The sequence below is a fragment of the Schistocerca americana genome, chromosome 8 (genome assembly GCF_021461395.2).
Source record: "Schistocerca americana isolate TAMUIC-IGC-003095 chromosome 8, iqSchAmer2.1, whole genome shotgun sequence".
In the NCBI taxonomy this organism is placed as follows: domain Eukaryota; kingdom Metazoa; phylum Arthropoda; class Insecta; order Orthoptera; family Acrididae; genus Schistocerca; species Schistocerca americana.
In genome coordinates, this window is record NC_060126.1 from 249,375,418 (window position 1) to 249,491,683 (window position 116,266).

Consider the following 116,266-nt stretch of genomic DNA (forward strand, 5'->3'; position numbering starts at 1 on the left):
TTGTAGATGGAGATTTACATTCTGTTCCTATTGGATTTTAAGCAGATTGGCATTTTTCTGGCACAAATCACTTTTGTGACCTTGCTGTGCTGATTATGTGTTAGTTGACAAGAGTTAGCACTTTCCTTGGCGCTCATTGTTCTTCTGTTCTCTGTGCATCCTCAACCACTGTAAGCTTTGTGCCTTCACATCTATGGTGACTGGAGGATTTTTATATTCACAGAGTTCTGCATGTGTCCTAATTCTCCAAGTACCATTTTCATACACTGCTTCATATACTAGCACAGTACTTTCCATTCCCTTGCATCCAGGCTATTTGTGGTCTGTTGTGTTATTGTCCACATTTTGGACCCATATGTGACTACTGTTTTTATAATCTTTTGTAAACTATCATCTTCAGCTGTCTTGAAATGTTGGAGAATTGCAACATATTAAGGAAGCTGTAATAGCACCTATTACCTGCATCTGTTCTTGCCTTTATCTCTGTTGATACCCCATTATTTTTCATAACCATTCCTCTCAAATATCTGAACTGGTTTCAAACCTTTGCAATTGCTCAATGCCTCTCCATCTTCTTTTTTTTCTGGTGTCTCTGGCTGGTTTTGTTTTTGGTGTTGATCATATCTTACTTATGACCAAGTCAAGTACAGCTGTTTCACATTCCAAAACTGCATACTTTTCCAGCAGATATTCTCTATTTCTTCCAAGCATCACTACGTGATCTGCAAATGTCATTTTCTGAGTCATCCTGCTGAAAATAGTATCATCAGTTTTGTTTGGCAGTTCTTGCATGGCAGCCTCGAGAGCCAAGTTAAATAATGTCAGTGATACAGAATCTCCAAATCCTTGAATGATTGGAAAATTGTTGGAATATTTGCCATTAGCTTTTATTTTGTAAGTGGTGTTGCATAGGGTCATTTTCATGAGTCTTACTAGCTTTGGTGGTATCCCCAGCTCTAATAATGCATTAAAAAGGATTGTTTCTGTTGACACTGTCCACATACAGTTGATGCAATGTTATATTATACTCATAATACTTTTCCATTATTAATGTAAGAGCAAAAGTCTGATCTGTTTTTGCTCTTTCTTTCCTGAAACCACAATGGTTTCCCCAATCCTGACTTCTGCATATGGTTGTAATTTCTTGTTCAGTATCCTAGCCAACATTTTGTAGCCAACAATCACCAGCGCTACTCCTCTATGGTTATTACAAGATATTCTGTTTCCCTTCTTTTGGGTCTGTGTTCCAGTTCATTGGCATTTGTTCACTTCTGTATATTTTTGAACCAGTTCATGCATTTTATTTACTATCTCTATACCATCATACATGAAAATTTCACTTGGTATCTTATCTTCCCTACAGCTCTGTAGTTCCTCAGCTTCTATATAGCTGTAGTCCTTTCTTTCAATGTTGTTTACTCTTCATTATCATTGCTATCAGCTTGTTTCACCTGTATTTCTTCTTTAAATTCCTGGATTTCCCCAGATTTCATTGGTTCTTTAAAATACTCTTTCCATCTTTAGACTTTCGCACGTCATCCTAGTGTGAAGTGTCTACAAAATAAACACTGTGTTCCAGTAACAGAGCTAGTATTTTTGCACTAAGTCTCAATCACGAAACCTTGATGCTGTCCACTCCACACCATGCTACTGACTGACTACTCCTGATGAGGCAGACCACATGTTCTCCAAGGCCTCCCTCCCAGCTGCATGCAACTGTGGTGCAACAGTGCACGTTGCACAAATGGCAAACACTAGTCTTTCAAATTGCATGTTAAATTTCCAAATATCTTTTTGTATTGTGTCATTTATGTTTAAAATTGAGGAGTTATTTCTGCCACACCCTGTATAATCTTTAGCTTTGTGCCATTTACTAAATGAATTTGGGAGTGTGGATAATGGGGTTTGTATGTTCAAAGTAGAAGTTTATATTATTGGATGTTGGAGGGTCAACTGTTAATTCTTGCTCTGCATATTGTTGGGTGGTTGCCACAACTGTGGTATTTTCAGCATATGGCGAAATTTGTAGAACCCCTCAGTACTGCTATTGGGTGATCATGCCAATGAAAGACAGGACTGTACATAGGTGGGTGTCTACTGCTATGAGTAAGCTGTTATGGGATATTGCAGGGCATTACAGTGGGCACTGTTGTCATTGTAGTTCACCCTTATCCAACTGACAGGTGCTTCATGACCAACGTGTCAGTTAGCAGAGCACATGATTAAAAGCTTTTTCCGTGTAGAATAAAGCCAAATTTGATAGGTCCTCACCTTCCCTATATTTTTTTTCTCATAGTGAACTGCACAAATTGCCTATGATTGCACCCTTTTGCTTAGTTGACTGGTAGAAATACTAATAGCTTTTTTTTTTTTTTTTTTTTTTTTTTTTTTTTGTAGTCAAAGAATGTTAATGTTCAATGCAGCATCAACATTGAGGTCATTGGAAATGTAGGGTGACTTTGACATAGTTTTAGGAAAGCCACAGTGTTGCTGGAGCACCAGCAAAGGAAGTGACTTGAACAGATGTATGAAGACTTCGGGAAATCTGAACTGCAACATCAGGACAATGTTTTTAATCTTTCATTTCTCAGGAGTAAAACTTCAGTTTCAACATTGTGCCACTTCATTCAGTGCTCAAAATCTCTCAGTTGAGTTAAATTCCCAGCTTTGTACTTTTTCAGACTTTTGTCTATGTCTACCAGTACTGAATTAACTGCAAAGAATAGAGTTTAAAGTGTGTTACCCTTGTTCTCCATTCTCTTTTTTCCTGTATTGAGAGGAAGGAAGTTTGTCTGTATTGAGAGGAATAAAGAAATATTACTATCCCACCAACAATGCAGTAATTAGAGTTGAAGCACAAGCACAAATCTGGAGGAAAATTGGCTGTAACATTTTCAAAGAAATCATCCTGGCTTTCAACTTTTTAACTGATTCGGAGAAACTATGGAAAAAGTAAGAGAGATGGCCAAAAGGGGACTTGAAATCCATACTCCTCCTGAATACAATTTCAGTCTGGTGAGCACTGCATCATTTTGCTCATTTATTGAGAGAGACTCGTAAAGAGAGCAGGTTGTTATATTGGGCCACAAACACATGGGGAGTCTCCAGTTTTTAGATGTAAGCAGGGCAGGAAATAATAGGTAACTGCTGCAGCACTTCCACAGAAATCCATATACTTAGGTAGAATGTCCATCTTAAACACAGTGCAGGCTATAAACTTTTATTGATGGAAGGGCCAGAATCTCACACACAATATATCAGTAGGAGAGTGAGCTTTTCTCTGAGTAGGAAAATACACCATTACTGGAAGGCAGCTGAAGGATTTCAGTAGCCAGTTGTCAACAGTTGGTAATTTTACAACAGGTGCCCACTTCTGTAGTAAAAGGGACACAATCTGGAGGGTCAGAATGATATATAACCCAACAAGAAGTCTGTGGAAGACAGATAGAAAAGATAGAAGTATAGTACATTATGGGTTGTTGCTAAGCAGATGCTCTTGTAACACTTCATGCTCTAGGTATTCTGTTTAGGAGCCTCTATTCAAGGATCGTGATCAAGCCATTTGCATAAAACAGTCCTGGTGTAGATGCTCTGATGAACATGTGCCTAAGAAATTTCCAGCAGAGGAGCCTTTGACGATGACCACTGGGTTAAAGGCTATGAGACAACATAGTACATATTGTCACCATCATTGACTTTTCCACAGTTCATATGCTGCTACTATACAATGATGAATTCAGTCAATCCCAAACTTTACGCCTTATCTACAATCTGGAGATAAACACTACCCCCACCAAGACATAAATATGGTAATCTTTCTCGCAAACTTGAACGACAAACACGTGTTCTGACTTTTAGTCTCCAAGCTAAATAAAATTTATGTACCTCGGCAACACAAGCCTAAGAAGCTCAACTATAGTCAGCGACAGCACTAATGGCCTCTAGCCATGCACTCACAATGATTACCGCATTGCCAGTTCAGAGACAGTTACTATGCTATGCTCCTGCACCTTTGCAACATCACAGACTGCCTCATATGAATGTGCCTCACGTTTGAAGAATGACTACATTTCAAAAACAAGGTCCCTTGCCCATTTGCGAAACACTTGGCACCCTCTAGGAGTTTCAGCCATTATGAGAAATTTCACAGAAAACACAGAATACCACAGACGTCAGTCAGTCATAGTAAAAAATGATATAATGCTCAAATATGACAGAAGTTGCTACAGTTCCGAACACGGACACAGACTGAGCATTGACTGGCTGGTTTAGCAACTATCTACTGTGCATCCCTGGCCCAGAGGCCATAAATGCTGTCGTGGACTATATTACAGACAATGTATTTGATGACTAGCTCTTTTTCTACACAGTTTCATTTTTCCTTGAACATTCTGACATGGTGTGTGATGAGTTATGAACTATATAAATTACTAGGTTGTACATTACAACACAATAAATCCTTTTTTACATTGTTTCTATAATTCTTACAAATAAAGCTAAAAGATGAACAGTGGAACAGCATATACATACTGTGTGTATTGATGTAATAGGAAAAGTTGCCATATGTCTAATAATGTATACAAAATTATTGTTAGAGACAGAAACAGCTTAATCATATTTCAGAATCTCATACCAAGTGTGATGTTGCAGTTGTCAGTTCCCATAATGGGAAGCACAAGCACCTGACCATTGACATTGTAGGCATCCTGCAGACTTGTTGGATCCTCCATGTGTAGCTCTGTTTCGAGGTCATAGGTTTGTGTGTCAAACCTGCAAAATAAGATAGGAACTGCTATTTTAACAATGAAAAAAGGTGAGATGTATAATACCTGAGTCAAGAAAGTACTGCAGCAGTTATGTATTATTTTCTTTCATGCTTAGAGCTAAAATCTGGGATTCCCATAGATTTGTGTGCCAAATAACAAACTGAAGCCGGCCGGTGTGGCCGAGCGGTTCTAGGCGCTTCAGTCTGGAACCTCGCTACCGCTATGGTCATGGGTTCAAATCCTGCCTCGGGCATGGATGTGTGTGATGTCCTTAGGTTAGTTAGGTTTTAGTAGTTCTGAGCTCTAGGAGACTGATGATCTTAGATGTTCAGTCCCATAGTGCTCGGAGCCATTTGAACAAACTGAAATATAGATGCTGACATATCATCAACTGCAGTAACATACATCATAACATTTCCACTATACCAACTCAAATTGACAATGACACATAACTAACAAAGAGGAGAAGAAGGAAATATTAAATTTAAGGACTAAAAGACATAAACAGTAACAAGAGAATCCATGTTCAGTAAACCTCAAGAATTTCGAATTGAACAAGAAATTATTCCATGAAGTTGTCAGCAATAAGTTACATGAAGCTAAGAGTGATGATCTAGTAGAGTACTAGTTGTAAGTGTACAAGTTATTGGTGGCTGTTGCAAGAACAACAATAAAACCAGTATACTGTCCCCAGTGAAATACTAAGAAAAGACTTAAAAACAGTATTTATAAAGAAGAGGCATTTAAAAATTGAATAAGTGGACAAAAAAATGGTTCAAATGGCTCTGAGCACTATGGGACTTAACTGCTGAGGTCATCAGTCCCCTAGAACTGAGAACTACTTAAACCTAGCTAACCTAAGGACATCGCACACATCCATGCCCGGGGCAGGATTCGAACCTGCTTACGTAGCGGTCGCGCGGTTCCAGACTGTAGCGCCTAGAACCGCTCGGACACACCGGCCGGCAATAAGTGGACACTAGCCGCTCAAGTGAACATATATTTTTCTCATGTATCTGTATGTTAATAATTTCTCTGTGTAAGTTTCGAGGGCAAAGAAATATAAAGATGCACTCGAAACAAAATGATCTAAAGAGACGACGAGATACGCTCTTTTGTTAATTTTTTAGTTGTCTTCACTTCTTCTCTTGTCTTGGTTGCGTGTAGATGGACATCTTGCGAGTGCTGGCAAATGTAAGCATATTTGTACTAAGTAAGCAGATAATATATCGATTTAATATTATTGTTCACTTTTAATTTGTAAGAGGCGATCCCGATTTTATGTCCGCCTTCCTAGAATTAACCTGCATTCGAGTAATTTACAGTGCAACAATAGCAGCGGCCAACGACGCCATTACGTGGCGATATTAACTTATAAAAATTAGCAGAAGCGAAAAACTCGCCCGCTATTAATGTAAGATACATTTTTCTCCACAGCCGCCCGACTTTGCAGAAAATACGTAGCTTTAAGATTCTTATTTTCAGTACAACAGCCGAGAGCCACAGCTAGGACTCCGATTACAATGCAATGGTTAACGGAGGTAAGAAAAAATACTCTCGCGCGTGCGTGGGCCGCAATTATAGCTAATAACTGAAGATTTCTGTGCTTCAAAGTGAACTGACTAGCTGAGGAAATTAATATGAAAAGTTTATTCCATTGTTCCATTTATATGCTCATGTTTTAAGATTCAGCGAGTCTTCCGTCACTAATGTCACAAATAATTACCATTGAAGGGGTTAATATTGTTAAAAAAGAGACAACTTCACAAAATCACTTAATTGTAAATCAAAATTGAATGAAATATCATTTTGATTAAGGCCCACCACGTAAGTCGACAACAATCACTATTACCAATCAATTTCTGTAGTAAATAATAAATTAAATTACGATGGGCGACGGACGCGAGACTGGCGCCGCAACTTTGAAGCCCGATCAAAGAAAATGCTAGAATTATTAGCATGATACTTACTATTGTAATGAATGTAATTATGTATGTGCCTAATTGTTGTAAACTATTAATGCCTATATGAATTCTTTTTACATGTAAAACAACAAAACCACACCCTGAGGAGATCTGGAGAAGAAAAATTGTAGAAAAGGAAAAGGATTACACGAAAGAGAAATAACAAAAGTAAGGCTTATTGTGCAAGCATCCTGTGTAGCTCTGAGCGGAATACCGAACCCATATGCACATGAGATACCTTCGGTGAAAAAATAGTAAGTAGAGTGCAAATTAAATTGTGTGTATTTATGTGTTTATTTTTGGAGGGTATAATTATTCGTGTATGTATCAGTGTTAAGGATTAGTCAGTGGCTTAAAGTGAATTTATTATTGGTAAGATAGGACAACCTAAAGCATCCATACCAGTCGGATAAAATTCTGTTAACGTGGAAAGTGAGGATCATTCGCAAAATGTAAACGAATCCCAAGCCACCGCCTCGGATAACATAATTTCCGGAGCGGGCGGCGTGGATCTGTGGACGGTTTACGGCGCTCCACAGCAGAATGGGAACAACTCCGCTGCATGGGCACGGAGGCAAACGAGTGCTAGATTAGGTGGGGCACCAGTATGCTCACCGATTGCAGACTCTTTTGCTGAATTTCTGCGTTGGCTCGAAGAAAGAGACAGAGAAAGGGACGAAAAACTGGCTCAGATGCTACATGAGCAGGAGAAAAAAATAACACAAAGCTCCATGCGCAAGGGCAACAAAGAGACGAAAAACTGGCTCAGATACTACATGAGCAAAGGGAAAAATTTACTCAAAAGCTCAGTGTTCAAGAGCAGCGTAGTGAAGCGAAACTAGACAGTATCCAAAGCGATCTTGCCGAGATGCGGGACGTTCGCAAAGAAATACCCTATCTCGTGCAAAGTTTAGCCGTCGAGATGCAAAAATTACAGATATCGCAGGCTAGGCTTGAAGACTATGTCCAGACTTTAACCAACCGCGTGGATAATGTGGAGATAGATGCACGGAAAAGTATTTGTACATATTTGGAAGTGCAAGCTCAAAAAATCGAAAAAGAATTTAATGAATGGCTAGATGTAAAGGATCGCAAGATATCTGCAGAGACTGAAAGCGATGTAAAAACAGCTGTAGACTGCGGCCGCCAATGTAAATATTGACGCTACCGCTGCCGCACTACACGCTGAATTAACACAGATCAAATTCCGCGTGACAGCGGAGTTGCCGAATTGGCAACAGGAGGTCGCGCGGAGACTGTCTGTGTTGGAAAGCAATGTAAACAGTAGCGGACAGATAATGAATCCGACTCCGCGATAATAACGCAGAGGGTATGCAGGTCGCAAGTGCGCAACCGCAACCTAATGAGAATTACGGGCACGAACAACATGCTATACCGTGCAGCGCACATCACGAAGTAATAAATTGGCGCAGAAAGTAGCAATCAGATGTGCAAAACGGAGGACAATGTGATAAAACACAGAACATTCCAAACCAACCCTTCAATAGCGAAAACCGAAATGTCCACCCTGTGGTATTTATTAAGAGCTTCAGGAATGTGTTTCCTAGGACATGGACGGAAAGACAAAGAATACGGTTCGTGGTCTCCTTTATTTAAGGTGACGCGGCACTGTGGGCCGCGTGTCTGAAAAATGTCTAACGATGCAACAGTTTGAAGGTGCATTCTTGCAAAAATTCTAGTCCGATAGCGTCCAAGAAAGACAACGCAAGAGTTGTACAGTCCAGAAATATACAATCCTAAGATGGGAACGTTACGCAAATATTTTGAAAAGTATATAAACAAAACCAGGTACTTGGACGAGCCCATGTCCAGTCGCGACATAATCAGATTCCCGTAATAAAAATGAAGTTGCTCAGTGAAATTACAAGATATTTCATCAATGTGCCGAAATATGATAAAGAACAATTCATGGGAATAGTGGATTCTGTTGACTTCCGAAAACAATTGGAACCATGTGCAGGCTGTAATCAACAAAAAGATGATTACAATGGCAGCAGCAGTAACAGTAGTAGCTCAGTACCAAATGGTAACGGAAATAGGCAAGAGCACCGGCAACAGAATCGAGGAACAAACAATGGCAATAGTTATAACGGCAACGGTTATAATCGTCAAAATCGGAAGAGACGTCGTGATGGACGCATGACTAGTGGATATAATGGTAACGGCAATCCGCAATGGCGGAGCAACCGAAACCAGAGGCGTGGTTATAATGAACCGACACCACAGTGGTAACAAAACACAGCTCCACAATGGAACGCCAACCCAGGTCCATCACAGAACATGTCAGGAAGTTACAACCATAGAGTAAATATCTCTGGAGTGAGCATTGCGTTCTGCGCATGTTGTCAACATTAAACCAGGATTGTCACGTGTTTTCGGGACTTCGGTGTGCGTGTGTGCTTGCCGCAGAGTTTGAAGTTTGTAATATCAAGAGTTTTGGTTATGTTTTCACCGTTTGTTAATAGTGTAATAGCGACGGTGAATTACTGTTGTTGCTACAGATGCAAAGAAAAATATGTGAAAGGGGGGATAGTAACTTTTCATGGGTACACACCATGTAGCTCTAGTTATAGTTATCATATTAGTAAGAAACACTGTATGTGTTTTAAAATTTCGAGACGCATTATAATTAAGGCTTGATTCAGTAGACCTATTTTTCTACGGTTTTATGACTATATAATAGATATTACGGCTCGTACAAAAGCTTACAAACAATCGCTTCCTCTCGTAAATTTGCTAGTGGAACAGGAAAGGGAATGGTTAGTTGATTCAGAAAAATTTATCCTCCATGCATTTATCAGTGACTTGTCGATTATGTATATAGATTTGAAAGACGGGATACGGATAAATTCAATCGAGTGGGAGTCTGTAATTGTCTTCGTATAATATGTGTGTCCAAACCTTTTTGTTTACTATAAAGTTACAGTAGGAGACCATGTTAAGTGTGTCTAGGACATGGAGAATGATTATGTGTCATTTATATTTTAGTTTCCCGAAGGATGAACAACGAGTAAAGATGTGGCTACAGAAAATAAGGAGGAGTACTTTTGTCCCCACAAACTGTTCCAAAGTATGTTCAAAACACTATCACCGCAAAAATGATGTCAGGCTCTGTAATACTATAAAGTGCCGTATCATACCGAAAACTACCAAAAATCGAGTGCATCTGAACTGTGACACATATCGCAAAGAAGCAGAATGCAATATCACTTGCCTGTAAAAGTTACGTAGCTGGTTTTTTCCCGGTATCAAATGGATACTGTTAAAATGTCTGCGCAACATATATAAATAATTCACGACACGTACGAAAAGAATCCGTCTGTACCAGGGATATAGTTGGTTGGTTGGGGGAAGGAGACCAGACAGCGTGGTCATCGGTCTCATCGGATTAGGGAAGGAAGTCGGCCGTGCCCTTTCAGAGGAACCATCCCGGCATTTGCCTGCAGTGATTTAGGGAAATCACGGAAAACCTAAATCAGGATGGCCGGACGCGGGATTGAACCGTTGTCCTCCCGAATGCGAGTCCAGTGTCTAACCACTGCGCCACCCCGCTCGGTTAGGGGATGTAGTGACATTCTAAATATACAGGGCGCTATACGGACAAACACACGACGTCCCGAGAACACGTGACCGTACCGCCAATGTATGTTCACAACACAAAATCTGTTCTGCGCATGTGAATGCTCACTCCAGAGATATTTACTCTATGGTTACAACCGACCAACGCAAAACCAGAGCCATGCACAGTATCAAAATACACCATAGGGGAGGCAGGGCGACCAACCCAACAGTAGTAGCACAACAACAACCAGAACCACAATGTAAGATTAGTGGAAGTGACAGACAACTGTCAGCCCACTAATTCTCATCCTTTAAACTAAAAACAGCCACAATACGCTTTCCGTTGTTGGCTGCAGGATGGTGTAGTGAGGGCACATTCACTGATGACAGCCATAAACTTTGTATGCTGAGATACAAGAGGGAATAAAAATAGAAAAGGAACTTGTAGACATACCTCAGAAATGTAAATGAACCGACAAAAGTGTTGTGCAGCCTATATTGCGAGCAGATATGTATGGAGCACCAATACAGATAATAGTCGATACTTGTGCGTCAACCAATGTCATGAGTGCAAATCTTTAAAAGTACATGAGTCAAAGTAATAGAATAGCGGTTTTGCCAGTGAAGAATTGTCGTGTAACAGGTGCAATAGGTGCACAATCTCATATCATAAAGCACCAGGTGCAAGTCGAGCTTACGGTACGAAATGAAGCAATGAAAAGCTCTTTCCTAGTAGTTAAGGGATTAGGTGTTGCTTGCATCCTGGGGATGGAATTTTTACGCCAGAGGGACGCAAAAATCGATCTCTTGAACGGGGAAGTAAGCCTTATGAATGAGGGTAGACGTGTAATTTTGCCGTTGTTGAGGATACGGGAAGTGCACGGTAAGTATTGCCGGAGCTTTCAGTCTAGATTCTAAGGCATACAGGTAATGAATTTATAATATGACTTAATTACAAGACAAGCATATTATAAAGAGTTTATTAGTGAAAACAGAGAGGAAAAAAAGGAAACTGATAGCCACGAAAGTCATGGAGTAAGAATATTTGACTGAAGCACAACAAAACGAATTGACTCAACTACTTACAGATTACGAGAATGTGTTTCCCGAAAAACCAGGTGTTATCGAGGGCTACACCTATAACATGGAAGTGGTACCTCACGATACTTTTTGTCACGCAAAATACACCATCCCGTGGTCGAAGAAGGAGGCAGTTATGAAGGAAATAAGAAAAATGCTTGATTGGAGGATAATTGAACCATCTCTATCTCCGTACAGCAGTCCGCTCGTGCAGTAGCGAAAGCGGACGGCAGTATACGTCTCGTGCTTGGTGCGCGCGATACTAACAAAATAATCGTACCTGTCAGAACGCGACCAGAAAACCTGGATGACCAGATACAGAAGTTTTATGGAGTTAAATATCTTACCTCTGTCGACATGCGTTCGTCGTATTGGCAAATCCGGCTAACTGAATCATCGAGAAAGTACACTGCCTCTGTGTTTGCTGGCAAAAGTTATCAGTTTAAAGTTTTACCATTTGGCTTAAATGTTAGTGTAGGTGTCTTCATTGCAGCACTTGATACAGTATTGGGACCAGATTTGTTGGATAGAGTAGCGTTGTATGTCTATGACTTATTAATAGCTACTCCTGATTGAGAAAGCCACATGGACACACTGAGACACGTACTAAAAAGATTTTCTGAGGTGGGCGTAACCGCAAACCTCGCAAAATCCAAATTTGGCGGGGAAAGAATAAAATTTCTTGGTCATGTAATACCACTTACAGGTATTGTGCCTGATCCGAAGAAAATGGCAGCAATTGAGAACTTCCCTCCTCCTAGAACCAAGACACAGTTAATGGCATTTCTGGGTCTAGTGTCATATTTCAGACGATTCATACCTGACCAGCTTTTAAATGATAATACACTGTTAAACTTGTTGAGAAAGAATACACCATGGATATGGAATGACTGTGCCAGCTGTAATTTGAGCAAATACGACAAGCCCTTTTAAATGCTAATCTACTGTCACCCTGACATGTCGAAGGAATTTTGCCTTGCTACAGACGCTTCCACTGCTGGACTAGGCGCTTGTTTATTCCAAATCGATGAGGAAGATCGAAACAAGAACGTAAGAACGGTTTCGCAAGCCGAGTGTAGTCAAGTTGTGAATTATCATATACAGTCACAGATCCCTAAACACTAGCAGTAGTATGAGCCATGAAGAAGTTCAGATATTATGAGTACGGAAAAAATGTAAAAATTTTCTGTGATCATCAGCCTTAAGTTTTTTGCTGACATCCAAGTTAATGCACGTTGGTTGATCAGGTGTGTGCTTTCTCTGCAGGAATATAATTTCAAATTATGTATATAAAAGGTTGTGACAACGCAGTACCTGATGCTTTGTCGCGGTTGCCGCAAGGTCTACCTGAGCTAACAACAATACTAGAACAGACAACAGAGTACAAAATTTTACTCATGAAGAACCCTACTTGCAAAAAGTTCCTGCAGGCGTGCAAGCAACTGCTTAGGTTACAGGACGAAGATCCCGCCTTGGGAAAAGTCAAACAAGAACGCCTAGCTTCGGGTGGAAATCAGATAGGTAGCCATTATTCTGCGTAAAATGGGGTATTATATTACCGGAAAGATGTTAACAAGGACTTGTGGTGTATTTGTGTACCGGAAGTATGTATCAGTGATTTAATCTGGCACGTGCACCTTTTGTGGGGACACGTGGGCTTTGAAAAATGTAGAGCTCTTCTCCCAAGACAATGTCATTTTAGGAATATGAAAAGAATAATTCAGAATGTTGTAAGGACATGTGTAGTTTGTCAAAGGACGGAACCTACAAATCTGCCCACTGTAAGTGAATTGCACCCTGTTGTTCCTAACAAATCATTACGACTAGTTTCTATTGACATTCTAGGGCCACTACCCACTGGCAGAAGTGGTGTGAAATATATATTTGCTATGTATGATGCGTTTTCCAAATTTCTAAAATTGTATCGTGTAAAAACGTCAACGGCCACACTGCTCATTCAGAAATTACGAACAGATTATTTTGTTAATGTTGGCAGACCACAGATTATTGTATCCGATAATGCCACCTATTTTATTGGTTCAAATGGAAAGCGTTTCTACAAGAGCAAGATAATAATCACATTTTTGTAGCCCGATTTCACCCTGAGAGCAGTCTTGTAGAGTGTACCTTTTGAAACATTGGACAGGTTCATGAGAACTTACATTTCGAATTGCCACACCAAGTTGGCAGAATATGTTTCGATTTTTGAGGGACTCCACAATAGATTGCCACATTCAGCCACCGGTTATACTCCACTAGAAGTCATGTTTGGAAAGGATGAAACCGACGGCTGGCTGTCACCATTACCGACTGTACCACGACAAGTTGTATCTCACGAACAAATTATAGCTGAGACCTTAAATAATTTAACGAGATGCGCGAAGCGCCGAAAGGAGAAGCATGATAAGACGATAAAGAAGGTAACACTGTATCAACCGGCTGATTTGATGCGAATAAGGACTCATCCCAAGTCACCTCTGTTAGCGAAAAAGAATAAGAAATGGCAACTGGTGTATGCCGGGCCCTACAAAATCGTAGACATACCACATGGATGTAGCTATTTGTTGAATGATGTAGAATCTGAAGAGATCAAAGGACTCTATCCATACAAAGACATGAAGAGGTTCGCTCAGTAGAGCAACTTTTACATACGTGAGTAGTAGGTTAAGTTTATAATGTATTTTTTTTCTGTGTGTAAATGTTCAAATTTTAGTGTAACATGTAAAGACAATGAGGCACACAGGATTAGTGCGATTCAGTTTGGTAAATGTTAAGGAATAACAGTAACGTGAAAGCAATTGTATTTTGAAAGAAAAATGAACGTAGGTTTAAGAATATTTTACAAATTTCATTTTTAAAAAGTGCTTTGAAAATATTATTTAAAAAAAAACATGCAACAGCATGTAATGATGGAAGAATTTTTCGTTAGTGTGTCATGAATATTTTTGAACTGTAGTAGTAAAAACTTATGAAAGTCAATGCTATAGTATGTATGTTATTCCACGTATTTATGTCTATACCGATCCTGAAATATGATCAATCATAATTTACTATAAAACAAGGTGTACATCACCCAAGGTACCTCATGTGTTGTGGACAAGGTACAGAGCAAATCAGTAAACGCGATTAACGCGAGCACTGTTTAAATACAATGCCATCTGCTAAGGCAGAGATTTGCACGAATTTATAGTGTAAACAAAAGTCACAAATCTAACACTAATCTAGAAACTTGCACGCTAGGCCTCGATTACAAAATGTGTAAAATAATGCGAGAGGCAAAGTTTTGCAAAGTCGAGCCTGGCTCTGGAGGGCAAGTACGCAATGAATAGGCTGACATGACATGGGGACTTACCTCAGATGAGACGGAAATACAACTGTAAAGTCAAAAGTCTGAAGGCAAGTACGACTCTGTAAGTGGAAAATGGAACGATGTAATTAGTGCGAGAGACTGGTAACATCCAGCACGAGCCAAAATCCAGTTCAGACTGAATGAAATACATTAGTGTTTGTGAACTAATCGAAACAGTTACTTTAAGCAGTGTCAAAAACTGAGAAGGTGAAACTGTGAATACGGACAGTGAAGTGCAAGTATTGAGCGTTCAACAGCGGTGAAGACGCCAAACGTCAATATTACGCACGAAAAACTGTGAATTTGCTTATAAGTGTAAACTGTTAACGTGAGGTGAACCCATAGTCACTATTTTTGGGACAGACTATAATTTCAGTGAGTACAATAATGCGAGATTGGAATGCGATGCGTGGACTGTTGCAAAACAGCGACCGCAGAAACGGCGAATGCTTGTGCTAAGCTCGTATTGGGACACACACCAGTGCCTGCGAGTGCGGAGAAAACATAAATAATCAAAACAGAAACTGGCGCGTAATGAAAACAGTGTCGCAACAAAATTGCATTCACGGGAGAAGATCCATGTTATATATTCTGCAAGACAATGCTGGCTTGACACTCGGAAACTGGCGAAAACTTAACAGCAAATAACGCACTAATAAATGCTCCTTTCTCACTAGCGTAACCCTCTGCAGCGGGAGGGAAATATTACGTTGATTGCGTGTATGTTTCATGTACTACGTCGGAGATGCGCAGCAGAGCTGACTCCTGCCAACAAGCGCGTGGGTGGGGTGGGGGGGTGGGGGGGCAGATATCATCCCACTCCGCCACGCCCGGCCGAGGCAGAAGCGCATCGCCAACTGTGCAGCCGATCAACTGATTCTGACGTTCCACGACGGCGAGAGAGACGCTGGCGTCGAGCGGGCGTTGACCTCTCCGCAGCCTCCGCAAACGCCGAGCACGGAACTCACCAAACGGCGCCGTCGTGAGCTAAACGCCGCGTCGTAGATCATCAACGACACCGCAATCAATAACTACAATATAGTAATTGTTATAATAACTCATTTCTTTGCATAGTGAAACGAAAAAATTGCTCGTAACATATGCACATTCTGTACCCCAATGACATCCCAAAAAGAATTAAGTGAAAGTAACCAAAGCAGTTTGTATGTCGCTCCGTCGAGGTTTTCCCCCAGGGTTTCCCTACGGCGGCGCCAAATGGGGAGCGAACAGTTAATACCCCTGGGACTGAAAGAATTACAGACTAACTCGTAGGTGTATACCGTCGCACACTACATAAGCTGCAACCACAAAAAGAAGCCGCCAAAATGACTGTACAAATGTAAAATATCATAACATAATTGTCAAGCTAATTGTATTTTATGTCCTTTTCTTTTGTACAAGACTATATTTGTAGCCAATTGTATATTATATTGTTATGTAAATAACTTCATCTGTATTACTTTGTGTGCAATAAGCATTACTAAGTACAACGACTAAAACATACGATGTGGCATATGTAGACTGTGAAAGATAAAGTTGCGTGTGTGTGAACACTGTGGACATGAAATAGGAAATATTTATGTCAAAAAAGGAATTAACACGAACATTTTTTATGACAAACATTTCGGGGGGCAATATACCGTTCCCAGTGAAATACTAAGAAAAGACTTAAAACAGTATTTATAAAGAAGAGACATTTAAAAATTAAATAGTAAGTGGACACTAGCCGCTCAGGCGAACATGTATTTTTCTCATGTATCTGTATGTTAATAATTTCTCTGAGTAAGTTTCGAGGGCAAAGAAATATAAAGATGCACTTGAAGCAAAATGATCTAAAGAGACGACAAAATGCGCTCTTTTGTTAATTTTTTAGTCGTAATCACTTCTTCTCTTGTCTTGGTTGCGTGTAGACGGACATCTTGCGAGTTCTGGCAAATGTAAGCATATTTGTACTAATTAACCAGATAATATATTGATTTAATATTATTGTTCACTTTTCATTTTTAAGAGGTGATCGAGATTTCATGTCTGCCTCCCTTGAATTAATCTACATTCGAGTAATTTACAGTGCAACAATCGCAGCGGCCGATGCAGCCAATGACGCCATTACGTGGCGATATTAACTTATAAAAATGAGCAGAAGCGAAAAACTCGCCCGCTATTAATATAAGATACATTTTTCCCCACAGCCGCCCGACGTTGCAGAAAATACGTAGCTTTAAGATTCTTATTTTCAGTACAACAGCCGAGAGCCAGAGCCAGGACTCCGACTACAACGTGCATTCAAGTCCTAAGGCCTCCGATTTTTTTTCTAATTAACTACTCACCCGAAATCGATGAAACTGGCGTTACTTCTCGACGTAATCGCCCTGCAGACGTACACATTTTTCACAACGCTGACACCATGATTCCATGGCAGCGGCGAAGGCTTCTTTAGGAGTCTGTTTTGACTACTGGAAAATTGCTGAGGCAATAGCAGCACGGCTGGTGAATGTGCGGCCACAGAGAGTGTCTTTCATTGTTGGAAAAAGCCAAAAGTCACTAGGAGCCAGGTCAGGTGAGTAGGGAGCATGAGGAATCACTTCAAAGTTGTTATCATGAAGAGTTGCATAACAGTTAGCTCGATGTGCGGGTGCCTTGTCTTGGTGAAACAGTGCACGCGCAGCCCTTCCCGGACGTTTTTGTTGCAGTGCAGGAAGGAATTTGTTCTTCAAAACATTTTCGTAGGATGCACCTGTTACCATAGTGCCCTTTGGAACGCAATGGGTAAGGATTACGCCCCCGCTGTCCCAGAACATGGACACCATCATTTTTCCAGCACTGGCAGTTACCCGAAACTTTTTTGGTGGCGGTGAATCTGTGGGCTCCCATTGAGCTGACTGGCGCTTTGTTTCTGGATAGAAAAATGGCATCCACGTCTCATCCATTGTCACAACCGACGAAAAGAAAGTCCCATTCATGCTGTCGTTGCGTGTCAACATTGCTTGGCAACATGCCACACGGGCAGCCGTGTGGTCGTCCGTCAGCATTCGTGGCACCCACCTGGATGACACTTTTCGCATTTTCAGGTCGTCATGAGGGATTGTGTGCACAGAACCCACAGAAATGCCAACTCTGGAGGCGATCTGTTCAACAGTCATTCGGCGATCCCCCAAAACAATTCTCTCCACTTTCTCGATCGTGTCGTCAGACCGGCTTGTGCGAGCCCGAGGTTGTTTCGGTTTGTTGTCACACGATGTTCTGCCTTCATTAAACTGTTGCACCCACGAACAAACTTTCGACACATCCATAACTCCATCACCACATTTCTCCTTCAACTGTCGATGAATTTCAATTGGTTTCACACCACGCAAATTCAGAAAACGAATGATTGCACACTGTTCAAGTAAGGAAAATGTCACCATTTTAAGTATTTAAAACAGTTCTCATTCTCGCCGCTGGCGGTAAAATTCCATCTGCCGTACAGTGCTGCCATCTCTGGGACGTATTGACAATAAATGCAGCCTCATTTTAAAACAATGCGCATGTTTCTATCTCTTTCCAGTCCGGAGGAAAAAAATCAGAGGCCTTAGAACTTGAATGCACCTCGTATAATGCAATGGTTAATGGAGGTAAGAAAAAATACTCTCGCGCGGGTGTGGGCCGCAATTGTAATTAATAACTAAAGATGTTTTTGCTTTAAAGTGAACTGACTAGCCGAGGAAATTAATATGAAAACTTTATTTCATTGTTTAATTTATATGCGCATATTTTAATATTCAGCGAGTCTTACGTCATTAACGCAACAAATAACTACCATTGAAGATTAATATTGTTAAGAAAGAGACAACATTACAAAAGCATTTAATTGTAAATCAAAATTGAATGAAATATCATTTCGATTAAGTCCCATCACGTAAGTCGACAACAACCACCATTACCAATCAATTTCTGTAGTAAATAATAAATTAAATTATGACAGACGTGAGACCAGCCAATTCTGTGTGAAAACCAAAGGGCTGTTAAAAACGACAGAGAGAAGTGGAAATAGAACCTAACTGCAATATAAGAGATTATTCAGAACTTTGCAAGACACTGAGAAACTGATTGAAATGTATCATCAAGAACTATCAGGAAGGTATAAAAAGAAGCTCAGAGAAAAAGACAAGTTTAAAAACTGCATGTTGGAAATTGTCAGTTGGAAAGGAGGAGACAATGACACTGGATGGATATATTCATCAAATTTCTGCTAATGAAGAAATGTTGGCATTTGTTAGAATTTATTACAACAATCTATATCACAGAAAAGTAGTGAGCCTAACATTCCTGATATTACTACTAAAGTTCCTAAGAGTTTTAGATATACTTCCTTTACCAATTATTAGTAAGTACAGTTTACAATAGGCTGTTGTGATGGACTCTCTGTTGATATCCTGAAGCTTTTGGGTGCAGAGTACTGACATTTAGTTGGCCACCAATTTGTGATGATGGATATGCTACTTTACATACCATGTTTGAAACTAATTAATGAATGTTGATTACATTTATTAATAATAAGGTAACTGCACTTGAGTGTGGCACACAGAAACTTATAATTAATAAATGGGTTAGATGCTCCACCTTTTGGAATTTAAATTGAGAATGTTACAGTCATTCATTTCCACAAAATGTTGTATTTAAGACCATGACTATTGATTTCAATTACCCTACACAAAACACTATTACAAAAAATTAATATAATTACATCACTGTGATAGAAAACGAGTACACAATAAAATACTTACAGTATTAATGAAAATTCCTCATGGTTGCTTTCTAGGAATTTTAGTTATTGTTACTCAGATATTAGTGAACCTTTGGCATATAGAATGTGACACGAATGCTTAAGCATGTGTCACTGCCAGGCATGATTGGTGTGTCAGCAGCATGGGGACATGGAATGGCAGGTACCAGCCATGGCTCACTGATGACTGTGCTCAGAACCAAAAGTTTGAGTTTCCTTTGAGCTTGAACAAAGTGTCTGCTGGGAAAGTTCAGATCAAAGACTCTCAATGAAGTGTCTCACAAAACAGAGTCTCTCTCTTAGCACTTTGCAGAATTTTGGATGTACGTGTATATACATCTGGTTGGCTAGCTCAAGTTTTCCTTCTTGTCAACTGAATTATTGAACAGTAGTTTTTGTAGCTGTTGTATAATGCCCTCTTTAATGAGGACAAATGACAAGCTCCTTAGATACACAAGTTGCTAAATTGTCACACAAGACATCAAAGTGGAATTAGTTAAATAAGCCTTCCACTGGACTTTAAGTTGTATGACACTTATTTAATTTACTTTAAGCAGTCTATATACTGTGAAGAAAAGTTGAGTGTGAATGTAAACACGTATTTCATCTGCACTTTTAAAGAAAACAACCCCACTCACAAACATGAGTTACATGTCTTGTCTTGAACATGTTAACTGCAAGAAATAAATACAGGACAGAACACTTGAGTGCGAATGTAAACACATACTTCGTGTCCAATTAAAGAAAACAATCCCTCTCACAAACATGAGTTACATGTGTTGTCTGAAATATTATTGGAATACCATGTTAACTGATTCTTTCATTACTATTTGATAGAACAGCTTCATATTTATAAATGAAAAGGATGAAAATATGATACTCTAAGGTATTAATTTTCAGCTTGCATAGCCATCAGTATCTGATGGCTTTGTAAGCTGAGAACTGGTAAACTAAATAAATGCTTTTCAGATATAAACAGTTGGAATAAAAATTCCGCATATATTATGTGAGAAACTTAAGACTAATATGCGCCAATCAGCCAAAACATTATGATGACCTGCTTAATAGCATGTTATTCCACTTCACATACAGAGTACAACATACATTCTACTTCACATTGGGTTCTGTAAGTCCTTGACAGGATTCCAGAAGTATGTGGTACCAGATGTCTACGCACAGGCCAAGCAATTCCCACAAATTACAGGATGGTGATTTATGGGGATGCAGCTGGTGCCTGATACGTGTTCCAGTGGGTACAGATCTGGTACATTTGCTGGCCAATACATCAGTGTGAGTTCACTATAATGCCCCTCATCACACAGTAGCACTATTCTGACCTTGCAACCCGGACAGTTATCCTGCTGGAAGATGTCATCGCCGTAGGTGGGGACTTCAAGCATGAAGCGATGCAGGTGGTCCAGAATAATGTTCACATAGTTCACTGCTGCTGATGGCTTCAATTACCACCATCCAAACTCAGTGTGCCCCATAACATAATTATGCCCTCAATGGCCTGCATCTGTGGTGGCAGTGCATGTTTTGTGCAGTCGTTTTCCTAGATGATGGCTTTTAATCAACCTAGTGTAACTAGAAATGCTATTCACTTGGCAGACAACCTGTTTCTATTGTTCCACAGTGATGCTGTGCCCACTGCACTTGTAACTGACGATGTCATTGGGTAAACACAGGAATACATAGGGGGTCATGTGATGTGGAGCTCCATGTTCAACAATGGTCTTTGAATGGTGTGCTATGAAATACTTGCGGCTGCACCAGCAGTGTACTCTGTTATCAGACATGCCACGGATCGCGCTGCATATCCTGGATTATACAGTAAGGGATCCTCTGACCTGTATGTTTTGTGACGAGACGTGGTCTTATAGTACCATATGACCTACTCGTTATTTCACCATCCTTCAACACTTTTCATAAGTGCTTATGACAGCAGTATGCCAACAGATGACCTGCTTCGCCTTTTCAGAGATTCTCGTTTCCAGCCGCAGTGTGACAACAACTTGCCCTTAGTCAAAACTACTTATATCAGTGGATTTTCATATTTGCAGCCCGTATCTTTTCTGTAATGACTGCCCATTCATCTCTCTTCTGCTTAAATTTCTTTTCTTACTGCGTCATGTGCCTGCAACACCACCAGGAGACTTCAGTGTACATTGCACATTGTCAAAGTTGTACCCTGGGCCAGTTTCATGTTGCACGGAGTGTGCAGCACTGATGAACTAATGGAGCCCCTTCTCAGCAATATGTTCTCGCATTTTTTAAGACACATTCTTTCTCTTCCATATAATAGATGAAGGTAAACCCCAACAAAATTTTACATCACTAATTTAAGGTGCTATGTACACTGGTTTTAGAATCATTACCTGCTCAACATAATTAGTCAAGATGCTCAGACTAACCATTGTGTTTGCTTGATTCACATAGCCAGGAAAAAACACTGTTTACACAACTACACAGATCAAAAAAAGTTTTGCATCACCCTGGTTCCCAGAACATTGAAGATAGAACTGACTGTGGATATTGTATCACAGACACAGTCCCTTTGACTGTTCAGAGATGACACTGAACCTGCCCAAAGATGTAAACAACCATGCATGAACAGCGCATATTAGACAGAGGAAGTCCGACAGCCGATCAGTTCCAGTCATTCCACCAGGAAGGAGGTGCACGGCTCATGTTGTCTGCAGTTCAATCATGCCTAGATGGTCAATAACATGATTCGATCATGTCCGCATTGTTACTTTGTGCCAGGAAGGGCTCTCAACAACGGAAGTGTCCAGGCATCTTGGAGTGAACCAAAGCAATGTTGTTCAGACATGGAGAAGATACAGAGAGACAGGAACTGTTGATGAGATGTCTCACTCAGGCTGCCCAAGGGCTACTACTGCAGTGGATGACCACTACCTACGGATTATGGCTTGGAGGAACCCTGACAGTAATGCCACCATGTTTCGTGCAGCCACTGGACATCGTGTTACGACTCAAACTGTGCGCAATAGGCTGCATGACGCACAACTTCACTCCCGATGTCCATAGGTCCATCTTTGCAACCACGACACTAAGCAGCACGGTGCAGATGGGCCCAACAATATGCCGAATGGACCTCTCAGGAATGGCATCACATTCTCTTCACCAATGGGTGCCGCATATGCCTTCAACCAGACAGTCGTTGGAGACGTATTTGGAGGCAACCCGGTCAGGCTGAACGCCTTAGACACATTGTCCAGCGAGTGCAGCAAGGTGGAGGGTCCCTGCTGTTTAGGGGTGGCATTATGTGGAGCCGACATATGCCACTGATGGTCATGGAAGGCACTGTAACAGCTGTACGACACTTGAATGCTATCCTCCGACCAATAGTCCAACCATATCGGCAGCATATTGGCGAAGCATTCATCTTCATAGACGACAATTTGCGGACCCATTGTGGACAACTTAAGAATGACTTCCTTTAGGATAACGACATCGCTCGACTAGAGTGGCCAGCATGTTCTCTAGACATGAATCCTACCGAACATGCCTGGGATAGATTGAACAACCCTGTTTATGGATGACGTAACCCACCAACCACTCTGATGGATCTATGCCGTATTGTCGTTGAGGAATGGGACATTTCGGCCAACAGTGCCTTGATGAACTTGTGGATAGTATGCTACGACGAATACAGGCATGTATCGATGCAAGAGGATGTGCTACTGGGTATTAGAGGTGTGTACAGCAGTCTGGACCACCACCTCCGGAGATCTTGCTGTATGGTGGTACAACATGCAATGTGTGGTTTTTATTAGCAATAAAAAGGGAGGAAATGATGTTTATGTTGATCTCTATTCCAATTTTCTGTACAGGTTCCAGAACTCTCAGAAGCGAGGTGATGCAAAACTTTTTTGTGTATATAGGTCTGTGCCACCCAGTGTTTGATGTCTCTTCCCAATGAGGAAATTGTTGATCAGCTAAGATGGTTATGGAGTAACATGTCGAGACAGGCAGGTCATTGATGTGAGTGCTGTTACCATTTGGCCCTCAGATGTTCCAAATCAGTTCTGATTGTCAGTCACAATGTGGTTTTAGGCAGTGCATTCATTCACCTACACTATGTGATCAAAAGTATCCGGACACCACCAAAAACAAACGTTTTTCATATTAGGTGCATTGTGCTGCCACCTGCTGCCAAGTACTCCATATCAACGACCTCGGTACTCATTAGACATTGTGAGAGAGCAGAATGGGGCACCATGCAGAACTCACGAACTTTGAACCTGGTCAGGTGATTGGGTGTCACTTGTGTCATACGTATGTACGCGAGATTTCCACACTTCTAAACATCCCTCGGTCCACTGTTCCTGACGTGATAGTGAAGTGGAAACCTGAAGTGTCACATTCAGCACGAAAGTGTACAGGCCGACCTCGTCTGTTGAGTGACAAGAGACTGCCCACAATTGAAGAGGGTCATAATGTGAAATAGGTAGACATCTATCCAGGCCATCACACCGGAATTCCAAACTGCATCAGGATCCACTGCCAAGTACTATGACAGTTAGGCAGAAGGTAAGAAAACTTGGATTCATGGTCGAGCGGCTGCTCATAAGCCACACATCACGCCGGTAAGTGCCAAATGACGCGATCACTTGGTGTAAGGAGCATAAACATTGGACAATTGAACAGTTCAAAAACGTTGTGTGGAGTGACGAACACGGTACAGAATGTAATGATCCGACGGCAGGGTGTGGGTATGGCGAATGCCTGGTGTATGTCATCTGCCAGTGTGTGTAGTGCCAACAGCAAAATCCAGAGGCGGTGGTGTTATGGTGTGGACGTGTTTTTCATGGAGGGGACTTGCGCCCCTTGTTACTTTGCGTGGCACTATCATAGCGCAGACCTACATTAATGTTTTAAGCACATTCTAGCTTCCCACTTTCGAAGAGCAGTTTGGGGATGGCGATTGCGTCTTTCAGCACGATCGAGCACTTGTTCATAATGCACGGCCTGTTTGTGGAGTGGTTACACGACAGGACAGTAACATACCTGTAATGGAGTGTCCTGCACAAAGTCCTGACCTGAATCCTATAGAACACCTTTGGGATGTTTTGTAACGCTGACTTCGTGCCAGGCCTCACCGACTGACATCGATACCTTTACTCAGTGCAGCACTCTGTGAAGAATGGGCTGCCATTCCCCAAGAAACCTTCCAGCACCTGATTGAACGTATGGCTGGGAGAGTGGAAGTTGTTATCAAGGATAAAGGTAGGCCAACACCATATTGAATTTCAGCGTTACCAATGGAGCGCGCCACGAACTTGTAAGTAACTTTCAGCCAGGCGTCTGGATACGTTTGATCACATAGTGCAGGTTTGGGCTGGGTAGATTTCTTCTTCAGTTACACAACACACAAAAGCATAGTAATTTAGGGATTGCCATCCCATCGATGATGAGGTCGTTAGAGCACATCTTCGTGATGGTGGAAGACTTTAGAAGGAATTCGGCCATATCCTTTTCAGTACTACATAATGAGCATCTGCCTTAGGGAATTTATGCGATCCATGGATAACCTAAATCTGGATGGACAGATGGGAATCTGAATCACAGTTCTACTGTGTGAAACTCCGGTATCTTAACCATTGTATCACCTCACTCAGGACACAAACGCATAGAACACATATACAAGGTGATTATAATCAAACTACTGTAGAAATACCACCACTGGTCAGAATGACGTCAAATAGCAACGGAATATTATGGGAGAAGGGGGAAAATGTATGGCAGAAGAAAAATAAATAGTTACAAAATGCAGCAGCAGATGGCGCTGTAAGCATCATAATTTAATAGTGGTCGACTACAAATGACAAATGAATCATACAACAATGCCTAAGGTGTATGTTTGACCTTGAACAAACTGCACTACTCAGTGGCATAGGTTTACAGGTGTGATACTATTAGTTACGCAAGCCCATCCGCCACCACAAGGTCATATCACATCTGATGGGAACAAAATCGGTCTTTAGTTGTCCTTAGGCCAAAAACCGAATAAAAAGCATCACTCACATCGGTTTTTAATTGTCCTGAGGCCAAAAACCGCATAAAAAGCATTCTGCAGCAAGTTGAAATCGAGAAACAGTGTGTTCCATAACTGATCGAAGTGTCTCCGGGCTCACATTCAGAATGTGTTGTGCAATGCGTGTCTTCAACACAGCTAAGGTTGCAATCGGAAAACTGAATACAACATCTTTTAGATAGCCCCACAGCCAGAAGTCACACATATTAAGATTAGGTGATCCGGACGGCCAGGCTGTATGGAAGTCGTGGCTGATAATTCTAGCATTTCCGAAATGGCGCTTCAGCGGCTGCTTAACTGGATTTGCAATGTGAGGAGGTGAGCCATCTTGCATAACTGTTGCACAGCTGGAATGACGAGGCTACGAAAAAGACACTCGTAGTGCTTACCAGTGATGGTACAGATAACAGGACCGGAAGCACCTGTCTCTTCGAAAAAATATGGCCCTATTATAAAAACAGTGACCTTTTCAGGATGAAGTGGTACTGGTTGATTTGCGTGTGGAAATTCTGCTGCCCATATTCGACAATTCTGTGTAATGATTTATCCTGTCAGACGGAAGTGGGCTTCGTCGGTCTACAAAATCTTCCACAGCCAATCATTGTCCACTTCCATGCGAGCAAGAAATTCTAAAACAAAGGTCTCTCTTGCTGGCAGGTCAATAGGAAGCAACTCGTGCACATGGGTAATTTTGAATGGATAGCAAAGAAGGATGTTTCGTAGGATTTTACACACCATGCTCAATGTTATGTCCAATGTTCGGGAAATTCTCTGTGCACTACATGTTTGCACACCACCACTTGTCTCCTTCTGCATTGCTGTGTCCACTGCTTCCACTGACGTCGAATCAATTCGTTTCCTCGCTCTACTAGGTTGCACGCTAAAAGAACCCGTCTTTTAGAATTTCCGAAACGTTTTCTCCAGTCCCATGGCAGTAATTGGACCAACGCCTTTTTTCAAACCCTTCAGTGTCCAGAAATTCTATAGAGCGACATGTGCACAATCATCATTCTTGTAATACAGCTTTACAAGCAGAGAGCGATACTGCATTGAGACAGTCACGGCGAACATTGCAGATGCGAAAGGAGCAAATGCCATACACCAGACATGTTTATACCAACTTCAATGGGTCGTGCACATGACAGGGGTTTTCATTTACACATTCTGACACATGCAGAACCATTGATCAATTTTCACACTATTTTTTTTTTCCTTCTGCCATACATCTTCCCCCTTCTCCGATAATATTCCGTTGCAAATTGGTTGTCATTCTGCTCAGTGGTGTTATTTCTACAGTGTTTTGAAAGTTTAATTATAATCACCCTGTACATTAGAACACTAATATGCTAATATATGTCAGCAAACATACAGCCATCAGCCGATTTAGCCGTTAATTAATTTTTTTTAAAGGAAACACACCCATTTGTTTATACATTAGAAGTGACTGGCTGGTGTCTTTGAGTGTAAAAACAATGGTTTTACTTGTTGTAAAATAACATTTGCTGTTGCTGGTCACGATTTTCCTTCATTCATTTTGAACAGAACACGTTTCTGGAAACAATTTCTGTGGTGTCACCGCCAGACACCACACTTGCTAGGTGGTAGCTTAAATCGGCCGCGATCCATTTAGTACATGTCGGACCCGCGTGTCGCCACTGTGTGATCGCAGACCGAGCGCCACCACAAGGCAGGTCTAGAGATACGGACGAGCACTCGTCCCAGTTGTACGACGACTTTGCTAGCGACTACACTGACGAAGCTTTTCTCTCATTTGCCGAGAGACAGTTAGAATAGCCTTCAGCTAAGTCCATGGCTACGACCTAGCAAGGCGCCATTAACCATTTTAAGATAGAGTCTCACTTGTATCATCAAGGAATGCTGTATTCACATTAGGATTAAAAGTTAAGTATTAAAGCAGCTACGTACTTTTCTTGCTACCATTCATTACGTATCCTGTTTCAGACCTCTATCTAGCCTACGTGAGATTACGCGTGCCTTTCGGCTACTTCAGTGTGGCGTAGCTGTTTTGTTCGCCACAAAAGTTGGCGACGAGTCAACGGAAAGGGTCTTGTTCTTTCTCATTGCTTACATTTACTTGTGTCATGGCTTCGCCACAATCTCCAGATGTACTGTCCGAATTTTATCGCTTGCAGAATCAGCAGACGCAGGCGTTGTTTGATACCCTTGGACAGCTCGTCCAGGTTCAGCGTGCACTGCACACCGATGCGGCCGCCGCCGCTTCACCGCTACCGCCGCCACAACATGCAGTTGCACCGCCATTCCGTAATTTTCAAGCCGACGTAGAATCCTGGACGGAATGGTCACGCCAGTTTGGATTTCATCTCGCCGCCTACAGAATTCAAGGTAACGAGCGGCAGCTTCATTTATTGGCGTGTGTAGGGGTGCAAACGTACCGTGTGATAGTGAAATTGTTTCCCCGACGCGACGTAGCAACACTGTCCTACGAAGAAATTTTGTCGGCATTGGACGCCTATTTCAAAGAAACAGTCAATGTCGTTGCAAAAAGGTATACGTTCTTTCGTACAAAACGTACGACCGGTCAGACTAATAGGGAGTGGGTTGCAACATTGCAAGGCCTTACACGGGATTGTGCTTTTGAGTGTGAATGTGGACTCCCTTATTCAGATACAATGGTACGTGATGCAATTGCACAGAACGTTTCTGATGTTCATATACGGGAGCAAATTTTGAAACTAGTTAATCCCTCCCTTCAGCAAGTGATAGACATATTGGATAGACAAGACACGCTTGACTTTGCTCAGGAATCTTTTGAAACTTCGCCAGCCGTGTGTAACATTAGCCGGCCCGCCGGGCGCGCTGCGCGGCCCGGTAAACTACCCTCGCATACGTTCGCGCAGCTGCCGCCACCCTCTAAACCAGGTGTGCCGCGCCAGCATACAAATGTAGTGAAATCTTGCCCGCGGTGTGCTACTAGACATTCACGTGAAAATTGCCCGTCACGCCAAGCTATTTGCTTTTTCTGTAATAAGAAAGGACATGTTCAAAGTGTTTGTCAGAAAAAGCTCAGATCAGACACTCTTAATCATTCCAGGCCCTTTGCTTCGCGCCGGAATCGAACCAAGGACACTCAGGCTCGTGAACCTTCGCCCATGGACATTCATGTAGTTAATTCCACTTCGTCCGGTGCCACTTTCTCTAACAGTGACTGTGTTTGTCCCGCAAAAAGTGTGCGTCGACGTCGCCGGAAATCACGTCAATTAGCAAGTGATTCTGTACCTGTATCAGTTCAAATTGCACAAGACAGTCGCTCTTGTCGTCAGCAGGACAATAAACTTTTTGTAGATTTGGACTTTAATGCCAAGGTCATACCATTCCAGCTTGATACCGGAGCTGCAGTTTCATTGCTCAATCACGACACGTACAAACAACTCGGCAAACCTCCGTTGCGTGCCGCAACTGTTAAGCTCACTACATATTCAGGACAGCAGATCCCTGTGTTAGGACAGTGCACTCTTCTTGCAACATACAAGGGACAAACAAAACTTGTGTCATTTTACGTTCTTCGTTCTTCTTCTGCAGTGAACTTGTTTGGTTTAGATTTATTTCAGTTGTTTAACATGTCTCTAGTAAATCAGGTCCTATCAGTGAATCAGACTGTGCCTTCAGACAGTGTTTCTCGTTTGTGTGAAGAATTTGCAGACATTTTTGCACCGGGCTTAGGTTGCGCTAAGAACTATGAAGCACATTTGGAACTGAAAGTAAACACGCAACCAAACTTTTTCAGAGCGCGCAATGTTCCCCACGCATTGCGTGATGAGGTCGCAAGAACATTAAACGATTTCTAATCACAAGGTGTGAGTGAATGTGCGCAATGCCTTTTCGATTTCAGCTCCGCTTCATCGCTTAGGCCGTACAGGTGTTCCGTTTCTCTGGACGACGGAATGCGAACGCGCCTTTCGCCAGTTGAAATCGGCGTTGCTTTCTAATACTTGCCTTACGCCATTCGATCCCCAGAAACCCCTTTTGTTGATGGTAGATGCATCGGATTTTGGGATCGGTGCTGTGCTTGCGCACAAAGTTGGCTCGCATGATCGCCCTATTGCCTTTGCGTCAAAATTGCTCTCGTCTGCGCAAAGAAATTACTCACAGATAGAGAAAGAAGCTTTGGCTCTCGTCTTTGGTGTTACAAAGTTCCATGATTTCTTGTATGGTCGTCACTTTACCATCATCACAGACCACAAACCTTTGACATCGCTTTTTCATCCGACCAAGCCTGTGCCTCCGCGTACAGCGCAGAAATTCATTCGCTGGTCTATTCTCCTCTCGCAGTACCGCTACGATATCTTGTATCGGTTCACTGCTAAGCACGGAAACGCCGATGCGTTGTCCCGTTTGCCTGTTGCTGAGGATAAAGCATTCGATTCTTCCGAACTTGCTTGCATGTTCATTGATTCGGAAACCAATGACGTGGTCGAATCGTTTCCGATTGATTTTCGTCGTGTAGCTACAGCCACAGCTGCTGACCCTGTCCTTGCTACCGTTTTGCGTTTTGTTGCTACGCAATGGCCTTTGTCAAAGTCTCGGCTCGAGGATCCGTTGGTTCGCCGATTTTTTGCTCATAAGGAGAGACTTTTTGTTCGACGTGGTGTTTTGTTGTTGCGTTCTGATAACGATCAGTCCAGAGTCGTGGTCCCACGTTCGTTACAGTCCTCTGTTTTACGGCTTCTTCACCAAGGACATTGGGGTATAGTGCGAACGAAACAACTTGCTCGTCAGCACTGTACTTGGTTCGGAATCGATGCTGCGATTACGAATATGTGTTCTTCTTGCATGGCGTGTGCCGAACAACAATCCGCACCGCTGCGGCAAGTCTTTGCATGGCCAAAAGCCACTTCCCCTTGGCAACGCTTGCACATCGATTTTGCTGGTCCATTCTGGAATGCTCGATGGTTAATTGTGGTAGATGCCTTCAGTAATTTTCCTTTTGTTGTCCAGATGTCTTCCACGACGTCCTCTGCCACCATCCAAGCGTTGTCTGCTATCTTTTGCATTGAAGGTCTTCCGCAGACTCTTGTTTCCGACAATGGCCCACAATTCATGTCCACAGAATTTCAGTCATTCTGCCAGGCCAATGGTATTCAACATCTGACATCCGCGCCGTTTTCGCCTCAGTCAAACGGTGCCGCTGAACGATTGGTCCGGACTTTCAAGTCACAGATGTTGAAGTTGAAAGAGTCGCATTCTCGGGAGGACGCGTTGTTGCTCTTTTTGTCATCGTATCGCTCTCAGCCCCGAGATGGTCGCTCGCCGGCTGAGTTGCTCCACGGTCGTCCTCATCGAACCTTGATGTCTTTGCTGCATCCGCCACATCAGGTTCCTGTGCAGCGGCAGACTTCTGCTTTTGCTCCAGGCGACGTTGTATTCTATCGCAACTTTCGCGGTTCACGGCATTGGCTCGCAGGGCGCATTCTTCGCTGCCTCGGCCGCGCGATGTATGTGGTATTGGGGGCCTCTGGTGAGGTGCGTCGGCATCTCAATCAGCTGCGCCTCTGTCGTCGCACGGGTTCTGCCGCTCCCCGTCTGCTTTCAGCGACGGTGCCGTCCGGTCAGCGCCCTGGGGACCCATCTACTGGCTCGCCTCATCCCCAGGTGTTACCGACGATGCCTTCCATTTTGCCCCATGGCGACGCGCCGCCGCAGCCGCCGCCGCCGCCGCCTGTTCTCCCGCCGGCGCCGCCCGCATTCGACGCTTCGCTGCAGCCGCCAAGCGCCTCCCTGGGTCACGCGCCGCCGATCGCTTCCCGTGACCAGCTGTCCTCCGCCATGGAACTCTTGCCCGCTCCGGACCACATGCCGTCATCGCGCGTCGGGTACCCCGACGCCATGGAGGTCGACCCTTCGGCCCCTCCTGTCTCTTTACGGGCGCATACACCGCATGTTGACGTGCACCCTGGACTAGGTTTTCAGGCGTTTCCTAGCTCCCCTCGGACCGAATGGCCGGGTGCGGGTGGCACAGCCTCGCCTGTTGTTAGGCTCCCCACCTCATCGCATACGTCAACATGGGGTCCTCCCCACGGCGGGCGGAAGCCTTATCACACGACCGTTCGCCGATTTGTGGGGGAGGAATGTGGTGTCACCGCCAGACACCACACTTGCTAGGTGGTAGCTTAAATCGGCCGCGGTCCATTTAGTACATGTCGGACCCGCGTGTCGCCACTGTGTGATCGCAGACCGAGCGCCACCACAAGGCAGGTCTCGAGATACGGACTAGCACTCGCCCCAGTTGTACGACGACTTTACGACTTTGCTAGCGACTACACTGACGAAGCCTATATATATATATATATATATATATATATATATATATATATATATATATATATATATATAAATTGGTCACATTTTATGCATGAAGGTTTTCATGCCATGACGGTGACACTTCAGCATAAAATGTAAAGACAGAAGATGTCCTCCAAAACGTCGTTGGTGTACTGCGGATTGACTTGGAAAGAAACCCAAAAAGATTTTAATGGTGACGCCTTACTCGAACTGCACCCCTCTGGTTATCTGCATGCGTTTACGTGCAACTTCTGGGATTTTGGGGAGTCGTGCTGGCCCCGGATCGAATACACCCAATGGACGCCACGAATGGGGGCCACTGTAATGGCCAGCCTGAACGTGATTTTTAGATGGTTTCGCATAGTCGACTACCGGTGCGTGAATACCAGGCTGGTGCCTTCATTCCACCACCGTTACAAGGTTTTCAAACATTTAGAAAATGTTCTGACACTTTCACGTGGATTAACACTAAACACAGATAGCAATAGGAAACGCAAATTCTGTTCCTGGGCAAGGAGTGGTGACAGGACAGGGGCGCCAGCAGGGGGTGCCAGTGGGCGCAGCAACCTCTAGCAAGAATTCGTTTCGTTTACAAATATGAGAAAAGACCTGTTTAACTGCACGACTTGAATTTTTATGACTTACAAATATCTGGAAAATTAATACTAAAATGATTTGAAAATTCGACAGAATGATGTAAAAATATACACTACTGGCCATTAAAATTGCTACACCACGAAGATGACGTGCTACAGACGCGAAATTTAACCGACGGGAAGAAGATGCTGTGATATGCAAAGGATTAGCTTTTCAGAGCATTCACACATGGTTGGCACCGGTGGCGACACCTACAACGTGCTGACATGAGGAACGTTTCCAACCGATGTCTCATACACAAACAGCAGTAAACCGGTGTTGCCTGGTGAAATGTTGTTGTGATGCCTCGTGGAAGGAGGAGAAATGCGTACCATCACGTTTCCGACTCTGATAAAGATTGGATTGTAGCCTATCGCGATTGTGGTTTATCGTATCGCGACATTGCTGCACGCGTTGGTCGAGATCCAATGACTGTTAGCAGAATATGGAATCGGTGGGTTGAGGAGGGTAGTACGGAACGCCGTGCTAGATCCCAATGGCCTTGTATCACTAGCAGTCGAAATGACAGGAATCTTATCTGCATGGCTGTAACGGATCGTGCAGCCACGTCTCGATCCCTGAGTCAACAGATGGGTACGTTTGCAAGACAACAACCATCTGCACGAACAGTTCGACAACGTTTGCATCAGGATGGACTATCAGCTCGGAGACCATGGCTGCGGTTACCCTTGATGCTGCATCACAGACAGGAGCGCCTGCGATGGTGTACTCAAAGACGAACCTGGGTGCACGAATGGCAAAACGTCATTTTTTCGGATGAATCGACGTTCTGTTTACAGCATCATGAAGGTCGCATCCGTGTTTGGCGACATCGCGTTGAACGCTCATTGGAAGCGTGTACTCGTCATCGCCATACTGGTGTATCACCCGGCGTGATGGTATGGGGTGCCATTGGTTACACGTCTCGGTCACCTTTTGTTCGCATTGACGGCACTTTGAACAGTGGACGTTACATTTCAGATGTGTTACGACCCGTGGCTCTGCCCTTCATCCGATCCCTGCGAAACCTACATTTCAGCAGGATAATGCACGACCGCATGTTGCAGGTCCTCTCTGGGTCTTTCTGGATACAGAAAATGTTCGACTGCTGCTCAGGTCAGCTCATTGTCCAGATCTCTCACCAATTGAAAACGTCTGGTCGATGGTGGCTGAGCAACTGGCTCGTCACAATACGCCAGTCACTACTCAGGTGGACTGTGGTATCTTGTTGAAGCTGCATGGGCAGCTGTACCTGTACACGCCATCCAAGCTCTGTTTGACTCAATGCCCAGGCGTATCAAGGCCGTTATTAGGCCAGAGGTGGTTGTTCTGGGTATTGATTTCTCAGGATCTATGCACCCAAACTGCGTGAAAATGTAATCACATGTCAGTTCTAGTATAATATATTTGTCCACTGAATACCCGTTTATCGTCTGCATTTCTTCTTCGTGTAGCAATTTTAATGGCCAGCAATGTATAAATCGTATGTAAAGTGAGTTATAAAATTACCTAGGCTGATGAAAAACTTTATAGGAAGTTGGAACTAAAATTGCAAGAAGGATAGATAATTAATTAAAATCGATATGTCCTGAGTTAAGAAATTTCATTCTTTTAAGATGTACAAAAATTGCTGTATGACCATCTTAGAGCTACTGCAATGTTCTTGAGGAACATTGCTGCATTTCTCCTAGAGTCATTTGCCTGTTTTTTCTTCCCAAAGATGAAAGAAAGAATTAAGGCCAATTCACACTGCCCATCGCACCACATCTAGTCCCATCAGAACATTCTGAAATGCATCCATATTGACTGTCCTGTCCCACCACGTCACATCACATCACATCACTGGCAATGTTTCTAGGAAAGAAAGTTTTGATGATTGATGTCATCTGTCTGTTATTGAACATGTGACCCCCAAGCTCATTTCTGCCTATGCATGACCATGCGCAGGTCTCCATATTTCTTTTCATTGTGGTTTTCACAGTTGATGTCAGCTGTTTGTTGTTTGTCATTTGTCATAAGTAGTTTTGTTTCGTTATTTACTTTCTTAAAATTTGTAATAAGTAACAAAAGATTAATTAAAGCAGTGAGGTAGCAGTCTGAATTGTATAGCATGAGCATACTAAATTCCTTGCTTTCTACTACATTTAGAAAGTGGATTTTTAACGTTCCGATACTGTAGTTAATATTTTGCAATGAAAAGGATTACAATACGGCTGCAACTTGTGAAGTGAAAAAAGTATAGTGGGTAGAATCAGATTGATTAGTTGGTGAAATTTGTTTTAACATTGTTAGGTATTTGTAGTATTTCATACAGAAATGAACTGAAACCTTCAGACACTGCAAGTTGTTTGTTTAAAAGTATGTTTGTGTCAATCTTATTTATTATTAAGTAGAGTTCTGGATTGTGTGCGAAACAACTTTGCAAACATCAGTGATCAATATTTATATGGTTTCTCTAGCTAATCCCAATAGAAACAAGGCATTTGAAATATTATAAGCCAAATACGATATGTAAAGAAAACCTATAAATCTTGAAGGGAAAGGTATTGAGCGAGGTATGACTCTCGCTCAAAAAAATTCACTGTGCTAGCAAGCAAACTTAAACCAGTTTTTGACAGATTGTGACGGCAGTTCATAATACTGTGTTCCTTTTAGTAATTGTAACCAATTTTTGACAGAGTGTGATGGCAGCTCGTAACATTGTGTTCCATTTAGTAATTCTGAGTCTCATTTGTTGTAACAAATGTAAAAACTGATGCTTCAACTTCTCAAAATATAAGATGAAGATTCCTTTTCCACGAGTTCATTGTATAGTGTGTGAAATGCCCCTTCTGTACCCACACTCTTTTTTCAGCCTCCTCAAATTGAGGTACCATTTAATTCAATGTTATACATTTGAAGGAGACAAAATTTGTATCAGATATGCATGACATGATGGCTGAGGTACTAGACCTATTTAATTCCACCTATTATCTATATTACAAGGATAAAAAATATCACATCTTACATTTTAATTTTTATAATTTTTTTCCTAATAAAAGTGTTAGTTTTCTACAATTTAGTTGATTCTGCAATAAAGCGTAAGTATACTACATAAGTATGGACTATTGCAAGTTACAGAAAAAATCAGAGCAATGCTTTATAAACTTCAGGAAATATTTGTACCTGAATTCTGAAAAATACAACTTGCAGGAAATTGCGAATGAAGATGTGAGTCTAATTAAACTGTGCCTCAGAACATTCCTGGAGCATAGTCTTCATCCTGCAGCATTTCTTCATCTTCAGGCTTCCTCTTGGCATTCCTTTTAGCACTTCTTGCTCTTCGGTAACTTTCAACTTCATGCACCCATTGTCTGTCACACACAAGCAATTGATCTTCCATACTAGAGCCACATTTTATGCCTACATTTCTCCATCGTGTAAACATATTACTGCATCTAGTACACCAACTTTTAATGTATTTAGTCCTACAAAAACATTCTTGGGTAATCTTTCCCATGTGCAACGGTTGAAACTTTCATTGGTATTCTGAGTGCCCCCATGAAGACGTTTACTAAGCAGAACATCGTCAATCAGGTCTCTAAAAATTGATTTGATTTCATTCATAACAGGCTCAGGAAGAAAATGCTTATGATGGTATATCTGACGACTTTCTTTTACTTTTTCGTAACCACACCAAGAATCTGCTCCTTTATGGCAAAGTCCATGAACAGGGTGGTCATCTGTGGATAACTTATCAATGTAGGTGGCCCATACAGCTTTTATCATTGCTGTAACATTATTCAGAGGTGCCGTTCGTCTAATGACCAGTCCTTAATGATTCTGAAGAAGATCTATGTCAGTTTCTGTCAATCTGCCTCGCCCAAACAGAGATTTTCCATCAGGAATCAACTTTCATTTCATTTCACTTCACAGCTTCCTCAATCTAGCATCCCTCGTCTTTTGGACATGTCCACAACACTCCAGTTTTGTTACAAAGGTATCATCATAAAAATTGAACTCATTAATTTTATTGGAAGCTTCAGAGTCTCCATTGCCAAGGTACTTTTTATATCTAACATTATAAATGGGCACCGATCTCTGAAATATTTTTAGAGCTCCTTCACACTCCACACATCCACTGTAACCATCATAATTATCAGAACACTGATGTTCAATATGTCCTTCAGTATTACCATTGCAGGTGTGGCAGTACTTAGATAAGCACTCAACATCAACAACTTTTCCATTCTCCAGAGAAGTAGCACTTACAACACCATACAAGGAACAATGCGCTCGACATTGCCATGTCCCATCAAGTGCAACAGCAATGTCTCTGGTTCCACTAATATTTACAGTTTCTTCTACTGCACTTTTCATAGATGTTTTGGACACAGCCATCCAGGCACCTAAAAATATTTTTATGTACTTGATGAGTCTACTGGGAGGAGGAGGAAGGTCCATCAAACAACAAAATGGTTGAGCAGCCTTTTTTCCTTTTCCTATTGCACACATTGCATACGTTAACTTCAAATTCACATCATATGAACTATGCACAATGTTTGAGGTCATTTCCGAGGTAGATTTATTGCAGTATCTACACAGAGCAACTAATTTTGACGCTAAACCCTTCCTGCTACTTTGTTGTTCAGTTATTTCCAGACAGCCCACGCCATCACATTTTTTTTTACATTTCGCCACTTCCTTTATCAAGAAGATAAGATGACCTCATCAACAACAACAAATCCACTACAAACAGCGTCATTGTTGACACATAAATTTGAATCACCAGGAGGTGTGCCATGTGAAAGTTTCTTCCCTGAAGAACTGATACGTATGTTACTGTAAACAGTGTGGCTTGCTTTGTTTGTGAACTGGTTACCACGGAATTTCCTTTTATTGAATTTCCTGATGTGTGGCATAGTTGGTATTTATTGCACACTAAAGGATATGTATTTCCACAAATATAAGTAACTCTTGGGCAACACACATTCAGTAACACGTGAACAAAATGCTTCAGCGAAACAAAAGTAAATGCTAGCAAAGATAATCATTTACAGACATTAGAAACCTGCACTGTTACCAACATACACAATCCATCATACGTTTAATCGCTGGAAACACAAAGTTCAATACAATACTGGTTTCTGTAACAGAAATAAAGAGGGCATGGCAGCATACATGACCGTAACTTTAAAATTTGGTATATATGGGTCAGTTTTCATCTGAAACCCTATAATGTATATATCAATGTAATCAGGAAAGACTACAGAATTTAATAAAGAATAAAGTCATAAAAAATACCATTTTTCCACCATTCATAAGTACCCTGTATCCTTAAATAGATACAGAGAAACAGAGTGTTTGTAACTTGCTTTTCAAGAATATCACGAATTATCTCGAGTATGTAACAGAATGTTTCTCCCGTCATCTCATGTTGTTGTTGTGGTCTTCAGTCCTGAGACTAGTTTGATGCAGCTCTCCATGCTACTCTATCCTGTGCAAGCTTCTTCATCTCCCAGTACCTACTGCAACCTACATCCTTCTGAATCTGTTTAGTGTATTCATCTCTTGGTCTCCCTCTACGATTTTTACCCTCCACGCTGGCCTCCAATGCTAAATTGGTGATCCCTTGATGCCTCAGAACATGTCCTACCAACCGATCACTTCTTCTAGTTAAGTTGTGCCACAAACTTCTCTTCTCCCCAATCCTATTCAATACCTCCTCATTAGTTATATGACCTACCCATCTAATCTTCAGCATTCTTCTGTAGCACCACATTTCGAAAGCTTCTATTCTCTTCTTGTCCAAACTATTTATCGTCCATGTTTCACTTCTATACATGGCTACGCTCCATACAAATACTTTCAGAAACTACTTCCTGACACTTAAATCAATACTCAATGTTAACAAATTTCTCTTCTTCAGAAACGCTTTCCTTGCCATTGCCAGTCTGTCTTTTATATCCTGAGGGTATTTCGCCTGTCTCATACATCTTGCTCACCAAATGGTAGAGTTTTGTTAGGACTGGCTCTCCCAAGGCCGTCAGTTGTTCTAATGGAATGTTGTCTACTCCCGGGGCCTGCTCTGTCAAACTCTTCACGCAGTATCATATCTCCCATTTCATATTCATCTACATCCTCTTCCATTTCCATAATATTGTCCTCAAGTACATTGCCCTTGTATAGGCCCTCTATATACTCCCTCCACCTTTCTGCTTTCCCTTCTTTGCTTAGAACTGGGTTTCCACCTGAGCTCTCGATAATTCATACAAGTGGCTCTCTGTTCTCAAAAGGTCTCTTTGATTTTCCTGTAGGCAGCATCTACCTTACCCCTAGTGAGATAACCCTTTACATCCTTACATTTGTCCTCTAGCCATCCCTGCTTAGCCATTTTGCACTTCCTGTCGCTCTTGTTTTTGAGACGTTTATATTCATTTTTGCCTGCTTCATTTACTGCATTTTTATATTTTCTCCTTTCATCATTTAAATTCGGTATTTCTTCTGTTACCCAAGAATTTCTACTAGCCCTCGTATTTTTACCTACTAGGTCCTCTGCTGCCTTCACTACTTGATCTCTCAAAGCTACCCATTCTTCTTCTACTGTATTTCTTTCCCCCATACCTGTCAATTGTTCCCTTATGCTCTCCCTGAAACTCTGTACAACCTCTGGTTCTTTCAGTTTATCCAGGTCCCATCTCCTTAAATTTCCACCTTTTTGCAGTTTCTTCAGTTTTAATCTACAGTTCATAACCAATAGATTGTGGTCAGAGTCCATATCTGTCCCTGGAAATGTCTTACAATTTAAAACCTGGTTCCTAAATCTCTGTCTTACCATTATATAATCTATCTGAAACCTGTCAGTATCTCCAGGCTTCTTCCATGTATACAACCTTCTTTTATGATTCTTGAACCAAGTGTTAGCTATGATTTCCTTCTCTCTCTTTTCCTACTACCGAATTCCAGTCATCCATGACTATTAAATTTTAGTCTCCCCTCACTATCTGAATAATTTCTTTTATTTCATCATACATTTCTTCAATTACTTCGTCATCTGCAGAGCTAGTTGGCATATAAACTTGTATTACTGTAGTAGGCGCGGGCTTCATGTCTATCTTGGCCACAATAATGCGTTCACTATGCTGTTTGTAGTAGCTTACCCGCGCTCCTATTTTTTTATTCATTATTAAACCGACTCCTGCATTACCCCTATTTGATTTTGTATTTATAACCCTGTATTCACCTGACCTGAAGTCTTGTTCCTGCTGCCCCCGAACTTCACTAATTCCCACCATATCTAACTTTAACCTATCCATTTCCCTTTTTAAATTTTCTAACCTACCTGACGGATTAAGGGATCTGACATTCCACGCTCCGATCCGTAGAACGCCAGTTTTCTTTCTCCTGATAACGGCGTCCTCTTGAGTAGTACCCGCCCGGAGATCCGAATGGGGGACTATTTTACTATGCAACACTCGTATCTAAGCAGAGATGTGTCGTGGTATCCACCCCATCCTAAGAGGTTGATATCTAACCTGCTTCATAAAGAGAATGGATTCTAATCTAACCTAACCTCCTTGACCATCCCAAAAACTGACGGAGATCGAACGCCCCATGATTACGCTATCGGCTGATGTTATTGGGCAACCTCTAGGGACGGTGTATGACGACCATTGACAGTGCCTTTGTGAACGCAGTCTTACTCGTAGGTGTATTAGCACTGACTCAAGTCTTCAAGTTTATTCAGTTTGCCTTTTCAGAATATGAAGTATATGTATATGTGTGTGAAATCTTATGGGACTGAACTGCTAAAATTATCAGCCCCTAAGCTTACACACTACTTAACCTAAATTACCCTAAGGACAAACATACACACCAATGCCCGGGGGACCAGCCCCACAGTCCATGACTGCGGCGCCTCCGACTGCTCGGCTAATCCCCCGCGGCGAATATGAAGTCTCTCTGTCATAATACAAACGTTTCCACATCTTCCTGGAATTCATTAAGTGACCTCGGTGTTTTTTATTCTCATTTTCACTAAGTGGGAAGCTTAGTAAAACTAATAGTTGCTCGCTGTTGCAAGTGTTGACTTGTACAAACTGTCTCAAAATTGATTATGATTCGTTACTCCTCTCGTTATAAAGCATAATGCATTGTATTATAGGCGTAAACTTATAAAGTTTAAACTACCGTGTACCTAATGCTGTGGCATTTAGCCAGACAGAATGAGCTCGCTAGTGTACCCGATTTCGTTAAACGTTAAAGAGCGCATAAAATTTCACACAAATCTGTTGAAGGGAACGAAGACGAACATACAGTAATGGCACACTATGGCTGAGAGGGGAATGATCCCAAAGGACTTGATGGCACAGGTACAGACATGGTACATATACAGCTTTTGATATTGGAAGAACCTCGTGTGAGGACTTTCACATCTTAGCCTATTACAATAGGAAACTAAGTATTTTTTTGAAGCTGATTGCGTTCAAATGTTCGAACTTTGTTCATCCATTACTCCAAAGTGATAACACGTAGCGACCTCCAACAAACTTCACAAATAAATTCAAACCTTTACGAAACAGTCAGTCACCATAAAATGAGGGAAGAAAAATACTTCATCAATTACTATATATTTCGCTGTTCATGTGGTCAAACTGTAGTATCTGCCGTACATTTTAATCTTTTATTTCTTTATTACTAATGCTGTTCGTAATACACTTTGCAGACAGTATCTACCTATATCACCGAATGCACCTGCAAAATTATATCAATGTATGGCACATAGTTCACGGGGGCATGAACAGTGGCTGTTTTAAAACTTTTGCGCCAATCCAAAGATACGTTTTAAATAATAACAACATAATTTTAAATCACAATAAATGTGCTCTAAGTTGCCAAAAAAAAAATCAAATTATAATCAGAAATTATTAAAACTACTATGAAGAAACAAACAAAACTCACCAGACGACAAAGTTTGTATCTGGCTTTGATGGCAGCAAACTCGTTAACCGTATCTTAATAGTTGAAACGGTTATTAGTTAGGGGGTCAGCTTCGATGTGAAGACCTGACAAGGCGTTCAATCTCTCCTCAGACAAGACAGAACGCAGGTATGATGTCAGCCTTTTAAGAACTGAAGACGAGCGTTTTGCTGAACAACTTGTCAGTGCCATAAATAGAAACATTCTAAGAGCAATATCAACATTGAGAAACATGGACTGTAACCTCTCATTCCGCATAAATTTACTCATTTTCGATTGGTACATCACTAATCCTACAAGATTTCTAAAGTACCGCGAAATGCGCACGTTCACTTGGGAAGGAAGGTTCTAAATTAGTTTCATACGGCGCTTGGGGTTTTGCTTCGCGTTCAAAACTAATGTCTGGTGAACTTAAGTTTACTAAATAGTATGAAGGAGTCTAACATTGTTCTATATCTTTCCTTCAAAAAATTCAAATGGTTCTGAGCACTATGGGACTTAAATGCTGAGGTCATCAGTCCCCTAGAACTTAGAACTAGTTAAACCTAACTAACTTAAGGACATCACACACATCCATGCCCGAGGCAGGATTCGAACCTGCGACCGTAGCGGTCGCGCGGTTCCAGACTGTAGCGCCTAGAACAGCTCGGCCGCAACGGGTGGCAACTTTCCTTCCTCCTAACTATCTATCATTCTGCGTGGTGTCTGTTTGTTCTAAGTCGTGTCTCCCTACCACTTTCGCGCAACGACGCTCTGAGCGAGTTTTTTAGGGAATTGACTAGTTTGAACCTGGGACCTGTTGCTGGTAAGAAGACGCCAGACCACACATAACATGTAGAGTTCAGAAGAGTTCAGTGAGACTAGCGATGACATAACCAAATACTTAATTATTTCAGCTTCAGCTCCACTGCACTCCCTGTAAAAGAATCTTAATACTAACTAAATTTAGTAGAAGGGGTTCAAGGCTTTCCTGTTTTTAGCTAGCTGGTAAAATAACGTCGAAAAAGCAGTTAAGGTTGCCACTGGAAATTTTATTCTACTCACAAAACATTCTATATAAATTGCACTATTGATAAAAGGAAATATTTTAATACAGGATGATAAAAACCAACTGCGTTCAACAAAAATGTGAACGAATATTCCCTGAATGGGTTTCCAAGTTCTACAATGGATCGAAGGATGACCTATGCCATATCACATTTATAATTTAGGTTTAAATGAAGTTCCACAAAAGAGAAAACTATCAAAATGGTCTACAGTGACCCTCAATTATCTTAAATTACTTATTTAACTTGTCGTAAATTACAGTGGCTGATGTGGCTTCTCAATAATTATGTAACAGAAAAACCATCGCGTTTCAGATTTTAACGTCATGTAGCAAATGTGAATACCATGAGCTTTAATTGACGATTGACACTAGTATTACACAAAACAGGGGTGTAACAAATGAGACTTCTGCAGTTCCGAGTGAAACCTTATGCACTCAAAAATGCAGCATCGCATGTGTTCATTACCTTGTCGGTGTTTAGGCAGCGTCAGGGCGGCGCAGCTCCTCACATCTCGCCATCTCGGAAGCAACTCTTTCTAACTTATCCTTACTACAATTTACCGAAGTTGGTTTAAAAAAAGCTATCTGGCTGTGTTTTCAACTGACCAATCAGGGTCTCAATGTTAACCTTAAGCTCTGCCTACAAAAATTCTGTCTACCAATGAGGAACGTTATACTTTTCGTGGTGAGGCAATGTTTTTAACATTTGCAACGTAACAGAGATGCGAAAAGGTCTCACACTAAAACTGGCAGCTGGTGTGGCCCGATTAGTGTTATCGAAAGATCTATACTGTTCTTCTGGAGGGCTCTATCTTTTAACATGGGCTGGAGGGCTCTATCTTTTAACATGGGCTGGGGGTGATTTTGGCGGTCGGCTGGCGACGTGGGTGTCCGTCCGATTCTGCTCTCGGCTTCTCTTCTCGTTTCTCCCCTCGGAACTGCATCTGTTTCACGGTGGGAAGGTATGACATGAATTTAGGCGTTCTTGTGTTAGTCTGTGGTATTCCATTTGCTCACTCGTTGATCGTATTACTTTGGTTAATTTAATGTCAGGATTTATTCAGAGCTATGTGACATACTGCCGTATTTGCTATCATGTCAGGGTTTACACGGAAGGTGTTGGATTTGTCTGACACCTTACATATCACCACCTTTCAAACTTAATTTTTGCACTGACGTTAGGCAATGATTGAATCGTTGTCTAAGTCAGTCAAAAATTATTCCTTTATCTAAATTTTGTTGCCTACTGTTTAGTCACGTTATTCTAGTTCTATGCTAGTTTGTATTACTAATTTATATTTTTATATTCTTCCACATTATTCTCAAAAATATGTTTATATTGACAAGAGAAGAATATTTTTATGCTATTATCATTATTAATTTTTAATTATTTTCTTTCTTTATTTAAGTGTGAAGTTTGTTTTTTAAGGAGTTTGTTATCGAAGTGAGGAGTCTTTCACATCGACCTTCTTAGAAATATTTTTTTATATAAATGTAGTAATTAAGTAAAATCTATTCCTAACACATTTCCTAAATATCATGTACAAGTAAAATCTTTTTGTTTCTAGACACTCATTTCAACATTGTTACACTAACAAATAGAATCATTTCCAAGAATTGCTTTGACAAAGAAATATACATACATAAGTATTGAGATATTATCCTAACAAATGGTACAAATGTTTAAAAAAAGGGAAAACATCCAACAAGATGATTTTTTATTCTTTGTTTTTATAAGGAGAAAATAAATAAAATATAGTTATTCTTTTATTTTTATGAGGAGAAAATAAGTGGCATATAGTTTTAGTGTTTATTATGGCTTACTTTTGTTCTTTATATACTGTCCATTTCAGAACTAATGACTTATTTTTATAGATGGTCTATTTTTTTACATAAGTCCATAGTAATGACTGCTATTTTGTAGTTTATTAGCTGTCTGGTGTGCTTAACTTATTTAGTATTTCACACATTTCTTTTGCACAATTCCGACATCACATGATTTGATTTCACACATTCACGCAATCCTATGAATGTTTAAGCATGAGGTTGGCGAATCTTTTCGCACGAAGGTGATGGACTAGAGCGAGATGGATGTGGGCAAGTATTTGATGTACAGCTTTGTTCGTCATTCCTTGTTGGATTTGCAATGGTGTGTTGCTGTTGTGGAGGTCCCATAATGGAATGGCGCTAGGAGTGCAGAATCTTGTGGTTTACTGGCTTTGTATCCGTGAAAGTAATCGTTATGTGTTGCTGAAAGCGGTCGTTTTTCGTTGTGATACTTCGCAGATGACTAGATTACAATATGATAGGGATTTGGGAAGGTATGTCGTCTATTATTCACCCATCTTCTTTCTTGGTCTCAATCTTGCGAATCTTCAACTTCTGTTCTTCCTGCTTTTTCTCTGCTTCTTACTTGATTCTTGGTTCTTCTCTGGGCAGGATATGGGAATATTTATTGATAACTAGTCACTTTGAAGTTCTCCTCTTAGTAACAGTTTGATAAATTGTTTGGACATGGAACTTTTACTTTGTGGAAGTTTTCTTCAGTTTCGTACTGCAGCGTGCTGTTTAATAGCAGTAGTGTGACTTTTACACATATTTTCTTTGCCAGTGGTGGCTTGCCCAAGCCGTCTTCTCGTCAGGCCGTTTTTGCTCGCTCCACCGAGTCGGGGCATCCCAGGACCCTCTTGGCCTTCCGTGTTCTGTCCCAGCAGGGTTCCGCCACTCTGTGGTTCCGCTTAGCAGCAGATTTGCTGCCCACTTTGGATACTTTGTTGGTCTCGCTATCCTTTCCCTTCTCTCGACACTTCTGCCTTGTAGGAATTGTGTCTTGCTAATTACGTCCTTTTCTTTCTTGATACTTCTCTTGTTGCAACGTGTGGGTCGTTGCATCTGGTTGTTGCTGGAGTTTTTACAATGGTTCTTAGAAAAGTTTTACTTATATTCATCTAACATATGTCTAGTACCTACATTGTTGTACGCCTTTTTAAAAAGCTTTACAAATTTCGGCGCCCTTTCCATGTTACAATTCTAAGATATTTCGAGTCTTAACTTCTTCAAGAATCCTCAAATTCGTTTTTTATTTTTGTGTAGTGTTGTGGTGTATAGCATTTTAGTATTTCATGATGTTAGACTATCTACGCTTTATCCCTTCACCTTAATCTATGCTACTATTGGTGTTATTTTTGTTTTTGTTTTTATTGAAACTACTTTCTGTTTCCCACCTTCCTCTCTCTTCATTCTTCTTTCTCCTGACGATCTTATCTGCAGCATAAACTTGAAATATTGTGCTAATTATTTACTTGAACTTCTTACAGTTTTTCATCGATTTCTTAATGGACTTCTAACATGAGTTGAGGGGATTCCCCCTTTTTGTGCATACCATTCTAATTCTTCATCCTCTTTATCTCTCATCATTCTTAATTGTTTGTTTGTAACTGATTTTCTTCTAATTTTAGCTTTTGCTGAAAGAGAAGTGTGACATTCCCGAATGTTACGCTACCTTTCCCCATATCCATTATCACTCGTCTCTCATCTAAAAAAACAGCACCTATAATCAAATCTACAGTTAGTTTAGGTATAATCACGAAGTTGGCTTCGATCTTTTGACCTTGGCATGAAAGAGTTAACCTTGTTTGTATCGTAACTTCCGCAGCATTGCTTCTAATAGGACCTCTTACTTTAATCTTAGGTGTTTTCAGAACTGGCAATTCCTCATTGGCATTACACTGCATGGATTAATTCTCTGAGATCGCAGTCAGTTCACTTCCGCTATCAATTCCAATATTGACTGAGATATGATTTACTATGGCCTTCACAATTGGTTGAATTTGAAAGGGTTGGTTCTGTTCTTCTTCTTGCATCAACGAAGCCTCCACTGAATCATACATGAGTCTTTTCAGGAATTTCCCTTGTGAATTCGAACTTTCTGTAGGATAAGCTTCGACTGCTACTTCTCTCTCTTTTATTTCCTCTTCTCTATTTCTTCCTTCATTTACGCTTTCTTCAACATCCTCTACTTTTTCCTCATCCTCATCAATCTTCTCCTGCTTCGTCGCTACTTCCACACAATCGCATCTAAATGCTCTAATTATCGCTTCATAACTTCCTTCATTATATTCTTTGGGTTGTGTGCCCACTAGTAACTTATTTTCAACCTCTGTCGACTGCGCATTATCCTCATTGAATTCGCTTTCCCTGATTTCCATCTCAAATAGCTCTGCAATACTCATTACTTCGTCCTGTCCTCTTACATTCGTTGTACATGTCTCTGGTAATTCATCTTCCTCATCAGTATTCTCCCAATTAATTTCGTCCCAACACGATATCGTTATTTTCCTGTCTTCGTTTTCATCTGGTCCCTGCGGTTTTGTTTCTTCCTTCTTCTCTTCTCGTGATAAGGTATTTACTTCTCTGTTCAAGGTGCTGCAATTATCCTGGGTCGGTGCGTCATTCTCTTAGCTGTCAATTCGAACGTTTTTCAGGGTTTAGTGGTCTTACCTCCACCTCTTCTATCTGTATCCTCTTTTCTTGCTCCGCTTGTTGATATTGGTTTCTTTGTTGATAATTTGTCGGTCTATTGATACTCCAATATCCGTTCCGGTTGTCATTGTTCCCTCTGTAATAGTTGTTGCCGTTCCTGGGTGAATTATAGTTATTGCCGTATTCTCTTCTAAATCCATAACCGTTTTTTTGTTGAAATCTGTTGTCGTTTCTTGGTGTGAAGTTATCACGTGGTTCGTAATTATTATTTGTTTCTGTGTCTTGTGGATTCCACTGCTTTTTGCTTTCGTTTTCACGTGCGCTTCGTCTTTTTCTTGCGTCATCTTCCGAAAATATGAACTCTAGTTCCCTTAGAATACCTTTATATGCTTCGACGTCATTGCCTCCGCGACGTACTAATGACTGCTGGTATTTCAATGGTAGCTTCATCGCGCATAATTTAATCAACTCTCCGTCACTGTATGGTACATCTAAGCATTGATTTTTCTTTGCCATTACTTCGAAAAATTTCACGGGACTCTTTTCTCCTGAATTTTCAAAATATGGGTTCTGTAATAATTCGTACTTCACTCTGTTCTGTGCTTCGCTGGACCAATATCGTGAGAGAAACTTCTCTCTGAAATCTTCGTACGATCGGCATGTCGCTGCGCATTCTGCATGGTTTCTGCGACTGTTCCTGACATGTGTGCACATATGAAGTCTAATTTGTGTGCTAGCGTCCAGTGGTCTGGTAATCCTACTCGGAATTGATCAGTAAAGGTTCGTGGATGTAATGAGTTTCCTTCTCGAAAGTGTTGAAATTTTCTGACTGTGAGGAAATGATCGTTGTCGTACTTCGTCATAGTTCCATATGAAATTCGCGATTCTTCGCCACTTTTGTTTCTGATCCTTTCTCCCGTCGTTCTTTCCGGTTGTGGTAGATTCATTGGATATTGTTCACTGTAACTTTCGCCTACCCTTGCGTAGTATCGTTGGAGTGGTACGCAATAATTTTCTTCCATCGGTTGTGAACGTGTAGTTGAATGCATTGCACTGTACTCTTCGCGACCTGGCTTTCCATTATCGTGTATTCTCACATCTCGCCATCTCGGAAGCAACTCTTTCTAACTTATCCTTACTACAATTTACCGAAGTTGGTTTAAAAAAAGCTATCTGGCTGTGTTTTCAACTGACCAATCAGGGTCTCAATGTTAACCTTAAGCTCTGCCTACAAAAATTCTGTCTATCCAATGAGGAACGTTATACTTTTCGTGGTGAGGCAATGTTTTTAACATTTGCAACGTAACAGAGATGCGAAAAGGTCTCACACTAAAACTGGCAGCTGGTGTGGCCCGATTAGTGTTATCGTAAGATCTATACTGTTCTTCTGGAGGGCTCTATCTTTTAACATGGGCTGGAGGGCTCTATCTTTTAACATGGGCTGGGGGTGATTTTGGCGGTCGGCTGGCGACGTGGGTGTCCGTCCGATTCTGCTCTCGGCTTCTGTTCTCGTTTCTCCCCTCAGAACTGCATCTGTTTCGCGGTGGGAAGGTATGACATGCATTTAGGCGTTCTTGTGTTAGTCTGTGGTATTCCATTTGCTCACTCGTTGATCGTATTACTTTGGTTAATTTAATGTCAGGATTTATTCGGAGCTATGTGACATACTGCCAGATTTGCTATCATGTCAGGGTTTACACGTAAGGTGTTGGATTTGCCTGACACCTTACAACTAATTCAGCGTACAAGTTGTCCGACTTTGGGAAAACATTTCAACTCTACATTTGTCCTTACCAGTCACAAGAACTTCTTCAACGTCTGCTTCTTCATCAACGTGAAGTTTACATCTCCTTGGTCTTTTATAGGTGTATTCGTAGTCCATATCACTCATAATCGCTATGGATTTATTTTCGTAACAGTTGATCGTACCACGAATACAGATTATAAACCCTACAAGTTGTTTTTGTTGTTGTTGTGGTCTTCAGTCCTGAGACTGGTTTGATGCAGCTCCCCATGCTACTCTATCATGTGCAAGCTTCTTCATCTCCCAGTACCTACTGCAGCCTACATCCTTCTGAATCTGCTTAGTGTATTCACCTCTTGGTCTCCCTCTACGATTTTTACCCTCCACGCTGCCCTCCAGTAGTAAATTGGGATCACTTGATGCCTCAGAACACGTCCTACCAACCGATCCCTTCTTCTGGTGAAGTTGTGCCACAAACTCCTCTTCTCTCCAATCCTATTCAATACTTCCTCATTAGTTATGTCATCTACCCATCTTATCTTCAGCATTCTTCTGTAGCACCACATTTCGAAAGCTTCTATTCTATTCTTGTCTCACCTATTTATCGTCCATGTTTCACTTCTATACATGGCTACACTCCATACAAATACTTTCAGAAACTACTTCCTTACACTTAAATCTATACTCGATGTTAACAAATTTCTCTTCTTGAGAAACGCTTTCCTTGCCTTTGCCAGTCTACATTTTATATCCTCTCTACTTCGCTCCCCAATTAGCAAAACTTGTAGTGTTTCTTCTCCTCGGGGTTCTGCCGTGAAAACACAAAATAGAAAATCTGATTGGGTTTTGATATTGATGGAATAAGTTACGGATAAGGCGGACTTTGTATTACTGATTGAGATAGTGCTGTAATTTGACCGTGAATGGCAGACCGGGTTGGCAACACTACAAAAAGCGACTGTAAGGAAGTAGCATCAGAAATAAGTTGCAATTTACTTTATAAACCTGTAAGAAACGTATTATTTATGATAATTTAGTCTTCGTGACTGCGTCTGGAATACTTCTTAATTTTCTTGTAGGATGACCTGTTTTCATTGTTCGCTGGTCGTCTTGTTCTCCGTCTGATGAAAATTTCTTGAAGTTGTCACTGTCAGGATTAATTTATAAATTTGGCGATAACCATTGCGAATCACTACTGAAATAACTTCGTTTCGTAATATAGTTTAAATTTCCATTTAAAATCATTGTTTAACACAGCGCCGAAAAATACACGTCTTGAACGTATGAAGACAAGAGAGTAATGAACTAGTTGTGAAAACAAAAAAGATCAAAATTACTTATAAAAAATCTGTCGCTAGCGCAGCGCTCTTCTGCATGCGCAATCGTAAATCGTATCTTACCACTGGCGGAGGCGCGGTAGACAAAGTACCGTTACAAACTCCTTTACTACTTTAAGTGTCTCATTTCCTAATCTAATTCCCTCAGCATCACCCGACTTAATTCGACTACTTTCCATTATCCTTGTTTTGCTTTTGTTGATGTTTATCTTATACCCTACTTTCAGACACTGTCCATTCCGCTCAACTGCTCTTCCAAGTCCTTTGCCGTCTCTGACAGAATTACAATGTCATCGGCGAACCTCAAAGTTTTTATTTCTTCTCCATGGATTTTAATACCTACTCCGAATTTTTCTTTTGTTTCCTTTACTGCTTGCTCAATATACAGATTGAATAGCATCGGGGAGAGGCTACAACCCTGTCTCACTCCCTTCACAACCACTGCTTCCCTGTCATGGCCCTCGACTCATATAACTGCCATCTGCTTTCTTTACAGATTGTAAATAACCTTTCGCTCCCTGTATTTTGCCCCTGCCACCTTCAGAATTTGAAAGAGAGTATTGCCGGCCGGAGTGGCCGAGCGGTTCTAGGCGCTACAGTCTGGAACCGCGCGACCGCTACGGTCGCAGGTTCGAATCCTGCCTCGGGCATAGATGTGTGTGATGTCCTTAGATTAGTTAGGTTTAAGTAGTTCTAAGTTGTAGGGGACTGATGACCACAGCAGTTAAGTCCCATAGTGCTCGCCGGCCGAAGTGGCCGCGCGGTTCTGGCGCTGCAGTCTGGAACCGCAAGACCGCTACGGTCGCAGGTTCGAATCCTGCCTCGGGCATGGATGTGTGTGATGTCCTTAGGTTAGTTAGGTTTAACTAGTTCTAAGTTCTAGGGGACTAATGACCTCAGCAGTTGAGTCCCATAGTGCTCAGAGCCATTTGAACCATTTGAACCATAGTGCTCAGAGCCATTTTTGAAAGAGAGTATTCCAGTCAACATTTTCAAAAGCTTTCTCTAAGTCCACAAATGCTATAAACGTAGGTTTGCCTTTCCTTAATCTAGCTTCTAAGATAAGTCGTAGGGTCAGTATTGCCTCACGTGTTCCAACATTTCTACGGAATCCAAACTGATCTTCCCCGATCGGCTACTAACAGTTTTTTCATTAGTCTGTAAAGAATTCGCGCTAGTATTTTGCAGCTGTGACTTATTAAACTGATAGTTCGGTAATTTTCACATCTGTCAGCATCTTTGGGATCGGAATTATTATATTCTTGTTGAAGTCTGAGGGAATTTCGCCTGTCTCATACATCTTGCTCAGCAGATGGTAGAGTTTTGTCAGGACTGGCTCTCACTAGGCTGTCAGTAGTTCTAATGGAATGTTGTCTACTCTCGGGGCCATGTTTCGACTTAGGTCTTTCAGTGCTCTGTCAAACTCTTCACGCAGTATCATATCTCCCATTTCATCTTCATCTACCTCCTCTTCCATTTCCATAATATAGTCCTCAAGAACATCGCCCCTGTATAGACACTCTATGTACTCCTTCCATCTTTCTGCTTTCCCTTCTTTGCTTAGAACTGGGATTCCATCTGAGCTCTTGATGTTCATGCAAGTGGTTCTCTCTAGTGAGATCAGCCTCTACATCCTTACATTTGTCGTCTAGCCATCCCTGCTTAGCCTTTTTGGACTTCCTGCCGATCTCATTTTTAAAACGTTTGTATTCCTTTTTGCGTGCTTCACTAACTGCATTTCTGTATTTTCTCCTTTCATCAATTAAATTCAGAATTTCTTCTGTTACCCACGGATTTCTACTAGCCCTCGTTTTTTTACCTACTTGATCCTCTGCTGCCTTCACTATTTCATTCCTCAAAGCTACCCATTCTTCTTCCACTGTATTTGTTTCCCCCATTCCTGTCAATTGTTCCCTTATGCTCTCCCTTAAACTCTGTACAACCTCTGGTTCTTTCAGTTTATCCACGTCCCATCTCCTTAAATTCCCACCTTTTTGCAGTTTCTTCAGTTTTAATCTACAGTTCATAACCAATAAATTGTGGTGAGAGTCCACATCTGCCCCTGGAAATGTCTTACGATTTAAAACCTGGTTCCTAAATCTCTGTCTTACCAGTATATAATCTATCTGAAGCCTTCTAGTATCTCCAGGCTTCTTCCATGTATACAATCTTCTTTCATGATTCCTGAACCAAGTGTTAGCTATGATTAAATTACGCTCTGTGCAAAATTCTACCAGGCGGCTTCCTCTTGCATTTCTTAGTCCCAATCCATATTCACCTACTACGTTTCCTTCTCTTCCTTTTCCTACTGTCGAATTCCAGTCACCCATGACTATTAAATTTTCGTCTCCCTTCACTACCTGAATAATTTCTTTTATCTCATCATACATTTCATCAATTTCTTCATCATCTGCAGAGCTAGTTGGCATATAAACTTGTACTACTGTAGTAGGCGTGGGCTTCGTGTCTATCTTGGCCACAATAATGCGTTCACTATGCTGTTTGTAGTAGCTTACCCGCACTCCTATTTTTTTATTCATTATTAAACCTACTTCTGCATTGCCCCTATTTGATTTTGTATTTATAACCCTGTATTCATCTGACCAAAAGTCTTGTTCCTCCTGCCACCGAACTTCACTAATTCCCACTATATCTAACTTTAAACTATCAATTTCCCTTTTTAAATTTTCTAACCTGCCTGCTCGATTAAGGGATCTGACATTCCACGTTCCGATCCGTAAAACGCCAGTTTTCTTTCTCCTGATAACGACGTCCTCTTGAGTAGTCCCCGCCCGGAGATCCGAATGAGGGACTATTTTACCTCCGGAATATTTTACCCAAGAGGACGCCATCATCATTTAATCATACAGTAAAGCTGGATTCCCTCGGGAAAAATTTTGGCTGTAGTTTCCCCTTGCTTTCAGCCGTTCTCAGTACCAGCACAGCAAGTCCGTTTTGGTTAGTGTTACAAGGCCAGGTCAGTCAATCATCCAGACTGTTACCCCTGCAACTACTGAAAAGGCTGCTGCCCCTCTTCAGGAACCACACGTTTGTCTGGCCTCTCAACAGATACCCCTCCGTTTTGGTTGCACCTACGGTACGGCTATCTGTATCGTTGAGGCACGCAAGCCTCCCCACTAACGTCAAGGTCCATGGTTCATGGGGGGGACCCTACAAGTGATTCATATTATATTAAACCCTACAAGTGATTTATATAATTCGTGCACTAATTCAGTTTCAATATTTAGACTTAGCATTTTCATATGTAGCTAGTAAATCTCTGGAGTATGTCCTTCCAACAGTCATCATGAATACTGTTTCCAGTCTACTGAGCTGATTCAGCAAAGCTGAAGCTCCATCTCGCGCAATTGGTTTCTCGCATGTATTATTCGGACCATGTGTGAGGACAATGATAGCACGATCACAATTTTCGTTTAGACCTACACGTGCTTCCTCTTTTGTTGACCAACGCGTTTTTGATCAACTTTTAACTGTTTCGCTTCCTGGTTTCATGAAAGAAACAAGTTGATATCAGCGTTGTGTAGAGCCAGAGAAAAAATATAAGCATTCTGCACTAAATTGAAAAATGAACATGCTTCCTGACAGCAGGTTGCAGCACTAGTGGCAACTAACTTCAAAGCTTGTGCAGCTCGAGGCACATAATGCACTTTCGGATTTCGTTCTCTAACGCGTGCCTACAAACCAGGCTCCTGACAAATTTGCTGGTATTGTCCTATGACTGGCTTCTACCGTTAGTAATCTCCTTTGGACAGGACTTTCAGTACGGCCTCAGCTAGGTTTTCAGACCTGTGCTCGGAGTTTGGTAAAAACAGAAGGAAATGTTCAACAGGCTCACCATTCTCGTTCACATACGGTATCAATATGAACGATAACTAATCAATTTCAAATGTCCCCAGTAGAATATACGGTTTTAGAGAAATATTTGACCTTTTTGATACCGCTTATAATAATTACTTTAATTGGTTCAGAAAGCAACTCTATTATTTCATCACAGATTGTTGATGAAAGGTAACTTGGGTGTCCCTGCCTCGGATTTCCGTGTCGTTCAGTGTGCTCTGCGAAAAGAGGATGCAACTCGGCTATAAATTCAAGAGACGTCATAAATTGACAGTTATGTAATAAATGGAATTTTTCAAGGAGCCCACGTTGGGAAGTCCACGGCTTGTTAGCTTCTTCCCTACTGCAAACACTCTTTTCACCTCATTGCGCCAGTACAGTTTTTCTGTTTCACATACGACTCGAAATGGTTTTCTACCGTTCAGAGTTTTCTAGTTGCAAGTATTTTGTGTTTAAGTGAATTTTCATGATGAGGTAAAAATATTAGAAATATTTCTTCGTTCTGAAATACTAATAAAGGCAATCGCTGTCTTACCTCTGAACAATTTACATGGTGGACAAAAAATAACACCGGTGCTACAGGAGTATATTAAGTAATCAAGCAAAGTTGATTCCCAATTTAAAAGTTTACGATAAAATACATTTTTCTTCAAACATCCGGTTTTGTTACCTGTTGACCCTCGTGAATTAGAAAAATCACCGTTACAAATTTGATTAATGCCAAGGTGTAAAAGAATGTCGACTGTTGATTCGTTAGCACACCATTTCATAGGCTCATCACTAAAGCCCCCGTTTGACAGGCACGCAGACGAGATACCCCATATCACGAAACACAGCTCCATCACCACGCGCAACGAGCTGCTTAACGTGATTTCGCGCTCTCAGCACTATCCGGCGGCAGATGTTGGCTTCATTTGGCTCGCAAACCATCCAGTTTGTTCACGAAAATGGACTCGCTAAGAATTTCTACGTTAGCTCTATTACAACGCACATTTCCTTTCTTGACCATGTGGTAGTCGTGTCGTTCTGTCTGCGGTATACGTAAAACTTCAACATCCTGGAACGCGTAATAAGACAAAAATGAAAGATACATGACCACTCAGGAAGTACATCATCTTAAAAAAGTTCACCGAATCGAACAAAGTCATCCCTGACAGGTAACGTACTTGTATTTACATAACATGAAATATTAGAGAAATTAATTCTGTTAATTTCATAGGAAATCCCCACAACCTTTCAGGAAACGTGAGGGGGGAAAAAACAAATTAAGATACAGCGGTACGCGAACTCACCCCCAATCCACACCTAGATGGTAAAGATTCCACCTCGCTCTTTCTCGTGATCTTATATTACAAAGCTCTAAAAGCTTCAGTTGTCGAAATGTTATTGATATTTAATCATAACAAATCATAATAAGAATGACAAGTTTTCATGAAACTTCTTTCAACTAGTTTTGTTGAACGTCATCAGATTGAGGCTGCAACCGTAATATTTAATTGTAAGTACAGTGATAAAATATATGTAGCTGGTTTACTAGGACGATTATGTATGGGCTGTGGCAGTAGCCTGTCGCTGGAACGATTGACATTTCCAGCTTATGGTGGGAGCTGTACGGACTAGAGAAGCCGGCTGGGGCACAGGAATGCAGCTGACCTAACTATGTCGCCCTCTACACCGCTAAATAGCGAACTAGTACTTAATGTATGCTGGGCAGCCTTCGTGATTGTATGTGTTCTCTGTGGAAATTTGACAAGATTCAATATGAACGTGTGTAGTAGGAGGACAACCTATGTGTCAGGACACGCTGCATTGTTGCCAAATTTATTCATGATGGCGACGATGACGTCATCCAAGATGGCGGCATGTAGACTTGGCAACATAGCATGACGTCATCCAAGATGGCGGATGTTGGTGGGAGAATACTCGAATTGAGCTACCTCCACCAACCTAATCTCAAGAAAAAATCGCGGGAAATGTGAATTTTGGCGGGAAAATAGTCCAATTGCGCTACGTCCACTAACCTAAGTGTCCAAAAGGAAAATGGCGGGAAGTTTGAATTTCAACAGGATAATGCATACAAAGACTGTACTTGTCATTATTATTATTGATTACCATTCATTAACATTCATTATCATTTATTAACATTCATTATAATTCATTATCATTTATTATTATTTATTATTATTTATTATTATTGACCTGCCTCCACCAGAAAATTCCCTCCAAATTCAAATTCTACACGATAAAACCTTACTTTTGTTTATTATTATTCATTATCATTTATTAACATTCATTATCATTCATTGTCATTCATTATCATTCATTATCATTCATTATCATTTATTATTATTTATTATCATTTATTATTATTTACTATTATTGACCTGCCTCCACTAGAAAATTCCTTCCAAATTCAAATTCCTACATGATAATGGCTGCAAAACCTTACTATTGTTCATTATTATTCATTATCGTTTATTAACATTCATTATCATTCATTGTCATTTATTATCATTCATTATCATTTATTATTATAGGCCTACCTCAACTAGAAAATTGCGCCAAATTCAAATTCCAACACGATATTCTCTCGAAAACTGTACTTCTACGTATTATTTCAAGCAGTACAGTCATCATTTGTTCTCCAACACAGTCAGCACACACAGCTTTGACATCACAGTACAGTCACCACGACGTCCGCGCTCCAACTGAATTAGTTCAAATCCTCGCCACTCCCTGGCAAGCGCGCGGAGACACTGCCTACGCCTGTCACGTGAGGCGGGTGGGGGCGAGCACAGCGATCGCTCCCACGTCATAAACATGTTTTCGCTGGACACGCTGGAACTTGTCGAGTTTGACATCACAGCGGCCCCTTGTCCGCTCACCACGTGTATTCGTCACCTCCACACGTTTCCCGCCAAAATTGTCTCCCTCCGAGCTGAATCACACAACGGTTGGCCGTTTCCCTGCAACATTTCTGGCACCACGTTCAAACCAGTCGATGCCGACCTCACACAGCCGTTCGCAACATGTCCCTGTGCGAGTGAGAACGCAGTGCTACACTTTTGGCAGCAAAGTTTGCACAAAAGTTGAATCCGCCATGACTATATAACAGCACCTTTGAACCTCACTAGAACGCCCACTAATTGACTCGCTCTCGCGCGTGCGAAATAACTGTACAATCGCTGTGCCGCCGCCCTGCTTACGTCACACACCCTCCACACACGCGACGGACATAGCCTTCTACAAAAACCTGGAAAATGACTCTTCATTTCAGACATTATGGTCCTGCAGGTGTGTCCCAACTGACTTCTCCATGCTCACACAGCGAAACTCCAGAGCGCAGCTGATGTACGCGCGGTCGGCGCAGCCCGCTCCCTGGCCCGCTGACATCAAGCACACCCCCACGGCCAGCACGCCAGGTAGACTGCGGCGAGCGGCGCCTGAGGGTCCTGCCACAAACGGTTGGCCGCGCCCACGAGCACTTAACACCGGATACGATGGAACCTGTCGACCGCGTGCCGTACAAAGGATACGTTTGGCGCCAGAGTTTGACCGACAGTGGAATCCACCACGACCGTATAACAGCGCGTTTGCTCGTCGCGAGAACGCTCGCTAATTCACTCTCACCACCCCGCTACATTAAATAATTCCATTTACAATTTCATATACGTATGCAAACGTGTTCAACTCCCTAATTTCAACTACTTTTCGAGGACCAGGACGCCACCTCCTCCTCCTACGAACCAGCGCCAAGTTTGAAATCTGCCAGTAAACAAAGCTCACTTGCACTTCCGCCACCAACCTAAGAAAATTGTTTCAAACTAAGCCACCAGCACTCAACCTCTTCCTACACGTTTCTGGTAAACGGACTCACCCTGCACTAGGTACACGGACCGAGAAACGAATTTACTTTATTTAGGAATGGAGTATATATATACCACCGACATGTCCCACATCATACAGACCTGCAAAACACTCCTACATAACTCATTTATAATGTTCTAGACACAAGCTTGCTAATTGTAAACAGTTAAAAATAACTCATAGCACAGCCTACAGACATGCGAACCGCTCGTAAATAATGCAAAACATTTACCTCCACATAGCCAAACAACTGCTAATTTTCGCAAATAATATCAGTGCATACGCTGATGGAAGGAGGAACGAGTGTACTTTATTTATTTGCTACATATCTTTTCCAAACTTTTACTTCTCATAGGTTTCGATATGTAAGGCTGACATAAGACAGTTTCTGAACTCCAGTAGTACACTACACTTGGCAACACAACCACACCCATCAAGATATTCACTCCATTCCAGACCTGTAACTCCTCTACAGATAAATTTGTCCAGCTATTTGTATACTCACTCACATTCTGACCACATTGCCGTTATTGCGCAAAAACAGCTCAGACTGCGCTGTGCTGCTCGGGGAAGTAAGGAATTGCTGCACTCTATTTATTTGGAGCCCTTTTGTTTAGTCATGGAGTATATTTGTCAGAAAACACCCGCACTGATCCGACTGTGGTCATCTGACACAGGCCACAAACACGTAAACAACTCCTAATTTCACCACACAATAGCAAACACTCTTAAATAATGCAGTACACAATATCATCAGACGAGCTCCGTACTCTTAAACTCTCCAAATAAAGCACCGCACAGTGCTCAGATATGCTCGCAAAATAATGCAAAAGACGCGCCCAAACATCACCAGCTGCCAAACCGACCAAAAGTCTCTGCTCGGCCTCCCCCAAACATGACCTCAACACAGTCGCATTCGCACCTATCACCAGAGAAATTGATATCGCCTATGCGCCTTGGATTACGCTCCAAGGCAGGCAGCGCGCGCGTGCGGTCGGCGGAGAAGGGGATTCCAGAGTCTCCAGCCAAGTTCATCTTCCGAGCGCTCATGACAGCCGACACATGTGAAAGCTGCATTTTTCTTCTCATGTATACCGCCGGCGTCTCAGGTCTGGACCTGCCTTCACGTCTATTGTCAGAACAGCTCATGGCTCGTTAACACACACGATTAACGTGGCCGGCAAAACATTTACTACTTGCATGCAACCGAGATGGTGACGGTAAAACCAATCACTCTGATATGCGCTGCAGGCACGTGTAATCATTTAGAACACTGTATTTATTTTTTCAAACAACTTATTTAACCATACAGTGTATCTATCATGCTATCACAAAACACCCACCCAGATGTGCCCTGGGCCATGTTGCACAGCCCACAGACACGCACCCAATCATAATTTCAGTACACACTATAGCAAACTGCTACTAAATAATACGCTCAGTACTCGTAAACTATCCTAATAACGCATAGCAGAACCTGCAGATCCACTCGCAAAATAACTGAGCAGACGTGAGCAGGTACCCCCCACTCCGCACCCAGCCCACAGGATCATGAAGTCACCCATCTGTCTGATTTCAGACCTCGCACAGCCCCTGCTCGGCTTCCGCAAGCGAGAGTTGGCGTGGTCAACGCACTCGTCAGCGGTCAAAGCACACACATACGTCCGTCCAGGATCGTGATCCCGAGTGGCGACCACTGAACGCGGGTGAAATTCAACTTTATATCAACGTAGCATAATTATCAAAGCACAGCCTCCATACATCATAGCATCACATGTCTTTACCTCCTATGACCCTGTAGCACATTGCACATTGCTCCTTACAAGACATTACACGGCCCTTTAACTAAACGCAACTACACATCCCTGCTTTCGGCTCGTCGTGTGACCAGCCATCTAAAACCTTCTCAATATTATTCCTACTTTACAACACTTTTTTTTTAAAAATAAGATCTAATTTACACCTCCCACTGCACCTAACCTCACACCCGTCCCACCTTCAACGTACAGAAACGTCCTCAACACTATCTTGACACATACATATCAGGCCACAAACCATGCCCATCAATCAATTTACCATTCTCATCCCCTCTTTTCGAATTACTTACGTAGGCTCTATCTAAACACCAATCAACTCATCTTTCTCGCACTTTCAACAGTAAAATTAATTTTAAACACACCCAGAAATACCAAATCCTATTAAAGATTCAAACTTTTATACAAAGCATCAAGCACATATGACAATATTCAAAGCCTGGTCCCTGATCTCTGCAATTTAAGTCGGAGAAAGACATATCCATTACCTTCTGCAACCTGTCTATAAACAGAACGATCTCAGTTACTACAACAGGACCTTGTTTTGACCATTTGCCGGAAATACGCGCAATGTTGTACGCCTCAAACTAGGTACAATTACAACAGATCCTCAACAGCCCATCAAACAGTGAAAAAGTCACGAAGGCACCAATGCGATCCACCTCCAGCACGGACAAACGGAATTCACAATACTCCCCCTGAATAACTCAGAGTGCAACCATCCAAGAATTCCTAACAGCTCACCAAATCCAACACCTCAAACTACAAATGCCTATATGAACAAGATCATATTAAATATACACACACGCTGCAGAGACCCCTTTAAAGTTTGATCACCCATACTCTAAGCGAATGAGAAGCTGCCCTGGCCCTCGTTCAAACAGTGTTTTCTAACACGCTTTTGCACACTGCCAAGCATTTCGTCTTTCTGCCGCGACTTCGAAGTCAATGTCTGATTCTAAACAGACATTAACATGGGGTGATGCATGGTCTCTCACAGGAAACTAAACCTTACACCTTATAAATCATATTCTTACAGTCGATAGCATAACATTGAATGATTTTAAATAAAGGACACCCACAACACAAGGAAAATAGAAGAACCTGCTGGCGTTGTAGCCACTTCCCTCGAAACTGATTGACCACGGCTAAATTTAAATTCATATGTCGCAGTGACCAAATAGTTTATAACTCTGCATTCAATTTCTAGTGATTGGTCATTTTTGCACACAAGTACAGGATCACCGTTTTTGGTGCTAGCAACCCTGTAAGTTACTGTCCATAAACCAAAATTTCTCCCCCAACTCAAGCAAGCATTGTCAGTCAATCATTATGTCGTACCCAATGCACAGATGCGATGGATAAGACACTACCGATCTACTGTAATATTATCCATCACAGCTGATATCGCGAAAAATTTTACAGTAAGTCCAACACTGGACAATCATATGACAGCTTGTTTTCTTAATTTCAGTATCATAGCTAAACCATACATCCTATACTTTGCAAATATCATAGTAATCATTCATAGATGACTGCTCAACATGTCCATTCACACTTAATTCTCGAACACATAAAGACGATCAAATTATACCAGACAATGCTATGCATATTTCTAAGACCTCACGCATAGTACTCGATCAATCTCTCTGTGTATGGCGGTCACAGAGCTATCTAGTCCTCTTATGTTAAAAGACCATCCTCACCTCGGCATTGACCTACCTACCCCGCAACATCGCTACCCAATTATTCCTCAACCGAGCAGACGAATACAGCTACACTCCACCTTTGTTGACTGAATAGAGCTTTCCTAGTCCTAATCCATCCAAGTGCACCACCTTTCCCGAAATGTAACCAAGTCTTGGAGCTTAGCACAGCATATCGATCTATAGTAATAGATCTCAAAGTGCCTTAATTTAATAGCATACAGTTAAGAAAAACAAGAACGAAGCGATATTTGTACACAACGTAGTTCGATAGATTTTTAAGCAAATCATACAATCTATCATGTGTAAAGCATTGTTCTAGAGTCCATGATCGGTGTATCGAAGGTTCCGGTAGGAGAGAGAGAGAGAGAGAGAGAGAGAGAGAGATAGATAGAGAGAGAACATAAACACACACACACACACACACACACACACACACACACACGCCTAAGACTAGAACGTTCAGTACTTAAAAACGGGCAATAAACTTAGATCGCTTGCTTTTCCATCCTGTCAGACATACATCCTTCTCCCCGGTCACCTTACGCTGAGCTATCTCTACCCCAATCGTAAAACTTTTCCTTTCTATGATACGAGCCCAATATAGCCCTGCGGACACGTCTAGTGCCCAATGATCACAACAGATCACGAGTCAGAAATAATACTATTACTCCATTAGGTCTATATAAAAAATGATAGTTATTAGCAGCCGGTACATCCTACAAGCAAACAGATGCGTATAACAGCAGCATTCAACATGTGAAAATTAAAAGTCATCCCGTCACCGACTCTGTAAACACCAGTCTTTCTGGTAAGTGTGTACACAATGATTACAGCCCCTCACAAATACCCACAGCTAACTTAGTTATGACGCTGAAGTCTCGATTTTACACCAAGCATGCGACAGGGTGGGGATCGCGTAAATCACAGTGCATTTAGAGGAATGTGTCAACCTTCATCACACATGAGAGGGAAGTCCTCTGATGACCGACGGGTTCACCGTTAACGATTGCAAGTAGACAGCACTTCAAACCACATACCAAACACGAAGCCGCATATGATTAGAACGCTGGCTATATATCAACGTAGATAGAATACTGGGGAAAAAATCCACCTTCAACAACTTGTCCTTCTCTAGAATAAATGAGTCAACCTTCGAATCGTACCTAGTTGCAGCTCTGTCTCAATCGATCATCCCGTACACCCTCTGTTATGATTTAACACAGATGTGAGTAAGTTTAGACGTGATGATTCTCAGTCCTCCTGAAAAGCATCAAATACAGTATTCAACTCGCGTGTATCACTGCTACCTCAGTAGACATACACTATAATACGAACTCATCGAGAAAAAATTGACTGCCTTCCTTATTCAGCTCGCTTCGAAGTCATCGTTTTCCTGCATTCCTCTTGCCACATACTTGACTCCATGTACAAATTCCCCCCTGCGAACCAGAAGATAAGCAAGTACGTTCACATTTTCACCGCATTTCGGTCTATATTAGGTTAGTTTATATCTATGCGCTAATCAGTTTTCGCATTTCTTTCGATTTTATGTCAGATCCATCCATGTGACCGCGACATAAGTTATCGTTCTGTGTTCTAAAATTGTCTCTAAATGTAACCAAGGCGTATCCAGTCACCTCCACATTCGGAGAGCGCAAGCTCTGTTGTCTGTATCTCTTTGCACATGCATGCCACGCGGAAGGCTCCCAGGAAAGTGTGAGAGAGATGAGTTGATTGGTGTTTAGATAGAGGCTACGTATGTAATTCAAAAAGAGGGGATGAGAATGGTAAATTTATTGATCGGCATGGTTTGTGGGGTGATATATGAGTGTCAAGATAGGGTTGAGGACGTTTGCGTATGTTGATGGTGGGACGGGTGTTAGGTTAGGTGCGGTGGGAAGTGTTAATTAGATCTTATTTTAAAAAAAAGTTGTAAAGTAGGAATAATATTGAGAAGGTTTTAGATGGCTGGTCACCCGACGAGCCGAGAGCAGGGATGTGTAGTTATGTTTAGTTAAAGGGCCGTGTAATGTATTGTAAGGTGCAATGTGCAGTGTGCTACAGGGTCATAGGAGGTAAAGACATGTGCTGCTATGATGTGTCTAGCGTATGGAGGCTGTGCTTTGATAATTATGCTACGTTGATATAAAGTTGACTTTCACCCGCGTTCAGTGGGCGCGGCTCGGGATCGCGGTCCTGGACGGACGTATGTGTGTGCTTTGACCGCTGACGATTGTGTTGACCACGCCGACTCACACTTGCGGAAGCCGAGCAGGGGCTATGCGAGGTCTGAAATCAGACGGATGGATGACTTCATGATCCTGTGGGCAGGGTGCGGAGTGGGGGGTACCTGCGCACGTCTGCTGAGTTATTTTGCGAGCGTATCTGCAGGTTCTACTGTGCGTTATTAGGATAGTTTACGAGTTCTGAGCGTATTATTTAGTAGCAGTTTGCTATAGTGTGTACTGAAATTATGATTGGGTGCGTGTCTGTGAGCTGTGCAACATGGCCCAGGGCACATCTGAGTGGGTGTTTTGTGATAGCGTGATAGATACACTGTATGGTTAAATAAGTTGTTCGAAAAGATAAATACAGTGTTCTCAGTGATTACACGTGCCTGCATCGCATATCAGAGTGATTGGTTTTCCCGTCACCATCTCGGTTGCATGCAAGTAGTAAATGTTTTGCCGGCCGCGTTAATCGTGTGTGTCAACGAGCCATGAGCTATTCTGACAATAGACGTGAAGGCAGGTCTACATCTACATCTACATCCATACTCCGCAAGCCACCTGACGGTGTGTGGCGGAGGGTACCCTGAGTACATCTATCGGTTCTCCCTTCTATTCCAGTCTCGTATTGTTCGTGGAAAGAAGGATTGTCTGTATGGTTCTGTGTGGGCTCTAATCTCTCTGATTTTATCCTCATGGTCTCTTCACGAGATATACGTAGGAGGGAGCAATATACTGCTGGACTCTTCGGTGAAGGTATGTTCTCGAAACTTTAACAAAAGCCCGTACCGAGCTACTGAGCGTCTCTCCTGCAGAGTCTTCCACTGGAGTTTATTTATCATCTCCGTAACGCTTTCGCGATTACTAAATGATCCTGTAACGAAGCGCGCTGCTCTCCGTTGGATCTTCTCTATCTCTTCTATCAACCCTATCTGGTACGGATCCCACACTGCTGAGCAGTATTCAAGCAGTGGGCGAACAAGCATACTGTAACCTACTTCCTTTGTTTTCGGGTTGTATTTCCTTAGGATTCTTCCAATGAATCTCAGTCTGGCATCTGCTTTACCGACGATCAACTTTATATGATCATTCCATTTTAAATCACTCCTAATGCGTACTCCCAGATAATTTATGGAATTAACTGCTTCCAGTTGCTGACCTGCTATTTTGTAGCTAAATGATAAGGGATCTTTCTTTCTATGTATTCGCAGCACATTACACTTGTCCACATTGAGATTCTATTGCCATTCCCTGCACCATGCGTCAATTCGCTGCAGATCCTCCTGCATTTCAGTACAATTTTCCATTGTTACAACCTCTCGATACACCACAGCATCATCTGCAAAAAGCCTCAGTGAACTTCCGATGTCATCCAACAGGTCATTTATGTATATTGTGAACAGCAACGGTCCCATGACACTCCCCTGTGGCACACCTGAAATCACTCTTACTTCGGAAGACTTCTCTCCATTGAGAATGACATGCTGCGTTCTGTTATCTAGGAACTCCTTAATCCAATCACACAATTGGTACATAATACGTGTTCCAAAATTCTACAACTAATCGACGTTAGAGATATAGGTCTATAGTTCTGCACATCTGTTCGACGTCCCTTCTTGAAAACGGGGATGAGCTGTGCCCTTTTCCAATCCTTTGGAACGCTACGCTCTTCTAGAGACCTACGGTACACCGCTGCAAGAAGGGGGACAAGTTCCTTCGCGTACTCTGTGTAAAATAGAACTGGTATCCCATCAGGTCCAGCGGCCTTTCCTCTTTTGAGCGATTTTAATTGTTTCTCTATCCCTCTGTCGTCTATTTCGATATCTACCATTTTGTCATCTGTGCGACAATCTAGAGAAGGAACTACAGTGCAGTCTTCCTCTGTGAAACAGCTTTGGAAAAAGACATTTAGTATTTCGGCCTTTAGTCTGTCATCCTCTGTTTCAGTACCATTTTGGTCACAGAGTGTCTGGACATTTTGTTTTGATCCACCTACCGCTTTGACATAAAACCAGAATTTCTTAGGATTTCCTGCCAAGTCAGTACATAGAACTTTACTTTCGAATTCACAGAACGCCTCTCGCATAGCCCTCCTCACACTACATTTCGCTTCGCGTAATTTTTGTTTGTCTGCAAGGTTTTGGCTATGTTTATGTTTGCTGTGAAGTTCCCTTTGCTTCCGCAGCAGTTTTCTAACTCGGTTGTTATACCACGGTGGCTCTTTTCCATCTATTACGATCTTGCTTGGCACATACTCATCTAACGCTTATTTTACGATGGTTTTGAACTTTGTCCACTGATCCTCAACACTATCTGTACTTGAGACAAAACTTTTGTGTTGAGCCGTCAGGTACTCTGTAATCTGCTTTTTGTCACTTTTGCTAAACAGAAAAATCTTCCTACCTTTTTTAATATTTCTATTTACGGCTGAAACCATCGATGCCGTAACCGCTTTATGATCGCTGATTCCCTGTTCTGCGTTAACTGTTTCAAATAGTTCGGGTCTGTTTGTCACCAGAAGGTCTAATATGTTATCGCCACGAGTCGGTTCTCTGTTTAACTGCTCAAGGTAGTTTTCAGATAAAGCACTTTAAAAAATTTCACTGGATTCTTTGTCCCTGCCACCCGTTATGAACGTTTGAGTCTCCCAGTCTATATCCGGCAAATTAAAATCTCCACCCAGAATTATAACATGGTGGGGAAATCTACTCGAAATATTTTCCAAATTATCCTTCAGGTGCTCAGCCACAACAGCTGCTGAGCCAGGGGGCCTATAAAGACATCCAATTACCATGTGTGAGCCTGCTTTAGCCGTGACCTTCACCCAAATCATTTCACATTTCGGATCTCCGTCAATTTCCTTCGATAATATTGCACTTCTTATCGCTATAAACACGCCTCCCCCTTCACTGTCCAGCCTGTCTCTGCGGTATACATTCCAATCTGAGTTTAGGATTTCATTACTGTTTTCGTCTGGTTTCAGCCAACTTTCTGTCCCTAGTACTATATGGGCGTTGTGACCGTTTATTAATGAGAGCAGTTATGGGACCTTTCTATAGACGCTCCTGCAGTTTACTATTAGCACATTAATATTGTTATTCCCTGTTGCATTTTGCCTACTCCTACCTTGCTGCGTCTCAGGAGTCGTCTTCTCGGGCCTAGGGAGGGAATTGTCTCACCTAAAAAAAAACATGTGCACTCCACACGTACTCCGCTACCCTTGTAGTCGCTTCCGGCGTGTAGTGCACGCCTGACCTATTCAGGGGGACCCTACATTTCTCCACCCGATAGCGGAGGTCGAGAAATTTGCACCCCAGATCTCCGCAGTATCGTCTGGTTTATGCCTTCCACTCGGCTCCAAACCAGAGGACCGCGATCGGTTCTGGGAACGATACTACAAATAGTTAGCTCTGATTCCACCCCGCGAGCGAGGCTTTCCGCCTTCACCAATTCCGCCAACCGCCTGTACGAACTGAGGATGACCTCTGAACCCAGACGGCAGGAGTCATTGGTGCCGACATGAGCAACAATTTGCAGTCGGGTGCACCCAGTGCTCACTATCGCCGCCGGTAGGGCCTCCTCCACATCTCGGATGAGACCCCCGGCAAGCAGACAGAGTGAACGCTGGCCTTCTTCCCCGACTTTTTCGCTATTTCCCTAAGGGGCTCCATCACCCAACTAACGTTGGAGCTCCCAATAACTAATAAACCCCTCCCCCCGTGTGCCTGCTCGGACCTTGCTGAAGGAGCAGCCATATGTCCACTCACAGGCAGAGCGGGCGATGCCACACGGCCAGCCTCCACATTGACCCTCAGCCTCGTGCGCCGCGTACGCCGCTGAACCCTCCACTCCCCTTGGGGAGAGGGTGGCCCAACCGCGCCCGGTACCCGCGAAGATGTCTCGACAGCAGGGACAGTGGGTGAAGCATGTAACACCTGGGGCGTACCTTGCGACGCACCAGACTCCCCACTGCCGCTACACTCCGAGGCAGCAGCCTGAAGACGGATGACCGTGGATATCAACACGTTCAGCTGTTCGCGAACAGTGGCCAGCTCCTCCTGCGTCCGTACACAGCAGTCACACATCCTATCCATCCTAAGACCTGAGACCCCGGCGGTATACATGAGAAGGACAATGCAGCTTTCACATGTGTCGGCTGTCATGAGCGCTCGGAAGATGGCCGGAGACTCTGGAATCCCCTTCCCCGCCGACCGCACGCGCGCGCTGCCTGCCTTGGAGCGTAATCTAAGACGCATAGGCGATATCAATTTCTCCGGTGATAGGTGCGAATGCGACTGTGTTGAGGTCATGTTTGGGGGAGGCCGAGCAGAGACTTTTGGTCGGTTTGGCAGCTGGTGATGTTTGGGCGCGTCTTTTGCATTATTTTGCGAGCATATCTGAGCACTGTGCGGTGCTTTATTTGGAGAGTTTAAGAGTACAGAGCTCGTCTGCCGATATTGTGTACTGCATTATTTAAGAGCTGTTTGCTACTGTGTGGTGAAATTAGGAGTTGTTTACGTGTTTGTGCCTGTGTCAGATGACCACAGTCGGATCAGTGCGCGTGTTTTGTGACAAATATACTCCATGACTAAATAAAAGGGCTCCAGATAAATAGAGTGCAGCAATTCCTTACTTCCCCGAGCAGCACAGCGCAGTCTGAGCTGTTTTTGCGCAATAACGGCAATGTGGTCAGAATGTGAGTGAGTATACAAATAACTGGACAAATTTATCTGTAGAGGAGTTACAGGTCTGGAATGGAATGAATATCTTGATGGGTGTGGTTGTGTTGCCAAGTGTAGTGTACTACTGGAGTTTAGAAACTGTCTTATGTCAGCCTTACATATCGAATCCTATGAGAAGTAAAAGTTTGAAAAAGATACTGTATGTAGCAAATAAATAAAGTACACTCGTTCCTCCATCCATCAGCGTATGCACTGAAATTATTTGCGAAAATTAGCAGTTGTTTGGCTATGTGGAGGTAAATGTTTTGCATTATTTACGAGCGGTTCGCATGTCTGTAGGCTGTGCTATGAGTTATTTTTAACCGTTTACAATTAGCAAGCTTGTGTCTAGAACATTATAAATGAGTTATGTAGGAGTGTTTTGCAGGTCTGTATGATGTGGGACATGTCGGTGATATATATATATATACTCCATTCCTAAATAAAGTAAATTCGTTCCTCGGTCCGTGTACCTAGTGCAGGGTGAGTCCGTTTACCAGAAACGTGTAGGAAGAGGTTGAGTGCTGGTGGCTTAGTTTGAAACAATTTTCTTAGGTTGGTGGCGGAAGTGCAAGTGAGCTTTGTTTACTGGCAGATTTCAAACTTGGCGCTGGTTCGTATGAGGAGGAGGTGGCGTCCTGGTCCTCGAAAAGTAGTTGAAATTAGAGAGTTGAACACGTTTGCATACGTATATGAAATTGTAAATGGAATTATTTAATGTAGCGGGGTGGTGAGAGTGAATTAGCGAGCGTTCTCGCGACGAGCAAACGCGCTGTTATACGGTCATGGTGGATTCCACTGTCGGTCAAACTCTGGCGCCAAACGTATCCTTTGTACGGCACGCGGTCGACAGGTTCCATCGTATCCGGTGTTAAGTGCTCGTGGGCGCGGCCAACCGTTTGTGGCAGGACCCTCAGGCGCCGCTCGCCGCAGTCTACCTGGCGTGCTGGCCGTGGGGGTGTGCTTGATGTCAGCGGGCCAGGGAGCGGGCTGCGCCGACCGCGCGTACATCAGCTGCGCTCTGGAGTTTCGCTGTGTGAGCATGGAGAAGTCAGTTGGGACACACCTGCAGGACCATAATGTCTGAAATAAAGAGTCATTTTCCAGGTATTTATAGAAGGCTATGTCCGTCGCGTGTGTGGAGGGTGTGTGACGTAAGCAGGGCGGCGGCACAGCGATTGTACAGTTATTTCGCACGCGCGAGAGCGAGTCAATTAGAGGGCGTTCTAGTGAGGTTCAAAGGTGCTGTTATATAGTCATGGCGGATTCCGCTGTTGAGCAAACTTTGCTGCCAAAAGTGTAGCACTGCGTTCTCACTCGCACAGGGACACGTTGCGAACGGCTGTGTGAGGTCGGCATCGACTGGTTTGAACGTGGTGCCAGAAGTGTTGCAGGGAAACGGCCAACCGTTGTGTGATTCAGCTCGGAGGGAGACAATTTTGGCGGGAAACGTGTGGAGGTGACTAATACACGTGGTGAGCGGACAAGGGGCCGCTGTGATGTCAAACTCGACAAGTTCCAGCGTGTCCAGCGAAAACATGTTTATGACGTGGGAGCGATCGCTGTGCTCGCCCCCACCCCGCCTCACGTGACAGGCGTAGGCAGTGTCTCCGCGCGCTTGCCAGGGAGTGGCGAGGATTTAAACTAATTCAGTTGGAGGGCGGACATCGAGGTGACTGCACTATGATATCAAAGATGTGTGTGCTGACTGTGTTGGAGAACAAGCGATGTCCTGCTTGAAATAAAGACTTCAGTCCCTTCGCCCCTGCAAAATCAAAGGACGTGAATTACGTTACTATAAGTGCAATTTATTATTTGACGCGATTGTGATAGGCTACCACTGAAAACAAAAAGATAAGTGATGGAGAAAGCTCGTACATGTGATCAATTATGGTGTTGGGGATTTGAACTTGTGATAGATTTTTGTTATGGATGTAAGGAGAATGGCTTTCTCACCGAGAACATCGGACATCTTGAATAAATAATAAATGATAATAATACATAGAAGTACAGTTTTCGAGAGAATATCGTGTTGGAATTTGAATTTGGTAGTGGAGGTAGGCCTATAATAATAAATGATAATTAATGATAATAAATGACAATGAATGATAATGAATGTTAATAAATGATAATGAATAATAATAAACATAAGTAAGGTTTTATCGTGTAGGAATTTGAATTTGGAGGGAATTTTCTGGTGGAGGCAGGTCAATAATAATAAATAATAATAAATGATAATAAATAATAATGAATGATAATAAATGACAATGAATGATAATGAATGTTAATAAATGATAATGAATGATAATGAATGACAATGAATGTTAATAAATGATAATGAATGATAATGAATGTTAATGAATGATAATGAATGTTAATGAATGATAATCAATAATAATAACAAAGACAAGTACGGTCTTTGCATGCATTATCCTGTTGGAATTCAAACTTCCCGCCATTTTTTCTTCTGGATGCTTAGGGTAGTGGACATAGCGCAATTGGACTATTTTCCCGCCAAAATTCAAACTTCCCGCCATTTTTTCTTGAGGTTAGGTTAGTGGAGGTAGCACAATTGGACTATTCTCCTGCCAAAATCCGCCATCTTGGATGACGTCACGCGATGTTGCCACGTCTACATGCCGCCATCTTGGATGACGTCATCGCCGCCATCTTGAATAAATTTGGCGACAATTCAGCGTGTCCTGACACATAGGTTGTCCCCCTACTGTGTGTTTGTGCTGAACCATTATTCCCTCTCATGTAATTTGTCCAGTTGACAACTTCTTCACATTTCCCGTCATTATTTGGTTGAGATAACATCGATTGTGGTGCGTGTCGTGTGCGTTTAGATGGTGAAAGACAGGTGGAAGACACATTTGCTGGTTCTCTAGAAATGAGAAACAGCTTAGCTGACTTTGTAAAGTAGAAGGATGATTTGGAATCCGTTATATCACTGACATAGGTATTTACGAGTAGAACTATCAGTTTCCTCAATTTTTTCGGGTTTTCACGTAAAGATATTCGCAGACGAGACAAGGGTGTAGTTACTCGGTGGTTTGCTGCACTTCCACCTCGCTGAAGTTCTGGGTTTCTAGAGAAATAATTTCCACTGTTTATCTTAGGAATTGTAATTGGTAGCATACTGCGATGCGCTTGATATCGAGAACTATCGCGTAAATGGTATGATATTCTGGCAAAACATGTGAAAATACACGTGTTCTTTTAATCTCATACTATGTAGATGACTGTAGAAAGGAAGCAAACAAACAGGTCAGAGTGGGAAACAGTAACGCCTTTGTGCTGAGGGGAACCAGCACAGCCTTTGTAGAACAGTTTGGAGTGTGACCGCAATCCGCTGAGGGTGCTATGATCACATATCAGACAAGCGTGTGTGGGAACAGTTGACTCGTGACGGTTGGCTGTGGTGGATGACGACCGACATCGCGGGAAATATCTAGCACTGCGGGGACTATATACAGTGCATGTGCTTGTGCATCTGTCTTTGTGGTATATGTACGAGTGTCTGGTGATCGATAGCTATATGCAGGAGATCTGTAGACCACTTTTGCAGGGTCTAACTGACAGTGCAATATGACTGCTGTATATTTTTTTTTCGGACTATACAAAACAGTTTTGACACTAAAAGTCTCATAATTTGTCTGTCTGCAGAAAAAAATGGTGGACAGTGCTCCCATATCGGCAGCAGCACCAGTTTGGCAGGTAAATTCAGCAAGAGTCAATCAAAATGCTCCATTCACAAGACATCCTTTGTGCGGAAATAGGAGCCTTTACAGACTGGTTCGAACAAGGTGGGGTAAGGTGTCTACTGAAAGTTCCATGACGTCTGAAAGTAACATGATGTATTCTTTGTTTGAGTGTTCAGAGACACATCCAAGCAGACCATCCTCCTGTGCTGTCGCTCATCCGCCGTTGTGATTTTAGAGCATCTCCAAACCAGCAGCTGTAGGACGCCGAAAATTCCAGCCATTTTTCTCCTCTGTAGGACAATGCTTTGAATTCTGTTTGTGTAACTGTGCTGATTTTCCTGTCTGTACTTAGCCACCAATGTGTGCTTTGAGAAGTGAGGAAAAAGTAGCGTCCCTGACTCCAACAGCAGAAATACTATATACTAAGCCCACTCACTGTTCCAGAAAAGTGATGAACACCACAGCAGCTGTGTTCTCTCTCTCTGGCAGCACCTTCAAGCAAGCAGCTACAACGCAAAAAGTGGTGAGCGTCCTGTTTAGAATTACAGAGACATTTATTTCGGCTTCGAAATATCATCGATATGGTGTGTAAAATCAGATATTGCACCTAATAGCGCTTTCGGGATCTGTTTCCCACAAAAGCGTGTGAAGTGTCTCAGTGTAGTTTCACAAGTGTGCAGCTATCTTTTTTGGAGTCAGTGTTCATTGCGAAACTGAGGCAAACTACGGTGCAGCGATCTTTTGGAAGTGCATTTAGAGACATATTCAGTTGGATTTAGTGGGTATTTCCCACAAAAGCGCACGAAGCGTCTCAGGGATGGTTTCACAAGTGTGCCGCGATCTGTTTTTAGAGTCCTTGTTTGAGTGTGGCGGTATATATCGCAAAATTGAGGCAAACTGCTGTGGAGTTATCTTTTTGGAAAGTGTATTTACAGAAGTATTTAGCTGGTTTAGTGACTCCTGAAGCAGCTCGAGCTCAAAGACAAAGGTATTTCCCACAAAAGCGCGCGTAGTGTCTCAGGGGCAGTTTCACAAGTGTGCCGCGATCTGTTTTTAGAGTCTGTGTTCAAGTGTGGCGGTATACATCGCAAAATTGAAGCAAACTACTGTGCATCGATCGTTTTGAAAGTGCATTTAGAGACATATTGAACTGGATTTAGTAACTCCTGAAGCAGCTCGTGCTCAAAGACAAGGATATTTCCCACAAAACTGCACGAAGTGTTTTGGGACAGTTTTGCGACTGTGTCAGGATCTTTTTATTTTAGAGTGCGTATTCAAGTGTGGCGGTAGTGGTATTCCTCAGAATAAAACGTGTAGTTGTTTAAATATTCTCGCATCACCTGCAAAGCTCTCTCTCTCTCTCTCTCTCTCTTTGTGCAGTGGTACATTTTCTTCCTGTCATATCTTCAAGTTATGTGTAAGTACTCATAGTTCGTGTTCAATGACAAAGGGTATCCGTGTGATGGGAATGGGAAGGGGAAAGGCCACGGGTATTTCCAACGCAACAGTAAGTGTTTAGCAGCTACCACGTGACCATGGCATAAGCCGGCATGCTGCCTGGCCTTGCCGTAAGCCAACACGTGGCCTCTCTTCCAGCAATGTGTGGAGACTCTGGGCTGCACATCTTGCCTCTTGCACTTCGGAAGACTGACTGCCTGGACTTTTTATCAAATGATCTACGGTTACAGCACAAACATTTATCAGCATGAGTTGAGAAGCATAACTTAACCCCATATTCATGAAGTGTATTCGTCTTCACCAAATATCATTGCCATTGACACAATCCTCAGATGATAATGCACGCCACCTTCTCCAGCAAAGACACCTCGTCCATTGAACACAATAAACAATTACGTCAATCCTCCCAGACCAACGCTAGACACAGACTGAGTCCTTTTCCCGCCATTTTTTTCCGAGAGCACCATCTTGGATTACGCCATGGGAGAGTAGAGGAGGAGGGATGATAGTGCTCTCTGGTGGTGATGTTGTGAATTATATCAGCTGGACTCTGCACCTCATGGTGAACACACTGGATGGAGCTACTATGTCAAATTGTTTAAATAAGCAAGGCAAGCAAGATAAAGGCTTATGTCCATTATATCTGACAGCCCAGCACAGACTGAGTCCTTTTCCCACCAATTTCCTGATGGGGGAGGAGAGGGGATCAGTGCATACAAAATAAAGACATCCATCCTATCGAGCATAGACCGAGTCCTTTTCCAGCCAATTTACAGATGGGCGATAGGAGGGGAGGGTGAGGGGGGAGAGGAGGGGCGTTACTTAAGAGGAGGTAGTCCAATTGACCTATTTTCCTACCAAAATTTGAACTTCCCACCATGATGTCACTGGGATGTTGCCACATCTATAGCTGCCATTTTGGATCCGCCACCTTGAATAAATTTTTCAGCAATGCAGTGTGCGGTGACACCCTGTTGCCCTACTATTAACTTGCAGTGAGGAGGTTATTATATTTCTCTTGCTTGTGTCTTTGTCCTGATGCAGGTTTGGCATGGTTATTAAAGGCTTTGGCACTGTTAGTTTAAAGTGTGATCTGATGTCCTCCATGTCGCCAAACACTTATGCCTCCTTCTCCTCCAGCACCCCTCCCCCAAAATCCAGGAACAGAATACGTGTAATTCTCCCCAACTGTCTGTAAGTCTGCGAATAGTGTCATGTGAAAGTGAGCAAAGTTTCTTAAGTGCTTGCGAATCATGCAACTCACATGGGACTTGGGTACCAACCCGATATTCAGCTAGTGGTATGTGGGAAACCGCTTAAAAACCACATCCAGGCTGTCCAGTACATCGACCTTCTCGTTAATCAACAGGCTTCGATTTAGACTGGCGTACCTCTCCTCCCGGAAGCACTTTAACATGCGTGGCTATCTGGGCTGGTAGAGGAACTTATTGTACTGTTCATACTTACGTCTGAGTAACACTGCATCAGTAAAAAATCTGTTTTAATGTGATTCACCTACCCACTGTCATAATAAACTGGCGAATATTATCAACCATTTGTGCAAATACCATTGGTTACGGGCATCGAACTGGGGCCCATTTACTCGAGCTGAAATTTTCTTTCGAGAGAACCCTCACATTGTGGTCAACGAATACACCAATTTCAGACAGACCCTGAGATGAAAAGCTTCACGTTCTTAACCCCAATGGTCTACCTGCAGTCAAATGCACTGCGATTTCCTATGTCCTTCATCTGGTAGACAAATCTGAATCAAGTGAGCACTGCCAATTTTGGCACCAGCACTTCAGTTACGAGAGCGGTAAATTTTTAAGGCGGCAGCTATTGTCAGTTTAGCATCTCATCGGTGTATGCTGTAGGCTACATTTCACTGCCGACATTTAATAATAGATCAGCTACAGCTTCAATAATGCAGTGCCTAAGAAACACATGGTTCTTTACGGCTCCATGATTGTCAGACAGTTGAAAGGTATTCAGATGTATGATTAGAATTTACTACATCTACATACGTCTGTCGAGCACCTGATAAGTGTACATTCCACCACACCTGCAATGCTAAATTCTAACACTGGTGTTAAATCACAGTTTGTGTAAGGGAATGTCAGATGTCCACAATTCACAGAAAATTATGGTTATGAACGTGGAACACAGGAATTCTTAAACCCTCCATGTTGTTCCATTAAGACAACGTGTTTTACAAAATCCAAAAAGTATGAAAAAGATACCTATTTCGGCAGTCGGGCACCAGCGCCCTAAGACAGTAGCCACGTTTGTGTGAGTTGTGCTTGTATGACTGTTTGTGTGTTCTCTATTTCGGAAGAAGGACTCTTTCGTCCAAAAGCTTTAATGTTTAGCACTCCTTTCATTGTGCCTACTCTATGTGGTGAGTAGCAATCTATCGTTTTCACATTGTGTTAAAAACACTCAATGCTTGAAAGCTAAAATGCACATGCATTAATTTAACGTGTTTCGAAGATTCATGTCTTCATAATCAAAAATATCTACACTCAGGAATCTTTAGTGCACGGTGTATGTTTAAAAACGTTCATCAGTCACAAAGTCCTGACAGTTGTGTCATTATCGAATAAAAGTAAAAAAGGATAAAAATATAAAATTCAACAAAAATCAAGTGGTCACAGCCCTTGCGAACAAGGCTTCTTAGGACGTAGCCCCTCAGCATCTGTACTTCAACGGAACAATTCACTACGTCATATGAATAAAAAAGAGAATGCTCTCAGAAGAAGAATCTCGAAGCAAAATATTCTGTGAGAAAGTTCTGAATTTCATATGAATAAAGAATTCGGAGCAAATTCTGTGATGTAGGAGTTCTTTCTCACTACCTCCACAAGTTCTTGTGAAAGTTCTCTGCGTATGTTATGTGCTCCATCCGGCACAGAACCCTCACGTAATCTCACATTTCATTCATCTCACTCAAACAGGCAAACTTTTACAATGTACCAACATGGGGCTGGCATCAAGGTGCTCTGGGAGAGCTGCATTATGTTTCGAGTTTAGTTTTATGTGCAGCAACAGATTATTAAGACGATTACGGACAGTTTACGAAAATGCATTTTCTGACATTGCTACCGAATTTTCGACATGCGGGAAACTTTTTTGTTACTGAAGTTAGGTTGGGTCGATGAGAGCTACCGATGCCAGGCAATGTTGCTATGCAGATTGCCAGCGACATCTGATGTGCCAGACCAGCGTGAACGCAACGGCGTAAGATTTCATATACAAACGAAACTTACTGCTGTAAGTTATTTAACGCCGAAATGAAACACAGCATTTACGCAATGACACCTACAAAGTCGCGCCTGTTGTGCGTAGTATTGTTTGGTCGCCAGAATTGGCAGCCAGTTGTATCTAATCAAGTACGAGACAGAAGAGAAGCCAAACAAATTTGGGCGTGTTAAACTGGGATTGAGAATACGAACTGCCCTGACAGATGGCAAATTCAGTTAGCTATCAGCAGAAACAACAATTTCAAATGGCAACTCATTGCGTTTATAGCAATTATTTTCAGTGATTTTCAAGGCAAATTGGTCTTCAAAGAAAATTGAGCTTAGTGAAATCCCTCTATAATGCATAATAAATTCTTATACCAATTTATTATTCTTATTATATGGGCACGGAAACGCGTGGATTCAAGACACGATGGTAATATATTTGACTGGTCGAACATTGAAGTTAGTGCATAGTTCGGTCCCCCCCCCCCCCTTCCACCCTCATCACCTTGGACCCATGACGTCGTATGCTGAAGAGCCAAAGAAACTGGCACACATGCCTAATATCCTGTATGGCCCCCGCGAGCACTCAGAAGTGTCGCAACACGATGTGATATGGACTCGACTAGTGTTTGAAGTACTGCTATAGGAAACTGACACCATGAGTGCTGCAGGGTTGTCCATAAATCCGTAAGAGTTCCACGGAGTGCAGATCTCTTCTGAACAGCACGTTGGAAGGCATCCCAGATATGCTCAATAACATTCATGTCTGGGAAGTTTGGTGGCCAGCGGAAGTGTTTAAAATCAGAAGAGTGTTCCTGGAGCATCTCTGTAGTAATTCTGGACGTGTGGGCTGTCGCATTGTCCTGCTGGAATTGCCCAAGTCCGTCGGACATGAATGAATGCAGGTGATCAGACAGGATGCTTACGTACGTGTCACCTGTCAGAGTCATTTCTACACATATCAGGATACCATTTCACTCCAACTGCACACGCCTCACACCATTACAGATCCTCCACCAGCTTGAACAGTCGGCTGCTGACATGCAGGGTCCATGGATTTATGAGGTTGTCTCCATACCTGTACACGTCCATTAGCTCCATGCAATTGGAAACGAGACTCGTCCGACCAGGCAACATGTTTCCAGTCATCAACAGTCCATTGTCAGTGTTTATGGGCCCAGGCGAGGCGTACAATCATCAAGGGTACGCGAGTGGGTCTTCGGCTCCGAAAGCCCATATCGATGATGTTTCGTTGAATGGTTCGCACGCTGACACTTTTTGATGGCCTAGCACTGAAATCTGCAGCAATTTTCGGAAGGACTGCACTTCTGTCACGTTGAACAATTCTCTTCAGTCATCGTTGGTCCCGTTCTTGCAGGATCTTTTTCCGGCTGCTGTGGTGTCGGAGATTTGATATTGCACCGTATTCCTGATATTCAAGGTACACTAGTGAAATGGTCGTACGGGAAAATCCCCACTTCATCGCTACCTCGGAGATGATGTTCGTATCGCTCGTGCGCCGACTATAACACCATGCTCAAACTCACTTAAATCTTGATAACCCGCCATTGTAGCAGCATTAATCGATCTAACAACTGTGCCAGACACTCACTGTCTTATGTAGGCGTTTTTGCCGACCACAGCGGCGTCTTCTGCCTGTTTACATATATCTGTATTTGAATATGCATGCCAATACCAGTTTCTTTGGCGCTTCAGTGTATATGGAATAAATAGGGTTGTGTACACCAGTTACTAAGACAACAACAGGTAACATTTAATATCAGACCGCCATGGATAACAAGGGGACTTGTCATGCGCCACAAAACTTGAAGCCGACGTCCGCATATTATTTGTCCCAAACATTAGCGTCTCGTGGAAGTTTTGACCAAAAATGCCAGCTTGCGTCATTTACGGGTGTACTAATCGCTCTGTTTATAGTCTAAAGAGGAAAGCAATCACATTTCAATCATAAACGGACTCGTTCAAGCGATATTTTCTTTTATACACATGAATTTAGGTTGTACTGTTTAATTTTACTGCAGTTTTTTTTTTATTTCTGTGGTTTGACTTTAGATTTCCTATCAGTGCAATTCGAGAAACCTTGTGGGTGAGCACTGTGAGAAGGAAGCACTGGGAAGATGCCAAACATAACAGAATAGGCCTCAGGTTTTTCGGGAGAGAACATAGGCCGAACATCAATTTCGTCAGTTCATATTAAGGAAAATGGTAGCAACCTTTTGATGTCACATATTTCTCTCCTTGATTATTCGTAACTTATAACAAATAGAGTTACATTGCATTTAGGACCAGAAATACATCTTAAAATGTGTTCCTGACCGCTGTGTTATCCACGAAAACACTGCAACAATTTCTATTCAAAACAAATGTTGCAAGCACACGCCAGAAATTAAGAAAAACGAACAACCGCTAAACAGTAGTGTGCTAATGTTTTGGGTCATATACCAAGAGGGCGAGTTGCCAGCTCTTTAAAGTGGAAATAAGGGATAATAGTGTACAGCAGAAGTGAAAATATGCGATAAATGCAAAAAATTGATCTAAAGTTGACTGCTCGTAAAGAATAGCAAATGGTACATAATCGTATTGAATTATCATTCTATATAAAAATTATATCACTACCAGTACATTAACAGCATAAATTACATACGTTCCTGCAAATAGAAGACATAAAGGAAAAAACACGAGAACAGAGGTTCAACACTTGACAGATTACGCATACAGTGATTTAAAACATTATCTTCTAGTTACTGATGGCTTCCACAGGAATTGGTAAATTCTTCATACATAGCGTCTTCATCAACTTCGATCCAAAGGAATTCCAGAAGTTTCTGAATGAGATTAAATTTAGGTTCAGATGCTAAAATAAATGGTAGTAAAGATTCTATTAAAAAGTTTCATCAAATATGAAATGATGGTTTCGATATTCAAGCAAAGTGGAATAGAAATCTACCTGTCACAATAATTGCCCTGGAACAAGTCAAGTCATTTAATATGTTGTTTTTAGCACTACCTAAAACTTTCTAATTACAGTTTTTACTACTACAAAAGATTCCATTATACTTATATCAGTACACTCAAGTTTTTATGAGTATTCCATTATTAAGTTACCGACATGAGAAAAAAACAGTAAATTTGACTGCAATATTAATCCCTTTCTGGGTCGTCACGGTCACTGACACATTTTTCCAGTACTTCAGAATACACATTATTATTTTAAAAGAACTTCTTATGGGTCCCCAGATTTTAATTATTCTTTCAACAGCAGGAGTTAGTGTTAACCACCTGGCAGGAACGTCCCTGAGAATTTAACTCTATTCATTTCTACATGTTCAGAAAATAATTGAAGAGAATCGCTTCACTTTGCAGAAATACAAAAATCGCCAGACAATTTTAAACAACATTTTTATATCAACGTTTAATGTACCAGTGCACGTTGTACACAGCATTAAGTAAAACATATTCGAACAACGAGCCTTTAAAATATTTATGTTATCATCATTGAGCAGTTTAATAAGTGAATTGGGCTTTCCAAACCTTACAGTTGTATTATCCGCACAGTACACACTACAATTGGAAACATCTCTAGGCCCTACTGTGAGACACGATGAAGATCCCAGGAAGCCGCGGATGCCTATGGCCGTCTCATCAATTTTTTTAAGGTCTAAAAACTCACGTTGTATTCCAGCATCTGGATCAAAATAGCGTAAGACTGTTGGGAATACTTTCCTGTTTTTTCGGTTGGAAACTTCAGTACAAACAGAGAAAAATAAGCTCAACTTAGATGGGCATTTCAAAATTTCAATAAAATCGGTTTCACTTTTGAGGGCTAAAACATTTTTCAAGACATAAAAATAACTAATCAGTCACTGCTGGAATTCCTAGATTGCAAAATGAGTAGCTTAAAGTAAATAATGACTATAATCCTATAATTCATACTACTTACCCAACGTTTTCGAATGTTTTGCCACCATGTGCAATACTAAAACCCTTCTTGCAGAAAGACTAATTTGCTTTATGACGATTATTCTTTACATGTGCAATCAACGACATTTCCCCCAGTTAGTGTGATACACATGTAACTTTTTCATTTTCTTCCTAGATGAATTTTCTTCTCCAATACACTCACCAGCATATCTCATCTTTAACTCTTTACAAAATGTTTCGGTGCCTAACTGTTACACGTTGTCCTGCCAGTACACAACTACAACGACTGGGCAATTCTGAAAAAGGAACACCTTGTCGCGCATCCGGATGTATCGGGCCGACGCGACACCCAACAGTCATATGACGAGCCTAAATTCATCGATAGGAGGGGAGAGGAAAACAAGGAAAGGAAGTGGAAAAGAACATCAAAGCCATCATGGTAATTTCCAAGAATGATTGCCTATCGAAGTCGTGGGGTGCAAACGGCACATATCGAACGTGCGATTGTAAATAGATCATACGACTCTCGTCGCGGGCGGTGTGAGTATGTTTACGGTAGTCACTACAGCAACGACAAAAGAAGAGCGTTAAAAAAATACTTGTAATTACAAAGGAGACGACTTCCCTTACTCGTCGTCGATGTTGTCGTCATGTAAAAGTCCATGTGATGTGTACGCTATAGGAACAATTCCCTTTTTGCCATAGCCTGGGTAAACTCTGCCAATATCACGCAAGAATATCGGCAGAGAGTCACATGCGTTAACTTTTGCCTGCAAACGCAAGTTGTGGAAATAGAGATACTGAAACAAGCACAGTTCGTCCCTTTGTCCTGGACGCCCTTCTCTTTTAATGGAAGACTTCACAAATTTCCTTAGGCGCTCGATATTCAGCGCGTGCACACTAGCATCATCCAAAGACACGAACTTTACAGATTGGTTCACGAACTCGTGGTCGAATCCTTCAGCTTTCAGAGTCTTGTAGGACTGAAACCCGTCCGTGATGACTTTAGTACCAGGCAGCATGAAGTGTTTTATCAGATCCACTAATGTGACCTTGTTTCGGGACAATACTCTCACAACGAAACACTTCCGGGACTCTCTTTCTATTCCACCGAATACCCAAATATGATCTATTTCACTCTTTGAAGGTCGTCGTCTCTGGTTCTTCTTCCTTCTAGCTATATGAGATTCGCCCACTTCAACAACTTTACTCGCTCCACCAATTGATACAGTGTCGTTAGTCACTACCACATAACAGACCTCTCTGCAAAACCCGAAATAGTCACACACGGTATTAGCAAATAACTCAGTTTCCGTTGCTGTTGCTTGCAACGTGCAGTCTCGAATCCAGCAAGATAGAAGAATTACGCTGGTCTGGACATATTCGCGACAAAAAGTCAAACAGATTTTGGGTCAATTCTAGTGTCCGATACCACCCGTCGGCTTTGACCAATGACGTAATGTGAGATGTTATTTTGTTTGTACCGCAGATTGCTGTTGGTGAACGTTAAATGATTCCTCTGGATTTCCTCAATACGAGTGTATATTAAAAATTCGATGTAGATCGTTTGTTTTCATCTCGTAATTTGTTTTCGGCATCTTTTATTAATGAAAGTAGTAGTGATTTATAAGTAGTCGTGATTTATAAGGTCTTGATTTCTGATGGTGTTCGTTATGGATTTTTTTTTGCAATCATTGGGCGTCATTGCTGAATTTTGCAAGTCCAGTGTCTGTGGAAATTATATGGTTTTGACGAAGGTTGCGTCATTTGTATTTAGGGTTGTACCAAATCGGACAAAGGAAGTCTTGACATCTTTAATAGAAGAATATGTGGAAGAAGTTCTGTAGTCATGTCGCGTGGGTTTGCTTCGTACAAGGGATTGGATGAAAGGGGTTATCATCATTTGGTCGTGAATCACAATATTCTGTTTAAAGATTATAAGACGGGGCATGTACCAATACTATCGCGGGGTATTGGGGGGCTGTAAAATCTGTTGTCGGGCGGGGAAAGAGACGGATTTCTGTGTTGTAAGGCCATTTACATTAATAGTGTTGGAGGAACAGTATTCCTGAAGGTTATTATTTATTTCTTGGATTTCTGAAAGTAGTCAGCAAAATGTACAAGCCTCGTTTTGTTAGTTAGGTGTTGGTGGGTCTGATACATTTTTCTTGTTTTACGTTGCGTTTTTTATGTTGCTGTATTGTGCCAGTGCTACTTTTTTGGTTTCTCTGGAGGGAGGTGTTTCTGTCGTTTTAATATTTTCTGGCTGCAAAGGTGGGCCGAGGGGTATTGCTGTGTCTTTGATGGAGGGTTTATGTTATTGACTCGTGGTTTCACTTTTTTTACTGTTTTAAAATTTTGCTTCTGATTGATGGCGGGTGGTAGGGAAGAACTGATTTGGGTGGTACCTTATTCGTGCCTGTCAGTTCGTGTTTTTTATTAATTTATTTATCTTTTTTGTTCCTTAGTTACTCTGGATTTTGCTTCTTTCGTTACAGTTTGACCTTTTAACATTATTACTTCTTGTTATGTCCTTATTTCGTTCTGTGACTCCTTTGGAAGGTCATATGCGGTAAGTTTCTTTTTATGTATCCACTTTTATGTTTTCTTTTTCGAGATTTCTGCTACACTTCTCTTGTTTTTACTGTCACTCCTGGTGTATCGATTTTACTGAGTGTTATTTGGAGTTACTGTAGCTGTTGTGACTTTCATGTAGTATAGTTATCGGTTGCAAGGTTTGGTCATTTTTGCGTTTTATTTCTTTGCGTGTACAGTAATGTGCGTAAAGATTATCATTTTTTGAAAGTCTAGTCGTATTCTGTAGTTCACTAACAAGATCATTTTTTAAGTACGTTTCTCATATATTATAAGATTTTTGCGCAAGAAACAGTAATATTTGAATCAGTAACTAGAAATGACCTCCTACATAGGTTGCTTCTAGTTACCGATTCCAACTATTCGACGGTTCATTATTTAGATCGTTTTTGCAGTACGTGTGGAACATGTAATATAATATATGGACTCGTAATTTCTCTCATGTTCTTATTTATTTCAGTCATCTTTAACTCGCCTAAATGAAACTCGCGCGTAAATAATAGTCGCGTTAAATGTATTAGTTTATGGCCGGCTACATTCGGTTGTTTGTCCGTTCCATTCATAGACTGTCCATTGCAGCATCTTTGCCTTACGTATGACGTCATTGGTCAAAGCCGACGGGTGGTATCGGACACTAGAATTTATCCCAGATTTCTACGCTGGATAAGCATGGAATGAGATTCTTCCATGTGAGAGAATCCACCGAAGAAACGTCAGGAACATCAGACATCACACTCACTATCGACAGAAATCGTCAGGGTTTCCCAAGCGCGGAGGAATGTAATTTAGAGCAACTAAAGGAACGACGGAAAACAGATAAAAATGACGATCACAAATAATTGACCATAACGTACGCAACGAGACGCGCATGATCGATTTACAATCGCACGTTCGATATGTCGTTTGGACCCCGCGACTTCGATAGGTAATCATTTTTGTAAATTACCGCAGTCATCATCTAACTGAAAAGAATGAATTGCGGTAATTCTGAAAATACAGGACATATCTTGAAAAATACGGGACTCGGGATTTTCGTCCAAATTAAGTGAAAATACGGACTCGACCGGGATATGCGAGATAATTGGCAACCCTAGTAGCGCTATCTACCCTTATTATTCCTCCGTGCAGGCCGCTTACATCCTTCGCATCATAAACTCATGACGTCACACAGGACGTCCCTGGTCAAAGCCGTTGTAGTAGTACGATTTTCCTATAATTACAAGATTTATAAAATCCAGGCTTCTCCGAGATAAAACGACTTCAGACAAACCTTGTAAATAGTTCGGATGACTGGTTAGCAAAATCAAATTGCTGTGAATATAGCTGCTCTGCAAAAATCTGCATATTTATTACACTTTAACGCCTGTGACAATCTATGTTGTCTGTCCGAAGAACGATACAATCGAATTTACGCCTGTGTAATGGCTGTCACAGACGGGCAGAACTCAACATTATGTTATTTCACAATTTATACAGTACAGTATTCTTTAAAAAATCATTATTAAAATAAAATATTCTGTCAATAAAAGTAGTATTATTTCTTACCTTTACAAAGTCTTACAGAGATTTAATCACGGCTCCACTTGTTTCTCGGACAGTATTTGCGATCGCTTATTTTGAAATCCCAAATTTGCACGTAAGGCTGGTGAAATATTCACCACTGGCAAGGAACCAGACTGTAACAACTAATCTGCCCGAGGCTGGAATTGTTTCCCTAAATTTGGTGGAACCTTTCTCAATATATTCTCGATCCATCTGTGGAAGGATTTCGATATCGACAGGGACATCCTTAAAAATTTTTTTTTGAAACACAAATCATTTTCTAATTTTAGTTTTTCGAGAAGGTTCATAGGAACAACAACGCCTCCCGAACATGCAGTTCTCTTCAAATTAAGTTTACGTTTACTTTTCTTCTTTTTATGTAATATCAAAGTAAATAGACACAAATTAAACACACAGAAAGCAATTACTTAAAAACATCGTGTTCTGATTTCTGTAGTGCAACTGACTCCGAAGTTGTGGATTCGCGACTTTGTACAGCGTCTGTCGTGTTACTATGTATCGCTATCGTCCGTATCTGGGCTGCAGTGTCATCCGTCTTTGTCTGTAGGTACGTACATACCCAACAGACCCTACAGCTGTTGCAAACCTGAGCGTTCATTTTCCAAGCTAATGATACTTAAAGAATAACATTGGCGTTCCACAGTCCAAATGAATTTTTTTAAGAGCTTCGTATTTTCACTGTTGTTTGTAATGATTTACGAGGGTTGTTTTTAAGTAAGGGCCGTTCGCGCGTATAGTCCCGTAGTTCGCGCGGACGCCGCAACAAGCCACCGCGCCACTTGCCGGCATCCTTCCCGTTCACACTGATGCAAGTTGCAGCTCTGTAGCTGACGTGTACGCATCGCTGTGCTACTTTATAATGTTTACGATTATTGAATCGCCCGCCGCGTGTGAGATACGGTCAGTGACACGTTTTTTGACCGCGAGAAGCCTATCAGCTGCAGAAATTCATCGTCAGTTAACAGAAGTTTATGGCTTGAATGCAATGAGTGAAGATAAAGTGCGTCAATGGGTTAGAGAGTTTAAAAATGGCCGTCAAAATGTCCATGACGAAGAACGCTCAGGCCGGCCCTCTGTGATCACTGATGATTTGGTGGCTGCAGTCGAAACAAAGATTGGTGAGGACAGAAGATTCACAATTTCCACTCTTTCTTTGGAATTTCCACAAGTTTCAAGATTGGTTTTGTACAAAATTGTGTCTAGAAACCTAAACTTTAAGAAACTGTGTTCTCAGTGGGTACCCAGACTCCTGACAGAGGACCACAAAGGGAAGAGATTTGCCACTTCATTGGACTTTTTGATTCGTTACGAGGAAGAAGGGGATGACATGTTGAGTCAAATTGTCACTGGAGATGAAACATGGGTATCCCATATCACTCCCGAAAGCAAGCGACAATCGATGGAATAGCGACACACAACCTCACCCGTCAAGGTCAAAACCAAACAGACGCTGTCAAAGCGCAAGATTATGGCAACTGTGTTCTGGGACCGGCACGGTGTTTTGCTAGTGGACTTTATGCCATGAGGAACGACAATCAGCTCAGATGCCTACTGTGCAACTCTAAAGAAGCTCCGCAGAGCAATTCAAAACAAAAGGTGCGGCATGCTGACATAAGGAGTTTAGCTCCTGCACGATAATGCTAGGCCTCACACCTCTCAAAAGACTCGGGATTTGATTGATTCTTTTGGCTGGGAAGTTTTGGACCATGTACCATACAGCCCCGACTTTGCTCCTAGCGATTTTCACCTTTTCCAGTACCTGAAACACCATCTTGGCGGGCAGCGCTTCAATGTCGACAATGAAGTGAAAGTGGCCGTGAACTCTTGGCTGTCGGAGCAAGCGGCCGAATTGTTTGAAGAGGGAATTAAAAACTTAGTTGTACGGTATGACAAGTGCTTAAATAAACAAGGCAACTATGTAGAAAAATAGGTAAAAGTGTGTAGAATCAGAAAATAAAAGTTTTTTTACAAAAGTATTTGTATCTTTTTTTTAAATAAAAACGGCCCTTACTTAAAAAACAACCCTCGTATTTTTAACTATCTGCGAAACTCTGCTATGTCTGGGTATTTATTTGTTACAGTCCGCTATTAGCCCATCTCCGCCTCCTCCTCTTGTCTGCCCCTCACCTTCTCCCCTTCTCTCTGTTCATTTCCTCCACCACTCTCTCTCTGTCCATCTCCTACTCTCCCCTCTCTCAGTACATCTCTTCCTCCCCCCTCTATCTATCCCTCACCCCGTCCCCTTCTGTCTGTCCATCACCTCCTCCCACTCTCTTTGTTGATCTCCTCCTCTCCCCTCTCTGTTTGTCCACTTCCTCCTCTTCCCCCTTCTATCTCCATCTCATCCTCCTACCTCTATGTGTCCATTTGCTCCTCCACTGTCTATCGACCTCATCTCTGCCTCCTCTATTTCTCTATCTCATACTCCTTCCTCATATTATCCAACGCCTCCTCCCCCTCGTACTATTCATCTCCTCCTCCCTTTCTTACTATCCATATTCTCCTCCCTCCCTGCCGGCTGTGGTGGCATTAGTTATACTCCGTATTCACGCCGGCCGCTGTGGCCGAGCGGTTCTAGACGCTTCAGTCTGGAACCGTGCGACTGCTACGGTCGCAGGTTCGAATCCTGCCTCAGGCATGGATGTGTGTGATGTCTTTAGGTTAGTTAGGTTTAAGCAGTTCTAGGTTCTAGGGGCTGATGACCTCAGATGTTAAGTCCCACAGTGCTTAGAGCCATTTGAACGATCCTTCCTACCTCTTTTGGCTTAGCAATACCCGTGTGCACGTACACCACAAGGAATGCATTTCGATACTACCCACACAACACGTCAATCATAAAAGGGCAGCCAAAATTTCAGGCGTTACCATCTGTTCCCCCCCCCCCCTCTCCACCACACCATCCCCACCCCTACGGAGGCAAGGTGCCACGTGGGATTAGCCGAGCAGACTAGGGTGCTGCAGTCATGGACTGTGCGGCTGGTCCCGGCGAAGGTTCGAGTCCTCCCTCGGGTATGGGTGTGTGTGCTTGTCCTTAGGATAGTTTAGGTTAAGTAGTGTGTAAGCTTAGGGACTGATGACCTAGGCAGTTAAGTCCCATAAGATTTCAAACACATTTGAACATTTTGAATTTGGAAGCAAGGTGGTACACACAGCCACAGTACTTCTCTCCTGTCATAAAGTAGTTAAGAGTACCAGATTAGGATGAAATCGATCCAGTGGTTAAGGAGGAGATGTGTAACATAGCCACATACACGGTTCCGACAAAAATATGGAGATACCGCGAGAAATGCAGATGCTAGCGAAACCTGCGCGTTATGCTGCTGCACTCGAACACGAACGGCACCTGTTCAGCATCCTCAAAACGTTGCAAGTGTCAGTCATGGTCAGAACAGCGTTCTGTGTAGTTGTGATTGCATTATGTCGGAGCTAAGTGAATTCTAACTTGGACAAATTGTTGGTTCTCATATGTTGGGTGCTCCCGTAACCAAGATAGCTGAAGTGTTAGGTGTTTTAAGAGGCGCTACATCGAACATCTATGTAGCATACAAGAAAAGTGGAAAAGCATTATCTGCTGAGTCAGTAGTTCTCAAACTGAGGAGTGCGACATGCAGAGGTGGGTTGGGGGTAGTGAACGGCATTCAAGGGAGACGCGGTGTGTTGAAAAAGTTTCTCAGTGACAAACAATTACGTTTATCTTTCCCTTCGAACAAAGTAGATGCCGCTGACCTGGATTGCATTTTACCCACGGTCGGCGTTACGCCAGACGCGGTCAATGACAGTGAAACTACCACGCACTGTGGAAGCTTTCGTTCGTGTATCTCGACGCTTCCTTACAGTCTTACAGACTTCGCGAGGAAGACTTGACCGCAATACCAAGCGGTCCCTGCTAGTCATAGATATCAATGGTCCATTAACTAGCGGAGGGAAGGGAGATACTCCAAAGGCTAGGACGAGAAGATACGATGAGAACTATATATTGCTAGGACTCATAAAAACTACAATCAATGGTGAAGAATGTTCGCAGTGCGTTATTTGTTTCACATTTTGGATGCTGATAACACGAAGCGTAACAAGTTAAAGGAACATCTTGAAACCAAACTTCCTGAATTAACGGGAAGACTTTTTGTCAGGAAAATAAATCTTTTGTTGTCTACCTAGAAGGATTTTGCTAAAATGACGAACGTGACTTCGAAGGCCCTTTTAGCTTCTTAACAGATTTCGCATAGGATTGCTAAATGCAGGAAACCACACAACGTTGCAGAAACTCTTGTTTTACTAGCGGTGATTAATATAGTATCAACAATGTTTGATGACTCATTTAGTCAACGACTGAAAAGTGTTCCTGTCTCTAATGACACAGGGTGTAGAAGAATTTCAGAAATTTCTGACCATCTGTTCGAGTAGTTACAACCATTTTGTACTTCAAGTGGACGAACCGCCTGATACTCATACAGATGCTAATATGATTGCTTACATCCGTTTCGTTCATGAGTTTAACATTCGAGAGGAGTCGATACTGTAAGCAGCTACAGCTTAAAGCCATTTTTGTATGATCAATACTTTTTTAATCAAAACGGGATACCATGGAATAGGTGCAGCGGAGTTTGCACAGATGGAGCTCGCTTAGTGTCTGGAATTCATGGTGGACTGCAAGTCAAAGTTAAAGCTGTAACTCATGGTGCAGTACGTACCTACTGCGTGATACATCGGGACGCTCTGGCCGCAAACGGCAGCTCTGGCAGCAAACGGTTATAGAAACACTCAGTATTATTAAGGCAAAAATCTGTAAATAATTCAAGGCTTTTTTAAGTGCTATGTAAGGAGGTGGGAGCTGAATACACTCAACTGTTCTTTTTTACTAATGATTGATGACTTTCAAGGGGTAAAGTACTAAGAAGAATACTTTAACTGAGGAATGAGCCATTCTGTTTCATAAAGAAGAAAAGCCACTCTCTGGCAGACTGTTTCAACAACAGAGACTTTCTACTGAAAATGGCCTCTCTCACTGACATTTTTAAGAAATTAAATATAGTTAACACTTCACTTCAAAATAATCAGGCAACTGTAGTGTCTTGAAATGGAAAAGTGAAAGCGTACGTAAATAAACTATAGCTGTAGTAAAACCTAATGGAAAGTGTCATGCTAAGTATGTTCCCCCTCTAGTGGAGATACAGTGCAACGCTTGAAGTTCACTTCGAAAAACATTTCAGAGACGACTTTGAAAAATTCAAAAATGCCTTTGGACCATCATTTCTAAATATAGAAAAATATTTCAGCAACGACTTTGAAAAATTCAAAAATGCCTTTGGACCATCATTTCTAATTGTAAAAGAGCATGCCCAACTTACTGATCTCACTTGTAATACATCACTGAAGAGTAAATTTAATGAAGTGCCTTTGTTGGAGTTTCAGGCTGAAGGGCAGCGCATATGCTGCTGCCAGCCCGCCCCGATGGGGAATTGAAATACAATAAAGAAAAGAAAAAAAAATTGGAGTTTCAAATACATATTATCAAGGAGTAAAGTTCCTCATTCCATTTGCAACAATATGCTTGTGCGAGATTGGCTTTTCAATTTTGGCTGCTATGAAGTGGAGATACAGTTTAAAGCTAAATGTAAGCAAAGAATTTCGTGAGGCTGTTTCGTCTACTACACCACGTGTCCAGAAACTTTCATCTCAAAAGCAAGCTCATCCATCATAATGAACTTTGTAATTTAAATTTTTAATACTCTTAGGTGACTTATGACCTCAGACGTTACGTTCCACAGCGCTCAGAGCCATTTTTAAATACTCTTGTAATCCTTGTTCGCTGAATTGTAAATATTGTTCATTTCGTAGTTTTTGAATAAATGAAAATTTGATAAAGATAAATAATTTGTACCGCATTTTCGTTATAATAATTCGTTTGGTTTTGGTTTCTGTTGCGTAAAGTCCTTCTAAATTGAATTTAGTAAAACAGAAAATAAGGCAAGGTAACATGAAAAAGTGACAATTTCTATTAATAATATAGGCTGAGGGTTTGATACCGTATTTCCTCGTGAAGGGCGCCCCAGAAGAAAAACGTTTGAGGACCGCAATGTTAAGTCACAACCTGGGCGAAAGTGCGTGTTGCGTATTCTTGGCGGACGGTCATTGAAGAGGATTGTGACTAAAAATAAACAGGACGACAGCTGCAAAAGTCACTGCAAAACGGAATGTGCTCGCGAAACCTGCCAGCACCAAAACAAGGAAGGCAGTTCCATCAGAAGCACGAAACTGCAAGGCGAGCAATGTCTAACACGACATCCCGTCCCATCATGGATACATTTAAAATGATCTATGCCTTTCGCATTTATAGTTGCATTTCATTTGCGCGACAGATTAAATACCAAGACAACACTGTTGCATGTTGATAGTTATAACTACACGTATGATACATTAATCTATACACATGATAAATTAACCCCCACTCCTTTCAAACGCCTCCACAGTTTCCGTCCACATGCTCAGGCTTGCCGGCCTCGGTGTCCGAGCGGTTCTAGGCGCTACATTCTGGAACCGCGAGATACTACGGTCGCAGGTTCAAATCTTGCCTCGGGCATGGATATGTGTGATGTCCATAGGTTACTTAGGTTTTATGTAGTTCTAAGTTCTAGGGGACTGATGACCTCAGAAGTTAAGTCCCATAGTGCTCGCGTCAGAGCCATTTGAACCATTTTGCTCAGGCTAATCTCAGGAGCTACTATCTGAATTTTGATTCGGTTTTCAATTATAGGTAGACAGATTCATAAGGAATGTTTGCGTATCTGATCTACAAGCGGAAAAATGCTACTATCGGAGCACAAAAAGGCGGCTTTGCTCCTGTTTAAAAGGGTTTGACTGAAAAGTGGGGTACCAGCTGCCTCGTTCTGCCTTCCTTCCTCAGCACCTTTAAAAAATTTTCCAAAAATTTGGGCATGCAACGCACCTCTGGCTCCCACAATCTCCCCTAACTGTAACACACACCAACTAGTCCATCGCACCTGTCCATTCCACTTGCCCATTAACACTCACTCATTCAGCCCAACTCATTGTCATTATCTCTTTGCGTCTCTCCAACTGTCATTGTCTCCTGTCTCAGAGTCGCATTCGTCTTCATTCTGTCCTACTATTACGACTGTCTTCTTTCGCTGTCAGGATCTCCCTCTTGCTCTGTCTTACTGCTGCCACCTCTTTCATTCGTTCCCACTGCTGTTGCCTCTTCTCACTGTCACTAGTCCCTCTTCCTCATTGTCATTGTCAGAGAATCTCTCTCTCATTATCACTGGTTCTCACCCACTTCCAGATTCTCCTTCTCTTTATTCTTCTCCCATTGGAACTGCCTCCTTCATTCTTTTCTTAGAACTGTTCTGTCATTGTCAACTATGTTTCACTGCCACCGTGTCCCTCAGTTCCTCGCCACTGCTATTGCCTCCTTCGTTCTTTCTATACCACAACCACTGTCTACTATCTTCTAGCATTTATTACGTTTCTGTCTCTTTCCCACTGCCATTGTCTTCTTCTCTCTCAGCATAAAATGGCGCGAGTGTGTTCACGTGCTCCTACAGGGCTATTTTTCCGCTTGTTCCCTTGTTTCCCCTGCTAGAGCAGGGCATGTCATTCATATAAAAAGAACTTTATGGGCCAGTAAAATTTTGACAGATTACTTTTGTGAAACTGAAATAATGCAAAACTTTTTTTCACCTCAGACCGGATTTTACGTACACAAAAATTTTACGTGTGCTTCATTACTACAACCTGGGGTTCCCAGAACCCTTCTGGTGGTTACGTAGGCACCTGACAGCCTAATCTCCGTGCTACGTCACTTGATAAAATACATTTTCGCCTCATACGGGATTTTACGGGCTTGTTTTACGTGTACAAGTAAAGTAACTTCGAATCTCTGTATTTCGTAAAGGGACAGAGATACCACGAAAATTTTCAAGGTTTTTCGAGTTCGGGATCTTAGGAATACATCATAAAAATTTCAGCCATTTATTGTTCATAGCCCTATTGGAATCCGCGGCTCAGTTTTGACATTCAAAAATAATGTTTTTGCGGTGTTTCTCGATAACAGAAAAAATTTTTGAAAAAGGAAAGATAGCATTTTTAGATAATGCCTAGAGAATATACTGTTGAAATTTGAGCCATTTGTTGCGGTTACTTAGACATCCACTGCTGACAGCAAAAAACGGTGAGAAACACTTTCTTCTAAATCTACATGTACATGGGTACTCTGCAAGTCAAACTTAAGTGTCTGGCAGAGGAATCATCGAACCACCTTCAAATTAAGTCTCTATTACTCCACTCTCGAACAGCGCGTGGAGAAACAACACCTATGTCTTTCGGTGCAAACCCTGATTTCCCGTATTTTATTATGGTAATCGTTTCTTCCTGTGTAGGTCGGCATCAACAAAATATTTTCGCCCATGGAGGAGAAAGCTGGTGATTGAAATTTAGTGAGACGATCCCGCCTCATCGAGAAACGCCTTTGTTTTAATGATGTCCTAAGGATCCCATACCGCGCATCAGTACTCCGAAAGGGGATGGACTGGCGTAGTGTAGACAGTCCCTTTATTAGATCTCTTGGATCTCCTAACTATTCCGTCAGTAAAACGCACTCTTTGTTTCGCCTTCCCCACAACATTTTCTATGTGTTCTTTCCAATTTATGTTGTTCGTAATTGTAATTCCTAGATACTCAGCTGAATTTACGGCCATTAGAATTGATTGATTTATCGTGTAACCGATGTTTAACGGATTCCTTTTAGTACTCATTTGGATGACCTCACATTTTTCATTATTTTGGAACAAATGCCAATTTTCGCATCATTGAAAATCTTATCTAAATCGTTATGCAAATGGTTTTCATTTTCTGATGACTTCACTTGACGTTAAATAACAGCATCGTCTGCAAGCAACCTAAGACGGCTGCTCAGATTGTCTCCCAAATCTTTCATATAGTTAAGGAACAGCAGAGAGCCTATTCTACCTTGTGGAGTACCAGAAATCACTTCTGTTTTACTCGATGACTTTCCGTCAATTACTACGAACTGTGACCTCTCTGACAGGAAATCACGAATCGAGTCACATAACTGAGACGATATTCCAAAAGCACGCAATTTCATACAAGCTGCTTGTGTGGTACAGCGTCGAAAACCTTCTGGAATACTAGAAATACGCAATCAATTTGAAATTCCTTGTCAGTAGCACACAACACTTCGTGTGAGTAAAGAACTAGTCGTGTTTCACAAGGACGATGTTTTCTAAAGCCGTGTTGACTGCGTGTCAAGAGACCGTTCTCTTCGAGCTAATTCGTAATGTTCGAACACAATATATGCTTCAAAATCTGCTCCATAACGACGTTAACGACGTCGGCCTATAATTTAGCGGATTACTCCTATTTTCTTTCTTGAATATTGGTGTGACTTGTGCAACTTTCCAGTCTTTGGGTACAGATCTTACGTTGAGCGAACAGTTGTGTATGAATGTTAAGTATGGAGCTATTGCATCAGCATCTTCTACAAGGAACCTAATTAGTATACAATCTGGTCCTGAAGACTTGCTTTTATTAAGCGATTTATGTTGTTTCGCCACTCCGAGGATATCTACTTCTAAGTTACTCATGCTGGCAGTTATTCTTAATTCGAATTCTGGAATATTCATTTTGCGTGCTTTGGTGAAGGAATTTCAGAAGACTATGATTAGTAACTCTGCTCTAGCAGCACTGTCAGCGACAGTATTTCCATTGCTATCGCGCAGAGAGGGCACTGATTGTGTTTGCATACGACCATAATTTCTTTGGATTTTCTGTCAGGTTTTGAGACAAAGCTTCGTTGTGGAAACTATTACAAGCATCTTACATTATAGCCCGCACAAAATTTCGAGCTTCTGTAAAAGATCACCAATCTTGGAGATTTTGCGTTCGTTTGAATTTGGCATGCTTTTTTTGTTGTTTCTGCAACAGTGCTCTAAACCGTTTTGTATATCACGTGGGATCAGCTTCGTCTTTTGTTAATTTATTTGATATAAATCTCTCACTTGCTGTCGATACTGTTTCTTTGAATTCAAGTCACACCTGGTCTACACCTACACTGTTAATTTGGAAGGAGTACAGATTGCCTTTCAGAAGGCTTCACGTGCTTTTTATCTGCTCTTTTGAATAGGTATGTCTTTAGTTTAATTACACTCCTGGAAATTGAAATAAGAACACCGTGAATTCATTGTCCCAGGAAGGGGAAACTTTATTGACACATTCCTGGGGTCAGATACATCACATGATCACACTGACAGAACCACAGGCACATAGACACAGGCAACAGAGCATGCACAATGTCGGCACTAGTACAGTGTATATCCACCTTCCGCAGCAATGCAGGCTGCTATTCTCCCATGGAGACGATCGTAGAGATGCTGGATGTAGTCCTGTGGAACGGCTTGCCATGCCATTTCCACCTGGCGCCTCAGTTGGACCAGCGTTCGTGCTGGACGTGCAGACCGCGTGAGACGACGCTTCATCCAGTCCCAAACATGCTCAATGGGGGATAGATCCGGAGATCTTGCTGGCCAGGGTAGTTGACTTACACCTTCTAGAGCACGTTGGGTGGCACAGGATACATGCGGACGTGCATTGTCCTGTTGGAACAGCAAGTTCCCTTGCCGGTGTAGGAATGGTAGAACGATGGGTTCGATGACGGTTTGGATGTACCGTGCACTATTCAGTGTCCCCTCGAAGATCACCAGTGGTGTACGGCCAGTGTAGGAGATCGCTCCCCACACCATGATGCCGGGTGTTGGCCCTGTGTGCCTCGGTCGTATGCAGTCCTGATTGTGGCGCTCACCTGTACGGCACCAAACACGCACACGACCATCATTGGCACCAAGGCAGAAGCGACTCTCATCGCTGAAGACGACACGTCTCCATTCGTCCCTCCATTCACGCCTGTCGCGACACCACTGGAGGCGGGCTGCACGATGTTGGGGCGTGAGCGGAAGACGGCCTAAAGGTGTGCGGGACCGTAGCCCAGCTTCATGGAGACGGTTACGAATGGTCCTCGCCGATACCCCAGGAGCAACAGTGTCCCTAATTTGCTGGGAAGTGGCGGTGCGGTCCCCTACGGCACTGCGTAGGATCCTACGGTCTTGGCGTGCATCCGTGCGTCGCTGCGGTCCGGTCCCAGGTCGACGGGCACGTGCACCTTCCGCCGACCACTGGCGACAACATCGATGTACTGTGGAGACCTCACGCCCCACGTGTTGAGCAATTCGGCGGTACGTCCACCCGGCCTCCCGCATGCCCACTATACCCCCTCGCTCAAAGTCCGTCAACTGCACATACGGTTCACTTCCACGCTGTCGCGGCATGCTACCAGTGTTAAAGACTGCGATGGAGCTCCGTATGCCACGGCAAACTGGCTGACACTGACGGCGGCGGTGCACAAATGCTGCCCAGCTAGCGCCATTCGACGGCCAACACCGCGGTTCCTGGTGTGTCCGCTGTGCCGTGCGTGTGATCATTGCTTGTACAGCCCTCTCGCAGTGTCCGGAGCAAGTATGATGGGTCTGACACACCGGTGTCAATGTGTTCTTTTTTCCATTTCCAGGAGTGTATGATGGACTTTAAAGGTACGGTATTCAGTCTCGCTACGACAATTCTGTGTTCGCTAATCCGTGTACCCATTTTGATGTTTGTTATTAGCTCTTGATTCTTTGTTGGTAAGAGGTCAAGTGTGTTTTCATAACTGTTCACTAATCAAGTGGGCTCAAGAACTAATTACTCGCAATAATTTCCAGAGAATGCTTTTAGCACAATTTCTGTTGATGTTTTACGTGTACCTCCTGATTTAAACATGTATTTTCGCCGACATAACGAGGGTAAATTTTTCTGGTTTGTTCAGGAGCCGCCCACGAACTAAATGGTGCCTCCCTAACCCCCTTAAGGCGTACCACAGATCACACCTGCTGCAGAAAGAACCAACCATTTTGCTGTGTCTGCCTAAGCTAGAGGGAGTGTGTAATATTCAAAATCTGACCTTGGACTCTAGGGTAATTACAGGAAAACGATCCTTCTGTTGGGTATCCAAATGGTTCGTAACCCAAGGGTTATCCAGAACACTTGACACTACCTTTCTATCACCAACAGAACCCAAAGTATGGGTCTCGGAAAGATCCCGTTCCTATGCGCAGCGTTTTTGAACATATTGGTAGTGCATTCTGTAGCATTGGTACCGATTCCACTACGCCAGACAGTTCGTCCTGCTGTAGATGCATTACCTATGTGAAGCTGGGGCGGGTCACTAGTAACGTACAAGCTGAAAGTCACTATGCTATCTAGAATCAGGTAAGGTTCCGTATCTGACCGCACGACAAAGAATTTTGATATTTTGGTCATACAACTGAAACCGTGTAATGCCATACTATGGCACCAGCTCTGATAATATTTATAGGAATTACAGTGATGCCACGAAACAAGTGGACTGAGTATCATTACAACATTCTTCAAAAAAGGAGGCGTTGACCAGAACCGTGGTCTGTCCCACGCGACTGCCAGCAAACTATCGTGTGACTCACCAGACGGCGCATATCTTCATGCTGCCCAGGCCTGTCATGTGGAGGTTGGAGAAGCGTAAGCTGACGCTGACGGTGCCGTTGCCTTGGGTGACCACCAGTTCAGTGACTGCCAGCGGGTCTATGGCAGGACGCCCAGCTCCAGACTCCCTGAAATCACCACCAGCACTCCTGTGAATCGTATTATTAGCTATGCCTACAGAAGGGATTCCAAACTTGTACAGATATTGGCGCCTTTCATTGCACATGAGATTTTTGTTGTTGTGATCTTCAGTCCAAACACTGGTTTGATTCAACTCTCATCTCCTACATACAGAGAGGTCCAAATTTATCTTAGTTTGTGTGAGCTTTCTTTACAAAAGCAAAAAGGTCAGAAAAAAGGAATAGTAGTGAAGCCGAAGCTGTTTAAGGAGCTAAATTCCAGATGTCAAGTTGACCTCATCGACTTTCAATCGCAAAAGTTGGAGATTACAAATTCCTAATGGTTTATCAGGACCACCTCACTATATTCGTTGTTCTCAGGTCACTGAAGTCCAAAACAGCTGAAGAGATATGCGATGACATTATTGACATTTATACGTTGTTAGGTGCTTCCTCAGTACTGCAGTCTGACTATGGCAGAGAGTTTGTTAACAAAATAACGAGTAGCTTAAGTGAAGTATGGCCCAATTTTAAGATTGTTCACGGTAAACCCAGACACAGTCAGAGCCAAAGCAGCGTAGAGCGAGCAAATCAAGGCATAGAAAATACGCTAAGTACATGGATGCAGGAGCACAACACCGCGTAGTGAAACCGAGCATTAAGATTTGTGCAGCTAATGAAGAATAGCGCTGCGCATCTTGGAATTAAAAGATCTCCGTACGAAGCGATGTTTGGCTGCCCTCCTAAACATGATCTGTCTTCATCAAGTTTACCTCTTGAAGCATTGATGAACGTTCACCGTGAGGATGACCTAGAAAATATAATTAATGAAGTGAGTGTTAGCAGTGAGACAGGGACTGGAACGTTGTAGGATAATGATCACAATAATCTCCATTGCAAGAGGGTAACAAACCATCAGGAACAGAGAGAAAGAAAGAATTCCTGACAACAACGACTACTGTTTGACTGACTTAGACGAGTCAGAACTGAAGCGTACAAGTGTTTAGAAGAACAAGCGCAAAGAATGCGGCAGTGTTCAGATCGCTGCTTTCCAACAGTGGAAAAGGGCTGTACTGTGAGAGTTCCAGTTCCCGACTTCGACAGAGGAAGTGGAGATGCTATGTCGTTCTTGGTTGTCGTGCTCGAGACAACGGCCGATGGTTTCTACGGAATCAGGACGAGAGATGGTGTGCTGAGCTAATTATAGCCACGATAATAAATTGTTTGTTTTTAATCATGGAAGGGACGATACGATATGCCACTGCGGCTACAACTACAACATTTTGTTCCAGGTCCCAGTTCAGTACTTCCCCTCTAAGAATAATCTCAGAAGAGGAAATTCCAGCAGAGAAAACTGTTGCCCTGAGGACAGTTGCGACGTCTCAGTCATTGGGAAGCGGCCAGGGATTCTTCAGACGCGATTGCCAGCAAAAATGTCAGACTCTCAGATGATTTTGCAAAAACAAAAATGTGTTGTGCAACGCAAAGTGCCATGGTGCACGTCCTTGCTGCAATAAATTAATTTTAGATAATATTACTCTTTTCAAACTACAGGTGATATATGCAACTTTCGAAGTACGACAGTTTTGTTATTACAGCCATGGTTCACACTGCTTACCTCTTGGCAGTGAAGGTATACATTTACTAGTGAGACTGTAGTATCCCTAGTCAGTGTGTGTGGTTTGACAGAACTGGAATCAGTAATCCACTGTCACTACATGGGCAAGTGAAGGTGCACTGTCACCAGTGATGGTATACTTTCCCTGAAACTTCCACTTCCACTGTAACATATACACATCGGAGAAAAATCAACCACTGTTCTCGTTCCGACCAACTAATTGTAATCGAGAGCTTCTCAGTTCTCCGGTTGTACAACAATACACAGAAACCTGCGCAGAAACTCATAAGTAAGGGCGACGATCAAGAATTTCTCACTGACAGGTTTCTTCTCACAAGGCAAATCCTGGAGGTGAGAAAGTCTTCCTGAGTCAGCATCACTGTTGTAAGTGATCAGCTGTAGGTTTACACACCTAAATATTCAGTGAATGATGCAACGCAGACCATGCAACTAATTAGATAGTTTCTTGTTTAGCATATGAAACTAATGGAATTTAATCAAGTAAAGTAGGGAGCTGACTGTAGAAGTAGGTATAGCGCTCGCAAGTTGTGAACGAAATTATAGGACATAGGAGTGGATATGAATTTGTCTTTAATTTATATATTTTGAGAAAGCTTTTGACCAAGTTCCAGAACGTCCATTCGAAACAGCCCTTGGGAAACCAGCAATTGATCAGCACATGTTAGAATAAACTCTACGTTACTACACTTGTACTAGACACCATAAGGAGAACGGGAAATTCCAAATAGAAAGAGAAGTCATGCAAGGAGATTCCATATCACAAAAACTATTCTCAGCCTTCCTGGAGGAAGGTTTTACATCCTTATACTGGAATAACGATGAAGGAATACTTGTTAAATGGAACATATACCAACCGTCATCTTTTAAGAGCATCGACTTTCACAACTTGAAGCCAAGTCGATAAAATTCTTCTGTATGTCTGAGCGCGTCATAGGTAATAAACGTCAGACAGGAACACTTCGTACCTATATTTGTATGTCGGAGGCTTTGTTTTTTCCCCTAGTTACTTTTGTTTAGTGAGTGATTTGAAAATTAAAGTTTTTTGAGGGTGTGCGAGCAATGTCAGGTTGTAGTGCTGTTGCACGTAATTTTCACAGTCACAGTGACTGAAGTAGTGCTTCATGCTTTCCCTTGCGATGCAAGTGTACAGAAGATTTGGCTGCAGAAACGCTGTGGACAAGATGCTGTGAATGTTCCAAATGCTAGCATATGCTCTCGTCATTTCAAAGGAACTGATTACGTTAGAGACCTGTCTTCGAAACTGTTAGATTTATCGCGACTCTTAAGAACGATACATTTCCGTTGTGTAGTTTGCCTTGTAAATGTAGCACCAGTGATAGTACACAACATGCAACAGAAGAAAGGATGGAAAGTTTCATCAAGCATAAGATTCATAGGAGAAGCATAGAGACTTCAGAAAAGCTTCCACCACTAAAGAAAAGTGCTGATAAATATACATTTACGGATGCAGTTGTTTGTGATAATTACAGTTTACAGAAGTCTGAGTGGCATTGTAGATGAGAAATGCCAGTCTGAAAAACATGTTCATATAATAAAGATCTTCGAAGTCAGTTGTCATTAACGAAACGACGTCTGCATGGTGAAGAAAGTGCTAAAAGTGTACTTGGTCTCGTGAAATTACTCGAATACTGGGCAAAATATTTTCTGTCAATCAAATCAGAAGTTCGTTACAGGGGTCGATGGGTCGAAGAGGAAATTCGCAAGTCGATTACTTTGCGCGGCGTTTCGCACAAAAGTTTCGATTTCCTCAGAAAAAAACTTGGATATCCTGCACCTGCAGAGTCAGCCTTGCGTTCTTGGATAAACCTCAGTTTCAGCATTCAGAAGTATTTTGAAAGATGTTTACTTAGATTAGCTAATTAAAATGTGATCTTCAAATGAGGTACTTGTATAATTTGTAGAGTGAAAACGACTGGCCACCTGCTGAATTTCTCTTAAACTTGTGATGAATGCAAAACGCAAATGGACGTTGTGTAGATCTCGTTTACTCCTTAAAACGTGTCTCAGAGCCAACTTAGAAAATTGCATGCTCTTTCGAACATTTAAACTGTCAGAAAACTACGCTTTGTTGCAAGTTTCGATGATGAAAGCTCCATTTTTTCTTTTTTCTCTCAAAAAAAAAAAAAAAAAAAAAAAAAAAAGAAACAGCAAAATCTGTAAAAGCTGGACAAGCTACAGAATGTACCAGTAAGATTCTAGCGGTAGCAGAACAACAGTTTACATTCCATTATTTCGGTAGAAACTAAAACGTATCACAAATACGTCGCATGAATGCACGGCTCACATGTTAAAGCGCTTTTCCCGAGGCAGACGCTGTTTCTTAGTGACGTCACAGCGTCATCCAGTAGCAGCACAGAACGCTTACAGCTCAACCTTATTTTTCTACGGACCTTGGTCCAGCGTAAGCTTATACTAGTATATTGACTGCCGGGCTGACGTCATCCTTGAGTCAGCAGAGCCGCTTCGCTGGCCACCACTAATTCGCTACACGCGCCACCGAAGAGCCGCATGCGCTGTCAGTGTTTTTTTACGCCGAGATACCACATCACTGCCACAATAACCACTCCCACTGCTGGGATGCAGATCCTGACCTCTCGTGCATAGGACTTGCTGAATAAAGAATGTTGATATTTACAAACTTTCCTGACTCCACACTTGCCGTGATATTGGTAGAAAGCAATCCGCAGGTCCTGTACATGCCGCTCCAGCAGATGCGCCATTCCTGGCTTACACTGGTGTCCCTAGTGTCAGTGTGTCAGATGGGGGGAGGCGGGCACATGGACAGCCTGTTTCTCACTAGTCTCTTACATTAACTTATGGGTTGTTTTGGGGGAACAGACCAAACAGCGAGGTCATCGGTCTCATCGGAATAGGGAAGGATGGGGAAGGAAGTCGGCCGTGCCCTCTGAAGGGAACCATCCCGGCATTTGCGTGGAGCGATTTAGGGAAATCACGGAAAACCTAAATCAGGATGGCCGGATGCGGTATTGAACCGTATGTTAATGTATGCTGTGGGGACATATTTTATCTGATGAATGGGGAGCTCCTATTGTTTTGCTGAGTATCTAGTCTATATTTATTGCTTGCTTTCGCATTGGATTGTAGTTGGTGATCCCGGAATTTGCCCAAGTCTAAAGAAAACCTCCCTGGAACCACAGCAACGCTCTCTCTGCTCTGTTCTAATTATATTACTAGTTTCTGGTTGACCTGATTCTTCCTTTCTTTCTCTCTCTCTCTCTCTCTCTCTCTCTCTTTCATTTTTAGTTATTTTCCTCATCTTGGTTGTCGTCTTCTAATTATTCCATCTTCGTCGAAGTCTGTGGCGTTGGGCGTGGCTGTTGTCTGTGTGTCTGTTGTTTTAATTTAGGTATTGTTGATATCGCTGTATACTGGTATTTAGTTTTGGGATATCTAAATCCAGTATATGTTTCTTCGAGTAGTTTGTTTGCAAGTGTCCTTTTATGGTATCTGTTTGTGCTTATTATATCTGTTAGCTGTAGTCATCTTGTCCGCAATGGTTCTGTTTTCGCGTTTCTGTAAACCATTTCGTTGGCTGTTCTAGGATATTTTTTTTTTTTTTGCTGTTCTTAGAATTTTCCTTTCCATTGGCATAATTTTTTGTGAAATGGCTCTATTTACCATTGTGAACTGGGTGGCATATTCCAAAATGGGGTAGATGATGGCTTCCTAAGTGTACGAAATGCTATTTTCTGTTGCTCCCTCTGTTCTGTCTCCTAATATTCTTACTTTCACCGTTGTTGTGATGTCTTGAATATGCCGCTTGCATGACAGTATTTATTTAGTGTGATTTCTCGGTATTTAGCGGTGTCTTTGGCTGTGGCTGTTTGCCCCTATACCTTTCGACTTGCGACTTCCGGATTTTGTGCCGTATTAGGTGATGATTTGTGTCGGAAGATAATCAACTGGTTTTTACTCCGTTTGGCTTTATTTTCCATGTTCTGAGCCAGTTTCGAGTTCGTTTAGGTATTACTGGCTTTGTTGGTTGCTCCCAGTGTTTTGTGCGTGAAACCTGTACGCCGTACCACCGGTACAAAGCGCTGAATTTTCGTTTCAGTTTTTCGGTTCACAAAAGGTTGCTGTGTGGAGACTATACAGCTGAGGGGAGAGGATTACCCCCTGTGGTTTTCCTGCCTCTGGGACGAAGATTTCGGATTCGATATGGTTGACGATTACTGTAGAGGTGCGGTTGTTTACATTGTTCCACAAGAGTGTGGTGAGTTGCGGTGGAATCCCCGTTATCAGCAAAGTCCCTCATGCCACAGCTTGTCGTGCGGCGGAGCCAGATTTTGAAGCCGGAAGCGACTCGGCAGACCCAACACCGTTGCTTTTGGGAATATATGATATTACAAGGTGAACAACTCTGCTTCCGCCGTTTGCCGATAGGTGGCGACAACGGTAAGTGGAGGTCGAAAGAAACAGATCGGAGACGTCAGGCAGTTAGCTTGGATCACTCAAACATTAGTCGACTTGTGTCTGCATCATAAAGTTGTTGTTGATTTAAAATGTCAGTTTACGAGCCTAATTCTCGTCATTTGATGGAGGTATTACTGTTTTGTTTCATTATGAAGAAAACAGCGGCTTAGTCTCATCGAATGCTCTCAAGTACGTATGGTGAGGATGCTATTAGTGAAAGAACGTGTCGTGAGTGGTTTCAACGCTTCAAGTACGGTGATTTTAACGCCGTAACCTGGCATAGTGGTGGAAGAGAGAATGTTTTCGAAGATGGCGAATTGGAGACATTGCTGAGTGAAGACTCGCATCAAACACAAGAAGAATTGGCACGATTAGTGGGAGTGACACAGCAAGCCATTTCAAAACGTCTCAAGGCTATGGGTATGATTCAGAAAGAAGGAACTTGGGGTCCCGTGTGAGCTGAAACCAAGAGACGTTGAACGGCGTTTGTGTGTTTGTGAACAATTGTTTCAGAGGCAAAAACGAAAGGGATTTCTGTATCGCATTGTGACCAGGGACGAAAAATGGGTTCATTAAGATAACCCTAAACGCAAAAAATCATGGGGATATCTCGGCCATGCTTCCACGTCGACGGCCAAACCGAATATTCAAGGCTCCAAGATCATGCTCGGCATTTCGTGGGACCAGCTCGGCGTCGTGTACTATGAGGCGTTGAAACCAAGTGAAACAATCACAGGTGCTTGTTATCGAACGCAATTAATGCATTTGAGCAGAGCATTAAAAGACAAACGGCCGCAATACAGCGAGAGGCACTATAAAGTGATTTTGCAGCATGACAACGCTCGACCCCAAGTTGCAAAAGAGGTCAAGACGTACTTGGAAACGTTAAAATGGGAAGTCCTACCCCACCCTCCGTATTCTCCAGTCATTGTCCCCTCTGACTATCAACTGTTTAGATCAATAGCGCATGGCCTGGCTGACCAACTCTTCCGATCTCATGAAGAAGCCGCAAATTGGATCGATTCGTGGATCGCTTTAAAAGATGACTTGTCAGTGCTTCCCGTTGCCTGCAATGCTGTGTTTCCAGCTCGCAGTGGGACACAGTCGGGCCATCAGTGAACAATTGCTGTCTGTCAAGACAGTGAGAGTCTGTAGCCCTTCTCGTGGTTCGTGGTGGTCGGCCGCTTCGCTTTCTCGACAGCCTCTCTGATTTTTCGCCTCGTGATAAGTGGCTGCCCTGCTTAAGCCTGGCTTGTTCAAACTGTATGAATCCGCCACACTTGTCTGCCTGCTCGGCCAAGGTCGAATTAGCATCCTGAACAAGCAGTATTTATCGCTCGTGCTCCACAACATGTATGTTGAAAGGGCGTCCTGTCTGGCCCAGTCCACTAACATTGCTCAGTTCGTAACACCCAGTTCTTTAAAGAATCGAACTTCCTTGTATAAAACAGCATTAAACTTATGATAACAAATGAGTAAATGTATTACATTATTTACTTTGAGCATGTAAGCGAGAAAAAGTTTAGGAAAGGTTTTAAATTATGCTTAAAGTTGTTTTAGAAGTCGCTGAGTGCTGCCATTATGAAACACTGGATGTACAAGGTGCTTCCCAAAATACCAGAGAATGTCATTGTAAAAATCAGAAAACTGTACTTACGTCGTAATATCCTCCATCACCTTGAGAATAGTCTCCTCGGACATGTAGACAACGATCCCAGTGTTGTTCCCGATTTTGGAAGCACTTGTAGAACTCCGCAGGGTGAAATTGTTTAGACCCATTGCCATAACACTTGGATGTCTCCAACGCGATTTTCATCTTCAGTAACAGGTAGGAGTTACATGGGTCCAGGTCTGGAGAATAGGGAGGGTGTTGTTTCTCATCAGGAATTTCTTCACAACTAGGTGTGTGGGGGTGCATTGTCATGGTGCACCAATCAGTCTTTCTTTTTCCACAACTATGGCCGTTTGCACTGAACATTTTTCCTCAGTCGCCTCTAAACCTCGCAGTAAAACTGTCCATTGACAGTCTGACCATGTGGAGTAAACTCCTTATGCACTATTCCCCGAATCTCGAAAAAAAAATATCACCATTTACTTCATGTTGCTGAGAACTTGTCGCGCTCTTTTCGGCCTTGGAGAAGATGGTGTTTTCCACTGTGATGATTGCTTCTTCGTTTCAGGGTCATAACCGTAGGCCGAAGATTTATCACCTGTTATGAACCTGGACAAGAGTTTTGGATACTGTCGAACTTTTAGTTGCAGTCCGAAGCCTGATGTTTCATTGTTCAGTGCTGAGAAGGTGACGGACATACTTCGCTGCAATTCGTCTCATGTTCAGTTCATCATCTAGATCTCGTTGACATGTACCATACGACAGTCCAAGTCTGTTACAAACACTGTGAATTGTCTGCTTTCGGACTTTGTGATTCACGTCACGCACATTCATGATCGTTTCCAGCGCCATGCATGTTGACGGTCGACCGGAATGTCTGTCATCTTCCACAGATAATCGGCCTTCCTTGAAGCACTTGAACAACTTAAGTGTGCTTCCTTGATTCAGTGCACTCTCAAGAAATGCCTATGTCAGCATGCGACGGGTTTCAGCTGCAATTTCCTTCAAATTGAGCCGGCCGAAGTGGCCGTGCGTTTCTAGGCGCTGCAGTCTGGAACCGCGAGACCGCTACGGTCGCAGGTTCGAATCCTGCCTCGGGCATAGATGTGTGTGATGTCCTTAGGTTAGTTAGGTTTAACTAGTTCTAAGTTCTAGGGGACTAATGACCTGAGAAGTTGAGTCCCATAGTGCTCAGAGCCAGTTGAACCATTTTTGAACCTTCAAATTGAAAGAGAATTTGAAGCAAATCCGTTGTTTCTACGCGTTATCCAATTCACAATTCGCACCACTACAACTCACGATTGCATGCGCCGAAGATGACGCAACTTCGTGCCGCAGTGGCTAAGGGTGAGTCTTATTGCACGCTGGTGGAGTCACACATGACGTCATTATGACGTGTACACGCTGTATCGAAGACGACAGAGACCGCGCATCGTCTTTGTGATTGTTCGAGACACTAAACTGCGGTAGCGATTTTTGCAGACGAATTAAAGGAGCAGCTCATTATACCCTCAGTTGCTATATTCACTTCAGTCTTGAAAGCTACTGATGTGTTTATTTTGTTTGAAAATATGAATCTGAAAATTTCTGGAAAACAGAGCTCAGAATACGCTTTGTAAATGGTAAATTAGGGAGATAGTTACATCAACTTCACAATGACTGAGTCACTTAAGGAACGTTATGTGGTAATAGAGTGTCCTATGTTCGAAACTACACTCCTGGAAATTGAAATAAGAACACCGTGAATTCATTGTCCCAGGAAGGGGAAACTTTATTGACACATTCCTGGGGTCAGATACATCACATGATCACACTGACAGAACCACAGGCACATAGACACAGGCAACAGAGCATGCACAATGTCGGCACTAGTACAGTGTATATCCACCTTTCGCAGCAATGCAGGCTGCTATTCTCCCATGGAGACGATCGTAGAGATGCTGGATGTAGTCCTGTGGAACGGCTTGCCATGCCATTTCCACCTGGCGCCTCAGTTGGACCAGCGTTCGTGCTGGACGTGCAGACCGCGTGAGACGACGCTTCATCCAGACCCAAACATGCTCAATGGGGGACAGATCCGGAGATCTTGCTGGCCAGGGTAGTTGACTTACACCTTCTAGAGCACGTTGGGTGGCACGGGATACATGCGGACGTGCATTGTCCTGTTGGAACAGCAAGTTCCCTTGCCGGTCTAGGAACGGTAGAACGATGGGTTCGATGACGGTTTGGATGTACCGTGCACTATTCAGTGTCCCCTCGACGATCACCAGTGGTGTACGGCCAGTGTAGGAGATCGCTCCCCACACCATGATGCCGGGCGTTGGCCCTGTGTGCCTCAGTCGTATGCAGTCCTGATTGTGGCGCTCACCTGCACGGCGCCAAACACGCATACGACCATCATTGGCACCAAGACAGAAGCGACTCTCATCGCTGAAGACGACACGTCTCCATTCGTCCCTCCATTCACGCCTGTCGCGACACCACTGGAGGCGGGCTGCACGATGTTGGGGCGTGAGCGGAAGACGGCCTAACGGTGTGCGGGACCGTAGCCCAGCTTCATGGAGACGGTTGCGAATGGTCCTCGCCGATACCCCAGGTGCAACAGTGTCCCTAATTTGCGGGGAAGTGGCGGTGCGGTCCCCTACGGCACTGCGTAGGATCCTACGGTCTTGGCGTGCATCCGTGCGTCGCTGCGGTCCGGTCCCAGGTCGACGGGCACGTGCACCTTCCGCCGACCACTGGCGACAACATCGATGTACTGTGGAGACCTCACGCCCCACGTGTTGAGCAATTCGGCGGTACGTCCACCTGGCCTCCCGCATGCCCACTATACCCCCTCGCTCAAAGTCCGTCAACTGCACATACGGTTCACGTCCACGCTGTCGCGGCATGCTACCAGTGTTAAAGACTGCGATGGAGCTCCGTATGCCACGGCAAACTGGCTGACACTGACGGCGGCGGTGCACAAATGCTGCGCAGCTAGCGCCATTCGACGGCCAACACCGCGGTTCCTGGTGTGCCCGCTGTGCCGTGCGTGTGATCATTGCTTGTACAGCCCTCTCGCAGTGTCCGGAGCAAGTATGGTGCGTCTGACACACTGGTGTCAATGTGTTCTTTTTTCCATTTCCAGGAGTGTAGTTAGGATCAAAATATTTTTAAAATGCGAATATTGCCTCCAGGTGGTGGCATGCAGCATAGTACGGAGTACACCCCAACTCGACGCAACTAGGGAATTGCCTTCAGACTTTTCTCCATATTGTCGACAATTACAAATATCATTGAAGAACTGCACCAGTGTGTCTGAAGCTGTCCCGGTACTGTTAGTGTATGAGTAAGACTTATTGAATCTGAGTGAAATCCAAACACACTTTCGAGATTTTCAATTTCACCAGGAAGAGAGGCTGGTGCCACTCTGATTACTTGCCGTGAGACATCAGGGAAGTCATTAGTCACATTTAATGCTAACTTAACTTCTTTTTAGTTCTGTGTACATGATAGGTGCAGACATTTTGCTGGAAACAGCTCACCAAAGAGCTTTTTCCTCAAATACATGTTTCAGGTGACTGCACTGAGCTGACAATATTTGCAAACGGTTCTTCATATCAGTAAACTACAAAATTTTGTTAACATTGCTCATTTGACAGTCCATGGTTATGACCTTCTACGTCTGTGTTTCCTGTGTCAGGTCAGCCTACTTTTCTAAACACACTGTCATTATTCATGCCCTAAGCTTTTAGGATTGTGATGAGTAATGTTAACAAAACTTTGCATTTTGCTGATATGGCTGATGTGACATGGAGAATACGCACATTTAAAAAATGATCCTTTGTATTATCGAACATGACACTTCTTTGACAGCTTAACTTCAGTTTACAGACTGACACTGAGATGTTGACAGGTTGGCTTCCAAATTTACCATTTACAAAGCGTATTGTGAGCTTCTTTTCTCCCAGAAATTTGCAGGTTCACATTTTCAAAGAAAATAAACATATCAATAGCTTCCAAAATTGCAGTAAATATACCAATTGAGGATAGAATGAGCTGCTTCTTTAACGCGTCTGCAAAAATGGCTATCGCAGTTTAGTGTCTCGGACGATCACAGTAGTCAATACGCAATCTCTGTCGCCTTCGGTACAGCGTGCCACGTCATAATGACGTCATGTGTGACACTAACGAGGTCCACGAGGAAGACAGGCCGCGCAGCTCGGTAGACAAACTGCGTTTCGACACCTCTTAACTCGTAACTAGCTGTTTACGTACATAAGAGAATTACATCTTCTACCGGAATCCGCTATTATGGAGTCTTAGTGTTTACTAGATCTCCGGGCTTAGTCCATAGGCCTAATAATAATTTGTTGCGGCTGTACTGCGGTACAACAAAATTAAAATTGTCCATAATGATTATCGGTTCCATGAGGAACACATCTTGTATGAAATTAGGACTGTCAAGCAGAAGAGACTAAATCCTGTAAATAAGCCCTTATACCATTCGTGTCGAGCATAGATCTCAAATTAAAGCATACTGCAAAGTTGTGTATTTTATTGTATTACTAGTAATCAGTAAGATTCTGTAACAGCAGATTTAAATAGAAGATGTAATTCTTGTTTGTACGTAAACACCTACAGGGAGATGACAGGTGTAGAAACGCATTTAGTCTGCTAAACTGAGCGAGGGAGCGAGCGATCTCAGGCGTGTCCTCGTGACGTATGCGCCGCGGCCTGTCTTTCCGTGGGCCTCGCGACGTAAACAGCGTGTAAAAATGAGCTAAGACGCGTACCTCGATACATCTAGCGGCGGAATGTGGTACTGCTACTGGTTTGACACGTGCAATGAACTTTTCGGATATTTTGGGTAGCACATCGTATAGAAACTGGATAATTTGGGTTGCTTTTTCAGGCATTAACGTTTCCTGAACTATGTGTCGTAGAACGATATAATTTTGCAGACAATTTCAGTAACACATACAGATAACTATCTGTAAGTGTGTTACCAATAGAATTAGTAGTAAAGAAATAATAAATGAAAAAGTAATGTGTGCTACTGAAGTCTTACTACGCGCCATTTCAAGCTAGTTTTACACGCATCAAAATGTTTATCTTTTCATACCTCCTGAATTGTGTGTCACACGGTGATGTAATGTTGCAGGGAATTCGGCGGTATGTGTGCATACTGTCTGCAAACTGAGTTGCGAATAGAGCTAGTAGTAAAGAAGCAATACATTAAAACGTCATGCCTGATGCTGCCGTTGTACCAAATGAATAGCGTGAATATAGCAAACGATAAACTTTTTCCTTTCATAATTTTGTGGGGAGTGTTAGCGAGAAAAAGTTTGAATAAGATTTTAAATAATTTTTCAAGTTTGTCGAAAGACGCTAATTGCTATCATTATCAAACACAGGATGAATAAAGTCCAGTCATTTGCGCGCCGTCGGTTACGTCTGTAGTGGACAGACTTCGTATGAGCACAATTTTGTAAGTGCGGGTTGCCTACATCAAGGGCAGGTATGCATTTAGGAGCAAAACTATTGCTGTCCTTTGATTGACAGGTCATGAACCTATTGTTCTCCTTTGATTGACAGCTCCTTAACCTAATGTCCCCAGCCCTCTCCACTTGCCCCCTCCCCAACCCACCCCTCAGAAAACCTCCACCCTCACTGCTACAGGTACACTTTCAAGTCTGAGTTATTGGAATAGCCCCTCTCACTCTAATCAATTTGATTGACTAGTTAATTAAATTGTTCGATTAATAAACCTCTCCCCCTCTGGTAAACCCCCTCCCCTTCCACCTTCAGTCCCGGAAATTGGCGGGAAAAAGACCCAGTTGATCGGCCATTTGGAGAGAATTCGATTGTAGTGTATGGAATATTGTTTAAACAATTTAGACAATGTACGGAGTTTTGTTTATTTAAACAATTTAGGGGATTCAAGAAAGTGTATGGAATAAAGTTTATTTATTTATTTAAAGAATTTTTCAGGAAATCTATCACCACCTCCACCAACCCATCCTTCTACCTCCCCTTTCCACCTCCCCTCCTCTACCTGGAAATTGGCAGCTCTGCAGTGGAGATGACAGTTCTTACAAAGGGAAATTCAAGGGTATAGTTCGAGTCTCGGTCTGGCACACAGTTTTAATCTGCCAGGAAGCTTCATATCAGCGACCACTTTGCTGCAGAGTGAAAATCTCATTCTCGGAACATCCCCTAGGCTGTGGCTATGCAATGTCTCCGCTATATCCTTTCTTCCAGGAGTGCTGGTTCTGCAAGGTTCGCAGAAGAGCTTCTGTGAAGTTTGGAGCTACTGGCAGAATTGAAGCTGTGAGGACAGGTCGTGAGTCGTGCTTGGGTAGCTTAGTTGGTAGAGCACTTGCCCACGAAAGGCAAAGGTCCCGAGTTCGAGTCTCCGTATGGCACACAGTTTTTAGCTGTCAGGAATTTTCATGTCAGCGCACACTCCGCTGCAGAGTGAAAATCTCATTCTGGAAACATCCCCTAGGCTGTGGCTAAGCCATGTCTCGGCTATATCCTTTCTTCCAGGAGTGTTAGTTGTGAAAGGTTCGCAGAAGAGCTTTTGTGAAGTTTGGAAGGTAGGAGGCGAGGTACTGGCAGAATTGAAGCTGTGAGGACGGGTCGAGAGTCGCGCTTCGGTAGCTCAATTGGTAGAGCACTTGCCCGTGAAAGGCAAAGGTTCCGAGTTCGAGTCTCCGTACGGCACACAGTTTTAAGCTGTCAGGAAGTTCCATGTCAGCGCACACTCCGCTACAGATTGAAAGTCTCATTCTCAAGGGTATATTGTTTTCTTATAAAAAAAAAATCAGTTTGCGGGGCTTGGATTTCACTTGCTCATCATTCTCTGCTGTTTGGTAAGATGCAGGTATTGTGAGAAGTAATTACATCGCTCGCATGTCTTTTTTTATTCTGATTGTGCAAGGAATACCGTCATGAAACACACATCTCACGTAAATACACACAGTGAAAATCTTTCGGTTGCATAACACACACTGCCTGCCGTTCCCTGTCCACTGGACCGCACAGGACGTTTCCGCACACGCTCACAGGACTCAGGATGCACTGGTGGCCCCCACGAAGTGACGACGCGCAGATGTCAGTTCGGGTCCCACAAGGATGAGGCGGCAGCATCCCTCTGATACATGACACCTGAGAAATATCTGTCGAAATACGTGTTCACCTAGTCACCGTTGCTAGCACCATGACACAGAGCTGCAGGTCCAGCGCTGAGAGAGATGTAACGGGACAGTCCGTCCCTTACTTCTCAGCCCTTCCCGGAATTCGTAAAGTGCTGAAGAAATAGTAAACCATCAATTTTGTAGGAGCTTTCGTGATGTCTCAGCTTGCCTGCATGTAAATTCTTGCCATAAAAGGATCTGTTTCTTAAAATAGCTCAGAATAACATCGAATGCATTCTTCCTGATGGTCCTAACCAGACACCATGTGTTCCATTCCTGGAAATCGTGACATCCTGCTTTCAACATACATCTCAGTAATGGTAAACGCTCTCACTGCTAAAAAGCCCTCATCATGTCTGTGCACGCTCGTGAAAACACCGTTAATCATAAAAGCATTCTTGTTGTTTGGAAAGAGAGCACTTTCTTAGCAGAGACAGGAAAATCGGAACAATTACGCAAACAGAAATCGAAGCACTGTCCTACAGAAGAGAAAAATGGCTGGAATTTTCGGTGTTCTACAGCTAGTGGTTTGCAGGTGTCCTAATGCCGCAGTGGCGGATGAGTGAAGGCATCACCGCCAGAGATGGATGGTCTTCTTCAACTTCTCTTTGAACACTTGCTTTCTCAGTGCTTTCCACAGATACTTTGCCTCTATCTTGTTCAAATCAGTTTGTAGAGGCTCCTACGCCCCAGCACAAAGGATGTCTTGTGAATGAATGGAGCATTCTGATTGGATCTTACTGAATTTACCCTCCAAATTACTGATGCTGCCGGGGTGGAAGCACTCCCCGCCTTTTTTTCTGCAGACGAGATTTTCAACAGAAAAAAAAACTATTTTGTACAGATCGCTATATTGCACTGACAGTTAAACCCCGCAAAGTGGTCTACAGATTGTCGAATACATTCCACATACTCCCCATGCCACTGTGCAGCGCCGACGGAGGAAACTGCCACCGTAAACGCGGCCCACACCACAGCTGCAGAAGCACATATCCGCCAGAGGCCAGCCAACCGTGGACAACCCCCACACCCCAGAAGGACTTTAGTGGTAGCAGTTCGACTGCTATCAATACTCCCAGCACAAACACTTGCCGTATTGAATCTTCTCAAATTTCCGCAGAGCATACACGCGACACATGCGGTCCCAAAGGCAATTGGGTATTAGTTCACTATTCGCCCGCCCAGGAGGAGCCGCGAGCCAAATCGTCATAAGCCGGAAGCTTTCACGAACTCTCTGAACTGGTGTACCCCTGAACTGGTGTACAAAGGATGGGTAAGTCCCATCTCGGAACAAAGGCGTCCGCTGAGATGCTGTTTCCGGCCCCGACCTGCTTGCTTGCTGCTACGCTTTCTATGGCCATCTCCAGACTCACAAGAATATTGGGAACCAGACACATATTTATCAGTGTAACTACAATCAAACATTGGCTCAACTCCCGTCGCTCCGCCATTTTTGTTTCCCTTGACCTCCAAAACGCCTATGACCGTGTATGGCATCCCGGTCTCCTCTTTAAACTCCAAACCTACGCTCTACCTATCAATTTTGTCCGTCTAGTCGCTTCCTTCCTCGCGCACCGTCCTTCCTATGTCACCCTCCACAACACCAACTCCCGTATCTTTTATCCCACGGCTGGCGTCCCCCAGGGTTCTGTCCTCTCCCCTCTCCTTTATCTTTTGTATACAGCTGATATGCCCAAGCCACCCCCATCAGTCCACCTTCTCCAGTATGCTGATGACACCGCCTTCCTGGCTCTCTATCCTACCCTTCAACGGTCTCAACGTATCCTCCAAACCCACCTTAACCAGTTCACCACTTGGTGTAACGAGTGGTTCCTCCGTCTCAACCCCTCCAAAACCCAGGCAATCATCATAGGCCGCACCACTCTCTCCTTTCGCCTCCATGATTTCTACCTCACCCTTCATGGTCGTCCTATCCAGCTCACCCCCACCCTGAAATACCTTGGCCTCACCCTCGACCGACGCCTCACCTGGACCCCCCATCTCCAGACCATCCAGCAGAAAGCCCATTCCCGCCTCCGCCTTCTGAAACTCCTGTCTGGCCGGACATGGGGATTGCATCCTTCTACCATCCTCCACACCTACAAATCCCTCATCCGTCCTATCCTCTGTTATGCCAGCATTGCCTGGATCTCCGCCCCCACCCGCTTTTACAAGGCCCTCCAAATCCTTGAATGCCATGCGCTCCGCCTTGCCTTCCGTATCCGCCTTCCTTCCCCCACACGGCTCCTGTATGAACTGATCCCCTTCCCCCACCTCCTCCTGTTCCTCCAACATCTCCGCATCCTTTACATTGTTCGCAGGCTTGATCCCCCCCCCCCCCACCCTCTGGTTTCCTCCTTCCTCTCCACCCCCCGCCCGTTGCCGCGCCTCTATCGCTGTATCCCTCCCTCTCTCCACCTCCACACCCTCCATCTCCTTCATCAGGGCAATTTCCAACGCCTCCCCCTCCCGGATGACGAACTTCGCCGTGACATCTACCCTTCCTTCCAACTATAACCTGGCCTTGTTCCCCCCCCCCCTCCCTCTCCAGGGCCCCCTTTTTCCTCTTCCCTCCTTCTCCCAGAGCGGATTTTCCTCCATCCCCCCCCCCCTCCCCTGAGACCCTGCACCCCATACTTGCCTCTTTCCTTCCCACATCCCTCCCTATCTGGCCTTCTTCAGCGCGCCCCCCGCTCATCCCCTCCATCCCTTCCCCTCCCTCCCTTCTTCAGGTCCCCCTCATCTCCTAGCGCCTGGCAGATCCTCTGTATTGATCATCATCAGTGTGCCACATCAGTGTTGTCTAGTGCTGTTTCTCCTGTGCGTCAAGAGGTGTGATTTTAATTGTGTACTGCCTTGAGGTTCGCCATCAATGTTATGTTATGTGCTATGCCATCCGTCGATACCTTTATACTGTGCCTTGTGTTCTTTTAATCGTCGCAGTGTGTGGCTTTTTGTGTGTGCTACTTTTAAACAGTTTTTTATCTCCATTTTAGTCACCCCATTTTTTTGTCTATTGCCTTCCATGTTGTTCCCCCTTTTTTATATCTATGTTCACCTTATTCTCTCCTTTGCTGTTTTTAAATGTCTTCTATTGTTTTGTTCTATGTCTTTCGGCTGAAGAGCAGCGCATATGCTGCTGCCAGCCCGCCCCGATGGGGAATTGAAATACAATAAAGAAAAAAAAAAATCAAACATTGGGATTGCTGCTGCAGTCTGACACCGAGCAATGTACTGGATATACCTCCTCTTTAAGACCGTGGTTTTGGAATGAACCACAGTATCTATAGCGCACATAATTATCCACGAAAAAAAAATCTTTCATTCCCCTTACGACTATTGACGTGCTGAATCTATACCTCCCTCACGACAGGACACACAGTAGCGACCGCCAGACGCTCGTACATATATTGCGAAGACTCTTGTGCAAAGACGGACTCATTTCCCCTCGGTACAAAGGCCTTACTGTTTCTGGCCCCGACCTGCAAGCTTGCTTGCTTTCTGCGCCAATCTCCTGACTCTGATACCCTTGTCTCACATGGGTACACAACATCCCAGTTCGTTCACAGTGACGATTAAACATCTGAGCTGCTTTCATTCCTTATAAACCTTACCAGCCCTGGTAACAACACTAAACACGGCCAACACTAATGCCAGTTTTTACCACTCTGGCGTTCAAGAGAGATTTAAAGAAGAAACATGCCTTGTCCCCATCAATTACGGACCTTGACGAGATGGGGTGGCCTGTGTGCCTCAGCGATACAGATCTCTGCGCCATAGGTACAGCCGTAGGGGAGGGGTATCTGTGGAGATGACAGATAAACTCGTGGTTCCTAATGAGGGGCAACAGCCTGAGTAGTAATTGTAGGGGC

At 42.8% G+C, this 116,266-nt stretch overlaps 1 protein-coding gene across 1 annotated transcript; it reads right to left on the reverse strand.

The window, feature by feature from the left end:
* Positions 1–4,619: 4,619 nt before the first annotated feature.
* Positions 4,620–105,299, reverse strand: LOC124545738 (protein takeout-like). The gene is made up of 3 exons (XM_047124680.1): positions 105,256–105,299; positions 97,367–97,513; positions 4,620–4,770 (listed from the first exon to the last, which is right to left on the reverse strand). Exons 1-3 carry the CDS (start codon positions 105,297–105,299, stop codon positions 4,620–4,622), a joined length of 342 nt encoding a protein of 113 aa, XP_046980636.1.
* Between the last annotated feature and the right edge of the window lie 10,967 nt (positions 105,300–116,266).

Coding starts and splice junctions, on each gene's coding strand:
- LOC124545738 (XM_047124680.1), bottom strand. CDS start 105,299: ATGTCCGAGGAGACTATTCTCAAGGTGATGGAGGATATTACGAC. Junction 97,514..105,255: donor GTGATGGAGGATATTACGAC/GTAAGTACAGTT, acceptor TGGTGATTTCAG/GGAGTCTGGAGCTGGGCGTC. Junction 4,771..97,366: donor ATGAAGATATGCGCCGTCTG/GTGAGTCACACG, acceptor CTTATTTTGCAG/GTTTGACACACAAACCTATG.